General features: G+C 52.3%; 1 protein-coding gene across 4 annotated transcripts; it reads right to left on the reverse strand.

Annotated features, from left to right (window-relative positions):
- Positions 1-1126: 1126 nt before the first annotated feature.
- On the reverse strand, positions 1127-100648 carry GTF2IRD1 (GTF2I repeat domain containing 1). 4 transcript variants are annotated; one of them, XM_081132502.1, is made up of 27 exons: positions 100570-100648; positions 69944-70072; positions 67894-68035; positions 65366-65521; positions 63374-63557; positions 62477-62787; positions 61360-61449; positions 59388-59471; positions 55667-55850; positions 54257-54282; positions 53173-53281; positions 52147-52184; positions 51566-51646; positions 50844-50933; positions 44378-44425; positions 43381-43446; positions 42181-42364; positions 36640-36689; positions 36383-36439; positions 34911-34994; positions 31033-31216; positions 30477-30505; positions 9322-9399; positions 7432-7624; positions 5306-5343; positions 2650-2786; positions 1159-1377 (listed from the first exon to the last, which is right to left on the reverse strand). In XM_081132502.1, the coding sequence occupies exons 2-27, from the start codon at positions 70064-70066 to the stop codon at positions 1309-1311; spliced, it is 2835 nt and encodes a 944-aa protein (XP_080988628.1). In that variant the 5' UTR covers positions 70067-70072; positions 100570-100648; the 3' UTR covers positions 1159-1308. The 4 variants fall into 4 exon arrangements, with proteins under 4 accessions (XP_080988630.1, XP_080988628.1, XP_080988627.1 ...); XM_081132504.1 differs by lacking the exon at positions 36383-36439 and having other exon boundaries at positions 1127-1377; XM_081132501.1 differs by lacking the exon at positions 1159-1377 and having other exon boundaries at positions 2460-2786.
- Between the last annotated feature and the right edge of the window lie 22017 nt (positions 100649-122665).

The following is a 122665-nucleotide window of genomic DNA, read 5'->3' on the forward strand; positions in this document are numbered from 1 at the left end:
GGTAAGAGCCTCCCACGTGGTCTTCCAGCTTCTCTCACCTCTGACCTTTCCTCTCTGCAGGAAGGCAAACCCTTCCAAAATGTGGTTCTGGTCTTGGCTCTCCCCTTTCTCCTCTGGTACTCTAAGCTGTCGCCCTCCCCGGCTCCCCCCCCCCCCCATAAGCCTGTGAGAAAAAGGATGAATCCTGGCCCCAGAGTGTACCCCTGGGTCAGCAGAACTCAGGCTGCATTTCTGTCCCAACTCACCCTTTCAGTGCAGCACCATGTTCACAGCCTGCCGCCTGCCCCACCTACCCTCTATCTCACCTCCAGCCACTCTCAAGCCCCCTGCACCAGTGACTTCTTCCTGTTCCTGGAATGCTCCGGGGTCTCGTTCCAACCTCCCTGCCTTTGTACATGTGGCTCTCTTCTCCTAGAACACCATCTGCCCCATCTCTCCTCACTTTGTCCCACCAACTCCTAATGTGCTCTTCAAGTCTCAGCTTCAAGGACTGTTTCCCGATTCTGCACTAGGTGAGGATGCCCTGCCTTGTGCTCCCAGGGCACCCTGCCCTTCCTCGAAAGGACCCTCAGCACACATGCCTCTTTTCCACCAGGAGCGAATGAGCAACCTGTGTGCCAAGCCCTTATGTTTCTGCCTCTAGTCTTACCTCTTTTAACACTTTTCCACTTGCCACCAAAGTGGTCTTTCTGAGATGCAAATATGACCCATCATTCTGCTACTCAAACACCTTGAGCTATATCAAAACTCCACCCTACTCTCCAGGCCCAACCCAAAGCCCCTTCTCCAAGATGCCTTCCCTCCAGCCATGGAGATCCCACACTTCATGATCATACTTGACAAGTTTGACTTCACCTGAGTTATTGGGGCCAAGATAGCCCCCTACCACACTGTGTGCTTGAGGGCTGGTCTGGCACTTGGCATTACAAGGCCCCTCTTCCTGAGGTCACATGGGCCCAGCAGCAGAGAAATGAGTGGAGTCTGTACCCAGACACTAGGGCCCAATGGTCAGGGACCACTACTTTGGCAAGGAAAGATGGTATTGGCAGGCCACCTGAGCTGGGTTTCCTGACCTCACCCTAGGGACAGCTGCAGCTGCAATTCTAAAAGAGAAGACGCAACAGTTAAGAGCAAAGGCAACGCTTTTTTTTTTTTTTTACTTATTTAAAAAGGCCTTGGTGGCAGGAATATAGTGTAAAAATCATTGGAAAAACTAAAAGGCATCGATACATATCCGAATATACATTTTGTACATAAATTACATTTCCTTTAGTCTTTCTGAGTGAGGTCCTGATTCAGCACTGAGGTCTAGTAATTCAGAGGTCCCGGCAGCTGCACGTTCAGGCCGGCATAGTCCACCATGTACATTGGCCATTGCTAGAGAGAGGGGGACAAATGGTCCCGGTTAGGATTCCAGGTGATGTAGAAAGAACACCAGAACCCTTAACTCTGCTTTCTGAAGGGTTTCCTCAGATGCTATTTATTTTGAGGCTGCTGAAGGCCCAGAGAGGGGACGTGACCTGTCTAAGGTCACACAGTTCACCAGAAGCCATGGAGCCTGGGCTGGAGACTTCTGACCTGTTCCCATTTGTGTTGCAGGGGCTAATCATGTGGACCAGACATGAAGGCCAGAGGGAACTGGGGATTGGCTCAGAACAGGTGGTCATTCCCATAAACACAGCTCCCTCTAGGCCTCATGCTCCAAAGATGTCCTGTCTCTCTGGGGTGTGGGAGGAGCTAGTAACCCTTGGTGGGCACTTACACACCCATGCAGTGAGAAAGGCAAAGCCTGAACTTTGGGGGTTTCCAGGAAGGGAATGAAGGAAAACATGGTCAAAGGATACAGAAATCCTGAAATCTACAAGAAAAAAAAATTCTATAACCATATGCTAACTACTTATCATGGTGATCATTTCACAATATATACAAATATGGAATCATAATGTTGTGCACCTGAAACTAATATAATGTCATATGTCAATTATATCTCAAAAAAATCTTTTCCAAATGTGTCCCAGTATTTTCCCCATTTGGACTCAGGATTTCAAAGCTAATATTTTGAAATCAGAAAGAACTCTCAGTGTATGCCCTGAATGAGGTTTTCCTCTTGGGTGGGGAGAACCAAACCCAGCCACATGGCAAAACAGGTGGAGTTTTGCCGGTGGGTTTTCCACCCACCACTGGCGGTAGTGAGGCCACAGAATGAGCCAGCCTCTGACTCTCGTTTTCCTCATCTACACACTGTGGGCAGCACCCACACCTCCCAGGGCTGTGGTGGGTTTGGAGCATGAGACGTGAGCGCAGAGATTAGCCTAGCATCTGACTGCCCCGAAAACCTGGGACTCGGCCTGGGGTCCTGCTTTGGCACTGCCCAGGAGAGTGGGCAGGTCCTTTACCTCTCTCAGCCTTGGCTTGCCCACCTGCTCAGTGGGGATGTGACTTTCTGCCGGGGCAACGGTGAGGCCCCGATGAATAGGGTGGACTACCCTGTGGGTAGATCAGGCAGCTGTGTCTGGAACCCCAGGCTGTGAAGCCCACTCAGAGTCCAGTGCCTCCCTGTACCCCAAACCCACATCTCACAGTGGATGGCCCTGCCCGAGTACAGGGCCAGAAAGAAGAGTGGTCAGGTCCAGGTCTGTGCAACTTTACCACGAGTGAGATCTGGTTGGTGGACGCCACGGACTCTGGGTTGGAGGAAGAGGAAGAGGAAGACGAGGAGGAAGAGGAGACCGAGTTCCCTTCGGAGACCCGCTTTCTCTTGCGCTTGGGGATGCTGCTGTCTTTGGCTGGTGGGAGAAAATGTTGCTGACGCTGGAGGCCAAGACCATTGTGTCTGGGCCTCCCCAGCCACCCTGCAGAAGGCCTTTGTGTTTCAGGTTTAAAGTCCCCTTCTCAGAAGCCAAAGCCCCCAACCCACCAGCTGAGGCCCCTCTCTCGAGCCTCCTTCCCTAGCCAGGCCCCACAGCCCGCCTGTCCTGCCCCCACCTGCTCCCACCTGCCCGCGTGCCTCTGCTAACACTGTCCTCACTCCCGGCGAGGCCTCCCCAGCACTCCCAGGATCCCCCCTGGGGCCTGGAAGCCCACGGGGAAGAGCACAGCCTCTGGGACCGCACGACTTGGGCATTGGGAGAGTCACTAAATGCCCTGCATCTTTCTTTCTGTGCCAGGAAAATGTAAAGATTCTACAGAGCTGCTGGGAGGGTCCCATGAGATAATGTGCCCGGCCTCCAATAAATCCTCAGAAACTAAGAACTGGTATCGATATTATTGCTTCTGTTATTTCAGATATGTGATCACCCTAACCTGACCATGCTGTGACAGATGACAGTTCACAGGTACAAGTGGATAAGGCAGTGTCCTAGTGTAAAAAAACCTCCTGTTTTAGAGCCTTAAGTCTCAAGTTCAAATTTCACTGCTACCACTTACCAGCTGTATGACCCTGGGAAACTGGTTAAGCATTCTGAGCCTAAAGCGGCAAACAGTGTACTGTGAGACGCCAAGGAGATTACGTGTGTGGAAGAGCCCAGTACCAAGCCCAGCACAGAGCAGGACTCAGCAGGTGTTTTGTTACTGCTGAATTGAACTGATACAGGTAAGACTTATAAAAAAGATTTGCAGCTGTGTGCTACATAAGTGGGGCTTGGCGCTTGACTGAGTGGACCAGTTACTGAGTAGAAACCTAATACAGCCCACCAGAAGGGTCTTAATGACACAGCAGGAAGGCAGGCTGGGCCCATGGGCAATTGTTTGCCCAGCTGAAGAAAAACCAAAGCCTGGGGGTCTGTGATGTGATATAAATAGAGGCCCCGGGAAATAGAAGACTCTGAAGGCAGAAGAGCCCAGGCTGTGAGCTAGGGAGGAGGGAATTTTGTGGGAGGCAGTGAGTGCTGCTGGAGACTGGCTGGGCATTTGCAGGGCACATGCCTATAGCAGACCCTGGGCTTTAGACTCTTTCAGCCCTAGACAGTCTTGCTCAGTGGTTAGAGTGTTGGCCTGTGGACTGAAGGGTCCTCTGTTGCAGGCTCGATTGCAGGCATGCAGGAGGCAACCAATCTATGTGTCTCTCTCGCATCAATGCCTCTCTCTCTCTCTCTCCCTCCCTCCCTCTCCCTTCTTCTCTCTCTAAAAAGCAATAGAAAAAAATATCCTTGGGTGAGGATTAAAAAAAATAGAATCTTTCAGTTTGCAGGTACCTAGGAGACCCTTTTCAGCTCCCCGTTAAAAAGAAGTCAGAGGTGCTGGCCTCGGGCTGTGGCCAGCGTGGGTACTATAGGCCTTATAGACGGCCATGGTGGGGGAGTGGTGGATGCAAGTGACGGCATCTACCCTCTGATAATTCGTCCCAAACTCTCCTCCTCCTTGAGGCCTCCTCAGGGCCTTCTGTGTCTCTGCTTTTGACCTGGGAGCAGCTCCCAAACCCAGTCACCTCCCTACTCCAAGTGCCTGGTGGCCTGCCCCGTCCTTTTGATGGGCACATGACAGGAGGAGGTGGTCTCTGGTTGGGCCGTGCCACCCCAGGCAGTGGCGATTCAGGTGAACCTGGACCTATCTGGAGTTGGGGGTCTCAGGTTTCAGGCTGGGGTGGGGTGGCCTCGCTGAATCCCACTACTGTTCCCACCAAGCAGCTATGCTGGTGCCTGCAGTCCACAGTGGCCTGCGATTCAGATGGATAGTCTGGACACAGGGCTCTGGGTGGCTACCAACTCACTATGTGGCCTTGGCAAGTCCTTCCCCATCTCTGGCTTCAGTTTCCCAGCTGTCCAATGACGGCACATCTCCTAATCACCCAGGGGTACATCATCTTGAGTCCTATCACACATCTTCTTAATCAGAACTGTTGTACCAGACAGTTTCCCAGGTTCCTGCAAACTGAAAGGTTCTAAAAGCCCAGTGGCAGGTGCAGGCATGTGCCCTGCAAATGCAGGCAGAATTGAGGGCAGTCTCAGGAAGCACCCACCTACCCTACCCCTGCCAGACTCATCACCCCTTCTCTCCCCAGGTGGCTTCCATGAGCCTGACATCCCCTCCTCCTGGTTCCAGCCAGTCCCTCATCCTTCCTTTCTAGTTGATCTGACATGCTCAGCTGTGCTGTGGCAGGGCCCCCCTCCAAAGGGCACCTACAGGCTTCCTGGGGCCTCCTGGAAATACTGGCCCTGCAGATGGAGATCTCAGGTTACCTGGAGAAGTACTTGGTGGGAGGGATATACTTTTCTCTAGGTTGCCAGCCACCTGTTGCATGCCATCTGCTATAAGTCCACAGATGGCCCCTGAGAGGTAGAAGGGTGGCTCCTTCAGCCCGACTTACCTGGAACCTTAGCGTCATTGCAGATTTCTGCAAAGGGTCTGAAAAAGAAATGAGGTGGCAGTTAGAAAACGAGGTTTTCCCTTTTCCTTCTCACCTGCACCCTGAATATGGACATCTCTTGTGATGAGATGCTACCAAAGCTGCTGGAGTATAGCCAGGTAAGACCCAGATGAAAATGGTCAGCACCGGCTCTCCCCACAGAGCAGACAGGTGGAGAATAGTCAGCCTGGCCTGATTAAGTGCTGTGCCAGGCAAATGGCCTCTTGGGGTCTGGTTCCCTCATCTACAAAGCAAGGGTGTGGTCTCACTCAGTGATCAGAAGTGTGTGCCTAGATTTCTGTAAATGGATATTCATCACAGCATTAATTTTTACAAATCTTTTATTTTTATTTTATTGATTATTTTACTGGCAGCATTATTTATATAAACCAAAAAAAACCTTAGACACAACCCAAATGTCCATCAGTAGAGACAATATGGTCCATCTGTACAGTCATTAAAGGAAATTATCATGGACACAAACAATGCTCCCGTGCAATCAAGACCGCCAGACAGGAGACATCAAGTTTTATTTAGTCTGCAAATAAATACTGTATGATCTCAGTTTCATTTTCCCCAAAAGCATGTCTAAGAGGCATTAAAAGAAAAGAAAAGTGGAAACGTGGAAGGAAAGCCCCAGAATGTCTGTGCAGTTTTCTCTGTCAGGTTGGCCTGTGGGGGGTGGGGTGGTGGGCATTTCCTCCTATGATTTCCTGTATTTTCCAGTTGTTACTTCAGGGAGTGGAGGGAGGGGAAGGAAACCTCTATTCTTCATTGGAGACCTTTTTGAATGATTTGACTTTTTTTGTACACATGTAAATATTATTTTAATTTTAAAACATCTAGTGTGAAACTGAAAAGGAAATTTGTGTTGGGGAAAAATATGGAAGAAACACACCACAATGTGAACTCTGAAGAGGGGCGTTATGGATTATCTTCTACCTTTTTGGATTTTCCTACTTTGTTTTTAAATCTGAAAATAAACAAACTATTCTATTTAAAAAAAAACCAAACACTATAAGGATATATGGTAATATATGGACAAGAATAAATAAAAATAAAAATAAAATATGGACAATGGTTATCTCTGGGTAATGGGAATATTAAATGACTGATATTTATTTTTTTTTAGAGCGGGAGGGAGGGAGGGGGAGAGAGAGAGAAACATTGATGTGAGAGAGACACACTGGTTGGTTGCCTCCTATACATGCCCCGACCAGGGCCAGGGATTGAACTTGCAATCCAGGTACATGCCCTTGACCGGGAATCAAACCTGTGACCCTTTGGTGCATGGGCCAACGCTCCAACCACTGAGCAACACCAGCCAGGGCTTAAATGAGTTATTTTATAAATACCATTAAAATGGGTAAAAATTAATGATAGAGTCAGAAGGTCAAATTTAATGAAATTTTTAAAAATAAACTAACACCCATGACTGTTGAGGCTGTGTGTTTCAGTAGAAAAGGGTTGTAATCAGAATACCTGGTGATACAGACTAAGTGTCTGTGTCCCCCCCAAATTCAATGTTGAAACTTAGTCTCCAATGTGATGGTATTAGGAGGTGTGGCCTTTGGGAGGTGATTAGGTCACGAGGATGGAGCTGTCATGAATGGGATTGATGCCTTATAAAAGAGACCCCAGAGAGCCCCCTTGTCCCTTCTACCACGTGAGGACACAGGGAGAAGATGGTCATCTATAAACCAGAAAGTGAATCTGCTGGCACCTTCCCAGCCTCCAGAACTGTGAGAAATAAGTTTTTGTTAAGCTACCTGGTTTACAGTATTTTGTTATAGCAGCCTGGACAGAGTAAGCTACCTGGGTCTGAAGCCAAGCTGACCCACTGTGACTTCCACTGTCCCTTTCCTTGATCTGGGTGTCAGTTTCCCTTAGCTTTAAGATTTGAGTGTTAAACTAGCCTGTCTCCTGCATTCCGTACGACTGCATGATAGGTCTCTTAATCTCACTCTCCCCTTCCCCAACTCTTGGAGGGGCCTGCTTTGGGCATTCCCCTCTTGGATCCAGGCAGCACCCTTTCCCGTGGTCCCCACCCACTCTTCCCACCCAGCCCAGGTGCTAGGGGCACTCACTGGAGCTGGTTGATGATGACCATGCGGACATGCTCCCGGGCCTTCAGGATCTTCTCCAGCCGGTGGATGTCGTATGTGTTGGGGTTCCGGAAAGGGATGTCATCAGGCAGTCCTGTGACCTCGACGGCATCTGGGCTGTCCCGGATCAGTTTGTAAGGAACCAGCACAGGCCGGTTCAGGCCCAGGGCCTCACCTAGAGGGCACAGGGGGTCAGGGATGGAGAAGATGTCCCCTGTAGAAGGTCAAGCCCTCTGGGGAAGGTCTGGAACTTGGCAGAGTCCAGTGCAGCAGCCATCACACCCCAGAGAGAGTTTAAAAGTCAACACACACACACACACACACCCCATTTAAAAAATATAATTAGTAAAACTAAAAACCTAATACCCAATGCTAATGAAACAGGTACCATCACATGTGCCTGATGCAATGATTAGTTAAATGTGCACACCTAGCCTGGCTGGTGTAGCTCAGGGTTGAGCGTCGACCCAGGAACCAAGAGGTCACCGCTTTGATTCCCGGTCAGGACACATGCCTGGGTTGTGGGCTCGATCCCCAGTGGGGGGTGTGCAGGAGGGGGGCGATTGATGATATTTCTCTCTCATTGATGTTTTTTTCTATCCCTCTCTAAAAATCAATAAAAACATATTTTTAAAAAATGTGCACACCTAGAGCGGACAAATGAGGACTTGGTAGCTGCTTAAAATCCACTACTTTTATGTTTATATGATGTCTTGGATTTAAAGTATTAAAAATAGCAAAGTGAGTATGTGGAAATAGATAAAATAAGACGGGCAAAATGCTGGTAATCACAGAAGCTGGGTTTGGGTGACAGGGTGGGCCGTTATGTCATTCTTTCCGCTTTTGCGTGTGCTTGAAAACTGGTTCCAAAATAAAAAGCGAAAAAGACAACACACGAACCACCAGCAGAGAGGCTTCCCACTTACTCTCAAAGTGAAACCCTGACTCGCCTCAGGCCTGCCCACCTCTCTGCCGCACCAGGAACCTCCCTGTCTCTTGCTCATGCTCCTGGCCCTCTGGCCTTCTCCCTGGTCCCCAGTCACAGAGCTGCTCCCTCTGTCTGGCACGCTTTCCCTTGAGTGTTTGTCCCCTCTTGATATTAAAGTCTCAGTTAAAATAGCACCTCTTGGAGGGGCTTTCCTGTTCACCTAGCCAGAGAAGCTTGGCCCTCCCCCTCCCAGCCCCTTCCCCTCCTTCTTGGCCACACCGCTGAATTTTCTTTTCCCTTCTCACTCTCTGAAATTCTTCTTTGTAAAAATTTACTGTTATATCTCCTCTGCTATAACGCAAAATGAAGATAATGCTAAATTCCTCACACATAAAATGTAATGCATGTATAGCACCTGGTACAGCCTGGCACTTAATAACCTAGAAAGTGCTGTATCAGTTGTAACAGCATTCTTAACTGTCCCCTCCTGGGCTCTGCCCTGGATGCCTTCAGCACAGGGCCTAGCATCTCCTGGCGCTCATCTTTCCCATGTCCATCGCCCTCCACAGACTGAGCCCCCTGACGGCTGGAGCAGACTCCTCGCTCTGGAGTCCTCAGGGCTAAGTGCTGGTTGGGCAGACGGGTATGTGCATAAGCACTTGGCTGTGGGCCACGGCCTCTGCCACACAGCCCAGCCCCAGAGGAACAGAAATGCTGACTGCTGTGGTTGCCTTGCACACCACAGACTGGGGCTCTTTCCCCTTCTCCGACAGGGGGAATGAAGGATCAGTTTCTATCAATCATGGGCAGAGCAACTATGTCCCCAAGGAGCTGGCAGGCCAACTGGGGGCAACCGGAGGCCAGCTGGCTGCGGAGGGAGGAGGGGCCACCCAGGAAGACTGGCTCCACAGACTGCCCCACGGGCGCTGCCCTGGGAAACTGACCGTATTTCTCATTGAAGAGCTCCTTCACCTGCTCCCGAAGGATCACCTTCTCCCCGAGTCTGTTGGCGTCATCTTCATCTACAAGAGGAAGACAAGGGGCTTTGAGGGTTTGCATGGGCTTGGCCACTGGACCTGCTCCTTCTCCCACATGGCACTCCTAACCCTCACTTGCTGAAGCCGTCTCTCCAGGCCCCACCCACACCCCTGCAGCCTGCTTCTGTCTCCATCCATCCATCCATCCATCCATCCATCCATCCATCCATCCCACATTCTCTAAACAGCAACCCCAGCACAGGCCCCACATCAGGCACAGAACACCCAAGGAGAGGGAGGCAGGGCCCCTCCACTGAGGAACCCACAGCCTAGAGGGGTGGCACACAGTCACAGCGCCCACCCAGAAGAGACACGGAGACACAGGGCATGAATTGTGGTGCTCACCCCGATCTGTGCCAGTCTGGAGAGGCTCCCTTGGGGGAAGTAAGATGTTTAAGTGGCGTCTCTCTCCTTCTCTCAGAAGGCTGGTAAGGGGTTTGTGGTGGATGGAGTAGGGTTGGGAAAAGACACCCCGGCAGAAGGACTGGCCCATGCCCAGTACCAAAGGGTGAAAGGTCACAGTGTACTGGCTGTGGTTGAAGCACAGGTTGGTGCTAGGGGAGGTGGGTGTGATGGGTCCAGCAGCAGGTGCCAGTGTAACCGAGCTGGGCTACCAGGCACTTATCCCACCTGCCTCATAGACCATGAGCCCCAGGCCTGTACAGGGAGACCGAGTGCTCTGGACACTGGGGCTGGGCACTTCCCCTGCCCAGGGCAGCTCTTCGTGGGCCCTGCTGCTTGGACCCTGTGCTCCCCTTACCCTTCTCCTTGGCCTAGAGGAGCAGCTGGGGTTAGGGGAGCCCCAGAGACAGGGCCTAGGCTGGGGGATGTGGAGTGAAGGAGAGGCTAAGGGAGTGGATGGCATGAAGTGGTCCTGGGACAGAGCAGCCTGCTGGCTTGTGGCCTGGGTTGGGGAGGGAGCTGCAGTTCCAGGAAGGGCACTTTGCACCATCACACAGTAACCACACTGGCTGGGCCTCTGGGGCCAGGCGGGGGCGGAGCTGGACACAGGCAGGGAGCCAGGGCCTGGGAGATAAGGGGCAGAGCAGACAGAATGGGTCTGTGGAGAAAAACAACTCCTGCTCTAATCTGGAAAATCACACAGAACCCCGTTCCATTTAGGAGCCAACTTGGGAACTTGTCTCCCAGGCAGTGGCTCTGTACCTCTCAGCATCTGCTGTCCTGTCTGCATGTCACTCTCCCATAGTCTGGGGGCTGCCCCACAGGGCAGAGGGCTTTCCATACTGCCGAGGCTCCCTCCTCCCAGCGCTCCTCCACCCGCTACCCCTTGTCTGGTCCTGTTCATGGCCACACTCCTGACCCTGGAATCTAAACCTGCTGTATCTCGGAGTTCCCACCTATCTCTTTTCAGCCGTCTGGGTGCCCGAGACACCAAAAACATCAGGCATCCCTGTTAACCTCCTCCTGTGTCCCCAGCTCAGGGAGTGATGGCCCTACTCAGCTGCACCAAGACCCCAAACTCAGCACCCCCGGAAACCTCCTTCCCACATGCCCCAACACAGCCCCTCCAGGTGGTCCTCAGTACTTTAGACATGGCAAGAATAGACCTGATCCTTCTCCAGGTCCGGGGAAGACAACTGTGACAGTCCTGGGCCCAAGGACCACCTAGAGCCTTCAAGGAGGTGGCAGACACTTTCCACCTGTCCCCTTGCCAGCAGGGATTCCTCCAAACCAGGCTGTAGCCGACAGGGAGGAGTGACATCATGGGGCAGGCAACAGAAGGCACATAGAGTCCTAGGCAGTAAACCAGAAATGGTGGGAACAGTTAAATGTCAGGAGTGGGACTTGGACTGCCTCAGGGACGGTAGTGACACTGGGAGGTGTCCTGAACACCTCTGGAGTGTGGTCATAGCTGCGGCTGTGTACCAAGCATGTGCTACGTGAGGACTGTGCCAAGCCTGCAACCAGTCATCACGGGTTCTCCCTGCTCAGCATCAGGCCTCAGAAAGGATGTCTTTTGGCTTCTCCCTACCTCTTTGTTTTTATTTAATTTGGAGGAAAGACATTCCTTTTTTCTTAAAGGATCATTTGAATAAATTGGGCCAGGTAGGTTATGGGAGCAGGACAGCTGGAGGGGAGAGTGGCCCTGCCCCTCTGGGTACTCAGAAGAAACAGGAGGCAGCTCCTCAGGCTGTGTAGGCAAAGGAGTGACCCACTTTCTGGGAGGAAACCCAAACTAGAGGTGACGAAACCTCTCCATGTTCCTACTCCAGCCCCAACTTGCCCGGTTCTATGCAGGGGAGAGGGCAACTTGCCAATCAGAACACACTTGTGTTGTGGATTGGAGGTGCCCAGGACAACTGGTCTCCCCTGATGTGAACTGTAGTCAAAGTCCATGGCCAATGTAGCTTGCTTGCATCTGGTTACCCCTGGGGTAAAGAATAGGGGTGGGGGGAGCTACACTCCATGGTCTAAAGGCTAGTTACTATTATTCTGAACCCTGAGTCAGCAAATTTATTTCAGGGAGTTTAGAATAAACCAGCTTCCTGAGCACCTCTGAACCTAGGTTGGCTGTAAAAGACATCAATAGTTACAACATTTCAGAATGTTCTCTATTTGGAAACATCATAATTAGGGCTCAAGGCAGAGTGTGTGTGTGTCCTTAATGTAGCTACTTGAATGCCTATATACAGTAAGGAAGAAGGGGGTCTACAGGGACAGTGACAGGGAAGGTCCCTGGCGTAGTAGATTACAAGGCAATCTTGATTGTAACCCTAATGCTGTGTGACATTTGGAAAATCACTCAATCTCCCTGGGCCTTAGTTTCCACATCTGCCATATCATATAAAAAAATTTAAGGTCTTGCCCAGCAGGCGTGGCTCAGTGGTTGAGCATCAAACTATGATCCAGGAGATTGCGGTTCAATTCCCCATCAGGGCACATGCCTGGGTTGCAGCCTTGGTCCCCAGGGGAGGGTGTGCAGGAGGCAGCCGATCAATGACTCTCATCATTGATGTTTCTATCTCTCTCTCCCTCTCCCTCTCCCTTCCTCTCTCTGAAATCAATAAAGATATATTTAAAAAAAAAAAGTTAAGATCTCAAGCCATCAAAGTCAAATTGTTGATGGCACTACTAGACCAATGCCTCAATTATCCTGTGGTCTCAGGAAATTAAATTTTACTTGAGACTCTTCCAGATAATGGAAGTTTATTCTCTTAATCCCCTGGGTTTTGTTTTACTCATTTTAGGGAGGCCATTTTCTAAAATGCATCAAGGCGGCCAAGCATAGCTCAGTGGTTGAGCATGGACCTAGGATCCAGGAGACCTCGGTTCGATTCCTGGTCAGGGCACATGCTGGGGTTGCGGGCTCGATCTCCAGTAGGGGGCATGCAGGAGGCAGCGGATCAATGACTCTCATTATTGATGTCTCTCTCTCCCTCTTTCCCTCTCCCTTACTCTCTTTGAAATCAATAAAGATATATATATATATACATATATATATATATATATATATATATATATATATAAATAAAATGCATCAAGTACCCTTTTCTTATTAAGCACACAGTGGGGGGCGTGGGGGAGGTGACCCTGTAGTGCCACCTAGAAAATACTGTTGAACCTGCCCCATAGCAGTGACCTGTACCCCACTGCCCTGCCCCATCCTGCAGGCATTTCTCCTGCCTCTTCTTGCTCATTCCAGTTTCCTGGTCTTCTCTTTCACTAATCTTTGCCCCAGAAACTCTCATCTTGTCCTTTCTAATCTGCTGTCTGTTAGCCTGAGGATTAATGGAATTTTGCCTGGGGAAAGAAAGCAACCAAGTTTATTAAATCACAGCCATACTAGGTACACAATTTTAAGCCAATCAGCTCAGGGTGATGCCTGGGGTGGCCCCACAGCCTTCTCCTGGGGCAAAGTACAAGAGGCTTGAACAGCCTGGTCTTTCTCTGCCTAGTCTGAGGGCTGCAGCTCAGAAACTGATGACTATATGCAGATAATCATGATCATAAGCACAGCAGCCAGCAGTGAGGGAAGGGCTGCTTAGGAGGGAGAGCTCTGTCCAGAAGGGAAGAATAAACATTCCTCCTCTCCCCTCTCCCTGCCAGGCGTGGGCTGGGTGATCCAGGCATCGAGCAGACCTGGGCGGGTCCCGCCCTGCAGAGAACATGGGTGGATATGAAGGGTGCTCCACCTGCCTGGGGCCACTCAGGTGGGAGAGGAGCTACATCCCTCCCTCAGGCCTGTAGCTTGTACACCACTTCCCTTTCCTGGCACCAGACCTTTGCCAGGATAAGAAGGTGCACTTGGGTTCATCTTTTAACCCCTTCTTGGGCCTGCTTGTAGGTGCAGCAGGAATTCCGTCATCTCTGTTTTACAGATGGAGAAACTGAGGCTCAGAGAGGGGGTGGCTGTGCTGCAGTGAGGTGGAGGCCCTTGCCCAGGCCTGTGACCTCATGGACCCAAGAGAAACTTTTGTACATGTGCAAAAAGAAACATGTTCAAGGGTACTAACTACAAGGCCATGGGAGCAACCCAAACAGTCAAGGGCAGGAAGACAGATGAATTCAGGGTGGTGTAATCGCTCAGGGGAATATTCGGGAGCAGTGAAAACAAATGAGCTACAGCTACACATTTCTACATTATGTTACATAAAGTTAAGTGACAAAAGCAAGCCCCAGACTTTATACACCCCACTGCGGCACAGCCATTCCCTCCCTGAGCCTCAGTTTCTCTAGCTGTAAAACAAAGATGATGGAATTTCTGCTGCACCTACATGCAGGCCCAAGAAGAGGTTAAAAGATGAACCCACGTCCACCTTCTTATAAAAGTAAAAAAAAAAAGCAAATGAAACAACTTTGGTTTAGGCAAATATTATATGCGACAGAAAAATTTAAAATAGCAACCAGTGAACAGTGATTATATCATGGGGGAATCAGCCATAAAAGACATTTGGGGAATTTGAATACAGACCATATATTAGACAAGAGGGAGGGAGTCAGTTGTTAAGTTTCATAAGTGTTATAGCAGCACTGTGGATATGTAGAAGAAAAGCATTGTTCTAAGGAGACGTGGGAGGTGCGTTGAAATATTTAGGTGTGAAGAGTCAAGATGTCTGCAACTTACTTCAAACGGAAAAAGAGACAGAGAGACAGGAATAAATGGGGTGGGGTCAGTGTGAGACAGAGAGAGAGGGAGGAGGGTGGGAAACATGGTAAAATGTAAAGAATTAATGAATCAGAGAAAGGATATATAGGCCGTCACTATACTAGTCTTTCATTTCCCCCCTGCAGTTTTGAAATTTTGGAGGCAAAAATCAAAAGAATGGTACACATAAAATTCAGGATATTTGTTCTGGGGAGAGAGGGGGGGCTGAGGGAGAGCCTGTGGGGGAGAACAGTACACTATCAGTACTGTTCTAATTCTTGGATGGGTGCAGGGCTCATGGGTGTTCACTGTAGTACGTATTAACCAGTCAGCAGACAAATACGAGGGAACACCAATGAGAATAAAAATAAATGAATGCTAAGTGCAATGCGGTATCCGGGACTGTATTCTGAAACAGAAAAGACATTAGTGGAAAAACTGATGAAACTTAACGCCTGTACTTTAATCGCACTGTATCAATCAATCCATGCTAATCTCTTAGCTTTGACAAGTGTACCATGGTTAATGTAAGATGTCAACGTCCTATGTGGGTGAGACGGTATTTGGGAACTCTGAATCTTTGCAATTCTTTGTAAATTAAAAATTATTTCAAAATAAAAAGTTATAGCAATCAATTGTTACATGCAGAGATCAACGGCAGAGGGATTGATGTGATAAGTGCATGAGGTTCACTGGGGAGGAGAAGAGAGGACGGAAGAAAACAAGCCTTCTCTTTGACAGTTCCCTCAGGCCTGGCTCTGTGCCCCCAACAATCCACCTCTCTTTCCTGGGGTAGGTGGTGGGTGGGACACAACCTGCCTGGGCAGGTGCTCTGTGCTCCTCCCTGAAGCCCAGCTGTCTGCCCTCCAGCTGCAAACAAGAGGCTGAAACAGTGGCCGACAGGATGCTTTCTGGCTGGGGCCTCCCGTGTTGGGGCTACCAGATCCTTCCACTGCCACCTCAGCTGCCAGCATCGGGATGCAAATCCCACATCTGCTGATTACACACCCGCCAGAGATGGCCTGGAAATTTACACAGTGATGCCCTTTATTCCTCAGGACAAGCCTGACCTCTAGGTGTTGAGATCCCCATTTTATAGATAAGTTAACTGAGGCTCAGAGGAGTCAAAGTGCCTGCCCAAAGCTACCAAGGACCATGGTCTGCAATGGGTGGTGCTAGGACTCAAACTCAGGTCTCTCTGACCCTTAGGTACTGCTTTCCTGTCTGAGAACAGCCCAGCACCTTCCGGAAGGGCTGTCTCACAAACTCTCCTATAGCTCTATGGCTCGAGCCTACGGGCCAGGCTGGGCAGAGCAGGTGGCAGGTTTTGTCATGGGCGTCTGTCCTAGACAGACAAGCCTGGGGCCAGCCACGCTCATGGCCCTTCCCAAGGGAAAATGCCTCCTTCCCTTTGCTCCCAGGTCCCAGCTTTACAGGGGACAGCACTGACCCAAAGCTGGCCAAGGCCCAGGCAAAACTGTGGCCACATTGGCCAGGCCCAGAATGCCATGCTCTCAGGGCATCAGCATCTCTCTTGGAAAAGGTGGAGAGATTGGGGCGGTTGACTGCACAGGCTGGGGCAGAAAGGATGCATACTCTCCTGCCTCACCTGGCTGATTCCGAGGACACATCCTCACGCTGTACAGCAGCCGCCGCCAATGCTACAGCCAACTACACAAGAAGGGATGCTCCCTGGGGCTGAGGTTGCTGTCTGTTTTCAGTTATCTGTTCACAATTCTAGCCCCAGAACCTATAATAATGCCTAACACATCATAGGTGCTCAATAAATAGAGAGATCAAGCTCTTATGTGCCAGGCACTATTCTTAGGTCTGTGCATGGATTCATTCCCTTAATCCTTCCAACAACCCGATGAAGAAGCTCTATGAGTATCTCCATTTTACAGACGAGAAAACAGAGGCACAGAGAAGCAACCTGCCCGAGGTTACACAGTGAGTGGGGAAGCCAGGATTTACCCCAGAGTCCTAACCCCTTGTAGTACAACTCTCTCTGTCCTGGCTGCAGAGATGGCAGAGGAGTGTCTAAAACCCAGGCTTATAATTGTGTTGACTGCCTATTAGGACCCTGTTTCCACACGTGGGGGAAGGAGAAGATCTTCCTACTACCCCACCCATGCTGCAGCCCCTTCTCACTCTTCTGTACTTGCAACCCCCAAACCCATATTTCCAACTGCCTCCTCGAGCGCCCTGGATTCTGTACTCCCCCAAATAGCCTCTCCACGTGTCCCAGGCCCCACTCCCCCACAGGGCTGCTCAAGGGAGAAACCTTGGCTGCCTCCAACCCTTGGTAGGCTGAGTAGTGGCCCCAAAGCTGTGCGCGTCCTAATCCCCAGGGCCTGGGACTATGTTTCTTTATATAGTAGAAGGGACTTTGCTGCTGTGATTAACTTGAGGATCTTGGGATGGGGAGATGATCCTGGCTGATTCCAGTGGGCCCTAAATACAGGGCGAGGCAAAAGTAGTTTTAGAGCTGTTCATAAGGAAAGTAATAAAATTAATAAATAACAATACAAGAATAAACTCTGTGGTGTGCACTCACGACTGTAAACCTACTTTTGCCGCACCCTGTATAATCACAAGAGTCTCATAAAGGAAGCAAGAAGGTCAAAAACAGAAGATGGGCAACAGAAGCAGAGGGTGGAGTGATGCACTTTGAAGATGGAGGAGGGGCCGTGAGCAGAGGAATTCAAGTGGCTGCTAGAAGCTGAAAAAGACAAGAAAATGGCTCCCCCTTAGAGCCTCTGGCAGGAACCTGCCCTGCTCATGCCTTGACTTTAGCTCTGTAAGACTAATTTCAGACTTCTCACCTCTGCAACAGCAAGGCAATATTTCTGTGTTGCTTGGAGCCCCTAAGTTTGGGTAATTCATTACAGCAGCTACAGGAAACTAATACAAACTCCCTGTGAGCCCTTGCCTCCATCCACAAATCCAGGGGGCCACCACAACAAGCCACTTTCCCAGAGAAACCTCCCACAGGTCCAGCCCATGGATCAGCTAGCTCTCATCTCCCTGTGGCCATAACTTTTCACCTGGCCTCTCCAAATCCCTCCTTTGCGCTGCAAGCCCCATTGCTCTTTCTAAACAGTCTACCTAACTGTGTCATTTCCTTGCTTAAACCCTGCGGAGGGCTCTCTGCTGTCCACGGGGCAAATCACCCTTCTCCCCCTGGCAAACAAGACCATCTGCTGGTACCACTCGCCCCGTTTTTTGCCCAGGTAATGTGTTCTGCCTGCTACTCCCCAGGTTCCCACCAGAGAGGCCATGGGAAATATACGTAGTTTCAGGGAACAGATAATCGATTCGGGTTTGCCCTGCTTCCTAGACTGTGAAGGGGGGACCTTCTTTTCCGTCCCCGCCCTGTGTGGCATCTATAATCCTGCATGGCGGGGGCTGTACCTACAAAGGGCTGTTTTTCCCTTCAAGCCCAAGACCGGGTCCTGCTAAGAAGCCATCACTGCTCAAGGCCTGATCCCAACATCCCTGCAAGATGCTGGGCCAAGCCTCTGAGCTGTGGGATCTTCATGGCCACAAGGGCAGAAGGCTGTCCCCCAGGGAGGAATGGGTTTTCCATTCGGCTTCAGGACACCACCCCCTCCCGGCTCCCTCCCACCTGACCAGCACCTCCTGACCCATGAGCACTGACAGCACCAGGACTCCGGCTCTGACTTGACTCACTTTCAATGATCTCATTCTGTTTTAGAGCTTTAAAAACTAGCAAAGTGCTCATGATTTCCCAAATTATACAATTATACACCAAGCCCAGTCTGCTCCCTGAGCCCCTGACTGTGCGTGGACCTGCTACTGGATGACACCGCAGACTTAACATGCCACAGAATGAGCGCCTGACAGTGCAGCCTCCCAGCTGGCTCCTCCTGAATCACCCTCATCTCGGCTACAGGCACCTCTTCCAGCTCAGCCGAAATCCCTGAGGTCAAACATGACTCCTCTCTCCCGCAGCAACATCAGCAAGTTCTGCTGGCTTTAGCTACAAAATACACCTGGAGCCAACCACACATCACTGGGCTTCCCCTTCTTACATTTCTCCCTGTTTCCATCCTGTCTGTCCTCACCCAGCAGCCAGGGTGATCCTGTTAAAGTCTAAATTGGATTCTTTCTTCTGCTCAGAAGCTTGCATTGGCTCCCAGCTCACTGGGAACAAAGGGCAGCATCTTACCCAGCCCCACACAATCTGCCTTCTCTCCCCATTTCCACCTCATCACCTACCATGTCCCCGACCTCCTTCCTCCAGCACCCTGGCAGGTGATCTCAGGGCCTTGGCAGTTGCTGTTCACTTTGCCTGCAGTGCTTTTCTGGTCCAAACCCCCTAGCTCACTACCGCCCCCTTCAGGCCTTTAATTTTTTTAAAGGCCTTTCCACCCACCCATTTGTTGTAACTCCCTAAAAATAAACACCACCTCTCTCATGGCTTCTCTGCTTCTCCTTAGCGTTCACATCTAACTCGCTTTATACTTCACACATTGGTTATTCTCTGCATCCATGCCAGAATGTAAGCTGTGTGAGGCAGGGTGTTTTTTTAAAAATCAGTGTTGATTCAAAGTCCAGCACCCAGCCCAGTGCCTGGCCCCACACACTAAGTAACTGCACCTGAGCTCCCAAATCCTTGAAGGGGCCCCTCTTTGGGGCTGTCCTGGTCCCCATGTCTGGGAGCACCAGAGGGGTAGGGCTGCATGTCCCCCATCACCAGCTCCCCTCACCACGAGGCCTCTTTTGTCACCAGACCCCTCCTCAGGAGGTTGGAAAGATGGAGTCCACCCAGTAAACAGCCGGTGCTGACCCACGCTTAGTGCTTCCCTCCCCCCCACGCCTTCACTTTTGTGGCTCAAAGACGCATTTATCAAGCAGCAAGAGCTTCTGTTCAGCATGCAGTGCCCGGTGACCCCTCAAGCTGATCTCATTCCAGCCCAAATAAAGGCGCTGGTTGTTCCTGTCAGCTTGGGTGGTCTCAGCTGGGGACATAGTTTCAGTGAGGTTTTCTGGAATGTTGCAGAAGAGTCAGAAGCCCCCACTGCTCCTTCTGGGGCCTGTAGAGGCCCCTGTCTAACAACCTCGGGAACCCTGAGGTCCCCCTCCCCCACCGGCAGGCCTGGGAACACCGACAAACCCCAGGGCAGGATGGGGTTGCAATGACCCAGCTGAGCCCGAACAGGCCAGGAAAAGGGCAGGGCCTCCTGACATCACATCCTTCCATCGCCCACTGCGCAGTCTCTCCTGGAAGAAAGGAGGCAGCCAGCCAATTCTGGGCCTGGCAGCCAGGCGTCTGTCTGCCCACAAAGGCCTCCAGGCCCCACCCAGCAGATGCCAGCTCCTCCAGGGAAGGCGGAGGCAGATCATTACTGGAGCCTAATTAACAAAGAAAAGCAGAGATAATTAAGTGGAGAAACATGTGGCTGGCGCTGGAATTGTGATATCTTTAGAAACTTGAGAGAGGATAGTTTTATTTTGAGTTTTCAAGAGCCTGACAGAGTTGGAAGGGTGGCGAGAAGGTGGGGAAGGAGAAGCCAGAGGAGTGAGTGTGTGACTGGGGGTGGGGCCGGTGGGCGGTGGAGAAAGGACACCATGGAGGGCATTTCTGCTCCACGTAACCTCCAGGCCCAGAGACAATAAATTTATCTGAGATCACAGACAGAAAGTTAACTTATCCAACACAGACAGTAACTTAACCAAGATCACAGATATTAATTTATCCAAGATTACAGAGTGAACTTATCTAAGATCACACAGCTTAGAAGTGGTAGGACCAGTTTCTTAAGGGGCAGAAGGGGACCTGTTCCTGCTCCTGTTCAGGCCCTTGACCAGATGCCCTCAGCTGATGTCAACACCTTGCTGGCATCAGGCCCAACTCAGGGCCTCCTTCCAGGAAGCCCACTCCACACAGTACCTGCTGAATGACAGGAGACCCATAGAAGAGACAGACCTGGCAGGGGCACCAATGGGAACAATGACAAGAGGTGTCATTCCATTTGGAGCTGGGCCTTTCCTTATTTATACCCTCCCTGAGAAGCTTTGCCCACAGCTGGCCTCAGGCCATGCTGGGGGGTGTGAGGTAGAATTATCTATTTTCCTCAGCAGAATGTAATTTAACATACACAGTAGTTCTTTAAATTAAAACTAAAGTAGAGTTTATGAAATAGTCTATGTGAAGACTTCCTAGATAAAGCTGGGACTGGCCAAGAACTTGGGCCCTGGCCCACACGGGGGCTCCAGCTCCGGCGACATCAGCGGAAGAGCTTGCCAAGGCCGGGTCTGCAGGGTCTAGTCCACACTGCAAAGCCAGGCCTTCCAGGCCCTCCACGCTCCAGCCTGGCCGGCCTCTCCGCCTCGCCACCTCCTGCTCCCGACAGGCCATTCATTCCTCCCCTCCTTGCCTTGGCTGTGTGCTCCAGGTTGGCCCTGGTGTGGGACTTTTTCCATTTTACAAATAGGGAAACCTAAGCCCAGCAGGCAAACCTGACTTGCTGGAGTCAGACAGGAAGTCGGCAGCTCTGCTGTGTCTCTGGGGCCTGGAGCTCCTGCTCTGGGGTGGGGAGAGGGTGGAAGGGGGCTGGCTGATCACCAGAGAGTTCCTTCAAGCTGGCAGGGAGGGTTGCACGGCTGGGATTGAAGGAACTAAAAGGAGAGGAAGCTGGGGCAGGCAGCTGGGCCTGTAACTGGTTATCATTTGGTTCTCAGACCAGAGAGGAGCTGTGAGGAAGCTTGGAGCTGAGCAGCAAAGGGAAGTAAAATTCAGTGTTTGTGGGGAGGCTCATCCCTCTGCATCCTCCCTGGTTCTGAAGGGCCAGGGCTCTGGCCCTTTCTTGCCAGGCAGGTGGGTGATGCACCAACCAAAGGCAGCTCCAGCTGGAAAAGCCGATCCCTCCTCTTTCGCAGTGCACCCTGTGGGAAGTGACCTCTTTCTTGAGTGGACACTCAACTTCTGCTCAAATGCTTCTCTCCAGTAACTGGGAATTTGCTACCTTCCAAGACTTAAAAAAAACCGTTTTAAAGCCACCACTATTTGAAGATAGTTTTAGAATGTTCTTTATTTCTTTGACCCCTCTGGTATTGCCCAGTAGGACTCAGCTCTCCTGAGATTTGCAAACAGTTGCCTGATGCGCCAAACTAGGCAAATCCCTCTACTTCCTTTCCTTGGGCTCCACCTTCCTCTGTTCCTTCACGGGCCCATTCCTTCAAGGTCCCTTGGAGGTCACAGTACTCTGCAGTGTACCCTGGGCCTTTCTCTGCCACCTTCATACCATGCCCAGCCCTAACGCCACCCTGCTGGTTCTGAGCACCACTCAGGACCCGCCAACTTCACATCTGCCCCTGGATGTCTCACAGGCCTGCAGACCACAATCACCCTTCCAGAACCATCCCCTTCTACATGTAGATCCCAACTCCACCCATCTCTGCATCCCGCAGCCCAATGCCTGGCTTCATTGCGGTCTGCCTTCTATAATCCACTCAAAGTGGGTGGATGTTTGGTTACCATGGTAACCGTAGGACAATGCAAATCAGATCCTATCACATCAGACTGCAAAAAGCCTCCAATGTTACAAGATAAAGCTTGAATCACCAGGGTTTGGGTCAGGGCCTTTTATAATTCTGGCCTCATTCCTTTGTGACCCTCCTCCCCCACCACCCAATATCCCCTGCCCACCCCCTGCTCAGGCTCTAGAACAGCACAGACCTGGGTATGACTTTGGGCCAGTGCTAACTACGCGACTTTGCCTCTTTTACTCTCAGTGTGCCCAGCTGCAGAGTGGGAATGGTGATAGCAGTGACCTTACAGGCGGTGTGAAAGGCCCGGGGCCTGGCATGCCATGGGTTCAGCAAAGGTTGGATGTGGTCATTTCATGGCTCCCTACCTTTGTGGCTGCTCCCAGGCTGGAAGTTCCCAGCTCCCTGGAGAGCTTGCCCTGACCCCCAGATGCAGCTGGTTCTCCTGGGGCTGGGGGAAGAGGGTAGGTCTTTGCCTGTGGGTAGCACTGAACTCACAGGGCAGCAGCTGGGGCTCAGTAAACCAGCACTGCTCCCCTCATATTTGGGAATCAACCTACATGCAGACAAGCCTTCCACAGCCCTGACTCTCTGTGCCTCAACCTCCTCTCCTCCCTCCTGACACATCTAAACCTTACGGTCATCAACAGCAGTGGCCCTTCCATGGTGTCTCCACACCATGCATCCTTCTCTGTTCCTTCCCATCTTTCTAGGCCTCACCTCTAGGACCCTGACTCCAAAAGTCTTTTACCCCCATCAGAACCTACAGTCCCCTGTTCCGGTCACCCTTCCCCTGCCCTTCTCTGAGGAGTCAGCAGAGGGGCCCCTGCATAAGCTCTCAGCACTCCCTCTTCTGCCCATCTGTTTCTTGGGGGGATAACCCTCCTCTCTGCTACATCACTCATTTCTCTCTCTAAAATCAAGCTATTGTGCCCAGCCGGGGTGGCTCAGCGGTTGAGCATCAAACTGATCACGGCTTGATTCCCAGTCAGGGCGCATGCCCGGGTTTCAGGCTTGATCTCCAACAGGGGGCGTGCAGGAAGCAGCTGATCAATGACTTCTATTGCTGAGGTTTCTATCTCTCTCTCCTTCTCCCTTCCTCTCTGAAATCAATAAAAATATATTAAATAAATAAAATAATTAAAATCACGCTGTTGCTATTCCCACCTCTAGCACGCTCTCCTGATCCCTTTCACCCTGCAGCTCCTTCTCCATCTCTCTTCTGTCCCTAAAAGGTCATCTGTCCCTGGCGAGTTCCATTTCTCTTCTCTCCTGAGTCCACTACTCCACAAAGGTTCCCACACTGCCTGAACCTGCTTTTTAAAAAAATCCTCACCTGAGGATATTTTTTTCCACTGATTTTTAGAGAGAGTGGAAGGGTGGGGGGGCATTCACATGAGAGAGACACATCGGTTGGTTGCTTTCCACCTGCAACCAAGGTACATTCCCTTGACTGGGAACCGAACCCACGACCCTTCAGTCCTCTGGCCGATGCTCTAACCAGCTAGGGCTGAAGCTGCTCTTAACCAGGCCTCCTGGGACTCTGGGTTGCTCAATTCCACAGTTCCGTTTCAGGTCTCTTGTACTTGACCTCTCAGCAGCATTTGGCCCAGGTGATCACTCTCCTTCAACAGTTTTCACCTGGCTTCCAGGAAACCACACCCTCTAGGTGATCCACCTGTCTCTCCTCATCTCCCCAACAACTAAATGCTAGAAGGCCCCCGCGCTCCTTCTTCGACCCCTTCTGACTGGACTGTCGTCCATCCTCACTGTGATCCAGTTCCTCAGCTTCAATACAGAATGGCTCCAGACTGCACGTGTCTAGCGGGACCCTCCCTGGTTTGTGGATCCAACTGCCTGACCTGCCTGTCTACTTGGGGGGTCAAACTTGCTCACCACTCAGACTCTGCCCCCTTTCCCTTTCCAGTTGCTTGGGACAAAATCTTGATGTTGTAGGGGTTCAAAATCAGTTACCCCTCGATGTGCCTCTGTGGTATGCAGATTGTTTTGAGCTAAGGACAACTGCTTCTTTTGACCTATCTACAGAGCAGGGCAAACTTGTATTTACTAAATGTCTTGCTTTTATCATCCTGCAGTGACCCTTTGAAGCCCCCAAGGTGCATGAACTCACCCCTGGCTCAGGATGTCTCATATACCTGATTCCCCTTTCGATCTCTGAACCTCTTGTATGTGGGGTCTCTGATTCTTTCGTGTATATTAAGTTTGGTTTTATTCTCATGTCCATTTAATTATTAGACCAGCCAGAGAACCTTGAGGGTAGAGGGATGTTTGGTCCTCTCCCACAATGTCATCTTTGTTCCCTCTCTTTTTCTCACACTCCACATCCACGATATCAGCAATCTTGTTGGCTCTACTTTCAAAATATGCCCAGGGCCCCAGGGCCTTTGCACTGACTAACCCCACCCCCTGGATGTTTTGGCCTGATTTCTACTTGGCTTATCCCCTCAGTTCTTTTAGGACTCAGTTCTTTTAGTCCTATCTGTTGTCCTTGTCTCTACTGCGCTAGTCACTATTGAATATGATACTGTCTCTTCTTCTTTATCTGTCTCCCCCACTAGAATATATGCACCACAAGGGGAGAGATTTTTGTATATTTTGTATTCCTATATCTTGCTTGACACAGAGCAGGCACTCAATAAATTTTTGTTGTACAAATAAATGAACCCAAAGGATTGTGAGCCTAAAGGGTTAGATAGGCAGGACCCATGTTATAGATGCTGGCAGCCAAAAGGGGGCAGCAAAGAGCCACCCAGTGTAGATGAAATAGGAGGGCGGGGAGAGCATGAGCGCTCGCTGAGTGACCTTGAGCAACTTCCTTGACCTCTCAGAGTCTGTTTCTTCCTTTAAGCCAGTTATTAGGGGAGATCACATGTGCTGGTATGGAAAGGCTTTGTAATTGGCAGATCATAAGCATGACATGGATATTAGGTGTCCATAGTGTGAGGAGTTGCCCAATTGTCCACAGTTGAGGGACAGGGTAGTTACAGAACTATGATGCAGCTTGATGATAGAATATTATAAAGTGTTTTAAAGACATGTTTTGGGTTTGTGTGTATGTAAATTTTAGAGAAAGAACAGTGAGATGTAAAATTAATAAGCTTGCAGAAAAATCTGGAAGAAATGTATCACCATAAAAATGAACAGCCATCTGGGCAGTTAGATTTCTGTATTTTCAAAATTTTCACCATGGGCATGGATTTGCCATTCCCTTTAGGTTTTTATGACCTACCAGAATGTCTGATGGCTATTATTACACCTGCTACCTGGGCAGAAGCCCCCTCCTTCCTTAGTCACCACTACTTCTTCCCAACATATCCTAAAGAGCTTCCTCTGCTATCCCAGGTTTTCAAGGCCCCAGGTCTGGGTTTTGGAAGAGGTCATCTGGACTTGAGCACAGAGGGTGATGCTAGGCTCATCCAGAGCCCTTTCCACAGCAAACATTCCTGACATGCTCTGTGCACTTGGCTGTCAGGTGCCCAGTCACCTGTGGCCCCTGGAGCACATCTGTTCCCGGGAGCTGGATGCCTGGGGCTAGGAGGGCAGAGACGTCCCATTGCTTTCCCCAGCCACCCACCTCTCTGGCCCCTGGCCCAGTCTCCCTACTTTAACTCAGTGCTGCTGTAGGCAGCTGGGTAAGGTGGTGAGCAGCCCAGCTCGTGCAGCAAGGAGCTACCAATGGTGTGCACCTCTCCAGGCCTCACTGGCTTGGGGTCCTGGGGACAGGCCTAGGTTACCTTGGCCCCTTGAAGTTAGGGCTGGAGCTCACTGTAGTACAAGTGGAGGGCCTAGCCCTACCATCCCTCTGAGTCCCAGGCTCCTCCAGCCTGAACACCCACCCCTGGGGATCCTGTGAAGCCCCTGGCCCAAAGCTCCCCTGACTGGAGGCCTGAAATCCCTCCCAGTGTCCTCCCAGGCCCAGTCTAGGCCTGTCTTCCTCTCTAGCCAGGTGGCTACCACCACTCAGCTGGGAAGGCTACCAGACACCAGTGGGGAAACTGAGGCCCTGAGAGCAGATGTGTACCTAGTTGGGACAACACTAATGGCCTTCTGAGGTTATCTCTTTGGACTCAGAACAAAACTGGCCCAGGAATGGCCATACCTTCACCGCACTTTGGGCCAGCCCACCATTCCAGGCAGCATTGTGAAAGTCCCAGATTTAATGACCAATTTATCTTCAAAGCATAGTTTCCTTCTTTATGATTCATCTTCTCAGGATGTTTCTGTTAGGAAAGGCTTCTATGAGAGCCTTCAATAAATGACCTAGAAAATCTGAGAGCCATCTTTAAAAGGGTCCCTCCCCTGCCTAGGGAAGTTCCCCTCTTTCCCAAGCCTCATCCCCTGAGCACCTCGCTTCTGCCCTCCCCAAGCACAGGTCAGCTCATGTTCAAGCCTCTGCAGTGTGGCAGTGGTTGTGGAGCTGGGCTTCATAGAAGGTTCTAGGCCTGGGGGTGGGGGAGGAACAAGGGGCATCTCTCCAATCACCTGAGTGGACAGTTGTCCATGGATGTCTTCTGGGTACCAATATCTCAGGGTGACATTCCAGACTTGATGGGCCCCCTCCCCCTAACTTCTTGGTACTATGAAACCCTCTGGAACTTGGACACAAGTCTAGGGAAAGGGGGATCCTAAATGGACTCAGATTAAGTTTCTGCCACTTAAGTTTCTGCCACTCAGATTAAGTTTCTGTAATGGGGTTTTTTGGTAGACACCTAGTTCAATTCTAGAAGAAAAAAAAAGTTCACATGCTTACACTTCTGTTAGCAGACTAAAGTCCAGTCCATATTTTTAGAAGAGAATAAAAGAGAAAGGAAAAAGTCTCGAAGTTTCCACTGTGCCAGGATAAGGACTGCCTCTTTGTCATGACACACCATACCCTCCGGCCACATGGGCTCCATTCCTTACTGGTGCCCCAGCCATGTCCCCCAGACACCTCTGTACCCTGTGCCAGCACCACACACTGTTCTGCTCACCTCCAAGGCCCAGTTCAATGTCACCTCCTCCAGGAAGCCTTCCAGAGCCCCAGGAATAACAATAACTGTCACCCCCATTGGCTGAGTACTTTCCCACTGGTCCAGGGCTGAAGGCTTTACAAAGATCTCAGAGCGTCAGGACAAAGTCCCCCAGGGCAGCAGGTTGAAGCTGTCCTCTAGAGCTCACCCACTATTTGTCCAATTCAGATCACCTGGGGAAGCAGGTATGACTATCCACCTTACAGATGAGGAAGAGATGTGAAATATCTCAGGATGTGAAATAATGAGCTCAGTCACACGGCCAATAAAAGGCATGCAGGGATTTAAACCAGGTCTCTCTGAGCACCAGCCTGTGCTTTCCCATGGCCCACATGTTGCCCAGAGATCATTGGCTACCCCTCCCATGCCCAGGGCACCTGCTAACATTCTGCCTCCCCTAGAGACCTGAGCTCCTGCTCCAATATCACCTCCAGATGCCGGCCTGTGTCAGTCTTCAATGATTTTCTCATGGGAGGTTTGGAACAGCCCTTTCTGGGGCAGGAACAGCACTCAATGACCTCAAGTGAACCCTTCGAGGCTCCTGTGAGCCTGGACACCTTCCCAGCCCAGCATGACAAGTGGCATGAGTAGGCTTGGAGCTGGCCTGCAAGCCAATCTGCCTGGGCTCTCCAGACTGCCACCCAGTCTAGGGTGCCAATGCCTGGAAAGGTGCTGGCAGTTCCATCCCTGAGGGCTGGGGCCAGGGCCACTTTCCCACCTCCTCTTCCAGTCAGCCTGCCATCCTGTCCCATACCACATGGGCAGAGAAAGCATTTCCAAGACCTCTCTCTGTACATAGTAGAGGCAAAGGGAAGGCCACTGGGTGGGTGGGCAGGCAGACTGGCACAGGGACTGGAGGGCGATGACTGAGATTCAAGAAGCTACTCAAACAGCAAGATGAGCAGCCAAGCTTTCTTAGTTGGTGAAAGTGGTCGCCCCTAGAAGGACTCAGGAGCTCTGTGGTCTGTGTGAAGGCTGCTGGCTGACCCCTGACCCAAGTGTTTCTCTCTAAAGCCTGACACTCCACTATGAGGTGGCTGGTCTGAATTATATGCTGCTAGCCAGTGATCCGTGGGCCTCCTGACAGAATGCAGGGAACCAGGCTTGGAGCCAACAATTCCTTCACTATTGGCAAGTCACTGAAGTTCCCAACATCCATAAAAAGGGGACAGAAAAAGGTGACAGTGCAAAGCGCTGAACTTACAGCCCGGCACACATAAATGCTTTTCCTTTGCTGCTTTCCAAACTCATTAAAAATGTATGTTCCCCTTTTTAGTCCTTTACGGGGACCCTTCCTTCTGGGGAGTAGGGGTTGGGGTGCAGAGGGGAAGCACAGGGGAGGCCAAGGGGCTGCGTTTCTATTCTTTTTTTTTTTTTAATTCTCACCTGAGGATATTTTTTTTCATTGCTTTTCAGAGAGAGTGGAGGGGGGGGAGAGAGAGAGAAATCAATGTGCGAGAGACACATTGATTGGTTGCCTCCCGCTTGGGCCCGACTGGGGCGGGGGACGGAGTCTGCAACCGAGGTACGTGCCCTTGGCCAAAATCGAACCCGGGACCCTTCAGTCCACGGACCGATGCTCTAACCACTGAGCCAAACCAGCTAGGGCAATGCGTTTCTATTCTTTATTACCAGAGAGAGGCTGGGACATGCTTCCTGCTGCTGCTCATGGGATTGGGCCCAGCACTGACACCAACTTGGGCTGAAACCCAAGTCGGGGCAGGCAGACTGCCGCAGGAAGCTGACTCAGCGGCACCAGCACTGATGTCTATCAGCCCTGGAGCCGGGTGAGTGAACCCCTGGGGAACGGGCTGGTGGTATACCAGGGAAGGTGTGTTCTGGTTCCCAGGGCCAGTGAGAAGTGAGCTGTGCAAGTCCACAGGCCTGTGATGTTCTCATGAGCATTTGAACATTCATGACCCTGCCTGTCCCTACTGTCCCCAGCTTGCATCCCAGGGAAGTACTTACTTCCAATGTGGTCGTCTGAATAGGGGTCCCCAGTCCCTCTATAAGAGTATGGGCCTAAAGGCCACCTGCTAGTCTTATGACACAGGCACATTGCTGAAACCCTGAACCTTAGTTTCCCCCAGTGAGTCGGGCTCTTGTACCTACCTCATAGGTTTGAGGAGTAAATGTGATGCCTCCTCCGTGTTCACCGCTGTAACCCTAGTGCCTAGAACACTGCTGGCCCTAGGAGGGCCTTGGAAATATGTGTAAAATGAACTCACACGAGGAGGGTGTGACACCCAATAATCTTTGGTAAGGGCCACCACGGCTGCATTTCACTGCATCTCCACCGTGCTAACAGCATCCCATTGTTTCCACACCTCTGAGAGCTCAGGGATCTGGGGTTGGCCTCAGATCACCACTGCTTACCCACCAAACACCCCCTTCTCCTCCTCTTGCCTTCTCTGGAGGCCCAACTGGAGCCTTCCTCTCCAGGAAACCGTCCCCAGTCACCCCTACTCTCCCTTCCCTTCCCAGGGGGTCCCTGCAGCCTGACAGCAGCGGCCACATCATTATATCCTCACGAAGTCTTGCCCCTTCCAGTGTGATGGCCTCTTGACCCTTCCCCTGGAGAAGTCCACCAAGCCAGGCCTGGGCACAGGGAGGGAACAGTTCCCGTGAGCAGGGGTCAATGTGGGTGACACAAAATGTCTCCAGGACTGTGAATCAGGTCCCTGTACTGCAGGCTTTCTCTGCCCTGGGCATGCTGTGATGGCTTACCCATTCCCAGCACAACAGCACAGCCTCCGCAGGGCACAGGCCGGCTAGTCTTCCCTCCGACAGTGGCTTGTAGGGTGGGCATGGGGCAGGGGAGAGATGGCAGAGTTCCCCATCTCCCAATACACAGGCCCTGGTCAGCCTAGCGTGCTCACCAGGTGGCTATGTCACCCCCACAGGGACAGTTTCAGCTCATTCAGGGTTTGGGAGGGCCAGGACAGCCCATGGAGGAGATGGAGGGGGGTGGGTGCCTTGAAAGGGGGTCAGGAGAGGGATTTTACCATCTAAGGCTGGGTGGGCACCCCTTACATCTTACTGCCAACCTCGAGGGTCCCCATGCAGAACTCCTTCCCTCTGAGGTTAGAAACCAACACGCCACCAGCCTCATCTACTTGCCACAGCAACCAGCCCCAGCCCCTTCCTCCGGAACTCTGGCTGGGTGAAGCTTGAAAGTCACTGGTGCCACCCATCACCCCTTTCTCTGTCCCAGGGTCCAGCTTGGCTTTCGTCCTGCCTCCTGCGGGTGTTGCCCAGGTGAGGTGGGAGAATAGGAAGGCAGGGGCCTCGCTCGTGCTTCAGGGCCCCACAACCTGTGTCCCACAGCAAGCTTGGCTCCAGCCTCTGGCCCCCAGCACCATGGCTGGCCCCCCATGCCAATCAGCCACCCCCCAGCCGATGCCTCTTACCAGGCTTTGGGATGAGTCCTTGGAAAGGCCTGGAAGAGAAACAGAGAGGAGAGTGTCAGGGGAGGGCCTGGGAGCTCATTAGAAATGTTTGGGGCACATCCAAGACCCACTGCATCAGAATCTGCCATTTTAACATGACGGCCAGTGATCTGTGTGCAAGGGACACCGTGCAAGAAGGGGGCGATCAGGGTCTCCTGCTGGCTCTGCCCTGGCTGGCTCTGTGACCTTGGGCAAATAACTTGTCTCTGTTTCCTCCCCTCTGAAATGAGTCTAACGCTTCTCCCAGGGTGCTAGGAGTGCAGTGGACAGGTGGAAGGTGCCAAGAAAGCTGCGCCTGCTATGGTGGCCGTGGTGTGGTGGCTGTTCTGAACTCTGGGGGGCCCTCTGCACCCTGGCTGACCTGCAGTCCTCCCCCCAACTGCCAGGACCCAGGATGGCACTGGGACAGCCACATTGTTCTGCAGGGAGGGGAGGACTGACAGAAGGAAAGGCCAAAGGTCCCCTGGTGCCAGCCCCCACCCGTGCTAGTCCTGCCTCACTCTTCTTCCCCGAGTACCTGGTGACTGTGAACTTGATCTTGTCAGCCACTGCGAGGATCCTCTCCAGGTTTTGGGAGCCAAAGGTGCAGGGCTTTCGGAACGGGATTCCCGGGGGCAGCCCCTCAATGATCACCGAGCCGGGGTTACTCTTGATGCGCTTGTAGGGAACCTGGACCGGGTACTTGATGCCCAAGGCTTCCCCTGTGGATGACAGACAGAGCAAGTGTCATTAGGAGTCAGAGGCAGTGCTAGTGTGGGAACGTGGAGGTGTGTGAGGGTGCTCTGTGCACGAATATGAAATAAAAATCTGTCATTCAGTACCAAGGACAGGCACAGCTGGTGGGGGACTGGGAGTTAGGGGCTGTGTTGTGCAGGGGGCCTAGAGGGTCGGGTATGAGTGTCCTGGGCTGGGCTGAGTGGGCAGGGGACTAGCTATGGCTGCAGGGGAGAAGGCAGTGGCTAATGTTTCTCAGAGTCCTAGCCTAAGAATCTGAAAGCCCACCTTGAGGATGTACCTGTGGGCGCAGCTGCCCTTCCTACAACGCCCGACCCTCCATCAGCCCTAGGGCTCTGCCTTACCCGTTGCGGATCGGCCTGGCCTGAGAGGACAGACTGCATTTGGGAGCAAGGAAGGCAGCCTGAGGCCAGCCAGGGTGCAGCTCAGAGCTCAGGGCCCTCTTTCCGCATCTGGGAGTTGGTCTCATTCCCGTCACCAAGCCTCTGTGTACGGCTGTGGTATGTCCATCCCACTGACGGTACTTTGTCTCACAGCTGGCCTCGGGGCAGTCTTTGGGGGTGGGGTGGCCACTGTTGCCCCACTGTCAGCTGAGGCCTGCTGCCTGCTGTCAGGGGCCACCCCGGAGGCACTTCCCAGCTGGTCCTCCCATGGTTCCTGCCCACAGGACCAAGGACCAAGTGCAGGTACCACAGCCCTGGGTGCTGTGAGGCTGACTTGAACGTTCATGTCTCTCAGACTTAGATGGGGTCCACCACCGGAGACCCATACAGGTAGAGACTCCCCTAAGGGGCTGGCTGAGACCATCATCCACAGTGTCACAGGGTGCCCCTTTATGAAGATACACTGCAGAAATCTCCACGTGTCTTGCACTGGGAAGAACAGTGGAACTTTTTCGTGCAATAAACTAATTTTTATCTCATGGACACTGGCAATCATAAAACTTGTCTCATTTCCCTTTTTGCTCTGGCTCCTCGGAAACTCAGAACCTGATGTGTGCCCTGCCTCTAGCAAGTACAGAATTTGAGTCTTCATGTCACCTCTGGATTCATGCCATTGCTTTAGACTGTTTGATTTTATTTAATTGAGATATAATTCACATGCCATAAACTTTACCATTTTGAAGCGTACAATCCAGTGGCTTTTAATATACTCACAAGGTTGTGAAACTATCTCTACTATCTAATCCCAGAACATTTTCATCGCTCCAAAAAGAAATTCTGTGCCCATCAGCAGTCACTCCCTTGCCCCCTCTCCCCATGCCCTGGCAGCCACTTCCTATCTCTATGGATTTCCAGCCTGTTTTTAATTCTTCATCTTGATTTTGTTGCTCACTAGTTTACATGCTATTACAGAGGTCCTTTTTGAAATAAAAAAAAATCAGGAGGAAAGGAAAATTTGTACCCATAACCCATGAATGGGAACACATCCCTACTTCTCCTCTAGCCTCCAAAGTGGCTCTTGCCACAATGACCAGTGGCCTCCATGCGTTAAACCCTATAGACTCTTGCACTCTTTTGGCAAAATCTGACACAGATGCCCACTCTTTCCTCCCTGAAGCCTTCTCCATGGTGTCCATAACACCACACTTTCCCGTTTTCCCTTGTTCTGTTCACTCCTCCTCCTCTTGGACCTGACTTCTAAACACAGCCTCCTTGGCCTTCAGTCTGGGTCCTCTTTTGCTCCTTCTGCACCCCCCATGGTATCTCTCCTACTCCCATGACCTAATTTTTGGTTCTAATCCAGATACCCTTCTGAACAGCAGACTTCATCTCCACTCACTCCTCAAACTCAACATGTCCCAAATGGAACCCACTACCTTCCCCCCCTAATGACTCCTCTCAGTGAGGGCGCCGCCCCTTCTCCCTGGCTGACAGTTTGGATGTCTACCTGTCCCTGGTGTCTGTGTGCTCTATCCCCTCCCCCCATCATGGTGACAAGTCTAGGTAACCCAATGAGCATGTGGCGTTTCCCTGCCACAGGGATTGTGTAAGGAATGGATATATGACTCTATAGGGGCCCTTGAGAAACAAGGGGAGAACTCAGGGGATTCTGGGAAAGAAATAACCTGGCTTTCTTAAGAAAGCCTGTGAAAGGGCCAGAACTCTCACTCCTTCCAGAGTGTGCAGATGGGATGTCCGGACCTGCTGCAGCCATTCTGCCAACAAGCGGGAAGTCAGCCTGAGATGATGCAAGGACATTCCTGGGCTGCTGAATCCAGCTGACTCTGAAGGCCATTCTACTGCTGGACCTCCCATGCTATGAGCTATGGCTGATTGTATCAATTTTCCTCCCATCCCACATGTTCTTCTCACAGCATAACATCTACACTCCCCCATAGAGAACTGGGGATGGGACTTTTATAACTGCTTCAACCTGTACAGTATACAACAGAGGTGAGGTGATACTGCAAGACCTCTGAGGCTGGGTCATAAAAGGCAACACAGCTTCCACCTGGCTCTCTCAGGACACGTGCCTCAGGAGCCCAGACTGACAAGTAGAAATCTAGCCACCCTGGAGTCACTATGCTGGAAAGCTCACATGGAGGGATCTCACAGAAATTAAGAGATGCCCGAGGGGCCCCGCTGTTCCAGCCCCAGCAGTTTCCCCAGCCCATGGATCAGACATGCGAGTCAGGAAGCTGTCCAGGTGGTCCCAGTCTCAGCCACCTTCTGGCTGCAACCTTGGGAGATTTCCCTGAGCGAGTTGACTCACTGACACCAATGAGATATAATAAATGGTCATTGTTATTGAATCCCCTTTATTGTTCAAGCCAGTTTTAGTTTGTTTTTATTACTTGAGGCCAAAAAGCACCTTAACTTATTCTAGCTCGTTTTCCTCAAGCCAGGAGGCCTCTGCTTTCCTCCCCACTCCCTGCCAATTCAGCACCAGTGATTCTCTCTGAGCACATCTCAACTCCATCCACCTTCCTCAAGTACTAAGTCCAGGGCCCCGGCCAAGAGCATCACTCTGGCTTGAGCTACCACTCCAGCCTCTGAGCTTGTCTTCCACCATCCACCCTGGCTTCCCGCACCCATTCACTTTCTTCACAGCATCCAGGAAGATACTTCAAAAGTGCAAAGTGGCTCCAGTCACTTCATTCTTCCCAACAAAATACAAAGCTGATACCGTGGATGATCAGCTGTTTCCTGGCCCGCTGCATAGGGTCCCCTCCTCCCTCTACCTCCATGCTTCAGCTTTGTCGCCTTCTCAGTACAAGCCTCAGGGCCTTTGCACATGCCATCACCATAGCTGGAATGTCCTTTCTTCACACTTTGCTTGATTAATTCCTAAACTATCTATCCTTCAGCTCTTTCTTCAGAGGCTTTCCCTGGCCCACAATTTAAGGAAAGCACCCAAGTTACTCTCTTGAGCAGCCTGTACTTTTCCTGCATGATCGTGGACCAATTCCTCATTGTTAGATTCTGTGTAGTTGCTGAATGTCTCTCTCCTCACTGATCTATGGTATGGGTCCCATAAGGGCAGGGACTGTGCGTTTTCTTTACTGCTGTGTCTCCAGTACCTAGTACATAGTAATTGCTCCAGAAATATTTATAAGTGGATGAATGGTTTTCCCAGAGGTGACTGCAATGGACCCGGGAAGCTCCTACCTCTCTTCCCACCCTGCGGGTTCCCTCCACCCAGGTGCCCAGGCCTCACCGTATTTCTTATTGAACAGATCCTGGACTTGCTCCCTCAGCGTGTTGGCGATGTCAATCCGGGAGAGTCTGGCGTCATAATTTTCTGCAAAATGAAAGACAATTATGGATTTGGGCTATTAAATTAAAAGGCACTTAGTGACTTTTAAGGAATATGATTTTCTAATTATGGGGACCTCCTTCTCTGGCAATTATCGGATCCTTCGAGTGGGCCCCTCAGGTCCTTCAGAGCTAACATCTTGACAGAGATGTGTGTGTTTCCGGAAGGATGCACACAGTTGTGACAACAGCAGTGAGTTAGAAATTGAGTTAATTGTTGACATTTGAAAACCACCACGGCGATAAATAAGCCTGGAGGTGAGAGACGCCATGAAGAGGATCGGTTCCTGCGCCATGGTGGGCTTGGGGCCGGGAGATGCGAGCTCAGGTGGCTGGGCAGCCCCCAGAGAGGCAGGGAACCAGCCTAGCAGCTCCCAGTGGCCACTCACTCACCAGGAGGGTGTTTACTAAGGAGGCTATATGCCAGCATGTGACAGGGGGACCCCAGATGGGCCTGTCTTTGGGGAGGTTACCGCCTGGCACTGCCTTGTGGGAAGAGAGAGGTGAGGGAACAGATCTGGACCTGTATATTAAGAGGACTGGGTATGAGGAGCCTTGGGGTGCAGTGAGAGACTCAACTTCCCTCATCACAGGAAGTTCCAGCTTCCCAGGAAGGAGTGAGAGACTGGGCAGTGAGCAGCCATGCCCCTGGGATCTGGGTCCTATCTCTCAGGGCTCCCCCACCTCCAGGGCTGGCCCTTCCCGTCACTGGTCTCACTGACCCATTTTCTCCTCAGAGCCACAGTGACCACCCAGGGCTCACCTAAGAAGCGCCCACTCACGCAGCCACACCTAGGGTTGCCCCAACAGGCGCTCGGACGGCTGTTCTCTGCCCCCTCGCTGCTGCTACACTTGATCTCAACTAAAATGCTGAGAAGTGATACTGCACCCCCCCCAGATGGGAGGGGCAGAGCGGCTGTTTCTGTTTCTCAGGTATGGGCCACACTTCAGGCCTTTACTCACGCTCTTCCTCTTCTCTCCCCCCACATTCACTTCCTCCCATCCCTTCCTGGCCCCGCTGCAGTCTTCCTCCTCTGGAGAGCCCTCCTTGCTCTTGGTGAACTCCCGCTCCTGACTTGAAAGCAGTAAGAGCAAGGCTGACCGCCTAATATGCAGTGGGCTGGGCAGTGGACATCCCGGGTGGACAGTGGTGGGCTCTTGCACCCGGTGGAACCCCCCACCCCGCTCAAGCTTCTGTGGAGCCTCTTACTCAGCGCTGTCAGGCTATAGCCCTGTCCCCAATGCCAGCCCACCTCACCTAGCCCCCAGGCCTTGAGGTTGTGTCCAGCCCCACCCCATCTGGCCTTTCAAACCCAAGCCAGGTCAAGGTCATGAAGCTGGGACAGTTGACCCCATCCTGAGCTGCAACCTTACCTTGAAAGCCCTGTCTCTTCAGGCTCCTGTCCACAAAAGGGTCCCCGGAATCCCTCTCTGGGGGCGGGGGAGAGAAGCCAGGGTGAGCAGGCAGCTAGCTCCTGAGACCCAGGGACAAAGGTAGGGGCAAACCCGATGGGGAGGGCAGCTGGGGAATGCTAGGGGAGGAGAGAGGAAGCAAAGGAGGGGTGGTGGCAGAGGCCTGGACCCCTCCCACGCCCAGCCCGCACCTTAGCCCATGACCCTGTGCAGGGTACCTTGGCTGTCCGTGATGGGCTCTTTGACTCCTTCGGTGAGCAGCTCAGGCCTGGAAAATACAAGTGGGGCTGTCACCAAGGTCTCTCTAAGCCTTCTGTGTACTGCACAGACCTCCCCTCTGAGCCTCAGTCTGAACATCTGTGCAATGGGCCCTTTTGCCTCGGACAGTCCAGGTCTGGGGTCCCTGCCCTCCCCCTCCCCTGAAGCTGTCCTTCAGACCCACGTTGAGATCCAGCTGGGGGTGGAGGTCTGCACTGGGCTCTGAGGATTCAGCTGGCAGTGAGACTAGCCTGGTCCTGGCCCGGTGGGACTGACACCCTTACTCTCAGTTCCAGGATGCTGTATGACTGCCACTGTCCAGGGTCAGAGCACATGGTCTGCGGGACTCCCCACAGAGCTAGTTTTAAGTATAGAAGCCGTTGGGATGACTGTGTGGCAAGTTCTTGGAGGTGTAAGGAAGTTCCGAGGTTTCTGGCTGACAACTGAGAGCTGCCATTTCACTTATGAGTTGGGGGCCTCGGGCACCAGGCCCAGCTTTCCACTAACCTCTCTATCTACACAGACTCCACAAAGCCCTTCCCAGGCATGCGCAAACCTGCTCAATGTCCTTGAGGTAGGTACTGTTTCCATCATCCCATTCTCAGGACGAGCAGACTGAGGCATCGGGAAGGTGAGTAACATCCCCAAGACCACACAGCTCAAGGGGCAGAGTTCAAAGTAGGTGCCCCTCGCCCCCTCACTTGCAGCCTCTCCAGCTGAGGGACACCCTCTTCCCACCTGGACCTGTTTTCTCATATGAAATGGGATAAAAACCCCTGTCCTGGCTCAAACAGAGGGGAGCAGGCCTTACACGTCCAAGTTTGAGGAGACAACGCAGGACCGTGGAAGGTACTGAGTCTCAGATTCCCTATGAGGAGAAGGGGAGAGGTAGTGGTGGGGGTCTGAATGCAGACTGAGGCCTTTTCCAGCTCCTGAGACTGTGGGCCAAGGCAGGGCTGTGCCTCTTCCCTCCCTGGCCCTGGGAGCTCAGCCCTGTGCCAGGCACTGAGCTAATGCAGATGCCTGCTGCCGGGAAAGGCATCAAATCCTCACTGGCTGGCTGCTTGACCTGGGGGCAGAGTGTCCTGAGTCTGACCTTTGGCCTCACTCCCAGGCAGGGTCTCTGTGTCGCTGCTCGGCCACCTCTGTGATGGAGAGCTCATCACCTTTGTGGGCAGCCTCACCACAGACCAGTCCTCACACTAGACCCTGGTCTTCTCTCCGAGAGATCTGAAGGCAGTTCAGTCTGTTACCTGTCCCACTCCACCATGCCCTCAGCCCTCCTCTGGCCAGCCTGCCTCTCCAGTGCCCGCATGCTGCCACAGACTCCAGACCCCACCACCCAGACAGGCCCACTCTAGCTGGACAAGGCTGCACTGAAAATGGGGCATTCAGAGTCAGTGCCATGCAAGAGTTGGTCTGATTCTTTGTCCCTGGTTCCAGGGAGAGAACCTCTAAATCTTTGGAATTTCTGGAATGACAGGAGTGTCTTTGTGAGCCTCTCGGATCACACCTATGTTTATGCTAATAAGCTGACCCAGGATTCAGGAAGAGTAACCATGTGATTAGAGGACTGAGGCTTTGAGCCACCTGACATTAGCTCAATCTCCTGACTTCTAGTGGTGGTGGTAGGGGAGGCTGGAGATTGTGTTCAATCACATAGCCAATAATCTAACCAAGACTACATAATGCATCACAGTCCCAATAAAAACTGTGGACACTGAAGCTCAGTGGAACTGCCTAGTTGGTGAACAAATCAATGTGCTGAGAGGGTGCCGTTCCCTGATTTCATGGGAGAGGGCGTGGGAGCTCTGTGTCCAGTGCCCTCCCAGACCTCACCCTTTGTGTCTCTTCAACTGGCTGGTCCTGATTTACATCCTTTATGTAAAACTGTAATCATAACACAGCCTCTTCTGAGTTCTGTGAGTTGATCTAGCTAATTATTGAACTTGGGGAGCCATGGGAAGCTAGCTGCTCAGAAGTGTAGGTGGCCCAGGGCCCCTTGAACTTCTGGCTGGTGTCTGAAATGGGGACATTCTTGTTAGGGCCTGTGCCCTGAAACTGTGGGATCTGCTAACTCTGGTGGTTAGCAAAAGATCTGTAGCACTACATTCATTTAGAACCTCCCACCATCACTGCCCTGGACCTCAGTCTCCTACCGTGAGAATCTACTCATGGTTTTCAATTTCCAAAGGGTTAATGTTGGAGAATTTGATGAAAGCAAGGGCCTGTTTTTCCAGAAAAATGCACAAAAGAATACAAAAACTTTGCATAAAAGTTCAAGGATATGGGTTAATAATGTTTTTTGACCAAAGGTTCAGAAAGTTTAATTTGATTTCGTGCCAACTCTAATTAATAGGTAGTGGCTGTCTGGAGTACTGTTTAGAAGGATGTGGAGATCAGGTTCAGGCAGAAAGAGTGTCGTCAATGAATCAGTGATGTCTCCTGCAGGTGATAATTTCTCCCCCAAATTTCATGTTGAAGCCCTAACCCCCAGTACTTCAGAAAGTGACTGTATTGAAAAACAGGGTCTTTAAAGAGGTGATTAAATTTAAATGAGTACATTAGGATGGGCCCTAATCCATCTGTCTGGTGTCCTTCCAAGAAGGGGAGATTAGATCATGCAGAGAGAGATATCAGGGATGCGTGAGAACAGAGAAAAGACCATTTGAAGACACAGTAAGGAGGTGGGCATCTGCAAGTCAAGGAGAGAGGCCTTGGGGAAACTAAACCTGCCAACACCTCAATCTTGAGCTGCTAGTCTCCAGAATTGAGAGAAATAAATTTGTGTTATTTAAGCCACCTAGTCTGTAGTACTTTGTTATGGCAGCCTCAGCAAAGAACTACACATACCATAAAATTCACTTTTAAAGTATGCCAATCAGTGGCTTTTACAATATTCACAAAGTTGTTAATGTAGCCATATGTCTATCTAAGTCTAGAACCTCACCTCCCAAATGTATCCTTCTTAAAAATAAGATTAATGAGAAGTGGCTATTTTTCACTTAATAGTCCCAACAGCATTTTTGCTAATTTTTAAAATGAGGAATAATGTAATAAAGATACTTAAGTGTTCAAAATCATCCCGACTAGTCTTTAGTCCCATTGCCCGCCTGCTGCACTGACAAGGTTAATCACCCACCCACTTGAATCACTTTCTTCACTTGGCTTTCAGGAAAATGGAAAAGTTAAATTCACTTTTTAAAATTGCTATATATATATTTTAAAACATATCTTTATTGATTTCAGAGAGAGGAAAGGAGGGGGAGAGAGAGAGAGAGAGAGATAGAAACATCAATGATGAGAGAGTCATTGATCGGCTGCCTAGCCCGCAACCCGGGCATGTGCCCTGACTGGGAATCGAACCCCGATCTCCTGGATTCTAGGTCGATGCTCAACTGCTAAGCCATGCCCGGCCAGGCAAAATTGCTATATTTTTGCCCTGGCTGGGTGGCTCAGTGAGCTGGAGCATCGTCTCATACACCAAAAGGTTGCAGGTTCGATCCCTGGTCAGGGAACATACAAGAATCAACCACTGAAAGCATAAGTATCAATGTTCTCTCTCTCTTTCTCTTCCCCCCTTCCGCTCTTTCTCTCTCTAAAATCAATATATAATTTTTTTTTTAAATGCTCAGGAGCACAGGGGAGAGGCTGTCTCTGCAGGTAAATAAGGAGAAAGGTGAGTTCATGTGGATTTGCTGTTGATTTGTCTCCTACCTTCAAACTGCCCAAGTGCTTCGGTTCTGGGTTTGAGGGGACGAGTGTGGCAAGCTGCCTCCATGTGTGCATCCCTCCTAAATGCTGACAGCTCCCAAAGTTCTTTCCCCACCCTGAGGTCTCCACTGAGCATAAGGACTGTCAGTCCCGTAATCCACCTGCTGTCTCTCCCCGAAAGGCCCAATGCATCTCAAAACTAACACACGTCAGACCCAGCTCTCGACTGCGGCCTCCACCCACATCGTCTCCATCTCAGAAAATGGCAACACCGCCAGCCTGGGTGCTCAGCCTGCAACCTTACAGTCATTCAGTCCTCTATTCCTCTCACACCCCACATCTAGTCTTTCAGCAAATTCCTCAAAATATTGCCTGAATGTGACAACTTTCATTACTCCCACCCTGTCTTTATGTAGTTCAAGCTGCTGCCCTATCCCCTGGGCCAGAGTAAAGCCTCTTCGCTGGTCCCTGCTTCTGTCCCTGCCCATACCTCCCAGAGTCCTCTCTACCCCATGGCTGGAAAATAAAAAATAGACCAGATCATATCACTCTCCTCAAAACCTTCCAGTGAGTTTTCATTAAGTTTGAAATAAAATCCAAACTTTTTAAGCCAGCCCAAGACTGTGTAATCTGGCCCCTGCTCTCTCTTAGGCCTCACCACTCGCCATTCTTCCTTGGCTCACCTTGCACCAGTGACGCTGGGCCTTGCTAGTCTTGAAACACGAAAGCATGTACCTGCCTCAGGGCCTTTGCACCTGCTGTTCCCTCTGCCTGAACACTCTTCCACCAGATACTGACACGGCTCACTTCATTGGGTCTCTGTTCCACTGTCACCTCCTTAGACAAGTTTCTCCTTACCCCTTTCTGCCCCCTTACCCTGCATTACAGCACTTATCTCTACTTGACATTATATTGTCATTTTACTTGGTGAGATTGGTCAACCCAAGGGCAGGACTTAGTGACATCTGCTGTTATATCACAGCCTGGTACATGGTTGGCTCTTGAGATGCTATTTGTTGAAGGAAGGAACCAGGTATCCACTATTTTTGTCTCCTGAGGCATCACCTTCCCTACTTCTCCTGATGCAAACCAGGTCCCATGGGAGAGCCCCGTCTGCCCCTCTAGGTGTGAAGAACACTGGGGGCCATCTACTTCTCCAAGAGGGAATACACCCTTAAGAGTCTCTTTTGCCACTTTCAACCAAACCAAACCTAAATTTACAAGACATGACAGTAACACACGGAAGCAACAAACACAAAACAATGTTCCTCCCCAAGTCCTTGTCCTTTCAAAAATTAATAGCTTGTCCCTACCTCCTCCAGGGGGACTTTACATCCAAGATGGGCACACAGCCCCATTGGGCTCTTGCCAACAAAACTGAGATTTCCAAGGAAACAAAAGGGACCTGGAAAGGCCACAGCCATCTTTTCCAATCCTGGGATAATGGGCATTGCCCTCAGCAGTGCCCTGATGCCCCCTGGCCCAGGCCACCAACACACTAGTCCAGAGGATGCTCAGAATGGTCTAGGAGAGCAAGCCGGCAGGCACATTCCCATTCCATGTGTTGGCAAACTGGAGACTGAGAGCCTGGTAGGCCTGGACTGAGCCTGGATAACCTTGTGCTTGCCCAACTGCGCCCAATTAATACCCTACTCTTTGAAAACAAAACAAAACAAAACAAAACAAAACACAAAAGTTTGCCCCACTCTGAAGAGGAAGATGGTACTTCGGTACTGCTCCTGGATGCTGGGCAAGCCTGGAGGGCCCACAGACCTGCCAGGCCTTACCTCTTAATGACAAACTGGATGCTGTTGCTGGCCTCCAGGATCTTCCGGAGCTTGGCAATCCCGAAGCAGTTGGGCCTGCGGAGGGAGATGCCTTCAGGCAGCCCCACCACAAACAGCTCCTCTGGGTACATCAGGAACTTGGAGTAGGGCACCTTGACGGGCTCCGAGATGCCAATGGCCTTGGCTGCAGAGACACAGCTACTGTAGGGCCACCTAGAGCTGCAGGGCCACCAGCCTCAACTCCCACCTCCCACATCTGCACAGGGGACCACAGGTGCCAGAGCCCTTTTAGAGTCAGCACTTAGTTGAACTTTCCCAACCTTCCTGAGAGGTGAGTACTGTTACCCTGTCTCCAAGTAAGAGACCTGGAGCTCAGATGGGATGTAACTCATCTTGGGTCCCAGAGCTCCAGAGCTGAGGTATGTGAACCCCAATCTCATGCTCATTCTGTGCCCTCACACCCAGGCAGTGCAGGAGAAGCCACTGACAGCTGGTGAGACCTGGCATTGGCTCCACCCAAGACCATGCATCCCTGTGTTGCCAGAAAGGCCCTCCAGAGGGTCCCCCACCACCATAAAGAACCCCCAAACTCTGTGTGGCCCAACACCAAGCTTTGGGAAGAGGACAGATCTAAGGTCCAGGGAAGTGCTGCCACTGACTAGTTGTGGGATCTCAGAGAAGCCATGTCACTTCACCAGACCTCATTTTCCTCATCTGTAAAATGGGTATGAAAACAGGGATTTTGTGAGATGGGATGAGAGAACCTGTGCGAAGCACTTAGCCAGTGCGTGGGAAATCATAGGCGCTTAATAAATAAATCTTTCTACCCTACCTCCCCATCCTCTCTCCTGGTCTCTCTCTAGTAGGAAAGTCCTTGCTACATACGAGTCCTCCGAAGGACCCTGAACGCGGGTGCCCATGGGGACAGAGGGGCAGTTCTTACAGTGGAGTGAATCAACCTCTCCAATCTGAGGCTGAGGCAGATGTGAGTGAACATGGGCGTGTTTACCAATCAGGCCAAGGTGTAGTGTTTCAGAGGGAGGGGTTTTCTGGCAGTGCCTCAGTCTCCCTGGGTGCCCCCATCCCTTTTCCAATAGGTCCCAGCCCCTTCCTCCCCTTCCCACCTTGTTCCTGTGCAGTGAGCAGCTGGGATGGGGGGCCAGGCCAGGCTGCCCCGACCCTGTCCGGCTCCTTGCTCACCGTATCTCGTGTTGAAGAGCAGCTCCACCTGCTTCCGCAGGGGCCGGATCACATCGCCGTGGCTGTCTGAAAGGCAAAAAGCAGCCTGCTAAGCCTCCTCAGTGGCAGCAGCACCCTGCTTCTCAGCTCATGTCCCAGCTCTGCTGGCACCAAAAATGGCCCTGTGGTGGGACCTTGGGATGGAGAAGGCCAGGGGTGGTGGTGGCAGGTAACCTATTCCTTCAGAAATCGCACCCCAGACAGGTCTGCAATTCCTGGGCTTAAATACCTGCTTATGAAGTCCAGTCTAGGGCATTACCAGGCTGAGTGGAGATCTGGAAGTTGTGGCCTAAGAATGATCACGGGCCTTTCAAAATAAGTGTCACTCCAGACCAGCTCAGCAAGTTACTTAACCAATGAGTAAATACTAAGCCTGCAAACAGAGTATGCCACTACCAGGTGGTAGTGGACTTTTGTTAACACTTCATGGTCCCAGCTGCCAGGCTGGGTTTGGGGAAGTGATGCGTCTCTCCTCTGACACCCATTCATTCCATGTCAGGGGCAGATACTCCTGAGATGAAACAGGCCTGTCCTCAGCTTGATCTCCCTTCCTGGCCTGTTCTCACTCTCAGCAGGAAGGGAATGAGCAGTGTTCCTAAAAATGAGCATGTCTCATGGACAAAGCACAAAGCCAATTTTGTGCTTTCAGGCCTAAATTCCACTTGCTCAGGAAGACTAGACTCAGACCTCACTCTTAAGATCTTTGTGGAAAGAAGCACTGTGCATATTAAAACAGAAATAGAAAGCCTTGCAATTTTCCTTCCCAGAAAGAACTGCTGTACCTCTGACCAGGTACCTCCTAGTTCTAGAAAACAGGTCTGTGAACCTCCCACCTCAGGCATCCCACAGGACCCCCACCCCCAAGCGGGGTGTTGGAGAGACATAGGGAAGATGAGGGGCAGGGGGGGCAGCAGAGATGGAGGAGTGGGTGAAATGTGGGAAGTGGTCAGTGACTCACCCTCCACAGGCCTCTCCTCAGGCCGCAGGTCTTCGCTGGGGCCTTTGTCTGAAAAAGAACAGAGGATGCTGGGAAGCCACATTCATCATCTCCTGCACCCTGTGCTGCTAGTCAGGCCAGACAGGTGGGGAATGGCAGGCTGGCAGGCTCTGCCTCTGGAGCATGGCATAGTGACCCCCAGACAAGATCAGGGACCTTGAATGAGTACAGACACCCCACCCTCATCTCCATGCAGGGAGGGCAAGTTCAGAGACCAGGGATCCCATCACATTTGCTGAGTACTCCCCGGGGGCCAGCCCTGTGCCTGCTGTCCTTCCCACTATACACTACGTTCTGTTTTAGGCACTAAGGACGTGCAGGAACAAGACAACGCCTTGTCCTCTTGGTGTGACACAGACATAACACATAATGCCAGATGGTGGCGATGCCATCAAGAGAAACAGAATCAGATAAGGGGACAGAGGGAGGAGCAGGTGGGGGGCATGGAGCCACCCCGGGTCAGGTAGTCAGGGGTTGTGATTGATGAGGTGGCACTGGCACCAGCCCAGGCTGCCAGCAATGGATACAAGCTTATTTCCAGATGCTTGTAGCAAGGATACAGGGCAGCAAATAGGGGAGGTGACTGCTGAGGCTGCATGGGGGTAGAGAGGGTCTCCTGCTGGCCTTGGGGGTCTGAGGAGGGGAAGCTTCCTGCAGGAGGGGAACACCTGGGCTGGGCCCAGTGTCCAGGAAAAGCAGTGGGATGGCAGGGACATAGGCAGGAAGGGAGGAACAGCATGCGGAGGGGCCAAACTCTGAGGTGATGGGTTTTGGCTGGAGGATCACATGCAAATGTGGACAGTGGGAGTGTTTGTGAGGAGGATAGGCCTCGGCCGTGGCCAGGGCTGAGGAGGGCACTGAGGGATTTTCAACATTTGTGACTTGGGAAGCTCACTGGTGCCTTCACATGCGGTAGTAGCCCTTAAACAGCTCTTTGCTGCCCATGACATGCAGCTGTGCTGGGGATGGTGCAGCAGGTGGATCCCAGGTCTGCTCGCCCAGCTTGAGAGAGCAGTTGGTGACGAGGGAGGCAGGACACTGTCCCCGTCCCAGCTGCGATCCTGAGCTGAAGGAAAGGGGCTAATCCTGGGAGAGCTGTCAATGGTCAAGGCCAGTTCACCGACTGAGGGAAGGTGAACCCACACATCTGGGATCACCAGAGAAGCCTGAGTCTTGAGGCTCAGCCTGGAAGGAGCTGGAAGGTTCTGGAAGCTTTCATTTATGTGCAACTACCAACTTGAAAAGGTGGAGGGCCAGCCCTGAGGTTTTGGCCTAAACTTTCCTCAGGGAAATGGAGACACTATGGGCAGTACATGCTGGGTCCACCTGATTCTGCCTGAAGAACTGGCCGCGGGAGAAGAACCAGCAAACTGAGCCCATGACTAATGCCCTGGAAACAGCTCTCAGCCAATGATGGGGGCGACTTGGCAGGTCACTAACCCAGCTCCCTCCTCACCCAGCTGCGAGCTCAGCGTGTGATCCGTGGGCTCGCATGGGCTCAGCTGCCTGCAGTGGTCACACACCTGACAACACGACTGTACTGCCTCAGTCCCACATCCCACCTCGTACTGGGGTGCCCCATCTTCTCCCAAATGAACCAAACACTTGTCTCAGGTCAGCTTCTGGGGGACCCACTAATACACCGGAGTGGGGCCAACAGAAAGAGATGAGTCTGATGGGGACAGAGGGACAAGCAGAGCCACCAGGGAGGGCTTCCCTGGGCAGGTGTCGGTGACAAGGAGTCAGGTATTGTATCTATCCTGGGGTGTAGGAAGCTGCCCAGATGCCACACCTGGAACACCTATTAAGTTCACTAGGTGGCCTGTGAGGGACAGGAGAGGGGAGACCTGGCCCCAAAATCTGTCCCTGCCATGAGCTGTCCATGTGTGTAGTGCCACCCCCCCAGGCAGTAGGACAATCAAGAGCATCGGGTGGGAGATGACCTGATCCAGTCATCACAGGAGCCCAAACTGGGAAGGGCTTCTGCCATCCTTGTTGCTACTCCAAACTGGGCTAGGTCCACTCCTGGGGGGCCTTTCAAAGGCAGCGGGAGGGCAACCTGGGTGCTTTGGGGGCCCAAATTCTGACTGCTCCCCCATTTCAACAGTGAGAAACTGGAAACAACCTCAATAAATGATCAAGGGCATGCCGACATAGCAAGCACCATGCCGCTGCAGAGCTGTGCAGGGCAAGGAAACGAAGGACAGAGTGTACAAAATAGCAACCACACGCATTAGTACGTGTGCAGAAAAACACGGCCTCAGTTTCCTGCTGTCAAACCAGGAGGGAGAAACCTCTCCAATAGAAATGGCACCATGCTGGTCCACTGTCCCCCACTCGCACAGAGCCACCACCATGGACTCCTCTCATACTGCTGTGAGTGCAGCCAGGCGCCATGTGACCCTTTAGTGGCCAGGCCACACTGGCAGCTCATCCTGAACCTCTGGCCAGCTAAGCTCCCCACAGTCTCCACACACAGCTGTCAAGTCTGGTCATGCCCAGCCTAACAAATAATATTCCTTCTTCATCACCAAGGGATCCAAAGCACATCACAACTGATTTAGGACATGAGAAAGATAAAACACATAACCTAACACAGCTACTGTTTTGATATTTCTTTTTTTCTTTAACCAGTGATTATGGTTTCAGCACAGTTGTCAACAGAGCACACTCATTTTTGTGTCTTTTGCATTCCCCCTTGTTGCCTATTTTTAGTGGCTGCATCAGGAGGATACCATTAATGGTGCCCCGGTAGTTGGACTGGTTCTTTCCAATTTTTTATTGTCATCAGTAACACATTTACAAACACCTCTGTGCAAAAAATATTGTCTGTATTTCAGATATTTTCCCTAGGACTGGATTCCTGGAACAACCATGGGGAACTCATTTTCATGGCTCTTCAAGCTGACAAATTTCTTTAAAAAGCAATATGTGCATTTGCATTTGCACCGTGTGAGTACCTATTTCCCAACACACTAGACAAAAGGTCTGCCTAACTAGAAGGTGCAAAAGAGCCGCCCCTGTGCAAGCCCTCATTCCTCTGTGCCTATTCCCTCGCTGTGTTTGTTTACTGGTGTCTCTCTTTTTGGCTCAATCATCCGTTCCTGTTGTGGTGGATACTGGGGTGTACCAAGACGCCCGGCCTGTTGCCCCAGCAGCAGAGACTGTGCTTAGCTGGCAGCCTGGGGCAGTTGCCCCTTCAAGGACCACTCTTCTGGGCCAGCCCACAGCCCATGACCAATGAAGGAGGAATAGAGGCCAGGACATCCCAGTCCAACTGAGAACAACTCCGGGGGGGGGGGCTATTCTGGCTCCAGAGTCCCCATGGGGTTGGTAGAGACCGTTACTGGGGCCACATCATGGCTCAGCCTCTCCCTCTGCCCCCTCGTGCTTCCATCCCTTCCTTTACATAGGTGCTGATCCCAAGGGCAGCCCCCAATCAACACCTCACACATTAAACTCCATCTCAGAGTCTGTTCCCTGGGGAACACAACCCATGACACACGTCCTTGGGCTGTGAATTCTTGTGCATTTCAGCCCAGTGTTCTGGTCCGTCAAAGCCACAGGAACATCAGTCTTGGGTAGAATACCCATTCCTTCCTCAGCCATCTGCAAATTGCATGATCCTGCTGCCTGAGGTACCTTTATCCAACTAACTGATAAATATTCCTGGAAGGACCGAGCCCTTCAGGACAGGACAGCACAGGAAACCTCCCCCAGGCGAAGGCTGGGGTACCCCTGCACCCTGCTTCCCCAGCTGGCCCAGGGCCTGCCCTAGATCCTGATGAGCCATGAGCCAACTCACTCCTCATGCATGACGCACAATGGGTCCCTTCTGATGCCTCGCAGTCATTTATGTAGAAATCTTTTCCAGATCTGTGCCTGGGACTGATGCCCAATCTGTCTGCAATTTGGGCAAACCCTCATCTTGAAGTCTGTTTTCTTTTGTAGCTTAGCTTCCATCCACCATGACTTCTCAAGTACCACAGACGGTGGATCTCAGGTATTAGCTGTCTGGGATTTAACTCGTCAGAAGCTGGGGATTACTCTCATCCACAGCAGCTCTCTGCAGACCCTCGTATCTCCCTAAAGAATGGGACTCTCCTCCCTCGCTCTTTCCCATTTCCAGACTACTCTCTGACAGGGATGGAAGCAAATGAGGGGCGGAGAGGTTCTGCCCTTATTCTGTCACCAATTCACATGGCACCACCCTCTGGGGCCTGCAGAAAGCCTTCTTATTTATTTTTCCAATCACTTGTTTATTTTTGGTAGGGGAAAAATTAAAAAGTACAAAAAAGCATACAGAATATTTAAACATTTCAAACACCCATGTACCCACCAGCCAGAAGTGAATATATGCTGGCATGTGGTCATATTTGCACCCGATTTTAAAATATTAAAATAATACCATTTTTATGTTTCCAACTTTAGATAAATGCTATAGTGTCCATATCCATCTGAACTTGCTTTTCACACTGAACATTACAATTCTGAGTTCTCTTTACACTGTTCATTTAAATGCTGCCAATTGGGCTTTTGCATGGTATCCTTAAGCAATGCCTGTCCCTCTCCTCCTTTCCCTGATGAAGCCCACACTGGACATCACACTCATGTCATCCCTCTTCTTAAAGTTCCCTGGCCTGGTGTGAGTCCCTATTACAGAGTTTTTCAAACTCCAACCACCTGAGTACTGACATCATTTTCTGCCATATCCATGAAGCTTCTATACTATCATTTACATACTATTTAGTTTCATAATGATTCACCTTTTTTTTTTTTAATCCTTACCCAAGGCTATTTTTTTAATTGATTTTAGAGAGAGGAAGGAAAAGAGAGAGAGAGGAACATTAATCAGTTGCCTCCAGTACTTGCCCTGACCAGGAATTGAACCCGTAATCATTTGGTGTGTGGGACAGTGCTTCAACCAACTGAGCCACCCAGCCAGGGCTATAATGATTCACTTTTAAAAAACTTTAACTATCTATAATATTCTTATTTTTATTATCTCTAATAACATCTGTTGATAATGGTTGGAGCTGGGAGTTGGGCACATAAGATACACTAAAGTATTCATTTCAATTTTGTTCCAAAACCAAGTAAATAAAGCAAAACATAAAAAAACCCACTCCTCCTGCCTAGATTCTGCAATAGTGTTTCTGTCTTTGTTCCCCTTCCTCTACAGTCCATTCTCAACCCCATGGTCAGAGTAAATACTATTAAAATGTCCCTTGTTAGTTCCAACCTCCCAGGTATTCTGTATCCTCAGAATCAAGCCCCTACTCCTTCCTTTGATGTACTTGCCCTGCAGAACCCACCCCATCACCTCCCTGACCTCACCTTCCCACCTCTCTTTGCTCTAGCTACCTGGGCTTCCTTGAGAACATGCTGGACATAGTCCACCTCAGGGCCTTTGCATGTGTTGTTTCCTCTGCTGGAAAGCTCTTTCCTGATATCTGCATAGCTCCCACCTGCACCTCCTTCCGGTCTCTGCACCAATGTCACTTTCTCAGTGAAGTCCACTCTGACCACCCAAGTCCTGTAGTAACTGCCCTTTCTGCCCCCAGTTCTTCTTCTCCAGCCTCCTCCTGCCTGTGGGCCACCTGGGCTTACCACCACCTGACTTTCTATTTTACTGATAGATTTGCTTTTTTTTAAAAAAAATGTATTGATTGATTTTAGAGAGAGGAAGGGGGGAAGAGAGAGAGAGAGATTTGCTGTTCCACTTATTTATGCATTCAGTTGCTTTTTGTACATGCCCAGACTGGGAATCGAACCCACAACCTTGGTATCAGGATGCCGCTCTAACTCACTGAGCTGCCCGGCCAGGGCTCAGATTTGCTGATTATCTGTCTCCCTGCACTGGGTAGGATATCAGCCCCATGAAGGCAGGGATTTTGGCCTGTTTGTTTCACTGTTCTTTCCCCAGCACCTCACATAGAATCTGGCATACAGCAAGTACTCAATCATTAGCTGTGGAATAAATGACCAAGTTAATCCTAATGGGAGCTTCTGGGAAAGACTAGTAACCAGACTTATTATAAAGGTCAGCTTCAAGTTTTCAGAAAGGAACTGAGGCTGAACAAGGGAACCAGGCATGATCTGGGTTTCCTCTAAGAAGAATAGTCAGCTCGGCCAGCGTGGCTCAGTGGTTGAGCACTGACCTATGATCTAGGAGATCGAGGTTCAATTCCTGGTGATGGCACATGCCTGGGTTGCGGGCTCGATTCCCAGCAGGGGGTGTGCAGGAGGCAGCCGATCAATGACTCATTATTGATGTTTCTATCTCTCTCCCTCTCCCTTCCTCTCTCTGAAATCAATAAAGACATATTTTAAAAAAAAGAACAGTCAATACCAAGAAAAGCCTGGGGAGTTCCTGACCTTCTATCCATTACGCCCCAGGGAGGTGAGTCCCCAGCTCATTTCTTACCAGTCAGCATCTCCATTCCATAACCAGAATCTTCTGAGGGTAGATGCCCTGGCATTGAGTCTATTATTTCCTCAGAGGTTGGCGAAGGGTCTGGAAATAAAATTCCAAATGACAAGAGAATCTTTTGCCTGCCTCACCCCGTCATGGTCCTTCAGGGACCCCAGTCCTGCATGCCCACAGAGCACGGCCCTTAAGGAAGCTGTTCCCTGGAAATCTGGGAGGGCAGCCTTAATGATCAGAGGCCAGGCAGGCGCCCAGGGGCCTGGGCCCTGGGGCTCCCAGTGGTTACCCATGCTGAACCTCCAGAGGCCAAGTATACCCTCCTTCTCACAGACGTGGAAACTGAGGCTTGGAGGTTCCGAACCTGGAGTCAAACTCAGATCCTTACTCCAGTGACTTTTCTTCTCCCTCCTACCTACCAAATCCCAGGGAAGCCAGGCCAGAGAGGTAAAGTTGGGAGGGGGTGTGGATCTTTAGGAAGGCTGGAGCTGAGACCTGACTTTGGGCACACAGGGCAGATGTGGCCCCACCACCCTCAGGACCAAACTAGAGAAACAACAGCCAGGGTAGGCCCTCGAGAGATAAGAGGGAACAGCCCCAATCTAGATGGGAGGGGACACGGAGGTTCTGGTAGGTCTAGGAGCCCTGTTGTGGGAGTTGTTTGATTCCTGTAGGTTCAAATTGGGGCAGCAGGGGCAGCCCTTCAGACGTTTGTCCCTTACCTGGGACGGTGACCTGAATGATATCCAGATCCTCTGACTCAATTTTGATGGGCCTCAGCCCACCCAGCTCCCCGGAGGTTCCTGCGAGGAGGAAACAGGAGATCCAGTCAAATGTGGACATGAGCTTGGCTGGGCAAGGTGAGTCATTCCAAAACATTTTCATGTCTGTGATTTTGCTAGTAGCACCCAGAAAAAGTCCTATCAGCCCCCATGCTTCTGCCCAGACTACGAATGGAGGGGCAGGCAGGATCTCAGGCCAATCCCGCTGTCTCCAATTTATAGAGCTGGCAACTGAGGCTCACAGAGGGACAGATAATAGTATTGCCATGGACATACTAGGAGCCAGTGGTGATGCCAGAATCCAGGTCTCCCGACTCCTCACAGCACTACCCAAATCTCACCTGCCCCTCACAGCCCCCTACTACCCATGAGCTCCCAGCTGCTCTGCAAATCCCAGAATGCTCTGAGGCTGGGGGGTGAGGGGGCAGGGGTGGGCAGAGCATATTCATTACTGCCCCAGGCCCATGCTCTGAGCTGCTGGGTGGGGCTGCTGGAGGCTGCCGGGTCCTGCTCTTCCTCACCTGGCCCATAGTCTTCAGAGATCCCGCTCCTGTCTGACCTGTGGGAAGGAAGCCGAGAAATGACATGGCACCAGCCCAGCTTTCCCCTATGCCCAGTGCATGCCAACTCAGCATGCACCCTAGACCACGTTTAACCCCAGACCCTTTCCACCGCAAGGTTCCCAGTGCCGGGGACAAGAGCCTGCTTGCTATCCTGGGGTGAACTGTCTGGGGGTCCACCTTCCCCACCAGCTGGGAGCTCCTGAGGCCTAGCTCTGACTAGGTTGGGAGCCAATTCAGCACAGTGGGGGTTTGATCAGTGTTTTTTGGAGGACTGAGAGCTATAGGCTGCCGGGGTCTGGGAAGGGGATTGGGAAGCAAAGCTGGGCAGGGTGCCTAGGATGGACGATTCAGTTAATTCATGGAACTTGTGGGGGAGGCCTGGGCCAGACATGGGAATTTGGGATGAATGGCCCATACCTGGCCCCCAGGGGCCCAGAGTGTGGGTGGGAGGCACTGGTGGACAGTGGCGGGGCTATGAACTGAGTGCAGGGCTTTGTGGACACACAGGGCAGATGCCTGGGTCACAAGGAAGGCTGCTGAGACCAGGTGACATGCAGCTCGTTCCCAATGGGGAACAAGAGTCTCCCAGGTGGAGGAAAATCGACGGTCTCTGTTCTCCTTCACTGTCCCTTTAGATTTTCCCTGCCCACAGTGGGGACACAGGGCAGATGCCTGGGTCACAAGGAAGGCTGCTGAGACCAGGTGACATGCAGCTCGTTCCCAATGGGGAACAAGAGTCTCCCAGGTGGAGGAAAATCGACGGTCTCTGTTCTCCTTCACTGTCCCTTTAGATTTTCCCTGCCCACAGAGGACGCACTGTGTGTGTAGGGGTGTTTGTGTGGGGTGACCCTGTGCCTGTGAAGGGTTGGGAGACCTGGGCACGGAATCCTGAGCCAGCCCTAGGCTTTGCTCCTTCCTGCAGGTGCCACCACCTCAGTCCAGAGTGGGGGTGCCCATGGGCTAGGAGCTGGGGTGGGGCCTTACCGAGCAGTCCCAGCCAGGTCAAGGACAGTGGCACGGGAGACTTCTGCAGAGGTGTCCTCTGGCGGGCTGGCGGGTTCCAGTTTGGTGGGGTCTTTGGTAAACTTGTTCCCTGGGTGGAGAGTAGGGGAGGGGCGGGGGAGATCAGGGTAGAGGCTCTCCAGCCTCCTTCTGCCTGTGGGCCACCTGCATGAAGGGGCCTCTTCATGAAGCTCTTGGGAGCACCCTTGGGTGTGGTTGGCCTCAGCCCCTCCTTGTGGGCTCCATGTCCAGCTGGGCCAGCGTGGGTCCTAAGGAAAGATGCCTCCCTGGGAGAAGGAATAAGGGTCACAGTGCCAGGGCAGGCCAGGGACCTTTGAAGACTGGGAAGGAGGAAGGAGCTGCCAGAAATGGCGGTCCTGACCATGCATACACTCCTGGGGCTGAGGGAGCCCTCGAGGAAATGGGCTGAACCTTCCTGAAGGCCGTACTACAGGACCACTCTCTCATTTAGTTACCCCGGGAACCCAGAGGAAGGCGCTCTTATCACACCCACTTCAGAGATGTGGAAACTGAGGTCCGTAAAACCCTGCCCACAGTCACAAAGCTGGTAGATGGTAGAGCCAGAAATGGGACCTGGGTACACTGCACCCCAAGATCCGTGCTCCCTTTGCTGAACCAGGCAGAGCTGGCCTCCTCCTGAGAGGCGTGCTGCCTACTGATTATAGCCTGGGCTTTGGGGCTACGTGCCTGGGTTTATAGCCAGACCCCACTGCTCACTAGCTGGGCTTCAGGGAAAAGAAAAATCCCCCACTTCATAGGACCACTGAAAACTAAATTAAATGAAAATGAAGTATTCTCACAGCTTAGGAGAGTTCCTGCCCATGTTAGTATTCAGCAAACATTAGCTCTATTATTCCCTGTTCAGGGCAGCCCAGGTCCCCAGGGGTTGTCTGCTTCAGGGAGCTGGGGGCTTGTGTTTTCCCTGGGATGCAGAAGCCACACCCAGGGTCCCTCTCTGTCCCAGGGTTCAGTGTAATGGCAGCTCAAGCACTCTTGGGGGCATCAGCTTAGTGCTTCAAAAAGATAAGATGGTACCCACACATACCTGTGAAAATTCGCTCATCAAACATCCTAGAGAGAGAGGAGAGATGGACATGAGAGCGGTGCAGGCCCAAGGGCTCCCCCAAGCTCAGGGGGCCAGCCTCCAGGTCCCCTCAGTGATGGTCACTCGCGTCCCTCATGCATGGCTACAGTTGCAGACCTGGGCCCCGTGCTGGCCACATGTTGACAGGAGAGGGTATGGTCCAGAACAGCCGGATACCCCCAAATAGCCTGACACCCCAAACCATTTTTCCTCAGCCAGGGGAGGCATGGGCAAGCCCCTAGCCCACTGCTGCAGCCTCCTTTCGAGTCTCGCCACATCTGCTCAAGTGTCCCCGAGTCCACTCTTTCCCAGCAGTCAGAGGGCCCGGCCTGTCAGAATCCTGATTCTGGCCTCTAGCAACCCTGCAGAGGCCCTACCTACCACCCCAGAATGATTCTCAACCTTTTCTCATGCCCCAGCCTCCTTGCAGCCCAGGCGTGAAGGCTGCTTGCTGAGGCCAACCCTTCCACTCAAGCACTGCCCAGCTCTACGTGGAGCGGCCCCTTCTCAAACTCCCAGCTCTGGCTTAACAAATGGGACCTTCTCCCAGAGGCCCCCTGATCACCCTAAATAGGTCCCCTTCACCTACTTCTTTTTCTCCTATTACCCTGTTTATTTCCTAAGCTCTTAAGAAGTTAGGAGGTGTGAGCCCGACTTAGAGAAGCGTGCATTCGTTTGTTCATTCACTCACTCATTCCTTCTACAGATCCGTAGTAGCCATCACTACACACCAGGGACTGTTACAGTTACTGGGGATTCGGCAGTGAGCCAAACACAGTCCTCTTCTCTTTTTGTCTCTACCTCAGCCCAAACACAAACAGCACAAACACTGACCGCAGTCTCTGCTTACTTTATAGTTTAGTGGCAACAAACAAGCAAGCAGGCACATGATTAAATGAATGCACTGGGACCATGCCCTCACGGAGGGAACATTCTGGAAGAGATGCCTGGGGAGGGACCAGTGCAGTGCTGCCTGGAGGCAGGGGGCTGGCTGGCACAGCCTCTGGCCACTCCTCCATCTCTAACCATTTAGGAGGGAGCATCTGGAAGTCTGGGTATTGCCTGAAGCTGCAGGTGTGGGCTTGATGGTGAGTCCAGGTAGCTGTGAGGGCCAGCTATGAGGGCCAACACCCTCCCCAGGGAGGAAGAGGCCACTCCGCTGTTAGGTTAAGGGCTCTGAATTCTCTCCCAGGTCTGCCTGATTCTCTCTGTGAAGTCAGAGAACCCCTTCATTCCACCCCTGCTCCACTGTCGCCTTCCCAGGGCCCTGCCTCATGCCTGCTGTTGCCCCTGCCCAGCCCTGACACCCTAAAGCTCTGAACCCAGGCCTAGCCTGGAGCAAAGGCCGTGGCTCTGCCACCTGCCCCATACCTCTTAATGATGAAGTGGATGCTATGCCGCTCCTCCAGGATCCGCTTCAGCTTGGGGACCCCATAGGTGCAGGGACGTTTGAAGGGGATCTTGTCTGGGATGCCCACTATCTCCACAGCCTCTGGGTCGCAGGCGATCTTCCTGTAGGGGACTGGGACCATGTGGTCTAGGCCCAAGGCTTCCGCTGGAAGGGCAATGGCAAGGCTGAGTGCAAGATGAAGGCTGCAGGACACACAGGCCTAAGGGCCATGGTCACCATCACCTCCCACCTTCCTGGCACTTCTGGCTACCCAGTGGCCATGCTGAAATGTCATAGGCTCCCATCTCACTCAGGGATGGTCAAAGTCCTACCTGGGCCTATGAAGCCCGACGTGACCAGGACCCCATCATCTGTGACATTATCTCCTTCCTTTCGCTCCTCTGCTTACTCAGAGGAAGCAATTTCCAGGTGGAAACTTCCTGGTCTCTCTGTTGCTTCCCTAACACACCAGGCACACACACACCCCAGGGCCTCTGTTTTTTTTAAAAATTTTTTTTATTGATATTGGAAAGAGAAAGGGAGAGGGAGAGAGAGAGAGAAACATCAGTGATGAGAAACTCATCAATTGGCTGCCTCTTGCACACCCCCAACTAGGGAACGAGCCAGAAACCTGGGCATGTGCCCTGACTGGGAATCAACCATAGTCTCCTGGTTCAAAGGTCGATTCTCAACCACTGAGCCACACTGGCTGGGCAGGGCCTTTGCTCTTGTTCTTTCTTTTAGATACTTTTCTCCCAGTTAACCATAAGCTCCCTCTCTCCTTCTCCAAGTGTCTGCTCAAATGTCACCTCATCAGCCTAAAACAGCCCCACCCCACCCCTCCCTAACCCACCCTGCTTTGTTTTTCATCCCGAGTTTATCAAGACCTGACATTGCAAACGTGCTCATCTACACATTGGTTTACTGTCTAGAGCCTAAGCTCCATGGGAGCAGGGGCATCCATTCACTGCTCCATATCTGGGATCTAGATAGGGCTGGCACACAGCAGCTGCTCCTTGCATTTTCAGTGAGTGAATAAATGTCTACAGGAAACTCCCAGGCTCGAGGTGGCTCCTGGCAGGACGTCATTGGCCACAGAGGTGTGCCTTTTCCTCCAGGGAGGGGCCCAGCACTCCTCTCACTCTTCAATGACATCAACAAGATGCAGGCTGGAAGCTGACAGCTTTGCTGACAGCAGTGTAGACAGAATCCGGGCTCATGAGCGGTTAACTTGTTCTTTTCTTCCAGACTGTTCGGTCTGGTCTTGCGCATTTCAGTCATGCACTTACATTCCAGTGCTACGTGTTTATTCATTCACTAACCAAACACTATTTGAGCACCCACTGTGTGTTTGATGGTACTTTCTTAAAAAAAAATGGTTTTTAGAGAGAAAGGAAGGGAGAGAGAAATAAAGAGAAACATCGATTGGTTGCCTCCCTTATGCTCCCTGACCAGGGATCAAACCGGCAACCTAGGTATGTGTAACCTTTTGGTGTACGGGATGACCAGCTGAGTCACCTGGCCATGGCTTGATGGTACTTTCATGTGTCCCTGTTCTCCCCAAGGCCTGGGAGATCTCAGAAGACGAGCTGGGCTGGGTGTCCACTCTTGCCTTGTCACTCTGATATCTCCCAAGGGTCCCACATCTCCTCACTGTTCCCCGAGCCCCTCCCTATACTGGCTTTGTCTGTGTCCCCACCAGGTTTTGTCCACGTCCTGACAGTACCAGGCCTGAGCCGGATCCTCCTCCAGCTACGCCCAGACCAGGGCAGAGCAGAACTGTCTGGGGCCCTGCCAACATTGTTTTCCTGTTGATGCAGCCCAGGTCTGCGTTGGCAGCTTTGGCAGCCAGATCCCACTGTGAAGTCACACTTAACTCATTGTCAAATTAAACCCCTGAAATCTCAACAGCTGTCAAACCATTTCTTCCCTCTATGCTCCACCTCCAACATTACCAGCCACGCCCCAGCCCCAGCACTTGAGCAATGGGTTCCTGAGTCTATGTGAATCTATCTCCACTTGGGTTTATCAGACGTGCTGGGCTGTCTTTTCAGCAGCAACGAGCTCCAGTGGACAGAGGCACAACCCCACCTAGTTTCCAGCGCAGCAGGGCTGGGAAGGGGAGAACCAAGCCACCGCGCACAATCCGAATTCCTTTGTCTCAACCTCTACCCAGGTGACAATGTCCTTGAGGCTTCCTGAAGACTGCCCCTGCCCCCGTTTCTTTTGTTTCTTGCCCTCCCTGCATCTCCAGCCCCATCACCTCATCCAGAATCAGTGGCTGAAACGGCAAAACCAGGAGCAGAACCTGTTCATGCAGGGTCTGCAGGATGCCTCAGGTAGCCTAATGTCCTCACCCATGGGATCCCCCAATACTCACAGGGAACCTCCTTCTCCCCAGGGCAGCTGAAGGCAAAGCTGAGAAGGGGCAAGACCTGGACCACTCTAAGCCCAACACTCCTTGGATCTGGCTGTGGTGGGGCCCAGGTGCTGTTGTCTAGAAAAAGTTCCACATTCTGGAAACATCAAGAGCCCACAACAGGCCAAAGACTGGGGGCTGAGTGCCAGCTAGGCTGGAGCAGAGCCCTCCCCAGCCTCCTTCCCCTGCCTCCCATGCAGTTCACACCTGCCTGGGGCCCAGAGGACTCAGGTGTAGACAGCCCTCCAGTATAGCAGTACTGGGCAGAGGGGGGAGTGGGTGGGCCAGGGGCCCACATCAAAGGCACCCAGGCTATCCCAGACTCCTCACTAAGGCCTCGAGGGCCTTGCTCAGCCCCACCCCAACCTGGAACTGCCAAGCCCACATGCCCAGGCCTCCTCAGCCCCAGCCTGGATTAAAGGGCACCTCCTCCATGAAGCCACCAATGACTCCCCAAGCCTAATGAGAACTCACCTTCCTCTGAGCTGTCCTCTCTGAGGGCTCCCATCCCTGTATGCTACCACATACTAGTGTGTGACTGTGCACCGCTGCTTGCCACTTAAGACACATCTTCAGCAGCTGCTGATGCACCTTGAGACCAGAGTTAGCTTGGGTGCCTGGCACAAAGTAGGGGGGGCTCGAAATGCATGACTGATAAGTGTGTCAATCAGTAAATGTGTGTGAAGAAAAAAGAAGGAAGGAAAGCAAGACTGGTATGTGACATAGTAAGTATGCATGTGGTTGTCAACTCTGGTTCCTGGCACAAGGGCTCATAAAACTTTGTAATTTCCTGAGTGATAGGTGAGAAGGGCATCTTTTGTTATCCATAATAAGCCCCTTTCAACCATACCTGACAGGGCTTTGGGGGTCCACCTAGCCCAGGCTAATTCTCGAAGAACAAGTGGGAATTTGCCCCCAAAAGATGCAAAAGGGCATGCCAGGCAGAGGGCACCCAGGCAGAGGCAAGGAGGCAGGAGGTGGCATGGTGCTGTGGGGAATTTGCAAGTAGCCCTTTTTGATTTAACAGCCTGCCCCCGAGCTGCCTGCCTCCCACAGGTGAGTCAAGGTCTGGGGCTCTGCCATCAGCCCCACCCCTAGAGAATCTAGAAGAGAAATATTGACACAAACCACCCCCTACCCAGACAGGAGATGACATTAGTGTTGATGGCATGTGGGTACCAGCATATGGCTCCGTCTGTCATGTTAGGGAACACAAGTGACTGCCATGTAATGAGATGCTCAACACGCTGCTGCGGCCACACAGTGGGCCACCGCCCACTCACCATATCTGCTGTTAAACAGGATCTGCACGCACTCCCGGAGCGTGTTGATGTCCTCGGTTTCCTTTATGAAGGCGTCCCACTTCTCTATCAAAACACAGGAGGTACAAGTGAGGGCCAGTCAAAGACACGACCCCACGGCCCGGCTACCTGGTGATGAGACGCACTTATCCTGGCTGGTGCTGTGCCCTAGAGACGGCCACACTTTCTCCATGGCCCCAGGGCCCTGGGCTTTCCCCTCCAGAGCCCCAGAGACCAGCCTCAGCCTTTCCACTCATTTCCACCTGGGACCCTGATGCCCCAGCCTCCTCCCAGATGCAGCCCCACACAAATCCAGGATGCTCTGATGGTCTCCCCACCTGCTTTCTCCTCTTGCCCCTATGGGCAGTGGATACTGGGCAGGCTCAGCCTGCCCATCCTGGGCTCCTCCTGCGCCAGACAGGTAGGAGGTTGGGAGAAGGCTCCCTCCGAGTAAAGAAAGGCTGAGTCCTGACCTCAAAGACCTAACCCTCATGCCTCATACATCTGGGGTCTCATCCAGCCTCGGCCTTGTCGGTTTCCCCCAAACCCTCAACCCTGCTGGCCTCTTGTATGAAACCAAAGCCTCTGCCTCAATTTAATATAACAAGGGTGATCGTTTGTCATCATAATTACAAAGCAACATCTTTAAGTTATTAAGTGCTTATCTGTGCTAAGCACTTTTTATATATGTATATAATCCTACTTAATCCCTCATGACAACCTTTAAACAGTTATTATTTCTATTTTTCAGATGGGAAAACTGAGGCTCAGAGAGGCTCAGTATTTTGCCTGAGATCACCCAGCTAGTACCCAGTGAGGTTCTATCCCAGTTTGCACCCCTTACCCTTACCCACCATGGCCCCTCCCATGATGCTGTTCCATCTGGATATCCACGTTTCCTCCTTGCTAGGGATGGACCTTGTTTGGCACAGTGGGGTCTCCACTCTCATCCCAGGGGACTAGGTTTTCTAGAAAGAGCCTCTCACTGAAGATGAGGAGGCTGAGACCTTCAGGAGGCAAAACTGTTGGAAAGTCTTACTTCATCCCTCCTTGGTATAAATTAATCCCAAATGTTCCTGTTCTCAGTTCTCTCTGGGGTTCTTTCAAATTTGTCCACATTTTTTTTTTTAAATTTTTTATATATCTTTATTGATTTCAGAGAGAGGGCAGCAGAGGGAGAGAGAGAGAAACACCAATGATGAGAGAGTCATTGTGGATTGAGCCCACAACCTGGGCATGTGCCCTGACCGGGAATCAAACCCCGATCGCCTGGATCCTAGGTCGATGCTCAACCGCTGAGCCACGCCTGGCCAGGCCCACATTTTTTTGATACTCCTTGTTTCAAGAGGTGGTTTAATTTCCCTCTCTCTTTGAGTATGGACTGGATCAAGCTTCTGGCTTCTACTGGGTAGAGTATGGCGGAAGTGACAGTGATTTCTGAGGCTAGGTCATAAAAGACAAGTGGCTTGTTTCTTACTCTCTCTGAGATCACTAACTTCAGGAAACCAGCTGCCATATTGTGAGGACACTCAAGCAGCCATGCAGGGGCCCACGGAGTGAGAACAGGTCTCCTGCCAACAGCCACACCACTGAGCTTAGAAGTGGATCCTCCAGACTCAGTCAAGCCTTCAGATGATCATGGCCACTGCCGACACCTTGATGACAACCTCATGAGAGATCCTGAGCCAGAACACCCAGACGAGCTGCTCCTGAATTCCTGTCCTACAGAAACTGTAAGATATAAAGGCTTGTCGGTTTAAGCTAAGTTTTGGGGCACTTTGTTATGCGGCAATACGTTAACTATTACACTCGGGTTTTACTCACAAGTCCCTTGTGCAGAGCTGTCCTCCTTTCTCTCACAAAGAGCTGGCAGACACATTTTCATTTTATCAAGCACCATCCCCAGCCCCAGCTTCCCACTCTGGTCAGGGTGCTGCCACGGGCACTGTCCTACCTGACTTGTCATGGACAATGGAGAAGAGAATGCGCTTGGAGGCATGGACGTTCTGAATGAGAGGCCCACCAGGCCCGGTGGGCTTCTGTCCTGGACAAGGAAAAGGAAAGGTACAGGTTCGAGGTGGAGACTCCAAGAGGCTTCACCAGATCTGGCCTCAGTGCATAGGCACTGGCTCTGGGATAACAGTCTTACCCAACACAAACACCCCAAAACGGAGTCCTGTGATCATGAACTCTAGGCAAGTTCCCTAACCAGAGGCCTGAGACATTTTTTAGCAGAGTCTGCTATCCAAACAGCAGATCAGGGAGGGCAGGATGTCTGAGGTCACCTTTTACAGGTGGGAACAAAACAGTCATGTAAGTCCCATTGCCCTACTCAGCCCACACACGTGTATGTGAGTGTGCATTCTTTTTTCTCCTCATAATAATAACAACAGTAAATATAACTTGTGTCAAGCTTTGGATGTGTTTTAATACAGTTCTCAAACTTGAATGTATACTGGAACTACCTGGTGGACTTGTCAATTTGCAGAAAGCTGGGCCCTGCCCCCAAAGCTTCAGACTTAGCCAGACTCTGCGGGCCCTGAGAATGTGCATTTCTAACATGCTCTGTCATTTAATCATGATAACAACACCTCGAGATAGGTAATACTGGCATCTCCATATTATAGATGAGGAAACTGAGGCTCACAGAGATAGAGATTTGCTCCAGGACACTTAGCCGCTAAGTAGAGAAGCCAGGATATGAACACAGGTCTTTCTCATAGCTGGCTCTTCCTTCTCTGATGCTTCCAGGATCCCTAATCCAGTGGGTATATAGTAGTTGCTTATTAAATGCATGTGACCGATTAGCATGTTTTCCATAGACTCCTCTGGGAATCCTCTCGGGTGTCTCCTGGTCCCAGGCCAAGGACACTGTTCACAGATGGTTGAGTGAAGGCCTGGCATCTGACTGGGTCTAAGCTAGGATGCCATCTGCCTAGCCCCAACCCCTTGCCCTGACATTCCTCCTTCAGTTTTGGGAGGACCTGAGTACCCTGACTTGCCCTGGAGGGTGCCCTGCATGAATGACGTCTGTCCCACCCCCAGACTTGGGGGTCCCAGCAGCAGCTTACCACAGCAGTCAGGGAGGTCTTGGGCAGCGGGAGTCTTGGACTCAGGCCCAGGCCGGCCGAGACCCAGGTCACTGGGGGCAAGTGGGCATGAGGACACCTCCTGCTTGAATTCTCTCACAGCATGGTTAGGGAGTGCAGTGCTGTACAGGAAGCTGGCCATGGAGGAGGAGGTGGCGGTGGGGGGCAGGTCCTGGGGTGGCCCCTTGGGGGCCTGGGCATGCAGGCCACAATCCCGAGCCCCCTTGGCTATCAGCGAGACACCGTTCAGCTCCACCAGGGCCTTTGAATCCCGCCCACCATCCTCAAGTGGCCTGGGCAAAGGAGAGAAGGACACATGATGGCTTTGTGCACCTGTCCCGCTGGCTGCATTTCTTGTGCAGCCCCGTAGCTCTCCCTCCACAGAACATGACAGCCTGTGAGGTGCACAGGACAGGAGCCATTCCCCATTTTACAGGTGGGTATGCAGGCCTGGGGTGGGGCATGATGTGCCCAGGGGCACACAGCTGGGCACCGGAGGACCTGGGACTGCCCTCCACCTCCATGCCCTAGTCGACCAACTGTCTTTTCAGCTGTAGTAAATTGTCTCTGAAGTCTGTGGTGCTGTTGGTGCTATTTTCTCCCCAACTAAATAAGTCTCTTCCAGCCTCTTTGCAACACAGAGGCCCCCTGGGAGGATTTCCGTGACTAAATGCCTGGCTCAGATCACACTCCACGACAGGGAGCTTTTACAACCAGGGTCCCCTGTGGCAGTCTGAAGTCCCCACCCCTCTGGCTGGGTAAGGGACCACAGGTGTTGAGCCAGCATGGAAGCAGGTCACCCTCCTAGCCTTTCCTGGCCAGGCCTTTATGGTCCAGCCACAGACCCTGGCCCACTCCCAAGGAGGCTGTCTCACTCACCTCTTGAGCTTGAAGCGGATACGATGGCTATGCTCCAGGATGGCCATGAGGGCCTTGGGGTCATACTCAGCTGGCCTCCGAAAGGCCAGGCCCTCGGGCAGCCCCTGCACAGCAAGCAGCCCTGGCTCCCTGAGTAGCCTCTCGTAGGGCAGTGGCACCACGCTGGCCCTTCCCAGGGCCTCGCCTGTGGGGGGAGGGGTCGAGGAGAGGGCCTAGTATGAAAGGGCAGTCAGGATGGGATGGGGGCCAGACATGCTCTAGAGCTGGGGCCCTGCTGAGTGACTCCCCTTGGTGCTGGGTTCCCAGGACACAGAGCCCCACTTATTTAGCTCCTTAAATGCAAACTTCACACAGAATAACCCCCATAGGCTGGTGGGTGGGGATTGTGGATAAGGCCCCATTGTCTGAGGGCCAGGCTACCCAGAGGGGTCCCTGCTTCCTTTGCCTTTCTCTTCTCCACTCTGGGCATTTGGGTGGAGGGAAAAGCAGGCCTGGGGCTATGGGCAGGAGGTGAGGAGGGGAGAGGGGTGAGAAAGATGAGAGAGAAAAGGAGGCAGGAGAGAGATTGCAAGGAAAAAGCCACAGGGAGAAAGGGCCAGGAGAATGAGAGAGAGGGAGAGGGTAAGGAAGACAGGACACAGGGAGGAACAGAGAGGATTCAGAAAGACAGGAGAGGCAGGCCGAGAAGATGGGAAGGCTGAGGGAAGGGGTGAGTAGAGGGGAGACTGACTAGGAACTGAGGGGGTGGGTGGGCTCATAAACATCTGTTGTTGCCTCCATGCTACAGCCCCCACCCAGAGCCAGAAAGAGGTCCCTCACCTCATCGCCACCTCTGATTCTGTCCAAGGTGGGGAAGGGGGCCAGGGCACAGTGGGCAGGGGCACAGGGGCTCTGGGCATGAACGCCGCAGCTGACAAAAATGTCTGCAGTGGCACAACCACGAGTAACACAAGTCCTCTTGTCCCAAGGTGGCCAGTGTGCTCACCCAGGACTTCTGGGTTCCCTATTTCCCCCTCAGCCTTCTTCTCCTGACACCTAAACAACAGCAGGAGTTTCTTCACAGACCTTTGCTCCACAGAATCAAAAACTAAATAGGGAAAAGAATAAAGCTGACTTGGGTGAGACCCTGAGGGACCCGCCCAAGGTCACCTAGGGAGTGTGAAGGCTACCACTGGGCCCTGAGACTCTGCAGCTTGACACTTCCTAAGAAAGGCCAGGCCTATCCCTCCCCACCCCAGCAGGAAGGACCTGGCTGACAGCCTTCACTCAGTCATTCAACAAACACCCTCTGAACACCTGCTGCTGCTGGGCCCGACCTGCAGGCTGGGCTCCACAGAAACAGCAGGCACAGGCCCTGACCCAGCTGAGAGCAGCTGGGCTAGTGAAGGGACAGGGCTCGGTACCCCCAAGGGGTCCCTAACCAGTGTGTGGGGGCATCCTGGAGCTAAGCCTTAGAGTAATATGGTGCCCACTGTACAGAGGAGAAGGCAGTCCCCAGAGGCACAGTGGCACAAAGGCCAGCAGGTGTGAAATGAAGCCGCAGTGTGCTGGAGAACAGGAAGTGGTTCTACGAGGTGGGTCAGCCCAGCTGGAGAGGTGGGTGGGGAGGGGGTGTGGTGGGCGCTTAAGCCACACTGAGGGTGCTGGGGCGCCCACGAAGGCAGTGTGGGGAAGGGCATGGTCAGACTTGTACTTTGGGAAGATGCCCTTGGTCACAGGTAGGTAAGGGCAGCAGTGGCCGTTTCCAGGTGAGAGCTGGCAGTGACCAGTGCCAGGGCAGGGGCAGAGGGGATGGTGGTTCAGGAAACGGAGCTGAGGTGAAAGACCCACATCTAGGGATGCAGGATATAGGAGAGCTGGGGGCAATGCCCTATGCCTTGAAGTATTGCCTAGGGTCCATACTGGGGCAGAAGAAGGGAACCTCTTCATCTGGGCGGGAACTGGGGCTCCCACCCACCTGGGGACCCCAAATGGAATGAGGAAGGATCTTACTATAAAGAACATCAAACACCTCCTCTACCATCTTCCGCAGAAGGTACACATCTGAGCCATGCTCCAGGGTAGACCGTGGGATGTTCCGGCTGCCAACCTCACCCCGAGGCACCTTCTTGTGGTGCTCTGCCTCCGGCTCCTTCCATGAGGGTCCTCCTGTGGGACACAGAGCATATGGAGGGGCTGTGGTGAGCACCCATCTCACCACCTGCCCAGTGAGCTACAATGTCCCTGCCCTGTGCTGAACCCAGCAGTGAGGCACCCAACACAAAGTGCAAATGAATGAATGAATGAATAAATGAAGAATTAATCAGTGAGCACACCCTGTCTAGGGCCAGGGCTGGTCATGGGGCCCGGGTCTCATTCCTGGCCATCTCTAACTTGCTGTGTGACCTTAGACAAGTCTTTCCTCTCTGGGTCTGTCTGTGAGTTCTCACAGGAGACCAGCTGGCCTGGTTCAGAGCTGGGGTTCAACAAATGTCTGTTCCACCCATCCTTTTCTGTGCTTTGACACTAATGCTCTGTCTTAAACAATGAAGGCCCCAGTTTTCTGCTCTGCCAAGTAGGGAGATGATGAGGACCCTACCAGGAGGCTGAGAGTCCACAAAGCGGCAGATTCATGCTACGTTGGGCTAGGGTGGGGAAGCTGCTAGAAACAGTGTAGGAAAGGAGATGAAAAGAGGGCCCAGAGGCCCCCTCCCAGCTTGAAGCCTGCTTTCCTCCGGGGATCTATGAAGCTTGAAATAAACCAGCCGAGTTCCCAGTGCTATAAATAGTGGCTCTGCCTGGCTCCGGGAAGCCAGGTGCACCTTCCTCAGGCCCCAGTCTGGCTCTCAGCCTGGCCAACTGGGGGCCACAGGCCCTGCCACTGCCCACCCTACCCTGCGCCAGCCCCCCCCCCCCACCTTAGAGGGGTGCAGGCTCTGAGGGCTGAGTGGGATGGGGAGGCTGGCTGGGGAAACAGCTGAGCACACCCTGCCTAGTAATGATATGTCCAATGCTAGGGGACAGCTTTCCCTAGCTGGGTGTAATGAAAAAGCTAACACTGGTAAGAAAATAGCTGGCATTTACTGAATGTGAACTAAGTGCCAGGCATTGTTCTAAGTGCTTGTCACGTAGTAATTCATTTAATCTTCAGATCAACCTGTGAGGAAGGTAGCACTGTTCTCTCCTTTCACAGATGAGGAGGTTGAGGCCCAGTAGGTAGCAGGTGGCAGGGCCAGGATGTGGCCCCAGGCATCTGACTCCAGGGCCTGCTTTTAACTCAAGAGCTCTGAATCCCAAATCATGGGCCTGAATGTTGATCGAGTGCTGGCCTTCACTGCTTGGGACAGGACCTAATCCTGTAGGACCTAATAATCCAGCAGAAAGGTGATGGTGACTTCCCGCAGTTTACTGCAAAGCTGAGGCACTAGGTGCAGATGGAACTTTAGAGCATGGGAGGCTGGCATGGTGTGAGGAGCAACCACAGTACAGGTTTGAGGGGTAGAGGGGCCCAAATGGGGCCTGTGGTGGGAGGCTGGGGTGGCACCTGTCAGATAAAGGAGAGAATGAGGACCTTCCAGGTGGGGAACAGCAGGGCAAAGGCAGAAGTGAAAAGGGACACACGGCTGGGGATCTAGCCCTGCAGCACAGTGAGCACAAGGAACATGGGGAGGCAGAATGCAGAGGCAGGGCTGGGTCAGGAGGGGTCCTGAAGGCTCAGGTATCCATGAAGAGTTGGGCGCTTCAGAACGACCCCTCTGCCTTGGGGCTTCTGGCCCACAGCCCTGAATGTCAGTTTCTGTTGAGAGCGATCAGGATCCCTTGGCAGGGCTCCTGGGGGTGCCCACGCTCCATCTCCCCTATTGTGAAGGGGTGTAGCAGAAAGAGCATGGGTTTCAGAACCAGAGGCCTGGCCTTGAAGGCCACCTCACTCACTTATCAGCTATGTCCCTGGGGAAGTGGCTTATACTCACTAAGCCTAGTTTCTCGTTTGTAAACCAGTGGTAACTGTGCCCTAAGCCTGCTGGGGAAAGTGAACAGCACCAGCACGTGACCAGGCTAGAAGCACTAACTGCTCACATTTCCTACGCTCTGCCGGACATGTCCTCAGTCACTCCATCCCCATGAGCCACCAGGAGGTGGCTCCAAAATTATGTTACCATAATAATGACAGTGCTTACCTCATAAGGTTGATGTCAGGATAAATGTGTTGGCATTGTGAAGGGTGTTGCATACAGCAGGTGCTCAATAAGTATTAAACAAGTGTACTCAGCCTGTGTCAGGGACGCACAGGAACTGGGCCACACACTGAGCCTCAGTGTCCCCTTCTGTCAATGAGTAGATAGGGTTGGCTGGGTCAGCCAGGCTCTATCAACTGAGGGGCTGCTGTATGATTCCAACTAAAACTGGGACTGCCCCTGCTAATGCCACATCAGGAAGGTTGCACAACCTCCTCCTGTCCACGGCGTCCCCCAACACGGAGTCACCCCAGTGTTGTTCTGGGGGCCCAATACCCTGGCATTCTGGAGCCCCAGGATACTCACGGCAGAACCTGAGGAAGTCTGACTGCAGCTCCTTCCGCGCATTTAGGAACATTCTCCCCTTCTCGGTGCCCACCACGAAGGCGCTCTCATCATGCACGGCGACACAGGCCACTTCTGCGTTCAGCTTGGAGAGCGCAGAGCACTATAGGGGGAGCAAGGGATGGATGTGAGCTGGGAAAGGTCCCCCACCCCAGCATCCCTCCATGCCAGCTTTGGGGTGGAATGTGAGTTCCCACCAGCAACTCCAGGGAGAGGTCACTCCTCCAACATTCCCACTCTTAGAATTTGCACTGGGAATCAATGAGTGACCACCCCCCATCCTGAGCTTGGCCAAGGTCAGGGGGAGAAGATAAGTTTACAGAGGCTGAAGGACAAAGGCACAAGGCCTCTGCTCCTTCCTCCTCCTGGGTCCTCCCCGCTCTGGGTGGGCTTCCTATGTTAGGCCTGGACCCAGCCCCATGGGCAATCCTGTCCTGGGCTCTGTAAGTTCTGGATGAGAAGAAGGTGGGATGGGCCCTAGGAGAACCAAGGCTCAGACAGATCTAGGCTTCACTCCCACCTCAGCCACTTCCTGTTGGGGGACTGGGGCAGTCACACCGATCACTGGGCCCAGTTCCAAATCTGTAGAACGGAGACAAGCAGCCCAGCTCGAAGGGTTTCAATGGGTTTGGTTGTGGAGATTCAGGAGGCCTGGTTGGTGGGAAAGAATTTCTAAACCAGGGCATCCCATGTGGGTATCCAGAGGTCTTTTTGCAGCCCTAGAGTTGAAGCTGGCAGGCTCACTGCAAGGGAAGCCCTAACACAGGGGGCCCTCCACCAAGACAACCAACATCTCAGGCCTCAGACCTGCTTCACCAGGAAAACCCTGCCTGTAAAGCTTTCGGTATACAGTCGGTACCTGATAAATTCTGGTTTTTAGATGAGTTAGGTAGTGCTTTGCTGACAGGAAGTCTAGCTTCTAATCATAGTTCTGCTGCTGTGTGACCTAGACATGTCACACATATTCCTTACCCTCTCTGGGCCATAATCATGCCTCTTCTGCCAGGTCCAACCTGGAGGTGCTCTGGTGGGGAAGCTGGTACATTGCAGAGTGAGCAGGCCTGTCTCCATGGATCCCCTACTGAGGGGGCTTTGTTTCCTAGTCTCTAAGATTAAAACAGTGAGGGCCATCACTGCCTGTGTCAGCTCTATTTCCACCACCATCAGGCTAACACTGCTGCAGGACACAGGGCAGAGCTCCTGGGATTCCCTCCTCATGAAGGCTGCTCTGTGTGGGGGAGGGGTTGCACTGGCTTCCCCAGGGGTGCCTCCTGCTCAAACGCCACCTAAGCTGCCCTAGGGCTGCCTACAGCAGACACAGTCTGGAAGGAGGCCCTCTGTCCTACGGGCACTGAAGACTGCACCTGAGTCCATTTAAAAAACTGGTCATACTGTGTGACTTCAGGTAAGATAATGCCCTCTCTGAATTTCAACTTTATCATCCTAAAATGCAGATTAAAAAAAACAAAACACCTGCCTATCCTCCATCACGGAACTTTCCCCGGGAAAGTTATCACAGATAGAGGAAAATGACATTGGTATTTTCTCATCTGGGGTAACTGCTACAGGCTCAGGTATGTAGGGAACAGTGCCAGATGAGTTATTTATGAAGTTTCATTTCTCTCTCCCAGCCCCAAGATGCAGCTCCAGCAGTTCTTGCCATAACATAGGGATTACAGCTTTCTAATGAATCACTGCCTACACAGTATCTTCCAGGTACTGGGAGGGAGACTTGTGACCATGCCAGGGACGGCCCTTAAATGATAAGAGTTAATGAAACGAGGAGGGGATGAGGAGTGGAGCCAGCATTTATTGCCAGGACTGAATTTTTATGTACTTGATCTCACTCAAGCCTCCTGCCCCCATGTCATAGGTAGAGGCCCTTTTGCAGGTGGGGACAAAGGCTCAGGTCAATGAAGGCTGCTCTAAGTGGCAGTAGTGGGACTTGAGCTCCCATGTCTGGTTGTCAAGCTGGGTGTCCCACTCCTCCAGGGGCGGGCCGGGCACTCACCATGGAATCTAAGGCAGACACAAGGCTGGTGATGATCTCGTCTTTGCGGGCAAAGGCAGAGGTCCAGCGGTCAGGCCCGCAGCCGTTGGTGGGGACGTCACAGCGCTTCCCCAGCAAGGCCATGGTCACCTGGATAGAGAGTGGGAGTAGAGAGAGGTGGGCATGTGCCACAGGGAGTGGAAGACATTGTAGGTGCCCACTCCAACTGGCCTGGCCCCCAACCCCAGGGCTGTCTCTACTTCCCAGGTGGGGCGAAGAGCTGGCCTTCTCTCCTAAGGGTCTTACATGCAAGATGTAATCAGAGCCTTGACAGGCTGGACACGCAGCAGCTCACACATGGCCTTATAGGTGGGGCACAGGTGGCAGAATAAGTGAGAGGTGTGCCCCACAGCACGTCCCCCAAGTCTGCCGCCCCGGAGCTGAGCCCAGGACCATGACCAGTCTGTCTAGCGCCCCAACCATCAACTCTCCCCATGCACACTGCCTTGGCCATAGCTCTCTCTTACTCACACACTCTCTGTGGCTCCCTACTGCCCACATTAGTTCTCAACTCGGCTTGGTATTCAGGGTTCCTGGTCCAGACACCCATGTTCCAGGTATTATAAGCGTCACTATCCCCCAAACGAACCAACATTCTTATGGCTCTCTAGCTGTCACAGGTTTCATTCTCCCTCCCCAAGTGCCTTTCCTGGGCCAGGTGCCCTTGCTGGCCTCCCACATGTCCCCGAGCTCCTCCATCATAGCTCTGTATCAAGCCACATGCTTCCCGGAGTGAGGCCACTGCCCCGAGGCCCCTGAGCCACAGTCTACTTCCTGGCTGTCGGGACTCAGTTTCAGAGGTACAGAGGTTGCTTTGACTTAGACCAGGGTTTCTCCCACACAGGACTTTGTCCCCTTGTCATAAGGCTCCTGGAGAACAGAGCTGCATTCTCCCCATCTCTGGGGCACCCTCAGACCAGGGCCCCCTATGAGGAATTCTCTAGGCAGGAAACTGGCCTGCTGTCCCTGTACCGCCCAGCCTGGTTGGGGCACCCACTAGATACAAAGGTCAGCCTCCCTTCCAGACCCCAGGAAACATGTCCAGGGGGCCCGCCCACAGGCCTCCTCAGTGCCAGTGCCTTCCTCTGAGGCAGCTGCCTCCTCACTAATCCAAGCAAAGGGGAGGGCAGAGGTTAGTCGGTTTCCCTCTCTGGGCTCAGCCTCATCTAGTGCTGTGCACAGGTCCCAGGAGGCCAGTTCAGGGGCATGAGCAGGGACCAGGGCTGTGGGTCTTGGAGGGAGCCTGCGAATCCTGCCTTCTTTACTTCCAGAAGATCAGGGTGAAGGAGTCTGTGCACATGACTAGGGATGGGGGGGTGCAGCACTGGGCAGGTGGCAGCTGGGTCTGGTGCCTTAAAGGGTGCCAAGCCCAGAGTGTCTTCTATCACTGCAGCTGCTCCTGGAACTTAAGCTCTGTGAGGGCAGGGACCAGCCTGCCTGTCACTGCTGCACCTCCAGGGCACAGCTCAGGGCCAGATGTATAAAATGGACCAAGGTACTGTGGCCCAAACCAAGGGCTATGGCCTTTAAGTGGCCCATGAAATCCATGACACAGAAGAGCAAATGTCTGAACACGTCACATATAACAAGGTGAGAGGTGTCCAACTTCAGTTACAGAAACATTCAAAGGAATTAGAGATGCATCAGGGTTTGGCTCTGGTCTTAGTCCTCGCCAAGTCTGCTGTTTGACTGTAGATAAATATTGATTTTAACAACTGGCCAGTTAGCAGTTGGCCAAAGTATGTATTAGGTTCACTTCTAAATGTTTATAAAATGTATTTCTTCCTCTAGGTTGCAATATTACAAAAGTGCAAAATCCACAGTATTAAGAGTGCCAATGGTATGATAAGCCACAAATAAGACATGCTAATGGATCAAGAGGCAGCCATACACCAGGGTCAGGGGCCTTCTGTGGCATGACCAGCTGAGAGGTTTGCTTGCCTGGGGTGCTTTGGAGGCTTGTCCCCTCCCCTCAGGTCAGGGGCCTTCTGTGGCATGACCAGCTGAGAGGTTTGCTTGCCTGGGGTGCTTGGAGGCTTGTCCAGCTCTCCCTGCTCACCAGTCCCTTGAGTCGTTTCCAGAAAGGCCTCTGGCTGCCAGCTTCCCAGCTGCTGGAGTCCAAATTGAATCAGGGTAAAGTAGGAGACACCAGACAGCGCTCCAGCCCTGGCCTCCAGGTCACTCCAGCCGGCTTCTGGCTCCTAATCCATTTAGGAAGGATCCACGGAGTCAGAAAGGGAGGGGTGATGGAGGGAGTGAAGGGAGGCTGGGCTGTGGGCCATCCCCTGACTTCTTGTCTTGGCCATCTGGGCTCCCAGGACCCTCTGCTCTAAGCAAGAGCCCAAGGAGGCCCAGCCTTCGGCAAGTGGGTGTGTTTGGGGATGAAGGAGGGAGAAGATCCTCCTGTACACTCCCAGGCCTCTGAGAGGGGCAGGTTCCATGTGGCTGGAGCTGCTCTGGCTGGAATAGGGGGCAAAAGTGCTGGGCTGGGAGCCATGAACCATGACCCCTGCACACAGGAGACCCAGACCCAGGCTTGCTGGGACCACGTTGGATCAACCACTGAAACTAGGGCTAGTTCTAAACTGAAAACAAAGGAGGGAAAAAAATCACCCAATAAAACCAAAAAACTATATGGAACAGAGAACACAAAGTACGACAGGCAGTTCACAGGAGGCAAGTGCCCAAGCATAAACAGGAGCAAAGTCCCTGGAGGAGGGGACAGTGAGAACTGAGGCCATAGCCTGAGCCATCCCACACCGGTAAACAGAGGACAGGGGGCCAGGTGAGGGGAGAGGCTAGAGATGCCCAAGTGCTGCTCTGTGGCACCTGGGAGAGGACATCATAAATGATACCATTAGTGATGGGCAACTGGCTTCTGACCTGGGACACAAGAGGTCAGGAAGCCCTCAGTGACAAGGGACTTCCAGTCACCCCTGGGTTCCTGGGTGGGAAAGGTCTGCAAGGGTCAAGAGGCAGGCAGGGAAACTGTGAGCACCCTCTCCAAACTCAAACACCTCCCGAGGCTGCCAGGGTGCCACACACCTGGTTTTCCTCTCACCTCCTGCGCACTCCCCTCCTGGCACTGACTGCCAAATGCTAGTGGGTCCTGGGCCCTCTCCTCTTCCCTGTCCAACACCCTCCCTCACTGCTAGGCAATCTCTGTGCTTTAAATATCACATATGTGCTGGTGACTCTTGATTTCTCTCTTACCTCTCCTGAGATGCCACGTCCTGCCTGCCTCCTCCACTATTCTTCAATATCTAACAAGCAACTCCCCGGACATCCACTCAGGGCGCTCAGGCTGAAACAGGCCTCATCCCGGAGTCCCTTCTCTGTCTTCTAAAACAGTCTGGGGCAAGTCTGTGTCCTCAGCTCCAGAATGCACCCAAATCTGTCCACTCCTCGTCACCTGCCCACCCAGGCCGCCATCCTCACTTGCCCACACCCTGGGAACAGCCTCCTGACTGGCCTCCCTGCCCTTCTGTGCCCCCACGATCCCTCCTGTAAACAGCAGTCACATAAATCTCAAGTTGCTCTCCTGCTTAGAAGCTTCTGGTGGTTTCCCAGCTGAGGACTGTTTCAGGTCCCATCTCCTCCCGCTGCCTCTGCTCCACCACGCCTCAGCCCAGTCACCAGCTCCTGGGAACCTCCCCGGACCACGAAGCCACAGCAGCAGTCCCCGCCCCATACACTCACTTCCCATGTCTTCTTTTATTGTCTTCATGGATGTGAAGTGACTTGCTCATGGGCTTTTGCCTGATTTCCCCAACTAGAATGTGAGCTCTAGGAGGCCAGGGGCCAGGCCTCTCGGATTTACTGTACCCCACCGTTCTGAGTGCTGCTTGGGTTTTCATGAACACTTAACAAATTTGAGAACTAACAAGTGTGACAGCTGGCCACTTCAGGTGGGAGCCAGAATATGTGCAAGCTATGAGCAGAGTGTCTGACAACTTTTGGCTTGCCTGGCTCTCAGAAAACAAGAGGCACTGTGGGAGATGGCAACTCTGGCCATATTTAGATCATGGAGGAATAGTTCTGGAGTGGAAGATGAGGGAGGCCTCTGGGTCAGACAGGTGTCCTGGACAGGTGCTTTTCCAAGTGTGGTCCCAGAGCCCGCAGCAATGGCAACACCTACACAGCTGTCAGAATGTCTCGGATGAAGCATCAATGGGTGTGAATTGCCTTCAGTCACAGAGACAAGGAAGGGACTTGCCCAAGACCCCCAGCCACTGGGTAGTGGGGATGAGGTCTGTCTGTTTGTCCCTAAGCCTGGTCTTTCCTGTTGGGAGGACTGTACTCCTCTCATTCACCAGGACATGGGGAACAGAAAGACCAGCTGAACAAATCCACAGCTGACACTCAACCAGATTGACAACTTGTCCTAGTTCACCTGGGACTTTCCTGGGTTTACCCCAGAATCCTCTTAGTCCCAGGCAAAGCAGGGCAGTGGGTTAGTTCATAACACAGGGACCTGCAGGACCAGGGGCATGGGCCAGAGGGGACAGAAGCCCTAAAGGCAGAGCTGGAGCTGTGGAGAGCAGACCTATGTTCCTGGTCTGCGGGAAAACGACTGTGGGAAACCTGCCCCATCACTCAGTTTTCCCACATCGCTTGCCCGTCTGTGAGGGAGGCAGGCAGGGAGCAAAGCTGCTCCCAATACCTGCCAGTCCAACCCCCACATTCCTGGGTCCCAGAAGCCCTGAGGTGAGAGGTCCATGGCGGGGCCCAGGACAATGTGCTTTTCAGTTCCCAGGGGATCCTAACACGCAGCCAGGTACAGCCTGGTCTCTGCGGATGTTTCCAGCTCTAATACAGTGACTCCAGTTTCCTCAGCTTTTCCTGCCTGCTGCCTCCCTCCCTCACTGGGATTCCTTGCCTAGACAGTGGCAGCTTTGCTGGCCGCTGAGAGCTGGAGGCCAGCCCAGTCCCCGAGCCAACAATTAGCCAAGTGCTAGTGTCCACGTCCGAGTCACTGCTGCTACTACTCAAGGCAGGCCTGCCTCCAGGGCGGAGGCACCCGCAGAGGTCAGGCCCAGAAAGGCCACCCCAGCTGGCCCTGGGGCCAGGGTGAGTGGACACCACTTTAGCTGTTCCCAATCTCAAACACCCTGCACTCCAGCCGAACTGGGAGGCTATGGGGAGGTGTCATTGAGCCTGTCCTTTCTGCTGCCTGTGGCCTGGAGACCTGGGGGGACAGTGCTTGCTCTGGTAAGTACCTGACCTCCCCCAGTGGCCCAGCAGAAGTGAAGGGGCTGATGAGGTCAGAGGTTAGAAGGGGTGCAGGCAAAAATTCAGGGCTGCAGATGAACCTTCCAGGTCAGCCTATTTAAAAACTCCCTCTCACCCGGCTGGCATGGCTCAGCGGCTGAGCATCGACCTATGAACCAGGAGGTCACAGCTCAATTCCCAGTCGGGGTACATGCCCGGGTTGTGGGCTCAATCCCCAGCAGGGGTGTGCAGGAGGCAGCCGATCAATGACTCTCATCATTGATGTTTTTCTCTCTCTCCTTTCCTCTCTGAAATCAATAAAAATATATTTAAAAATAAATAAATAAACAAATAAAAACTCTCTCTCCCCGCCCACCATCCTGGATGCTCCCTTCATCCAGGGGTTCAGCACCCTCCACCCTCCCCCTTGCCCTGCTCCCAATGCCAGCTCCTTCCTCCTCCTCCAGGCTGGAGAGCCACCCTCATGCCAGCCGACCGTGGCTGCCCACTGGGGCCCCTGGAATGGGGCCTCGACTGCCCCTTGGAGGCTGCCATCCTGTTCATGAGCACCCTGACATCCATGACCTTCAACTAGGGAGCGCAGCAGGACGGAGGGGAATGAAGAAACCAAGACCCAGAGGCAAGGCATTCTTGTTCAATGTGAGTGACAAAGTCAGGACGGATTTGGGACATATGACCGTTCTTAAATCAGAGAGATGGGGCTAATGGAACCCCAGGTGCAGCGATAGGCCAGCTGGGTAGCTGATGAGACCTGTGGCGCTGGCCACGGTCCTGGCTGGAGGCAGAGAGGACCCAAGGCAGGGTTTGCGCATTTGATGGCGAGGACCCAGGTACCAGACCGTCACACGAGCCCAGGGACTCAGAGTTGCACACAGAAACACTCAAAGGGCCTGAGAGCCAAAAAAGGCAGTGCCAAGGAAGTGGGCCCGGCCACCATTCTCTCTGAGGGGGGCTCTGCAGAGGGAAGAAAGGGAAAGAGCAACAGGGCTGTTTCCTAAGTACCCAGGTCTGGTCAGGCCCCTGGTATACAGTTAATTCTCACAACACACTCATGTTACAGAGAAGGATTTGGAGGCTCGGGCACCCTGACCGAAGGTCCCAGAGCCAGGATGAGGCAAAGTTGGGACTTGAACCCAGATCTTGCTGACTAAATCTGGGTTCCTTTTACCCCACAAAAAAGCCTTCAGCCCACTTCCCTTTGGAACATCCACATATCAGTGGGCTTGGCCGGCTGGAGTGAGAGGGGACCCCATCCAGTGCTCTGCTTCCCCATCTATGGGGCCCCAGGGCAGGTATAGGCAAGGAGACCCTTGGAAAGGTCTTTCTCTTCCTTGGGCCTGAAGGAAGAAGGCTTGTCCTCTGAGCCCAGAGATGCCTTGGACAGATGCCTTCCCTAGCCAGTGGCCCAACTGGGAACCCAGACCCTACCCCTCAAATCTCCAGGCCCCTGGACAGGCCTGTCCTCTGGCTTCTGGGCCTTAGCGCCTCTGTGACCTTTGTGAGAGACACCCTCCCCTTCGCCTGGCTCACTCTTAGCTGTCGTCAGGCATGGAGGTGCCTCCTGTCCTGACCCTCCAGGCTGGCCTACTGCCCCTTGGCTGGGCACCCACAGCTCCTTCTTCTCCCCTGCAGCTCTTCCTCTGCCAGGAGGCAGAGGTCCCTGGGCCTTCGCGAGAACACCAGCTCCTCTGTGGCCTCTGAGTCTGCCCAGTACCAGCCTGGTATATAGAACTAGGCCTGGAAGGGTCAGAGGGTCAGAGGGTCAGAGGGGAGGGGCAGGTTTGGAAGAATCAGGATATACAGAGAAGGTGGGTGAGGAGGAGAGGGACACCCTGGACAGAGGGGACAGCATGGGCTGAGGCATGAGTGGGCCTGATGTGGCTTGAGGTCCTCACTGAGGCTGGAGGGGAGCTGGCATAGAGCCCTGAAGCACTTTCGACACAGAAGGTGATCAGATTCTGGGGCTGTCCAGTAAGAAACAACCTGCACTATTCCACCTGTGACCCCAGAGCCTGGGCCTGCACTTCAGAAGGTCCTGCTCCAGCCCTCCTCCACACAGCAGGCAGTCTGTAAGCCTAAGAGGACATGCTCCACTGACCCCACATCTCCCCAGGCCCTCCTCTGGTTGAACACATTCCCATTCTGGGCCCCCTGGCACCTTTTCTCTGGTGTGTCCTCCCATGGTGGCTTTAAACATGACAGCAAACTCTGATACTTCCCCCATCAAGTATGACATGCAATTCCTCTCCTCTTGAATATGGGCCTTTATAACACACTTCTAACCAACATGGTGCTCCAGAAGTGCCGCCCTGTGACCTCCAGGGCCAGGCCCAAAGGCTTCTCCCTCTGAGACACGCACCACTGGAGCTCTGAGCCAACAGGTAAGAAGTCTTGCTATCCTCACACCACCGTGTTGGAGAGGCCAAAGGGATCTAGACATGCCTGAGCAGACCCAGCTCTTCCCCAGACCAGGCATCAGACCAGTAAGGAAGTCTTTGAGATGACCTCAGCCCCAGCCATCTTTTGACTGCAATTGTAAGAGACACCTTAAAAAAGAATCACCAAGCTGAGTCCAGACAAGCCCCAAATGTGCGAGAGAAAAATCAGAAAGGACTGTTGTTTGACCTTGCTAAGTTTGGGGCTACTTGTTACAGTGACAGACAACAGACACACTCCGAGGGTAGGCCATGCAGATGCAGGTGCACCCCCAAGGGGCAGCTGCTTAGGAGAGTGGATAGAGCCTGAATATATTTGGGGTGTCCATAGGCATTTGCACAGTGCGGGGAAAAGCTAAGATGGGAAGGGAAAGGGGGAGATCAGCAGGGAATCTCTATTTGCCCTCCTCCTCCTAGCCGGTATATACTATGGGAGAGCCCGTCTACAAGAATGGCCACTTAAATTTGCCGTCAGGGACTCATGATAGGCCCCCAAAAGGCATTCATGCCCTAATCCCTAGAGCCTGAAATGTCACCTTATATGAAAAAATCACTTTTGCAGATGTGATTATATTAATGGCTTTGAGACTGAAAGATTATCCTAGAATTACCCAGGGGGGCGCTAAATGCCATCACATGTATCCTTATAGGAGGCAGATATTTCACACATACAGAAGAGAAGGCCACATGAAGACAGAGCAGAGAGATCTGAAGATGCTGGCCTTGAAAACTGGGAAAATGCAGCCACGAGCCAAAGGATGCTGGCAGGAAAGAGACAAGGGACAGATTCTCCCTGGAATCTCTGGAGGGAGCATGGCCCTGCTGACACCTCGATCTTGACTGAGCAGTAGTGATTTTGTTCTGGCTTCCAGAATTGTGAGAGAATAAGTTTTGGATGTGTGGTGTTTTTTTAAAAAAATATGTCTTTATTGACCTCAGAGAGAGAGGGAGGGAGAAGGAGAGAGATGAGTCACTGATCAGCTGCCTCCTGCACGCCCCCTACTGGGGATCTAGCCCGCAACCCGAGCATGTGCCCTGACCAGGAATCGAACCTTGAGCTCCTGGATCATAGGTTGATGCTCAAGAGCTGAGCCATGGAGGCCGGGCAGGTTTTGGATGTTTTAAGGCACCAAGCTTATGGTAATTTGTCACAGCAGCCTCAGGAAACGAGTCCAGGACCCCTTCGCTCCCCATATCCCACTCACAAATCCTAGTCCACACCCCCAACTCCTGTACACACAATCCTCAGCTCAGACCTCTGCAAAGCTCAGGCCTGGGTTTGCAGGAAAGTTCTCCAATCCCTTCCCCATGGGGAACCCCAGAACCACGAGTGGAAAGAGCTGGAATTTTCCGGGTTGTGGGGGAACACCTCTGATTCAAGTCTCACTGCCCTGTGTACCAGCTGGGTGTTAGAATTGGTGAAAAAATACACTCAACCATGCAAAAGGCAAGCATACACACCACCCAAACACGGCCTCCGCACCATCCGCTGCCATATGCTTGTTTCTTGAAAAAGAAGCTTGAGAGAACAAACAGAAATCTCTCCTCCTGGGGGCAGGGCAGGGGCATCCCTCCTCCCCAGAAGCCCCACCCCTACTAGACACTCCATCTCCTTTCTCAGGGCGCTGCAGTGGGGATGGAATTGCCTGGGCCCTGAATTCCTGCCTACCCATTGCTGCAGCTGGCAGAGAACAAAGCAGACCACAGCCCGGACTTGCTCTCCTGCCTGCTCAGGTGCGCTCCACAGCACAGCTTGAGGGGGTCTTACACGAGCCACATCACAGTGGATGGCAATTTAGACTTGTGGTCAAGACTCCTGAGTCCCAATCCTCAGTCTGACCCCAAGTCCTTCCGCCTTCCCCACTAACAGAGCTCCCCTAGTGCTCGGGGCAGCGAATCTGGATGACTCTCTAAGGCCCAGATCAAGGCAAGCCCCTCCTCCCTTTACCTGGGATTGTCGGAGAAGCAGGTAACCCAGTCTGGCCACTGAGACACAAGGGGCTTCTAGGAGTTTCTCTGGCTCTCAGAAAGGGACTCAAACCAGGGATGTCCTCCCTCTCCTGCATGTGACACCCCCAACCATGACTGCATCTGAGGACAAGAGGAGACAGGCCAGGAGGTGAAGCCATCATGTGGAGGACAGGAGAGCAGACATGTGGAAGACCCTGGATTCGCCATCTCTGGGCTTCGAGCTAGATAACAAAAGTCCATGTTGCTTAACCCACCTTTTTTTTAAAAGATTTTAAATTGATTTTGAGAGAGAGAGAGAGGAAGGGAGAAACATTGACGTGAGAGAGGTACATCGATCGATCGGCTGCCTCCTGCATGTGCCCGATCGGGGATCGAACGGGCAACCCTGCAATACACTGGATGACGCCCAACCAACCGAGCCACACTGGCCAGGGCACTTAAGCCACTTTTAGTGGAAGTTTCTATACCTTGCAGCTGTATATACAGCTAATCATTCAGTATGCTGGACAGCACACTTTTTAAAATATTTAAACAAAAAGCATCCTAGTTAAGTCAGCCTTGACCAGTTGTAAAGTCACCCATTTGTTTTGTCTCCTGGTCTATTTTACAACAGACCAAGATCTCCTTTCCAATTGGTGGCTACAAAGTGTATGTCCCATTACACCCATGTGGTAACCTACCCACAGCAAGAATCCAGGATTTCGTAGCAGACACTGTCGCTGGTTCACTTAACCCCCTCCCACCCCTTTAGGCCAGGATGACCAAAGCCACTGCCTATGATGGAAGAGCCAGGGAACAAAGGTGATGTCCCTGAGCAGCTGCCCCAGGGCTGGACTGCCCACCTCTAGACTTCTCTTCACAGGAGAAAACAAACCCTTCACTTCTTCAGTCTCTGCTTATCATGTTACTTATAATCAAACATATTCCTAACGACAACAGATTTCAGAGCAGGCATTTTCAAATTCAGATTCACTTTACTATAGTTTATCAGTCTTTCAAATCACTTCTGATGTAAGGTGGGATAGAGATAAATGAAAATAAATCAATCCACTAAACTTTTAAAAGCCCTGATGCTTGGCACCATTAAAGGAGAGACAAGCCCTGCCTTCCCAGGGACCAGTTTAATGAGCAAATAATTTAATCTCCCCAAACTTTGCTTTCCTCATCTGTAAAATGGGGCAAATCAGACCCACCTCACTGCACTGTTGGGGGGGTTAAACATTAGCTGAAGTGGAATCTATACTTAAAGACCTCAGTCTCTAAGACACTCCTGATAAATATCACTGTCCCTCAATTCTCACCATTGAAGAAAGTTTGTCCAAGCATCAAATCTGTTTGTTCTGCCACAGTCCCCACCTGCTTGCTCCTAGTGGTGCATCTGGAGACACAGAGGATAAGCAGTTGTCCTTCCCTCTGCCATGATTCCACTCACCAAGCCTCTTTCCTCCACCCTAAACCACCCCAGTTCCTGACCCTCAGACAGAGTTGTTAGAAGGCAGTAGGGCTCCTATCATGCCCCTGGCATGCATCCAAGATCAGAAGTCTCAGCGGTAAGCTGGATGGACAGACTCAAGCACTGGAAAAGGGTTGAAAGAGATCCACTCCAGGTTTGAGATCTTTTATTAAAGCAATGGTGATAATAAAATAGTAAGTCCCAAAAAGATATGGTACACTCATGCTCAAAGCAGCATTATCTGCAATAGCCAAAAGGTGGGAGCAATTCAAGTGTCCATCCACAGATGAACGGATAAGAAAATGTGGACTATACACACAATGGAGTATTATTCAGCCTTAAAAAGGAATAAAATTCTGTAATATGCTATAACATGAATGAACCTTGAGAACATCATGGTAAAGGAAATAAGCCAGTCACAAAAGGACAGGACAGATGCTGTATGAGTCCACTTGTATGAGGTATCCAGTGTAGTCAAATTCACAGTCAGAAAGTAGAACAGAGATTGCCAGGGGCTGCAAAGGGGGAAATATGGAGACAGCGTTTAATATGTGTAGTTTCAGTTTGGGAAGCTAAAAACAGTTCTGGAGATAGGTTGCACAATAATATAAATGTACCTAACACTTCTAAAGTATATGCTTAAAGATGATGGAGACGGCAAATTTTATGTGATGGGAATTTTACCACAATTTAAAAATAATAACAGTAGCAGCTGCTACCATTTTACCACGTGCTATCAACCAGCACCTATTACGCCAGGCCTGGTGGTACATGTCTCTCCCCAATCCCAGACTCCATGACCAGCTCCTGAAGTCCCACATTGAGTCCAGGTCCATTCATGCAGCACTGGTGGAAGTTACAGGAATACAGGTTTTGGCTCAAACCAAAGAAACACTTCCCAAGGAGGGCTGTCTCCAAAAGGAAGAACAGGTTACCTCACAGGCACTGAGTCCCCCATCCCTGGGGGTTTTCAGAGTGGGAGTCGCCCCATATATTAAGGCCTTTTAAAGAAGGTCTGTGCACGTTTTTAAAGGAGACTGGACTACCTGCAAGGATCCTTCCACCAGTCATAAGGCCTGGGGGTAACATGGGCAGTGCAGTTTGCTTTATGGAGAAATTGAGGCAAGCTGAGAAACAGGATTGCAAGAGTCAACTTCTGCTACTTTGGAAAATAAACTCTCAGTGCTTCTAAGTATACATGTAGCGTCACGGGATTCAGAGCTGGAGGGGCCCCTCATTCAACCACCTCCATGTGCATCTGGGAAAACCGAGGCTCAGAGGGGGAGGACTGCACCCCAGTTGGCATGCCCAGCACAGCAGGTTCACGCCACAACACAGCGTGCTCTTTCCTATTCACTAGAGCAGGTCCTTCAAGGAAACAAACTTTCATTTCTTTGAAAATGGGCAACAATTCAGAGGGCATTCTGTTTTCAGTGCAATGCCCACATGTGTGCTTTCACTGCATTCTCCCTGGTGCCTGATCTGTTGAAAAAGACATGAGACATATGAACAAACCACACCTACATGCAACACTCAAGTGGAATCTCTCAAATATGATGAAAGAATCCCAGCATAGAAGGTCACATGGCAGGACTCCATTTGTATATGGTTCAAAAACAGGCTGAACTCTGATGTGAGACGTCAGGATGGTGGTCACGTTAGGGGACAAGGGGGAGATAAGAACTGGGCATGAGAGGGGCTCTGGGGGGCTGGGAATGTTCTGTTGTGTGTTTTTTTTAAAATCCTCACCCAAGAATATGCTTGTTGATTTGGCGGGGGAGAGAGAGAGAGGGAGAAACATCAATTAGTTGCCTCCTGTACAAGCCCTGACTGGGGATAGAACCTGCAACCTAGGTATGTGCCTTGACCGGGAATCAAACCCCAACCTTTTCGGATATGGGATGATGCTCCAACCAACTGAGCCACCCAGCCAGGGAGGGAAAGTTCTGTTCTTTATCTGAGTGCTGGTTACCTGGATGACTTGGCTTCTAAAATGTATTGAGCTGTTGATTTATAATAGCCTTTTTTTCCTCAATAGTTTTAAGACATCAGGGATTGGGATTCTCAGTGTGGGATTTCAGGAGCCAGTCATGGAATCTGGGATGGGGGAGAGACGACATGCATCACCAGGCGGCAAATAGGAAAGTTGCCTTGACATATCTCAAGAGGTATAACCAAGTTCCTATCCTTCGGTCCAGTACTTCTATCAATTCAATTTATCCTGAGAAAAATCATCTGAAACACAAAGATGAACATGCGGAGGTACTGCACTAAAGCAGGTCATACACGTAAGTACAACCACACACAAAAAAGGAAACAGCGGACACTCCAAGTGCCCCATGGGGGCTGAAACCAGCCCTGCACAGACGACTGGCCTCAGATACACACAGAAGAGCCTGGGATGCAAACTCCAGACCGTTCATCTCTGTGGGCTGGATCACCGGGGACTTTTCTTTCCTCTACTTTTCCATATTTTGTAAGTTACCTGAGATGAGGAGGTATCATTTTTGCAATTTGGAAATAACAGAAACCTCATTCTTAGAAAAAAATAAAAAATAACCAACTAACTCACACAGCTGTCCCACCCCCAGGGCAGGAAACCGGCCCCAGGCTGGGCAAAGGGCAGGCCCAGGGAAGCACATGCTTGGCGCTGCTTCCTGGGGAAAGGAAGGCGGCCTCCTGCCCGCTCCTTGGAGGAGCTGGGGCACCGGGCAGACCTGGGCCTGGCAGTGGGCAGCCCCGCCTCCTTTCACTTGGTTCAGGGTTCCTGAAGGCAGGGCTTTATCCCTCTCAGATGGAGAAGGGGTTCATGAAGGCGGGCTGTCGCTTCTCAGACCAGGCTCCCCAGAACCAGGCCAGGGCTATGCCTGTGCTCTGGGCATTATGACAATGAAGGGAACTCTCAAATGCAGGTTTTGCCATTTCTCTGCCACCCCAAAGGAGAGGGAGGGGTGCTGTTGGCAGTATGGGGTGTTCTGGCTCCAGTGGGCAGACAGCTCTCCGGGGTCAGGTTTCTACGCTTTTATTTAAAGCTCTACTCTGGCTCCTGGTGGATGGGCAGGGGCAGCCGCCGCCTGCGTGACCAGGATGAGAAACTGCAATCCTGACTCAGGCCTGCGTGCCTATGGCAACTGGCGTCGTGGCCTTGGAGACTAATCTCTAGGCTGCCAGCCAGCAGGGGCCTCTCCGGGAGGGGTGATGCTCCCAGCTGAGGTCCTTGGCTGAGGAATGGGACTATCCCTTCTCCCCACTGAAGAGGGGGGGGGCATCTGGCCTTGCAGTGGGGCTCCTGGCCAGGCTCAAAACATGTAAGTTCTCACAGCCACAGCCCCTGCCACCCTCCCTTCCACCTCATGGTCACACATGTGGGGACATGGCCACACACACACACAGCAACACCATCACACTTCATCCTACACAGCACTGGGACAGACAGCAGGTGCTCCTGCCTTTGACAGATTCCCAGGCTGGGAGGAGATAGGACAATTAGGCTATGAGGAAAAAAAAAGATTAAAACACAGCATGACACGTATTGATTTGAGTGGTGGTTACATGGTGAACACACAAGTAAAAAAATCATCATGCTGGACACTTCAGATTTATACTTTTACTGTAAGCAAATTATGCTTCTGTCAAAGAAAAAATAAGCGACACACAGGAAACACAGGATGACAGGTAGGGAGTCAGGGGAGGCTCCTTGGAGGTGGTGACACCCAAGCTGAATGGAATGTGATGTCACGGGGGAGAAGTTTGCAGGGGAGGAGCAGGGCCAGGGAACTGTGCCCAAACATTGCTCATCTACAATGGGATGACTGCCCTGCCCCCCGCAGGGCCCACCTCCCTAGGAGTAAATGCTGAGCAAATGCCTCAAGCCCCCTTTGAAGAAGTGCCAAATTACTGGCTTCCCAGGAAACCCAACCACCAGCCTGGACCGCCCACGTGTCCCAGTGGGGCTCAGGCAGGCTGGTGGATGGGGTGGGTCATTGGGCCTGGCTCTGGCTCAGACGTTCAGTCAGGGCAGGAAGTGGTGGGCAAAGAGACAGGCTCAGTCGCTGGCGCCAGGTCAGGGACCTCAGAAGGTAAACATTTAGGGGAAGGGAACCACTGAAAGATTTGGAGTGGAGGCAAGATAGGGTCATTTTAAGGGGTTCTAGCAGGGTATGGCAGGTGAACTATGGGGGGCAGGGCTAGAGCCAGGGAACTGGTCCTTATCGAGCTTCTGCAATAGTCTGGGCCAGAGATGGTGAAGTCTGAGGCAGATAACGGCAGCGGAACACAGAACACAGCTTTATGATGCAGTGGATGGGAAGTCCTAAGGAGGAGGCACCTGGAGTTTCTGGTGCCAATGATGGAGTGGATGATGGGATCCCCAGCTCAGCTGGGAACAGAGGGAGGAGGCTGACTGAGATCCCTAGGGCCACCTGTAACCTGTGGGTGTCAGGGGTACATGGGGGACTCTGGGCTGAAGGGACAAGATCTGAGATATGGGGTGTGGGTGTGTGACAGTACTCAAAGGGATTAGAGTGACCTGGAAGAACACAGTGGGAGCCATCAGAGGGAAACTGAGGCAAGGGAGAGTTGGAGAGTCGGGGGCGGGGGCACAAGGGTGGAGTCCTGGAGATGGATCAGAGGTCAGGAGGCTGGTCAAGGAACCTAGAGGAAGGAACACAAGGGCTGGGAGGGCAAATAGGGTGGGCAGGGAGCTGTGCAGAGGGGGTGGAGTGAGAGGGGGTGGAGGCTGTGGGACCTGGGGAAGAAAGGAGACAGAGAAAGAGGAGTATAGGGGGGCTCAAAAAGGCTTCGTTCTTTGAGAAAACCCCAACCAATGGAGTGGATGGAGACACACAGTCTCAGCTCGGGGCCAGCTCCTAGATGGGTCCTAAGGCCTCTGAATTCAAACACAGGCCCAAATGCCGAGCCAAGAGCACCTATGCCCAGGCCCTCTACCAACCTAGGACCTTGAAGGGTCCCCATGGATGGTTCATTCCATTGATGAGGTGTGTGCAGGACGACAAAGTCTGGCACCAAAGGCCACCCTGGGCAGGTGGAGAGAGGCAGTGGTGTCACCAGTCTCCACAACAGATGTGCATACCTGGGGGCAAGGATTTTCACGGCTGTGCCCCAGAACCAGATCAAGCACTCCACGTATACTCGCTGGGTGGATGAGCGAATATCTAAAATGAACTGGAGGTCTGAAGTGGAGGAGGTGCATGATGTGTAGCCAAACTTGCCGTCCTTGGCATCCAAGGCCCTCCCTGGCACTTCCAGCCCCACCACACACACATCTGGTCAGCCTGAGGAGGGGGAACCACCTGGGCGTTGGGGCCAACCAAAGCTGGATCGAGTCCCCACCTGGCTATTAACAGCTGGTGGCTTCCCCTGAGACACCTGAACCCTCCATGCCTCAGTTTCCTCATGAGCAAAATGGTGCCACCAATTCTGCTGCTCTCAGCGTTGTGAAGGCAGCTAGAGCCAACGTGTGAGAAGTGCCTGGCACGGGGCCTGGGGATCATGAGCGCTCTTTAAAGAACCGGCAGCGATGATTGCTTGGCGCTGACATCACCTGCTGAGCTTCTGTCCTCCCCAGTGAGTTGAGCTCACTGTGTCTCCTCAACTCCAGTGTCTTCCTGACTGGCAGCACAATGACATTTCTCTTCCCCCAGTGCAGGGGGACTTGGGTGGGAAATGCAGGCCTGGCACTCAGCTGGGTGGAAGGGCACCCTTGCTCCCCTCCCCCCCTCCCCCAGTTCTGGCTGATCCTCAGCAGCTCATTGGCAGTGTGTAAATACGTGCTGGTTCTTAAGCATCTGCAGTGCTTGGGGGCTGGGTGTCAGGAGATGGTGGGAGGAAGCCAGCACTGGGTTGGTGCCAGCCCCTGGGGTGATCATGTCCCTGGAGAGCCCCCTTGCCAGACGGAAACAGGCCTCAGAAGGATGAGCAATGTAGACGAGGTAGCATCAGGCCCTTTCTTGTCGGGAAGAGGCTGGGCAGAGCAGAGCTCATCCCTCATGGGTAATCTAATCCTGGCAACCCAGCCCCAAACTCCTGAGCTGGCCTGTTCCCTCTCTCCTCCTGCAAGCTTCTGCTCAACCCAGTGCCTACCTCTGGGCCACTAGGGGTGGGGAGCAGGGATCTCAGGGAAAGCCATGCCCGGCTGTAGGCTAGGAGTCAGGAGACCTGGCTTCTAACTCCAGATACCACTCCAGAGGGGAGCCTGTGAACCATCCCTCTCTGGGCCGGTTTCCCAACTCTGTACATCAGAACTTGGGCTAGAAGTTCTGTGCAGGTGTTCCCTCTGCCAGGGGGTGAGGAGATTCAGACAGAGGCCAGGCTTCCTCTCTGGGGTCACAAGGTGGACTTCCCAGAGGCATTGTGGGCCCTGACAGCCAGAAGGGACCCTAAAAGTATGGAGTTAAAAATGGGGTCATGCTGCCAAAATCATAGGCCCTCTAGGGTGTTGGGTGGGTTATGGAGACAGCAGAGGGGAAATTCCAGGAGCTGCTAGCCCTCTGGGCAGACCTCAGACTCCGGCTTGCCCATTCTGTCCTCCTTGTGTGCAGAGTGGATGTCAAGCCAAGAAAAGGGAACAAATTTCATGCCCAAAGAAACCCCATTTGAAGCCTGGGAAGAAAGTCACTGCTCTCCCAAAGTTCTGTCCCTGCAGAGGTACAGGTCAGTGCGGCGGGGTCGCAGGCCCTGCCCCTCGCATCCTCATGCCCCCATCCGTGGGCTCTGAGGATCCAGCTTACAAAGTGAGAACCCTCCTCATGGGGCTGCCACAGCTCCAAACTGGCCCCCCGAGGTGGTAGTGGGCAGTGGGCACGTGGACACGAGCCAGCTCTAGCACCGGGCCCCTGTCCATACCCATCTTCACTGAAGTTTTGAGAGCTCTTGGTGGCAGCAGGAGGGTGGACACAGCCCACACAGGCAGTGACTCAACACCAACACCAGGATAAACCTGGGGCCTGCATCATCGAGACTGGGCCCATCCCTCCTAGGGGGTCACCACTCAAGATACCCACCTGCCCACCCCAGTCTCCTGGCATGTCTCCTTCAGGAGGTACTTCCTAAAGTGAGGCCATCGGCTCCACGTGGCAGACCCTGAACACTGTGCCTGCTGGGATTTAGGTGGACAGTAACAAGGCGGTAGCTTTACCCAAGGTTACACCATGGGCTCCCCAAGGCAGACATCAGTGCCTCTCTCTCCTGCCTGTCCCCGGGGGCCACCAGCCATTCCCAGACTCCACTGCATTAGCACTTGCCCCCTCCTGCCTCCAGGCAGAATCTGAGCCACCCTGTCACACTACGGACTCTCATCTCCTCATTTGGAGGTTCAGAGGCCCCGACAGCTCTCATTCCCTACTTTCCCCATCCACCATGGTATGCTCCAAAACCTCCTGCCAGCTGTTTGCCATGGTGCTCCCACCCAGCCTCCTGAGAGAGGCAGAAAGGGAGGCTCAGTGGCACCTACAGGAAGGCAAGGAGCCTTGGACCAAGTCACAAAATGTGGCTTTTGGACCTTGATTCTTTTAACTCTGGAACCTTAGTCAAGTGTCTTCCCAGCTCTGGGCCTCAGCTTCCCCATCTGAAAAGAAAAGAGGCCAGCCCATTCTGAGGTCCCTTCCAGCACTAACAGTTCAAGGCCCAAAAGCAAATGGCATAGGAGGCCCTGCAGTAGCCCCTGGCCCCATCTCTAGGCATAGGTCACCTTAGCCATCCCGAAAGACAAACCCAAACTCAACAGTTACACGTAAAAGGGAAGGTGTACCAATTAGAACAAATGGAACAGTTAACCCTACATGGGCTAATCTGTGAAGGCTAGTCCCAAGTCCAGGTGCAATATTCATACACTCAATTCATTTATTGGTGTACAGTTCTGTCAGTTTTCACAAAGGCAGAGTCATATAACTGCCGCCACAATCCAGACACAGAAGAGTCCCATCAGCACCCCAAACTCCACTATGACTCTAGTCAACCAACCTCCCCCTCCCCCAGGCAACCCCTGATCTGCTCTGTCCCTATAGTTTTACATTTCCAAAATGTCATATAAATGCAACCATATAGGATATAGCCTTCTGATCTGCGCCTTTCACTCAGTTTAATGCTTCTGTGATTCACCCGTGTTGTTTGTATCAAGAGTTCATTCATTTTCACTGAGACTAGCATTCCACGGTATGGACATACCAAGGTTAGTTTATCCAGGCACCGGTTGAACATTTAGATTGCTTCCAGTTTGGGAAATTATGAATAAAGCCACTATAGATATTTCTCTTCAGGTTTTGATGTCAACCTAAGTTTCCATTTCTCTTGGGTAAATATCTAGGAATGGAATGGCTGGTCATATGGTAAGTGCATATTCAACCTTACAAAAGATGCCAAAATCCAGGGACACTATTAGTGGTTGGAAGGGGGTTGGGAGTGGGGGGACAACGGGGAATGACTATTACTGGGCACGGAGTTTCTTCTGGGGTGATAAAAACTTTCTGGAATTAGACAATGGTGGTGATTGTACAACCCTGTGAATATACTAAAAACCAGTGAATACTTTAAAATGGTGAATGTTACGGTGTGATTATATGTCAATAAAAATAAATAAATAAATGCCAAACTCTTCCAAAAATGGCCATACCACTTTAGACTTCCACCAGCAGTGTAAAAACGGGCCAGTTTTAAAGGTGAGAAGTCCCATCGCTCATTCTGGGCTGGGAAGCATGGATGAGCAAAGGCCCCTCTGAGGCAGGACTAGGACAGCCCTGGACTACAGGCTTCCTGGGCTGAGCAGAAAGGTCTCTGGGTGAGGAGGGAAGTCAGGGTGGCTTGGGAGGTAACTGGCACTGCCCTCCACAAGGTGTGGGCCCCCAGGACTCCTGGGCAGGGGGCATCTGATGGGCAATGGTAACTCTGAGCTGCAGCAGAGCCAGGCGCCTATGATCTAAGGCCCCACCCCATCCATCGGCAGGAAGGGGTTCCACATCCCTCTTCTTGCTCCTGGAGAAATGGAGACATGCCCAAAGGTCTGGGCCACAAAGGGCGAAGACTAGGGATCTGCTCACTTATTGGCATTCCCAACCCCGTTCCTCTCCCAATAGGCCTGGAAGCGGATGTCTCCAGGTCTTTCCAGCTCTCTTGCAGTTAAAGGAGCTGGGTTGAACCTGTGCAATACTGAAGAAGTCCCCGAGGAGGGCGTGCATGAAGGCAAAACTGTGAGAGGAGAAGGATTCTGCCCTAACTCCTCCTCTCCACCTGAACCATGGGTGTGAGGGCTGGAGGGGATGTAGCCATCTTGTGACCATGAGGCACAAGCACGAAGACAAAATCCAAAATGCTACATCGAAACCACGAGACAGCACTTCACACCTACTAGGACAGCTATAATAGAAAAGATGGATAATACCAAGTGTTGGCAAAGATGTGGAAAAATTGGAATCCTCATTACACTGCTGGTGGGAATGGTTTAGCCATTTTGGAAAGTAATCTAGCATTTCCTCAAAATGTTAAACACAGAATTGCCATTATGACCCATCAATTTTACTCCTAGGCATTTAGCCAAGAGAACTAACAGCACAGTTCACACCAAAACTTGTACACAGGTGTTTACAGCAGCACTACTCACAATAGCCAAAAGGTAAAAGCAACCCAAATGTCTATCAACTGAGAAATGGATAAACAAAATGTGTCATATCCATTACGTGGAATATTCTTCTGCCATGAAAAGGAATGGAATTCGGACATATGCTACAACATGGATGAACCTCGAAAACATTAAGCTAAGTGAAAGAAGCCAGACACAATGACCACATGTTATGATTCCATTTATATGAAATGTCCAGAATAGGCAAATCTATAGGGACAGAAAGTAAATCAGTGGTTGCTGGGGGAACAGGGGAGGGGATGGGGGTGACCCAATGGGTCTGCATTTCTTCTTGGGATGATGGAAATGCCCTGATTTATAGAGTGGTGAATATTGCGCAACTTTGTGAATATAAAAAACATAATAAAGAGTACACTTTAAAGAAAATAATTTCAAATGAAACTAAAACACGACAACAACACTAAAAACACACCAACATGCTAGGGAGGAAAAGAACTGAAGGCATCACTGCGCCCCCATCCCAGCCTCGGACCACCTATCCGTGAACTTCTTGCAGAATAAATAAACCCCTCTTTGTTTAAGCCTCTGTAGTCAGGTTTTCTATTACCTGGAGTCAAACGCATTCCTAACTAAGGGACTCATCCCCTTTGTCACCAGGCAGTACTCATCCCAGGCTAGAGGTCAGGATTCAGCTAAACTCAAATTACCTGGCACAGTCATGGCTGGTGGCCTCCAGGATGCCACGCATACATGTGTATGCCCACATACATGTACACACACAAGAGTGCATATCCAAACAGCCCAGGGGATTAACTGTTCTGAGGCTCCATACTTGTGTTCTCTCCATGCATACCAGCTGCCCTTCACAGAGGGGAAATCCCAAAATCTGGGCTGCACCCAGCCCAGTAGGCATGACACCCCCCCATCACCACCACCCCATCTCTGGATGCCTGAGAGCCACGGCCACAAGCAGAGCCAGTCTCCAGGAAAGAATCAGCAGAAGTTAGTATAGAAGGGTGGAGAAAGCCCCCCAGTCCTCCAAGGCCCCACCCCAAATGCCCCAATACCTAGCTCACTTCTAATTCATGGCATATGTTTGTCCTAGACACTCTCTTTATGCCAGGCTGGGTGCTAGGGGCTGAGAATGTGGAGGAATGGGCAGCAGGGCCCTGACCCACTGGAAGGTGACAGATAAGTCCAAGGGCAGTTGGAAGATAGTATGTGATGAGGGCTATGCTGGAGAAGTTCGACGAGTTGCAGGAACACCGATGAGGGGCCCCCAACACAGATTAGAAGGGGCTTCAGGGAAAGCTTCTGGGAAGAAGTGACATCCAAGGTGAGACATGAAAGTGAGAATTAGTCCAGTGATATGGACAGGGAACATTAAAACATGTTCCAGGGTGAAGCAACAGTACATTGGAAAGCACAGTATGTTCTAGAAACTGACGGAAGCTCATCATAGCTGGCAAAGAAACAAGCAGGACCTGGTCACACCCAGCCTGGGAGAGTGGCAGGTGATCAGACAAAGGTCCTCACCTGGACCTAATGCAACACCCCAAGATGGTCCCTAGGGAATTCCTTGCCACATATGGAACAAAATGCTCACTTGGCTACACGCACACACTGTCCCCCACCCCAGCCTATTCCTGGGTCCAAATCCCACCCACCTTCCAGGGCCAAGCAAAAAGTCACCTCCTGCGGCTGCCCTGAGAGTGGGCTTGTCTTACCTACACGGAGGGCAGGTTCTCAAAACCCAGGAGCAGAGTCCATACCTCTGTGTAGCTTCAGCCATCTCCTGATGATGTCTAATTACACACTCCAGGGGCTGAGGGGTGGACAGACCAAGGGCACTAACCAGTTCTATCCTTGGGAATTCCCCAGCTTACAGAAGCAGAAATGGGGGCACAGCATTGCCCATGCTCCATGGGCAGACAGTGTGTCCCCGACAGGATCGGGTGCTAGGAATAGAGTGGGAAATGATGGTGTCCAGTTCCCCTCTGGGGTCATCATGTGATAAGTTAAGGAAAATGATTGTGGACAAAAAAAGGGTTCCATGGAAAGTAACCTCACAGGGTGATCTGATCATAAATTCCTAACTGGGCACCTCATGGTGGGTTCATGCCCCAGGCACATAAATTCTTTAGTAAAAGGCTTATCTCTGCCTTAAGCAAGCCCTGTCCATGGTTCCTTTGCACCTAGGTTAACACACCTCTGAAATGCCCCCTTTCTGCCCCCCTCAAAAGGGACCACCCTCAAGCAAACACATAATCTCATTAACTACCCTGTCATCTAATCCCCATCTTGCCTTATCCCACCCTCATGTAGTCTTATGTTCCCTCCTTAATACCAAACGCGTGAAAGAAACTGCAAACTGTTACTCTCCGGAGCATCTGAGATCTTGCTCCCTGGCATATGCCATCAGTTTGGCTCAAATAAACACAAAAATTCTTTACAGGTTTTGCAGTTCCTTAACATTGACATACTCTTAACTGAAACGTAGACCAGTTCCCCCCCAACCCCTGACTGAATGTGCCGATCCTCCCAAGGGCCCTGCAATGTCAGAATAACCATCCTCGTTTGTTCAAAAAAGTTCAGAAGGGTGAAGTCACTTGCCCGAGGCCATACAGCAGGTCAGTGGTAGAACTGAGACTTGAACCCTTGTCTGCCTGACTTCAAAGGTCCTGGTGGTTCCATGTCATCCTACTGGAAGAGGGGAAGCCCTGAGGTGGCCAAAGGAACCCCCAAGGAGGGGCACTGGCTTCCTACCCAGGGCAACTAAGAGCATCTCTCTATCTACGATGTGTTGAGAACAGAGCTGGCCCTGGGTGGGGATGGCCCAGGATCAGAGGGAGGATGTGGTTAGCCCACCTGCCCTGAGCCAGAGCCCACACGGAGAATGGGGCAACCACCTCTTTCCCAAACACCCCCTCTCTCCCAACCTGGGCCTCTCTGCTGAAAGCTGCCACACCTGAAAAACCAGCTCCTGGGTAAACATGAGAGAGACACCAGACTGGCCCAGTCACAAGACCCCCTTGGAGCCTGCCAGGACCACCCTGGAGCTGGCTGGGTGGGCGGGCAGGGGTCCTGCCTTCTCAGGGCACCACCTAGGAGCACCCAAGTGCCCTTCTACACAGGGCTAACCAGCCACAGTCTTTCTAGGCTTCCTACCGAGTACAGTCCATGGACTGGACTGAGGAGTCCAGCCTTTGAGGACATGGGGTTGGGGATGGTAGGGTGCAGGGGGGAGGTGCTGGGGAGAGCCCAGCTCACCAGGAAAAGCCAATGACTTCTGCACAAAAAACAGTGAAAAAACCCCAAATCTTTTAAGACACCATGCAGGCCAGGTTATCACCCAGGGAGCTTCCTTTTCTTGGGAAGCCACGAGCCCTGGAAGACTGACAATCTCTCGTTGGGCCTTTCCTTCACTCAGGCACCGCTGTTCAGGACACCCATCCAGAAGCCCCACAGGGTACTGTGGCCTCCATTTCCTAGATGGTCATACTGAGGCTCAGCAGACTGGGCAACCATACAAGTCACATGCAGTGGGCAGAGCAGGAATCCACCTGACTAGAAGCTCCTGTGACCAACCAATCTCTCAGTGCTGCTTAAACATTGAGGAGAAAGGCCACTGTTCACACAGAGCTGACCAAAAACTTTTGTCAGGTAACATTTTATTTAGAGCCCTAACAGATAGCTTGGATAAAAGCCCTACTCTGGCTCAAAGGGGTACACAGGGAGCTGGAGCCCACATGTCCCCACCTCCTCTCCCCCTTGGCGGCCCCCAGGCCCTCCAGGGCTCTGAGGAATCCTGCCAGCTTGGGTTACCCCAGCTGAGTTGCAAGCTGGCCCTGCACACCAGATGCTCTGGTCCTCCCATTTACAGATGACCAAACAGAAGCAGAAAGACGTGAAGCCACTCATCCGAGGTCAAGCATCCCTGCTGTTTGACCCTAAATCATGCTCACGACTGTTCTCCCTCACTACCCCCAGAAACCCTGCCTTTGCTCAGGAAAACACAGAATTTCTACCCCAAGGTAACAAGCTACAGGAGTGGACACCAGAGAAACATGGTTAGGGACCCCCAGCCTCCTAGGGGAGTGGGGCACAGAGATGGGCCAGGCAGCTCCTCTCCCTCCAGGCGTGCTCCAGGCCCCCAGCTGTCCTGGCCCCAGAACATCGATTGTTTCAGGAGCCCACCTGCATGGCGGAGCATCCAGCCCTGAGGGCAGCCGCAGGCAGGTGTAATTTCATCTGGGGCTCACAGTATATGTGAGTCACCAGAACCAGAGGATGAAATTCCAGCTCTGCGGACAGAGGTATGCAGCTCTCCTGGCTCAGGTCAGCTCTCGATGAGGGTGGGGATGGGGTGCAGGTGGTAACTTTGTGAAAATTAGAAAAAGGCACCCCCTCCTCTGGGTGGTCCTGAGCCAGAGCAGGGCTTGGCAAGCCAGGTATGCTGGATCTCCACCATGTGGCAGATCCACACAATGGAATACTACTCAGCAACCAAAAGGAACCAGCTCCTGACAATGGGAGATGCATTAAGCCCAGTGAACAAAGCCAGGCAAGCTGCAGACTGTGTGACTGCATTTATGTGACTATGTGACACTCTGGAAGATGCTATAATCAGAAAACAGACCAGTGGTTGTCAGGGGCTGGGAGCAGTGAAGGGGGTTGGCTACAAAGAGGCTTGAGGGAACTTGTGGGGGAGATGGAATGTTCTGTGTCTTGACAGGGGCTGGGCTATGCGAGTGTGTGTACTGGCCAAGCTCCTTGGACAAAATACTTAAGATGTGGGCATTTCACTGTCTGTCATCCCTTAACAACACATATAACGTGTAGGTGAGCCCCTCCTACCTGCCGGCTTGCAGCTGGATGCCACAGCCTGGCACCCCGAAGATCTGGCGCCTGTGCAAGTTTCTCACTGGCTGGTGGATTGACAGGCAGATGGATAGATGGACAAAGACCACCCACCTTTATGGTGGTTCTGTCAGTAGCCAGAAAATGTACCTTGAGACTTCGCTAGATCCCAGCCAGCAAACAGGCGTGGCCCTGTTGAAGCCCCCAGACAAGCGGCAGCCAGTTATGGGCCCAGGAAGGATAAGACCCAGCTGCTCCAGCTCACAGTGTGCCCGCCATCCTCAGCCACAGCCTTGCTGCGTGTCTGTAAGAGGCCCAGGACCCCAGCCCTCAAGCTGGGATCATTCACCTCTGGCTTCCCAGCCTGTATCCACTCCAGACCTGCAAAGGGGTGACCCACATACCCACTAGCAGCTGTGAAGTCCCCACCATGCAATAGGGAGCTCATCAAACCACAGCACCACCTTGGGGCTCAGGACTGGGGGTATCATCTCCATGTTACATATGAGCATATGCCTGGCCTGGGGAGGAGGGGACATGGCCACGAGACCCCACCCTGCCTCGCCTCCTGGCCATGATCCCCCCTGCCATTCCAGGGTCCTCAGCGTAGCACAGGAGCTGAGGGGGATCTTGCCTTGATGGTAGCATGGCGGGGTGGGAGGTGGGTGGGCAGCAATTCCAAGCATCCACAATGCTGTACTTACCAGGCCTCCCTCCAAAGGGACAGCCCCTCCAACCCTCCCCTACCAGGGGCTCCAGAGACAGGATCTCCAAACCTTGAAGGCAGGCACCAGAGAAACAACTTCCCAGTGCTCAGGCCTAGCTCTGGAAATCTTGTCTGCAATCCTGATTTGGTTTCCGACAGGGTGTTTCGGCAACTCCCCTCCTCCCAACATCTCTTCATGCATTGTATAGGCCACAATGGCACAGCAGACAGACTGGGGACCCTGAGCCCCCATACCTCCAGGTCTCACAGGAGATCTGGACCACAGACTGGGGAATGTGTGACTGAGGAAATAGGAATCAAAGCTGCCCAATTCAAACTCACTCCAGACCATCCCCAAAGCCTTGACCCCAACTCCAGGCCTTAGCCACACCCTCAGCCCCTTCCCAGCCCCCAACATTGTCCAGAGGCCAAAGCTGTAGGGTTGCCAGATAACACAAGACTCTGGTTCAGTATGAACTTCAAATAAACAATGAACTTTTAGTGTAAGCTATGTCCCCAATATCGTATTTTTAAAAATCTTCTCCTGAGGACATGCTTATTGATTTTAGAGAGAGGGAAAGAGAGAGAAAGGGGTAGAGAGAGAGAGAAACATCAATGTGAGAGAGAGACATTGATCTGTTGCCTGGGGATCGAACCTGCAATCCAGGTATGTGCCCTGACCAGGAATCAAATCTGCAACCTTTTGGTGTACAGGACAACGCTCCAACCAACTGAACCACACTGGCCAGAGCAGCATCCCTATTTTTATTAGCTAAATCTGGCAACCCAAAGCAGGTGGTCCTGAAGGAGGGAGACAGGTGGGCACACAAATAGCTCTGGGTCAGCCAGGCCAAGCTCCGACCCAAGAGGAAGGATGTTTGGAAGGAGAGTTCTGCTCTTTGCTTGAGACACCCCCTCCAGTCACCCCAAGCCTGGTATGGACAAAGTACAGCCTCACCAGCTCACTCAGGAAATCTAACTCATAGAACAAGGGCTCAGCCCCTGACACCACCCTCCCCCAGGGCTCTGGGCCTCTTTGCTGTCATCACTGTTACCCATAGCACCAAGTCTGAAATGACAAAGTATGAGCCCCAGTGAGCATGAGGATCACAGACAGTCCCAGTCACGCATCCCTGCAACAAAGAAACCTGGGTGCTCAGCGAACGGACCGGTTCTCCTTGAGACCCACCTGAAGCCCCCAATACCTACACACAGAAGTCTCCACAATACCAAGGGGGTGACATCCCACTGTCTCTGACCAGGTTCACCTCCTTCTCCCATACAAACCAACCCTTCCCACCACTCCATCCCGACTTATGAATTCTTGCTGGGAATTCCCTTCCAATCTCCTCAAGGTCCATGGCTCCTAGGCCCCTCATCCTCCAAAGAGGTCCCGAGCCCTTGGCCCTGGGTCCTGCTCTGCTTTCTGGTGTTTGTGAATTAACCCTGCAGGTCTTGTTCCCAGGCACCCCCACCCCGAGGCTTGGCACACACTCCTAGCTTGTCCCAAAGAACCTGACCATGTCCCAGGCTGCCAAGCATCAGAGAGATGCCCATGAATGGCTGAGAGTCAGAGGACTGTGAGAAACAGGATGGATGACACTTGGGGAACAAAGCCCCAGGCTCAGGTTCAGGGGAAGACACAGACTGGGGTCGTGGGGCAAGAGTGGGCCCTCGGAAGACAGGGAGTAGGAAGTTCAGGGAAAGAACCTGGGATTCCTACCATTGTGGGAGACCTGTCCCATTGATGGAAATTCAGGAACAACAGGAGAGTCTGCTTAGAGATGTGGGCCAAGGCTCTGGAGCATGCCCTTATTCATACATTCACTCAAGTAACCATTCAACAGGTATTTGGGTACCAACCCTGGGGCACCAAGGAATCAAATGCAAGCCTCAGTCCCTGCCCTGTCCCTAGGGCAACTGAGACAGCAATGTAACTTTTGAGTGAGATCAATGTTGGGACATTGGAAGGACAGGATGTCATGGGGACAGAGAGGTAGGTAGCACTTTGGCCAGCTGTGGGGACATGACAGATAGCTATGTCCTGACCAAGGAGAGGAAAAACACAAATTCTATAACCCCTGCCCTCCCCCAAACCCAGTCAGGTAGAGCCATTAAAGAAAGCCCTCTATGCCCCTCAGGGGAAGCTTAGGAAGAACCTTCCAGGTAAGAGGAACAGCATGTGCAAAGGCCATTCAGGAAAACTGTAGGATTCAATGAGTGGACCAAGGAAGCTGTGGATGGACAGAGATGAACCAGAACCGAGAATGAGGATGGAACAGGAGATGTGGCCCTTGGTTCCAAGGTCACATGTGGGACACGAACACCCCAAACTATCACCCACCACATCACACTCGGATCCTCACCTGGGGGTCTCTAACAACTAACCGGTCCTCTACCAAACTGTAGCCACCATGGATGCTGGAGACCGGAGAGCTGTAAGAACGGCTGCCTCTGAGACCCCTATATTCACATCTGCCTCCCTGACTACATCCAAGCACCAAGCGCTAACTGCCACTGTGCCAGGGGCTAGCCCAGCTCTGGGAGCCTGAACACATAAAATGTATCTGTGATTAGTACATTGCAATAAATGTCCCTTCCTCCAGCATCTAAAAAACAGTTTTAAGTAGGTTAAGTGTGCCCCTATAAGCTGTCTTCAAAACCCAGTTTTACAATCTTCAACCCCAAGTTCTCCCACATTTTGAATGAGTGGCCGGAGGGTTCTAAGCCTTACTCGTTTCCTCCACTGGGGCCCTCCGGGACCCTCTGAGTCAGAGCTGAGACTTTCTAGGTCACCCTCAGAGCAGGTTCCAGAATGGGGTGTGGTCTTAAGCCTCCCACATCCCAAAAGCAGTTTGGGGGTTCTGACATCCTATTGCTTTGGGGCAAGGTTTGTTCTTTGGTCCCCAGTCCCTGTTCAGAAGAGGTCAGGGTCCACCTCACACACTCCTGGACCCTGCACTGGATGGCTGGCTCATGATGGCCACCTGCCTGACCCCATCCTTGCTGTCCTGTGCCCAGCCCCTCCCAGCCAGCAACCAGCAGCCTCCCAGCCACTGCTGCCTGCTCCGAATAGATAATCAATGCCGGTGCCCTTTCCCTTTGGGAATGACGCTGCTGAAACAAACGCTATTCTAAGGCACCTCCCAAGCCCCGAGGCCTAAGGCCAATGCCAAGGAGCTAGCAGTTCCAGCCACAGGGTCACCAAATACACAGAGGAAGATGATGGTCAGAGGGGTGGGAGCAGCTTCTGGCCACCCCCTCCTTCTGCAGTGAGCAATAAGAAAAGCCCCTGCAAATAAATGCCTACTCCTCTAGAAGCTGTCTGGGTCCACCCCTCACCCTGCTGCCAGGCCCAGGTCAATCCCTGGGTAGCTCAAACCACACTCCATCCAAGGCTAGTGCTTCTCCCACATGTCAGGCAGAGATCCCCTACAAGGTGTGCTCCCTGACTCCAGCTGTGATGGGGACACAGGAGCCCCCCACCCCATGTCTGGTCCTGGAGGCTGGATCACACGGCCAGATGTCCAGAGCCCGAGCCCAGTACAGCACTGCCTGGGAGGGCAGAACTCTCAGCCGTCTGGTCCCCCTCTGCCCTGGGCCCAAGCGAAGGCATCCTCCCTTTCCCCGGCCCCAGGCAAGGCTGGAGAGCTCAGGAGAGGCATCAAATCCCTCACTCCCAGGGACTCGGGATTGGAGGTGAGCATCAAGCACCCTGTTGCCCCTCCTCGGCCTGACCTCCTGGCCCATCTGCAAGAACTCAGCGACTGCCCATAGATGGGGCACCCCAACTTGCTCCTCTGAACCCTTTGAACACTCCCCTGCCAACCTCTGAGTCTCTCCCCTCCCAGGGGTTCAGCTGCCATCCTCAGGCCAGCACTCTCCCAGGGGAATCCGACAGGAACCACTGTGCTGGGGCAGTACTGGCCGCGTTAGACTCCGACTGCGAGTGGGGGGCCAGCCCAAGGAAGGCAGAGGTGGGGGCGGGGGCCGCGGCCTTCCCAGCCCCCTCAGCTCCCACACCGGCGCCTGCCGCCACGGGCAGCACGACTGACCTCATTCGCCAACTGCAGCAGCCCGCTGCCCGTCCGGGGAGTCCCCCACCTCCTGAAGGGCCAGGGGTGACAGCTCCCGGCTCCCAACCCCTCCCGGCAGGTGGGGGCGGCCATCCCTCCCCTCCCCCGGCCCGAATTATAATCCCAGTCACGTGCCTCCCAATGCACCCAAAAGCCGGACCCAGATTCTGTAACACCTTGAGGGGGAGGGGCGGGGGCCACCGGGGTGGGAGAAGAGGGGAGAAGGGCCTGGGCGCCCGCCCCCCGCAAAAGTTTCTCCTACCTTGGAGGATCCCCAAGCGCTCCTGCCAGCGGCGCCCCGGCCCCGGCCCGCGGCCAGGACGCAGCCTCCAGCCGCTGCCTCCTTAATTAATCCGGGAGAATGGGGGACGGCGCGCGCGGCGGGGGCGGGAGGGACGCGGGCCGGGGAGGGGGCCGCGGCGGGGGCTCTCGGCCGGCCGGGGGGCTGGCGCTCGGCGGCCCCCACCCCCGGCGCGGGCTGCGGCGGAGGGCGGGGCGCGGCGCGGGGAGCGAAGCCGAGAGCGGGAGCGCGGGGAGGCTCTTTGTTCTGTAATCCCAGTAAGATTGCCAGTCATTCGCCCCGGCCCTAATCCCAGCCCCGCGCAACACCACCCTCCATTGGCTGTCATTTACATACGGGATTAGCCCGCCCGGCCCGCCCCGCGCCCCAGCCTGGGCACCGCGGGGGGAGCGCCGCTCCCCCGCCCTGCGCTCCGCGCCCCAAGCGCGCGCCGCCCCAGCGCCAGCCGCCAGGGTTCCTGCGGGAGGGGCGCCCGCGGCCTCGGCGCCCCCTGGCTGCCTGGCGAGGCCCCTCCATCGCCCTAGCTCTGGATAGGGCGGATTAGGAAGCTGGGGCGCAGGGACCAGGCTGGAGGGTCAAGGTCACTCAGCGGGCGCGGGGAGGATCCCAGGAGGAGAGGCCGGGGCCTGGAGCAACCGCATGTAGGCCCTGGCGCCCCGTCTGGGGAGACTAAAGTCAGCACAGCTGGTCAGTCCCGCTTTGCCCAGGTATTCGTCCCGTGGCTTGGCCCAGGTACCTCTTTTCAGCCTTTGTCTCCTGGGATGTGGAGGAAGGCGGTGACATGCCCAAGGTCGCAGCAGATTCAATTGGACACACCAGGTCTCATCTTGTCTGGGCAGACCTCCTCCTGATCCTCTGACCCAGCCAGGTTTTTGCCACCACTTTCCCCTGCCATACCAGGTGTCCACCTCCCATCCTCTCCAAGGCCATACATGTTAACTCAGCACAAGGAGTGCCCTGAGCCCTGAGCCCTGTGCTAGGTCCTTGCTATGCTGGACACTGAAGGGAGGGACAGAAACCAAGCAGGCCCCAACACCAGGGAACTCCTGGCCTAGATGGAGAGAGCCATATGTAGATTGAGAACTACTAGATCCTAGCAAAGCCCACAGGGTCTACTCCTGGCCCCCTGGGGCCCTGTTGGACACACAATGAGCACTTGGTAAAGGCTAATCTTGGCTGCCCAGGGCTCCCCCTGGCAAGTCCACAAACCCACCGGCATGAGAGCCCCTCCCAGACAGGCCATGCCAGCAATCCCCAGGCCAACACAGAGCCCAGGGGGGCTCTTGTGCCCACTGGATGCCTTGCCCACAGAGGGTGTGTTGGCTAGAGAAGTAGGGAATGAGGCCACCGACACTCCCTCCATCCCATGCCATCCCCTGACCTCTTGGGGTACCTCCTCATCTCCTTCATCACCAGGAGGCCTGGGGATACTTTGAGATATCCTGTCCTACAGTCCCTCTCAGACCCACATCTCTACCTGCCCTGTGCTCTCCCTGGCATAGCAACCTGGCTGAGGGGAAGAGTCAAGGTCAGGAGCCTGATTGTTCAGGTTCAAATCCTGGTTCTTTTACCACTGTGTGACCTTGAGCAAGGCACGTCACCTCTTTCGGTCTCCATATCTCCTTTCCTGAAGCCTCTCAGTCAACTGTAGTGTGGCCCCAGGGTGGATAAAGTGATGATGGCCACCTTTGTTAAGCTTCTACTAGGCACTGGGCGTATTGCATATAAGATCTCTGTTCCTTACACTAAGCCTGCAAGGGGTGTCCTATTGGCCTCATTTTACAATGAGGTGAAGTGATTTGCTGAGGGACATATAGCATGTGGGTGGCACTGCTGAGACTGGCTCCATAGCCCTCGTTCTGCACGTTCACCTGTGGTCCCTGCATCACATCTACAGCTACACATGAGGTGCTGGGAGTAAGGCATGGCCTCAATGGGCCTGGCTGGGGGAAGTTGATCCCAGGAAGGGCTGGCTGGCTAGGCTTTTGGTTTCTTGGCAAAATGCTTCCCAGACCCCAAGTCCTGGGGCAGAGAGCCAGAAGCCTCTGGAGCCAAGGGCCTAGAGGAGCTGAGGTCTGGTGTGTGCTCAGTACTGCCCTCTGCAGGCAGAATCCAGAGCAGCAGTAATATAAGTGGACTGTTGGGGGTAGATACTACCCTTCTGCCTCTGGTCTCTCTTCACTGCGGCAGCAGCCAACCTAACCCTAACCTCGTCCAGGCAGAGACTGGGGGTAGTGTGAACAGCAGAAAGCCCTGGTCTGGCATGTCTAGGCCCCACTCAGTCACATGTGACCAGGGTATGAAGACTGGCTCCACGCTCACTGGCTGTGTGTCCTAGGCTTCTCTGGGCTTCAGCTTCCTCATCTGTAAAATGGAGCTAAGATAGTCCTTCATAAGATTGCAATGAGAATTAAATACATATAATACAGGAAAAATGGTTAGCATCATGCCTGCTGCATAGTAGGTGCTCGATAAAGGGTAGTTCTCACTTTCTTATTTGTTGGCTTCACCTAGGGATGAAATCAGAGTCAGAATCTTTGCTTGAACTGCTCTTCCTGGGGAGGTAGAAATGCTAAAGACAAGGTCATGGACATGGACATTTTTGTTAAGTTCAGTTCCTTCTCCTGAGAAGGGCAGCTGTAGCTCCCTCAGCTGCCAGAAGTTTGGTTAAATCCTTGCCAGTGGCTACTCCCCACCTTCAGGAACTTCTCCTGCCAGCCTTTTGAAGCACATTTGCACTGGCCCTGCCACATCCTCCCCCAGGCCTGGCCAGGCTCCCCCGACTGTGCAGGTGTGGAAACTGAGGCTCCTCTCACTGCTCCAAGACTTGAAGCCACAGGACTTGAAGCCATAGGACTTCTCTCATTGCAAATCTCTTTCCATGCCCTCGTCACTTAACCAGATGGGCTTGACAGTACCCATTTCACAGATGGGAAAGTAGGATGTTGGGTCATTTGCGGAAGTGAATGTGTACCTGGGTGTCCTGTTTCCCCATCAGCCCAGGAATGCCCAAAGCAGGAGCTGGTCTCTTCCTTCTGGCCCAGTGTGTGTGTTCCAGGTTCTCTGACCAGCAGACTGGCCACCAGGGAGAACTGCCTATATGGACTCAACCCCCTGCTCCCCTGGGGTTTGGGCCCATCCTGGGTGCCTGACCTCCATGCATATTTTCCTTTCCTATGACTCTGGGCCAATTCTGGCTCCTTGTTCCTTGGAGACAAGACTCTATGGGGGGTGGGGAGGCAGGTAGACGGACAGCCCAGCTATTCCCAACAAGGTAACCTTTCTCTGAACATTAGTGCAAACCCAGAGGTAGCCTTGGGCTCTGTTGCCCTATATGTGACCACAAGGGTCCAAAGGTGAGGACAATGAACCCAAAACTCTCATCTTTTGGGTAAACACACTACAGTACCCAGAGGCGAAGGACTGACCCACAGCAGCCCAGGGATAAGTGGCAGGGGTGGACCTCAGGACTCCCCATCCTCACTTGACTTTCTTTTACCATATCTATGGCTTTCCTTGTATTTTCAGGAATATGATTTTATCTGATAATTGTTATTTATCCTTTAAAAATGAGACAAATGGTTTCTGGAATCAGCAACTGTTTTCAGAGCAGCATATCTCCTATTCCATCACAGAAACCAAAGGGAAAGTAAAATTTGATGTTTGGGAATATGCTCTCCAGGAAGCATGCAGGATCCCTGAAACAGGGAAAACCAGTTAGCCATAGGCTTGGTAGTCTAGATGGTAAATGTCCTGAGCCAGGGTGCTCAAGTGATATGGGGGACACAGAGGAAAAAGGGTGATGGACTTGCTTGGGGGCCCCAGAGTCTGTGACCCAAATCTGCAACCTCCTTCCCCGACGAAGAGCCATCCCCAGGCCTGTTACCTCTTTTCAATCCCTGCCTGAGCTCCATTTTCCCGGATCTTTGTCTCCATGGCTTGTCTAGGCTCTAAGGACAGAAACCATTTCCCTCACTGGGGTATTTGATAAGCAGTGTACCCTCTTAGAGTCCTCTAAGCCTTCTGGAATCCGAAAAATAAAGCCCTAGTGTTGGGATTTCAGGCACCCTGACAAGCTGGGGCGGGGACAACTTGGATGCAGGGAGGTCTTCCATTAGGACACAGGCAGAACTGCAGCCCAGCCTCGCAGGCCCTAGGGTTGGCCCTGGTGAGTAGTCTAGGGCAGTGCTGGCCAAAAGAAATAGGATGTGAGCCACAAATGCATGCCACAGAGGAAATCTGAAATTTCCCAGTAGCCATGTTAAAAAAGTAAAAAGAAACAGGTGAAATTAATTTTAATAATATATTTTATTTAACCCAATATATCAAAAATACGCTCATTTCAACATGTAATATTTTTAAAATTGAGGAATTTTACATTTATTTCCTTGCACTAAGTCTTTGAAATCCAGTGCCTACTTGACACTCACAACTCAATTTGGATAAGACAGGCTTTAATAGGTGTCTAGCAGCTACGTATTGGACAATGCAGGTCTGGGGGATAATTTTTCAACTCTTTTTATGCCACGGAGCCTTTTCCAATAGATTCTCACATAGAAATTCAGTCCATACAAGAGATAAATGTGGTGCTTCTGGGGTGGGAGCAGGAGTGGGTCTTGGAGATGCCCTCTCAAACCCCTTCATCTGCCAGTTCTTCTGAGAACTGCTCCTCAGAGCAGACGCTGAAAATACTAATAATAATGATAACTGACATTTTTGAATCTTACTTTAAGCTACGTGTGCTGCTAAACATCTCACATCATGCCCATTCTATGGAAGAAATGGGCTCAGGTTAGTGCTTCAGGTTAAATACTCAACTTCACATGTCCAACAACCCACGCAGCAGTGGGACTCACTGAGGCTGCCTGTGAGGCCTTCGTGACCCCTAGCTGCAAGGAGCTGGGATAAGTGGGGAACAAAGTCATTGCCCCTTGCACCCTCCCCCCCACGAGGGGCCCCTGTTTCCCAGGCCCGAGCACCTGCAGCCTCTCACCTGGGCCCAGCCCCCAACCCTGGCAGGAACCAGCAGGCTTGGTTTTCTAGCAGCTGCTCTGCTAAGCAAATTTAGTTATAAATTAGTGAAGACTTAGAACAACTTCAGGGCCGGAAAAGGGAAAACCAGGGAAAGCACTTCAAAGCTACTTTCCCAGACACTGCTGGGAAAAAACAAGGTCTGTCAGAAAGCTCTGGGGCATCTTGCTTGGTGTGTGTCTCGGTGGAGGGTCGGGGAGAGGGGGATGTGAAGCAGGCAGGCACCTTCTCCCTGCTAGAAGCTGAAACTTAGTACCATCATTTGGGGTGGTTTCTCCTTTGAGCCTCAGTTTTCTCATCTGCACAGGGGGTTTCTCTCACAGCCCAAGGCCTACAGTGAGTTTAGTCCCAGCCCTGGTGAGTGGTTAGGGCCGTGCAGACAGGGACAAGCTATGGCAAGTGGACGAGCCAGACCTGGGGGTCATGTGGTAGCATCTTCCATCTCAGCTCAGCCACTGATTTTGGGGGACCTGGGCCTCAGTTTTCTCACTTTGTGTACTTGTTAAGAGCATAGATCCAGACCCTTCCAGATGTGTTGGCTCAGACACGAGGGGTAGGGGCGAGGCCTAGGACTCTGCATTTTAGAACAGCATCCCCAGCTTTTTCTGATCCATTCCAGTTTGGAGAGCATTGGCCTTCATGTTCCTGGAGAGCCATTCAGCCTCTGGCATGTGTGGTCTAACCCCACAGCCACGCAGTACTGGCCCGCAGCGCATCCCTTGTGCCATGGGGCACTTGATGCTGGCTCCTCTGTCACAAGCTGCCCGACTGGCCCTGAAGTGGTAGGGCCCGATTCCACACCAAAGCACCCTCTCTGCACCCGGTGTCGTGTACACCCGTCCCTGAACCTGGGAGCTCTGGTACAGCAGGAGGGGCCCTTGGCACTGGAGCCGGAGGGGCACAATTCAGCCTGATGATGGAATGGGGGTTGCTGCGACTCCATGGGGAATGGTGAACCAACTGGGTCCAGCCTCCATGCCAAAGACCCACTAGTTCAGGGCCCTAGCGCATGCTAAAATAGTTCTCTCCCACCCCGGGATTTTGGGGAACCCAGGAGCCTGCACTCACTTCACCCCAAGAGAAGACTTATCACACTGGTCTCCCTTTCTCCCCCCCCCACCGCCTTCCATACCCCCCATGCCCCAATGAGAGGTCTGGCCCAGGTCTTGGGCCCAAGTCCTTGCTTTTGCATCAGCAAGTGAAAGTGGGCGTTTGCACAGTGTCTGCACACACAATCCTAAACCCAGTGCCCTGCCCGCCTCCACCAGGTCAGCTCCTCACCTCCCATCTCAGCCGTCCTGACTGCACCCACAGGGTCCCCTCCCCCCCAAAGGCTCTCAGAGACCCTTAGGAACTCTGAGCACTTGACCTGGCAGAAATTTTACATTGAGCCAGCAATTATTTGATCCCTGCCTGCATCACCCATTAAACTCTAAGCTCATGTGAGGCCAGAGGTGGGATGTGGGGGTTGGTTTTCGTGCATCTTGGTGTCCCCAGCATCCAGCCTGGCACACAGTAGGGCCCTACAAACATTTGCTGAATGGATGAATGAAAACAGGATTATCTGTCTGCCCTTAGGTGACTTGTTGGACTCTATTTTCTCTCTATTTCTCTCCATCTGTTTGCTGCTGTCTTTTTAAGTAGCTCTTCCAGCAAAATGTGTGCGTGGGCCTGATTCTATGCCCTCGTTTTCGCCTTGGCTTCTGTCTCTCCTCCTGTATTCTCCCCATGTTTGATCCTGGCTCTCTCTCGATTGTCTCTTTGTCTCTCTGTCTAAATCAGCTGCGTCTTCGCTGTGAGGTTTGCTGTCATCGTCATCTCTGAGCCTTTGGCTTTCCTCAGGTTTGTTATTTCTCTCTGTCTCTGGGGCTCGGTCTCTGTTGCTGGAGGGCTCCGTACCCATAGCTCTGCATCTCTCCCTCCTCGGACCTCTGTCTGTCTCTGTTGTCTCTGTTGTCTCTGCCTCCTCCTCTGATTCTGTCCTCTGGAATCTTTCAAGAACAGCGAGAGGCATGTAATTGAGCTGGGGCCGTCTCCATGGTTGCAGCTGTGGAGTAACTGAAAGATCAATTTGGAACGACTGTCTCTATAATAATTGTGCCTTAATAGTTTCTGTGAGGCGGAATGGGGCTCTGTGTGAGGTTGCCAGGACCACCCCGGGACCCTGGCAGGAAAAGGCCACCTGGGTTCCCAGTATCCCTGGGCCAGGCTCTGGAGGGGACGCTTGGCCTTGGCCAGAAACAGGAAGGGCATAGGAGTGGGTGAATGGGAAGGGGGGCCACTCTCAGCCCCCCACGCCCTCCCAGAGGTGCGCCTGCCTCTTTGCTTCTACCTGCTGTGCCCTGCTCCTGTTTATAATTTATGCTTATGATCAGAATTATCAGCAATAATGATAACATGATTATAATTGCCGAGCTGCCTGGCTCAATTGCAGTGCTGTTGGTAAATATTATGATAGAGAGTAGCGTGAGGTCACTGCCTCCCAGAGCTTGAGAGATGGCATGGGGGATGGGAGTGCCACAAGGGCTACATGGTCCCTCCCCCTGCTCACAGCCAGACCCACCCATCCCTCTGCAGAGAACTCCCTGCTCCATCATTTGCTCATCCGTTTTAACGCCAGCAATCCTCCCTGTGTCTAAGTTCAATCATTTCTGCTTTAGGCTCAGCAGTAGCCATTTAGAAGGCTATGGGGTGTGGAGGCACGTCATCTGCCCCTTCACCAATAGAGGGCACTCCAGAGCTGTGGTGTGACTTCCGCCCGGGAGTTGAAGTGTCTCAAAGAGGATGGTCCTTCCACACCTAGGGGACTCAGTCCCCTAGGAGCTCAGAGGTGGTCTGAGGGATCTTGTCAGAGGGCCAAGGAAATGGACAGCACCACTGCCCTAGGCACAGGTCCTGGGAGATGGGGGACACTTCTAGCATCCGGAGACTCCCTTTCTGCCTAGGAGAAGTGAGGCTGAAGGCCAGGGTAACAGCAAAGATTGCAACCTGCCTCAGACATAAAAATAGCCCCTTTAAGAAAGCCCATCCCTGCCCAGCTGGTGTGGCTCAGCTGGTTGAGCATTGGCCCATACACCAGGAGGTGGCCAGTTCAATTCCCAGTTGGGGCACATGCCTGGGTTGCCGGCTCGGTGCCCACTGGCAAGGCTGGAGGGAGGAGGCAGCCGATTGATACATTTCTCTCTCATCAATGTTTCTATCTCCCTCTCCCTTCCTCTGTCTGAAACCAATAAAAAAACATACTGGAAAAAAAATATAAATGATTTTAAAAAAGAGAGAGAGCGGTCATCCACATAATCCAAGGACAGGGTGAGATGTGCCCACTGCTGCCACCCAATGGCCCACTCTAAACCGAGCCCCCCTAGATGTCAGTGGAACGGGGCCCTCACTGCCTGTGTCCCCAGCAGTCTGGAATTACTGTCAATCTCTGCTGCTATCATCCATGTTTAGAAAAGGCTGGTGGGCTCTGGGGGTCAGTGAGGCCGTGAGCAAGGACATCGGTGCCCAAGGGGAGGCAGCACTGAGGACAGCACCTGCACTTCTCACTGCCCTGTGGGTGGCAAGAAGAGGCCCAGTGCCTCTGTTATATCTGGGGGCTCTAAGGCTCAGAGAGACCTGCCCAGTTACACAGAGCAGCAAGGGGCAGGGCAGGATTTGTCCAGGGCCCGTCTGTGGTGACTTGGAGCCTCTGGGACAGGACGAGCCAGCAAGGCCCCAGTCCCCATGTGCTGCATTATTCATAAGCCCCACATTCCCCCCCGGGGGAAACATTCAGAAGGAGCATTTCAAACTCACTTGCCTGCTCTGAAAACAAATGAGCAGAGAACGCCGGCACACACGGAGGTGGCGGTCCAGGCTCCTCAGAGCCCTGGGAAAGTCCACAGGTGGCCTGTTTCTGTCCCCTCACCCAGGGCCCCTGAATGGCGGGGCCTGAGACCCATGAGCTTGGCAAGCTGGGCCAAGCCTAAAGAAGGGTCTGAGGCCAGACGCCCCTCTTTGCCCACTTTTTCTGTCCCGGGCTGGGGACAGCACAGCCCCCAACATCCCAGGTAACTGTGACTTGGGACCTGTTGGTTCCGGGCAGTTGGTACAACCTGGGGTCCTCCAGAAACTAGGAAGCTGGTCAGGCCCTGAGAACGCCTTGGCTCCTTGCTAGAATCAGGCTGATACACACTTAACTGGTGATTTTGTGGCCTAAAGATAAAGAAAAGAGGCACTACGCTGCTGTCTCCATCACCTGGAGGATGCCCAAAGCTGAGCCGCCTCTGTACTTCCCCACCCTCCCCTCCAGAGGAGCTCGCTACCCGGGAGGCCCTCAGCACCCACAGGGCCTGGAACTCCAGGGAGGACCTTTCCCAGACTGCATCCAAGATGGAAATGTTGATTTAGTTAAGCCCACATCAACATCGATTTTCAAAAGGAGGTCAGAGCTCTGAACCAAGGTCACAGAAAAGGACCTTGGTTTCAACAGCAAGAGGGCAAATTGCAAACTGCTGATCTGAAGTTCTAGGGGGGGTGTGGGTCAGTCAGGGATGGGCGGGAACTGCACCTTCAGGGCTGGGCTGCTCAGATAAGGGGGGAAAGGGGAAGGTAGCCTAGGTAAAAAATGTGGAAGAATATATTCAACTAACTTATCAGCTCCAGCCCTCAAGGAGATGGCAAAGCGTGTGTCCTAGTTCCCCAGGTGTCAAGGGGAGCAGTATACAGATGCAGGGAGCCAGAGCTCCCTCCGAATCCCCATCACCACAGCTCCCACCTGCACCGGTGAGCTGAGTGTGGGCTGGATTTCTGCCACCGTCTGCCTCTCAGCACAAAATGCCCCTTGGCACAAACTGCCCACTCACCAAGGCCTCACCTGCCAGGTTCCCCAAGGCTGAGGGCTGGGACCTTTTGAGATCTCGGAATGGAAATATCCTTCAGGTGACAGACGGGGACTATTCGCTCCACTCCCGAGCAGGGAGGCAGGAGTTGCTGTGCAACTCTAGTCAAGTCTCTTCCCCTCTCTGAGCCTAGGTTCATTATTTTGTAAGATGAGAAGAGTTATCTAACATTCTAAGGGATCTCCCTTGGCTTCATTCTAAATGGTCTAAAAGGGGCCATCTAACCAGAACCAAAGGGAACCCAGAGATAAAGAGAAAGGGCTCATTGGCCTACAGGTTAAAAGTGCAAATCCCAGTGCTGCCCCTTACTAGCTGTGTGTTTTTGGGCAAATAATTTCATCTCTCTGTGCATCAGTGACTTCTCTGATCAAATGGGGACGAGGAGCTTTCTGCTTTTTTCAGAGCTTCCCAGCTCTAGGCCACCAACCTTTTGCCTGCTGGGCCCTCCTTAGAGGTGCTCCTTGACCCTTTTGGACATCTGGGTCTCTTGCCCAAGCTCCTTGAGAGCAACATCTGGCTCTGAGAAGCAGTGTGTCCAAGCCCACGCCATCTGAAGCCCCTCCGGACCTGGAGCTCCCTGTCACTACTGACGGCCGACACTGTCTTTCCCCAAACTCCTGGTCCTTTCCAGCTAGCTGTCCCCACAAGGCCAGGGCTCTGGTCTGTCTTGTTCTCTGCTCTATGTCCTGCACCCAGAATACCACCTGAAGAAGCTCAGTAGGTGTGTGTTCATTGAATGAGGGGGGGGGGTGCTATCTAGGGGCTGGACTGGAGCCCTGGGGCCCCCGTCTCTGAGGCATGATCTTCCATGCTTGCCTTGGGATGGGTACTCTGGGGCCAGTGCTGAAGGCCTCCTGGAGTTGCTGTTCAGGTGGACACATGTGCCAAGGCCAGCCAGGCACTCAGAGAACCCTGAGGCTCCTGGATGGATGACCACCGGGTCAAAAGGCCCTTGTCTGCCTACCAATATTCTGTTCTCTTTAGACCCAGCTCTCCTGTCACTGCCTCCAGAAAGACGTCCCCAAACTCAGGCTGGTCAACTGTCTGTCTGGGCCCCCGCAGGCCCACAGTCCTGTCCCCCTGCTCAATCTGATTTGTAAAGAACTGGATAAAGACACAAGGCATGCCTCTCTTCCTGCCTGGCCCCTGAGTGGTTCAGACCCAGAGCTGGGACCAGCAATATAACTGCAGAACGAGAATGTGGGGCACCTTGTTTAATAAGCAGGAAAAACGTGTCCTCCAAAATACTGAAACAGCCCTGGCTGGTGTTGCTCAGTGGTTAGAGCATCGGCCTTTGGACTGAAGGGTTCCAGGTTCGATTTTGGCCGAGGGCGTGTACCTTGGTTGCAGGCTTGATCCTTGGCCCTGGTCAGGGCAACCAGTCGATGTGCCTCTCATTTCTCTCTCTGTCTCTTCCACTTTCTCTGAAAAGCGATGGGAAAAATATCCTCGGGTGAGAATTAAAAAAAAAAATACTAAAACATGAAATTTTTCCTTTCTTCCATGGTTTCTCTTTCAACTTCTCATGTTGATTTTTTGTTTCGATTTGCTATTTGATGTCATTCTAAGTAAAGAAAAATTAAAGTGTTTAATTATTCACGTTGTGGCATCTCGTTGTTTACCACGCATCTTTATGTTGTTCAGTGCTGGTCTTGAATGCAGCTATAAGAGCATTTAACTCGTATGTGGAATCGTCAAATTTACACGATTCGTATTGTGGTTTGTACGTGCATATGTGTTTCCTTCTAGCCCCAGCAGTGGAACAAAACAGACAACTGTTTCTACTTCACTTTTTCTTTTTCTTTTTTAAACATATATTTTATTGATTTTTAGAGAGGAAGGGAGAGGGAGAGAGAGAAACGTCGATGTGTGAGGGAAACATCAATGGGCTGCCTCCTGCACGCCCCCCACCAGGGATGGAGCCTGAAACCAGGGCAGGGGCCCTGACTCGGAATCGATGTCCAACCAACTGAGCCACACCGCCCAGGGCTACTTCACTTCTTCTTCTTCTTCTTTTTTTTTTAATATATCTTTATTGATTTCAGAGAGGAAGGGAGAGGGAGAGAGAGAGAAGCATCAATGATGAGAGAGTCATTGATCAGCTGCCTCCTGCTCACCCCCAGCTGGGGATCAAGCCTGCAACCCAGGCATGTGGCCTGACCGGGAACCGAACTACAATCTCCTGGATCCCAGGCAGATGCTCAACCGCTGAGCCACGCCCGGCCGGGCGCTACTTCACTTCTTACATGCAAACATTCACCCAGCTCCCTCTACCTTTGACTTATGATGTGTAAGGACTGAAAGGAAAAAAACTCTGAGCGGCCCCGTCTTTCCTTTTCCTTCCCTGTCATCCTCTTGGCTAACACGGGGAAGTCCCGAGTGAGTGAGGATGTGATGCGGTTCCTCAGTCCTTTGTTTCTTAGGAAGCCATCGCCTTTCTGTGTTCGGAGCAAGGTCTGGTTTGAACAGAAGCAGGGCCTCTCAAGGCGCTCAGGGGTTCATTGCTGTGACATCCTAACCTTGCACTTGCCCAGCCTCGCTGAACTCCTGCCCGTCATGGGCCATGAGAATTCCGCGCCCGGGGGCATCACCAACACTGTGTGTGAATGTGGCGGCGTGAAACAGGGACACATGCTCTGAGTAGCCCCTCTCTTCCCGTTCCTGCTCACTGTCCTGTTGGACTTCACTTGCAGAACACACATTCAAAGATGAAACTATGAAGAATTTCCAAGACAGCAACAGCAGAGCATTTAACCGAGCATGGGGCCCTTCTGAGCACAAGGCCCCGTGTGGCCCAAGATTAGCCAGCCCTGCCAAGGGGAGCGTGATTCACTCATCCGCCTGATTGCACTTCCACCCCAGGACTGCATTTTTCTGCCAGACCCTAGGGGCCCAGCCCAGGCCTGCCTGGGGCCCCCACCTGAGGCTGGTCAAAGACATTGCCCCCAGCATGGCCTCCCTGGCTCATGGGCCCAAGCTTCAGCTTCCAGAGCCCTTTTGCTATCCCCACCCCCAACCAAACCTCCTTTTGCCAAAAAACCAGAAACCTGCATCCCCACCCCTGCTGCTTATGATCTGTGCCACCTTGGGTGGGTGCCTCCCCTCTCTGAGTCTCAGGCGGAGGCAGTGACATGGGCTCCCTGACTGGCTCCGTGAGCTCACTATCAGCCAGGCCGGGGGAGCGGTTGTCCTCTCTCATCCACCTCTTTGCCATACTTGGGGACACTTTAGGGAACGGTCGATGGTCAGGGTCATGTAGATTTCACTGTTCCTGGGCCTGGGGCAGCCTAGCCCCCTTCCCAGGTGGGGGCTGTTCATCCCACGGTGCGTTGGTTTCCTTCCCAGTTGGAGTTCCCACTGGCACAGCCGTATTTTCAGCGCTGGCACTGTGTATTTAGGTCAGGCCTATTTTAATTCCGCTGGGACTGCTGCTGGGTTGAGACCGCCTTCTGGGCTGACAGAGAAGGACTGGGTTGGTTCAGTGCAGCTGGGCTGCTGAGAGTTTGGGGAAGTGGCAGAGGGAGAAAGAGCGAGGCAGGAAGGGGTAGGTTGCTTCAGCCCCCAAACTCTAGCCCATTTGAGGCCCCTTCCCCTGTCCCTTCCCTATGGAGACCCCTGACACACACACTTAGCTGGAAAGGAAGGGACAGGGTTTATGTTCCACCGACGTGCAGTATGATTTTGGCAGGTGGCGTCATCTCCTGCCTCAGTTTCCTCACCTGTGTCATGAAGGACTGCTTTGATGATGTTAGCCAGCATGTTTAGTGCCTTGTGTCCTTGTGGTTAAGAGCACAGGCTGGTATCCTGGTACTGCCACTTTCTAGCTGTGTGACCCCATAAAGTTACAAAACCTCTCTGTGCCTAAATGTCCCCAGCTGCAAAATGGGGATAAAAATAGGACCAATCTCAAGAGGCTATTGGGAGATGACAGAGGCATGTGAAAGTGGTCACATGGCCCCTGCCTGGTGACTGGGGAACTGCTCAGCAGGAGGTGACTTGTGGTAGTGACGTTATATTTATTACTGGTCACCCACACAAGGTGCCCCTCACCTGCCAGCCCCTCCTCAGCCCAGACTGAGCCTTAGAGGCCGGCTGCTCATTGACATTCTGACCACCAGGATCTGTACCCAGCCCGAGTAAACTTACCCTGCATCTATCACCAGATCTGGTAATTAATACCCTTGACGGTTTTTATTGGAATGAAGCAGGACCTGCACATGACTTGCTTTTTAATTAGTAACCAGTCTCCGTCCTCACTCGCCTCCCTCCCCCTGTTGTCCTTGAGGACAGGCTGGAGTGGGGGCCCAGGATTGCCCAGGTCTGTCCAACTACCTCTGGAGGAAGGGGTGCATGGCAGGGCACAGGGAAGTGGCCCTTGGACATTCCCCTACATAGACCCCAAACCTTTCCTATGCAGATGGGAAGAGCCAGCTCTGGGTGGGGCCAGGACCAGGGAATGTCCAGAGGTGGCCCCTGAGCTCGGGGAGCAAATAGCACAGGGTGGCCAGACCCACAAACACACCGATACCAAGAGCAGGTGCTATAAGAGAAGTCTCTGGAAGAGCAGAGCCAGAAACAACCAGCTTGGCCTGGAGGCACTGGGGAGGTGCCTTTGACTGATGCTTGAAAGGTGACTGCAGCTCTTCTGGTGGAAAAGAGACACTGCTGTTTCAGGCAGCAGAAATGACCTATGCAAAGGCTCAGAGTCGGGGCGAGGCCAGGCTGATCAAAAAGGGCATTCCCTCAGCTAGAGAGATGAGGTGCTCTGGGGACATGGTGAGATGAGAAGGCCAGGCAGGATGGGCCTGAGCACTGGCTAAGAGCCTAGTTTTATCCTGAGGGCAACAGGCAGCCTCAGCAGGTTGTATATAGAGGAGCGATGTGGTCAGATCTGATTTTTAGAATCACTGCTCAGGTGTCCAGTGTATGAAAGGGACTAGTGGGAGCAAGACTTCAGTGGGCACCCTGACTGTTAGAGCTAGGGTCCATGATTAGGCTCTGAGGCCTGGTCACCCCACCAGGAGCCCAGGAGCCCAGGAGCCCAGGAGCCCAGGAGCCCAGGAGCCCAGGAGCCCAGGAGCCCAGGAGCCCAGGAGCCCTGGAGCCTGCACCTTCTTAGGGCATAGGGCCTGGCAGCCTCCTTGCACTCCCCAACTTATCTCCTTCCTTCTGCTATTTTTAATGTAGCACCTTGTTGAGATTCAAATGAGCATCTCCAATCTGGGCTCCTTTGCATAATTTCCTTCAATTAACATTTCTAAGACGCCAAAGAAGATAGCACCCGCCCCAACTGGGGACCCCCTCACTCTGGAGGGACCCAGCTTCTCTGCAGGCTCACACTCCCATCTTCCTGAAAGCCGAGTCCCAGAAAGGGACTTGTGGAGCTTGACCGAATGCTCTTGTGTGCGCCGTTGGCCTCTCTGGGCCTCAATTTCCCCATTTTTGAAACGAGGGGGCAGGCAGTGTGATCTTTAAGGAGCTCTGCCCACTTCTGGCTCAGAAAACACGCACAGTCTTCTTTCCTCCCAGCAAAGTTGTGAGGATGATGAACCCATTTAACAGCTGAGAAAATGGACCCAGAAAAAGGGAGGGATATTTCCCGGCATCACTCAGGGCTTTGGTGGCAGAATTAGACCAGTTCTTTCATTTCAGCCAGTTGGGTCTTCTGAGCTCTATGGGCTCCTAAGTTATCTGGGGAGATCAGGCCCCCATGGGAAAATGATGAAAGGATGAGGCAAGCCAGGGCCACAGTCCCTGTGGATTGGGGAGCCAAGAAACCTTTCCTTTTTGTTCGCCAGGTCTCAGCCCCAACTTGCCTCTTCCAAGAAGTCTTCCCAGATCTCTTGATTTTTTGAGCTACTTTGTCCCTTGCTGTCCATGTTGTCCACCATCACCTGATCCCCTCGGGTAGTCTTCTTCTCCCAGGATGCTCTGGTTTCCTCACTGGACTGAGGCTTCGCTGAGGGTAGGGATGGCATCCCCGTTGTTCTGGGCCTTCCTGCCTTCCTGTCCCATGTGAGGTTTAGCAGACAGAGCTGGCTGTCCCTGAATGCCTGCATTTCCAACATACAGCAGGACACTCCACATGCACTGGACATGTAAATGAATGCCTGGTCACTGGGCGCTGACACAGGTCACCCTTTCCTCAGCTGGACCAGATGCACCCCGAGGGCAGGGTCCACGTTGTCTCTTTTTGGTTGACAAATCCTACCCTACAGGGCTGAGTTTACTGTTAGTGCTCAGCAAGACATTTGGGGACTTAGGTCACTTTGCCTCTCAGGTCCATGTCTCCTTGCTGAAAAATGAGAATTTACAAGCATTTTATGGAGCATCTGCTATGTGCAGGGCACAGTGATACACCCTGGGACCCACAGAGTGGGCAGATCTGACCATCCCCTCCCTTTTGAACCTAAGCTTAGTTGGGAGACAGGCACATCTAGGAATGTTAAATACCAGGTAATTAGATCGATGCTCTGAGGAGGGCAAGTAACAGGCCCTGGGGATATGAGAGAGGAGGGGGGTGGGAGAAACACTGGTGTTTGAGCTGGACCTAGATGATGGGAGGAGGGTGAGGCCAGACCAGGAGGAGGGAAAAGCCTCAGCACAACCCAGGACACAGAATAATAAGTTGTCCAGCTTGATCCGAATGTGGGAGAAAAGGCAGGAAAGGGGAGTGGCAGACCTAGTGGGAAGGGCCCTAAAGTGTGAGGGGGTTCAATTGTAATATTGGGGGAGGGACATGGCACAGTTTGTGGCACTTATACACACATGGCTGCAGCTGTTGGTGTCCTTCCGCTATGCCGATGGCCAACCTGAGGTCACCTGCCACGGCTTCCTGTGATTGCCTGAGGGCGATGTCTGGCTCCTGGTGAGTGCCCTGGGAGACCCTCAACCACTGAGGTGCGGGAGCTGGTGGCCTAACCCCTGAGCTGCCTCCGTGGTAGGACAATCCTGAGGTATGTTGTCCCAGCTTCCAGAGGGTCCCTAACAAGACAGAGCCCCAAAGGTCCTCTGCTCACCAACGCATTCTTCACTGACTTTACTCCCTTACGAGCACCTTAGCGTCACCTCCCAATCACTTGCACCCAAATTCTGGGGAAATCCGAGTGAAGACAGAATTTCCTCTTTCTCTGGGGTTGACTTGACCAGGAAGGGGAAGAGGCATTGCAGACAAGGTGGGAGAATGGGTCCAAGGGGGAGGAGCCACAGGAGCCATGGATCAGGGGGGTGTCTGCAACTATAAAGGTTGAGACACCCAGATGTAAGGGTCTGTGGGAAATAGCATCTCCACTCCTTCATTTAGTCAGTGATCTGGACTGCACCTCATTTCAGAGAGGATTTAAAGCCACTTTTAACCTCATATATTTAACACTCATGTTCATTGGGGCCATTCTGTGCCTTATGAAGCAACATTGTCCCATTGCAGGGTTTTTAAGGTCACCACTTCAGCCTCCCACCCTGAGGTGCAGTGTTAACATTGTTAGTTTGTCTGGTACCCCTGCTCAGACCAAAGCCATTCTCTCTGGTCTCTGTTGAATGTTTTTTTCTTATTGATTTGTAGGAATTCTTTATATATGATAGATCCCAATCCTTTGTCAGTTATATGCACTGCAAATCTTTTCCCAAACTCAGATTTATCTTTCATTTTGTTTTCAATATTTATTTATTAAGATAATTTAAATATTTTATTATAAGTTTTAGATTTTAATTTAGTCATATTTGTCAATATTTCCTTTTTAACATTTGTGCTTTCTGTATCTTGTTTCAGAAAAACTTTCTATGGAAATTCTATTGTTGGTGCCCAATATCCATTCTACTTAACTTCCTTAGTAACAAAAGTCCAGGTTTTAGCTGGACACATCGCCACCCATGTGTCCGCATTTCCCAGCCTTCTTTCCAGCTGGGTGTGGCCATTGGACAGACATCTGGCCAATGAAATGTGAATAAAAGTGGGACTTCCCGGACATTTCCCTCCCTCACCTTCCTCATTCTGCCCTCCAGAAGGTAAATTTGAGCTGCAGCAGTCATCTTGGCCTTCGAGGTGACTTCAGTATGAAAGCAATATGCTGAGTAATGGCAGGGCAGAAAGTTAGAAGCCTATTTCTTGATATCACTGTGAATCTGTCGTAATGGTTTTTCTAGTTTTTGTTGTTGTTGCCTACCTCTAGAATGATCAGACCTGAGAGAGAAATGATCATGAATAAAAGAGCTGACTTAAGCCACTACTGCTTTGGGTTTTCCAATCTAATATATGTCCCTATTTTACATCTGCTTTTAAAAGGTTCACAACTTTACTTTTCACACATAGCTCTTTAATTCATCTGGAGTTGATTTTTGCTTATGTGGGAGGTGAGAATCTAATTTTATTATTCTCCATATGTACAGCTAATTGTCCTAGCATCATTTATTGAATGGTCCAAAACAAAAAAGAAGGTATTTTGGAATAAATTTAGTAAAACTTGCTCAAGACCTTTATAGATAAACATTGTAAAATTAACTTAGGGGTGTAAATTTTTTAAATGCTTAATAAATGGAAAGATATATCATGCTCACGGATGGGAAAATAATTCTTCCCTGAATCAATCTATAAATTCAATGCCACCCCAATCAAATCCTGCTGTAGGCTTTTCAAGTCATAGATGCAAAGATAAAATAAAACAAAAAACAAGTTAGGAAATTAGGAAAAACAAGGGCAGGGAAATAAGATGAAGCCGGAGGGGAGGGCAGGTGTAACGGCCAGAGATGAGCCACGCACTTTCCCCTGAAACTTTTGGCAACTGATACAGAGGGGAGTTTGATGAGTTTCCATCTAAAAGATGCAAGCACGTCATTACCAGGTAAACAGCTGTTCCTAGGGTTGGTGGGCAGGTTGGGGGGCGATGGCTCAGGGGCACGGGCCTTCTTTTGGGGGTGATGAAAACATCCTGAAATTGATTGCGATGTTTGCACAACTCTGTGACTACACAAAAAACCTTTGAATTATGTCTCAAGAAAGCTGTTAAAAGATAAAAGGGGAACAAAGAACACACACAAGGAGGCATCATAGGTGTGTGGGTGTGAGTGTGTGGCTTCCTGGCGAGCCCTCCACAATAAATGGGCTCCAACCCAGGCCTTGGGAACTCAGTGGGCCTTACCTAAAAGCCTGTCCCATCCGAGCATCGCCCAGTCGTGAGCTGGCACGGCGGGTCTGAGCCCTCTGATGGCGGCCATTAGCAGGCAGGCTAGACCAGGCCAGGCCTCGGGAAGGCCACATCCTCTGCCTGCAGGATGCTTCCCTGTTAGTTTTTTAGAGAAGTATTACATGCAGAAAAGTACACAGATCATAAGTGTGCGGCAGGCTGGATTTCATAAACCCAACAGTCCCATGTAACCGGCTCCCAGGCCAGGAGATAGAATGTGCCAGGCCCCCAGAAGTCCCCCGATACCTCCTGCTGGTCACTGCCCTGGAGGAAAAGTACCTGGACTTCCAACAGCATAGATACCATCACCTGTTTTATTCCTTAGCCACATGGAGTCCTACAGTATGTGCTGTTTTGTCTGGCATCTTTCAACTGTCTACTTGTTTTCTGTTCTTTATAGCTGGGGGGAGGGGTGGGAAAAAGCTGAACAAACTTGTCAGATGGACATTCTAGGGGGTCCTGGTGACCGGTGTGGGTCCTGGCAGCGAAGTGCTAGGACAGGGTATCTAGCTGGGTGGCCTGCGTCATGAGCCCACATATGAACCAATCCTAGGTGACCCCAAATATGATCCCTGTTTAGGAAAAACTCTGCAAGAGCCACCTTGGCCCTCAGCTCACCAGGATCCTCGCCCAGTATCACTGCCTGGCGCTACGTGAATAGCACCCCTGGAGTTGTGCAGTATGGCGGCCCAGTTGTGACACAGCCTTTCAGAGAATAGGACCAGACCATCTGGGGCAGCCTAGAGTAGCGGTGGGCCAGTGGCCTGCTGTAGACACTGTCCTGTCCTCCCTCATGCCAGCTCTCTGGACTCCAGCATCAGGTCAGACCAGGGTTCCTCTGGAGAGCGGGGGACACTGGTGGGACCTCGTGCCCAGTGTCCCCTCCTTTAGATTCCTGGCATCCTCCTGGCACAGTTTGCCCTGACTCCAATGGCCACAGGTGTCAGAGACCACGGGTTCTAAAACATACAGGTGTTTGGAGGCAGCCTGGGTGGCATGAGATTTTAGACAACCATGTGCTTCAGTAAATCAAGGGCATTTACCCCCTTTGGGTCTCATTTGCTCATCTGTGGAGCAGGGCTGATGACCATCACAGAAGACCAGTTGCATGTGTGAGGATCTAGTGACTGGACGATTAAGAAGTAATGACTGAGAAAAATAAGAATTTTGAACTGAGAAAAAGCAAAAGCCAACAAAGACTTATAATCAAGAATTTTCTTCTTAAATAATGAAAAAATTTTAACATGAAAGAAATAAAAGACTAGGACCAGGAGATGGCAATTTTATAAAGGTGAGGCGAGCTAAAATATAGTGTCCCCCCAAAATGTATACACACATTTAGAATAATTATAAAGGCAGTGTTTATTAAAATATATTTCATTTTCAAAATTGAGCTATCAGCTGTTAAAGTGTGTATATTTTTTTGGGACACGCTGTACAATGCAAAGTTAAAATTAGTAAATATAAAATGAAAATTAAAAAAACAGGAAGTCGGGCTTAAAAATTGCCCTTAACAAGAGATAAAAGTTAAGAGGCTTAAAATATTGATAAAATAAAGTGACAAAATGAATGTAATTTAAGTTAGAAGATCAAAGCCTAAAGTCTGAGATTGAAAGATTAAACACAGAAAAGTTAAAGATGTAAGAGTTTAAGAAGATGCAGACGACCACCCATGAGATGAAGAGGGATTTTCAAGAGGCCAGGACCGTGTATGAAAACTGACATTAAAAATGAAGACAGTTATGTTTACCTTATAAACAAGAAGTAAACTTTAAAGACAATTAAGAGAAAAATCATTTTAAAGGAAGCAATAGCAAAAAGCTTGAAGATTACAGACACAGATGGTGAAATAAACTCAGATTACCCAAAAAAAAAAAAAAATGAGGACAATTAAGTGAATTGTAAAAAGCTACAGGAGAAGGAACTTTTTTTTAGCACGGAGAGCAAATCTGGGAATGCTTGGAGCTCAGGGAAGATGGCAAAGAGGAGGGCAAGATTGAAGATTTAGTGTGTGTGTGTGTGTGTGTAGGGGAATAGATTCATCTGACAACTGTTAATTGAGCACCTACTATGTGCCAGGCACTGAACTAAAAGCCAGGGGTATGGGTGAACCTGGAGAGAGAATATATCTTCAGACTGTGATGTATGCCATGAGGGTGTGGAAGAGTGCAGGGGGGAGGGAAATGGTGCATGTGGTCACTTGGAAAAGCTTCTCTGAGGATTGGGGTTTAAGCCAGGATCTGAGGGTTAAGCCAGAAGGGGATGGGGTACCCAAGAGAGGTCCAGACAGGAGAGGGGGTGAAGGACATAATGAAGTCCAGGGTTGTGCATCCAGTGAGGGGGAAAATGCAGATACCCCTGGTATATTTCAGGCCCCAGTCTTCTGGGAAATCAGATCCCAAGTTGTCTGTGTGGGTCAGAGGGGAGGGTGGCTCTGCAGCTGGGAGACAGAGTCTGTAAGAGGCGTCTAGATGGATGTCGGGGCAGCTGGTGAGAAGCAGGTCCTTCCCTCCTTTGGTATGCTTGAGGGAAAGAGCAGAAAGCTTTGCCCAAGTTTCCAAAGAAGATTCTAGAACTAAGTCTTTTGGTTATTTGCCCTATCCCATGTTGCCTCCTGAATTTACACTGGACCCCCAACTTCAGTCTTGACATTTTCAGCCACTCTTGGGGAGTAGGAGAGGGGCCAGGGTGAGAGCCCAGAGTTAGGGTTGGTAAGGGGGAGATAAAGGTCAAGTTTAGGTCAGAGATCCAGGCCCAGGGGGCAGCCCATGGAGGGAGCAGAGCCTGGAGTCAGGAGGGGCACATCAAGACCCGAGGTCCTGCAGGGTGGAGAGGCCACGTCCTGGTCTGTGAGGTCCCCGTGATGGAATGAATATCCACCCCCTACGTGTCCTCTGTCCCAGGTGGGTCCTCATGAAGAGGAACCAAGTCTGGGGGCCACAGGGGCAGAGAGCTCTAAGGCTGTGA

Source organism: Miniopterus schreibersii, assembly GCF_964146895.1.
Source record: "Miniopterus schreibersii genome assembly, chromosome: 3".
NCBI lineage: Eukaryota > Metazoa > Chordata > Mammalia > Chiroptera > Miniopteridae > Miniopterus > Miniopterus schreibersii.

Bases quoted from the DNA above. Each gene is read 5' to 3' on its own strand.
- GTF2IRD1 (XM_081132501.1), bottom strand. From the start codon at position 70,066: ATGGCCTTGCTGGGGAAGCGCTGTGACGTCCCCACCAACGGCTGCGGG. The intron at 63,558-65,365 runs GTAAGATCCTTC...CTCCCCCCACAG, and splicing joins GGTGTTTGATGTTCTTTATA to GCGAGGCCCTGGGAAGGGCC. The intron at 2,787-5,305 runs GTAAGTCGGGCT...TTCTCCCACCAG, and splicing joins CAATGACGCTAAGGTTCCAG to CCAAAGACAGCAGCATCCCC.